General features: G+C 37.6%; 1 protein-coding gene across 1 annotated transcript; it reads right to left on the bottom strand.

Moving 5' to 3' along the window:
• Positions 1–40,442: 40,442 nt before the first annotated feature.
• On the bottom strand, positions 40,443–125,347 carry KLF8 (KLF transcription factor 8). Its single transcript, XM_059158415.1, has 5 exons — positions 125,276–125,347; positions 87,900–88,464; positions 84,849–84,960; positions 77,065–77,204; positions 40,443–40,624 (listed from the first exon to the last, which is right to left on the bottom strand). The coding sequence occupies exons 1-5, from the start codon at positions 125,345–125,347 to the stop codon at positions 40,443–40,445; spliced, it is 1,071 nt and encodes a 356-aa protein (XP_059014398.1).
• Positions 125,348–144,179: the final 18,832 nt, after the last annotated feature.

Raw genomic sequence — 144,179 nt, 5'->3', positions numbered from 1 at the left:
AGTAACCTCTTAAATATCGGTCACAGAAACTTCTTTCCAGACACGTCTCCAAAGGAAAGGGAAACCAAAGCAAAAATGAACTTTTGTGACTTCACCAAGAGAAAAAGCTTCTGCACAGTAAAGGAAATAGTCAACAAAACAGACAGCCACCCATGCAATCGGAGAATATATTTGCAAATGACACTTAAGACAAAGGGCTGATAGCCAAGATCTATAACGAATTCCTCAAACTCAACCTTCCAAAAACAAGATAATCAAGTAAAAAAAATAGGCTGCTTTGGTGAGTGCTGTGAAGTGTGTAAACCTGGTGATTCACAGACCTGTACCCCTGGGGATAAAAATATATGTTTATAAAAAATAAAAAATTTAAAAAAAATTTTAAAAAAATAGGCTGAAGACATGAACGACACTTCTCCAAAGAAGACATACAAATGGCTAACAGAAACATGAAAAAATGTTCATCATCATTAGCCATCAGGGAGATTCAAATCAAAATCACATTGAGATACCACCTTACACCAGTTATAATAGCAAAATTTGACAAGGAAATAAATAAAAGATGTTGGAGCTGTGGTAGAGGAATGGGAACCCTCTTACACTGTTGGTGGGAATCATGTTAGTCCAGCACTTTGGAAAACCGTGTGGAGTTTCCTCAAAAAGTTAAAAATAGAGCTACCCTATGGTCCAGTGATTGCACTACTAGATATTTACCCTAAAGGTACAGACATAGTAAAAGGAAGGGGCACATGCACCCTCATGTTCATAGCAGCATTTTCCACAATACCCAAACTGTGGAAGGAGCCTAGATGCTCTTCAATAGACAAATGGAGTAAGAAGATGTGGTCCATACATAACAATGGAATATTACTCAGACATCAGAAAGGAAGAGTACCCGACTTGTGCAAGAACATGAATGAGACTGGAGGAATTATGCTAAGTGAAATAAGACAAGCAGAGAAAGTCAATTATCAAATGGCTTCACTGATTTGTAGAATATAAGGAATAGTATGGAGGACCTTAGGAGAAGGAAGGGAAAAATGAAGAGGGGGAATAAGAGGGATGGGGACAAACCAAGAGAGACAATGGACTCTGGGAAACAAACTGAGGCTTTTAGAGGGGAGGGAGGTCGGGGATTGGTTACCCTGGTGATGGGTATTAAGGAGGGCATGTATTGCACAGAGCACAATGAATCATGGGACACTACATCAAAAACTAATGATGTCCTCCATGTTATTCCTTATGTTCCACAAGTAAGTGAAACCATATGATAACTGACTCTCTCTCTCTCTGCTTGGCTTATTTCACTGAGAAGGAAGGGAGAAACTGGAGGGGGAGATGGACCATGAGAGACTATGGACTCTGAGAAATAAACTGAGCGCTTTGGAAGGGAGGGAGAGGGGGGTTAGGTGAGCCTGGTGGTGGGTATTTAGGAGGGCAAGTTTTGTATGGAGCACTGGGTGTGGTGCATAAACAATGGATCTTGGAACACTGAAAATGTTTAAAAGAAATTTAAAAAAATAAAATAAATTGTTTTTAAAAATCAAAAACAAAACCCCTTGATGATGTACTGTCAGGTTATTAACATAACATAATAAAAAATAAGGAGAGAGAAGAGGTCACATTGAAGTATCTCAAGTGTGGAGATGTGGCTAAGGAGAGAAATGGCTTGTGTGTGCTGCTGAGGGGAGGGAGCTGTGGTCACATAGCAGGGTGGGGAAGAGAAGCAAATAATGGATTGCAGAAGGAGAACATTTCCCCAAAGCCACTGGCTTGGGAAAGAAGAAGGACTGAATTTCATGAGTTCTTGCAAATAGGAGGGCTTAAAGCCTGAAACTTTAAAGGTCAGTAGGTTTGTTTAGTGGGGATAGAGCACAGAGGACACTGTCCTGTTCCAGTAGAGAAGGCCGGCAAAGACAGGGACAGACACCAAAGAAACAACGATCTGAAGAGTGACTGTATGACATAGCAGGGAGATTATTTACTCTTCTTGGAGTGCACCCCTGATAAGCAACATGCACAAAGACACCTTTCTAGGAATAAAGGATCTGGCTGGCACTGTTTTACTCCCCTGCTCTCAGCATAAACACAGAGCCACTTGTGGGAAGCAAGAAAGCACTGAAGCAGATGCTGGCTACCAAACTTGCTTACACCAAGCCCCACACCCCTGTGCTCAGGTGGAAGTGCCTTCTCAGTCTTACTTTCCTCAGTCCCAGGGCAACAGATCCTTATCACAGATGACCAACACAAAACCCTACCCACACCACATATGCAGACCAGAGAGTTCTGCAGGGCCTCAGTTCTGGTAGAGGTGGTAACAGATCTCATTTCAAAAACAGATCAGAGCAAATCTAGTTAAAGCTCAGTACATTCAAGTCAGAGACCAAACTGTCCACAGCAGGAGACGAGACCTTTTGTAGACCAATAGCATGAAGCATATAGCAGACAAAACAAAACAACAGCATACATGCAGCACACACCAGAGACACTACCTGAAGTGCCAAGCCCTAGACAGTACATGACCTCTTCTACAAAAGGCCATTTCCTTCAGAAGCATAAGACATAACTGGCTTTTCTAACAGAGAAAAAGGCAGAGACTTAGATAAAATGCAATATTGGAGGAGATTATTCCAAATGAAATAACCAGATAAGGCTACAGACAGAGATGTAAGTGAAACAGTTATAAGTAACATCCCTGATGGAGAATTTACAGGAACAGTCCAAAGAAACACTGGGCTTGAGAAAGGAAGAGAAAACGCCAGTGAGACACTTACACAGAAATAGAGTTTTAAAAAAAGAACCAATCAGAGATGAAGAATAAAATAAATGAGATTAGAAACAAACTTGATGCAATGAACAGCAGGCTGGAAGAAGGAGAGGAAGGAAATAATGACCTAGAAGACCAAGTAATGGAAAGCAATGAAGTTGAACAAAAGAGAGAAAGAAGAGTTATGAAATAAGAGAATATTATTTCATTCATTCACTTAGGGATCTCAGTGACTCCATTAAATGTAACATTAAAATTATAAGAATCCTAAAGAAAAGGAGGCAAAAATTTATTTGAAGAAAGAAGAACTGAAAATTTCCCTAATCTGGGCAAGAAAACATACATCCAGAACTAGCAAACAGTGAGAACTCCTTACAAAATCAACAAAAACAGGACAACACTAAGACATATTGTAATTAAATGTGCAAAATATAGTGGTAAAGAAGAAATCTTAGAAACAAAAAGGCAAAAGAAGTCTTTAAATTACAAGAGAAAACACGTAAGTGTACCTGGAGATTTCTCAACAGAAACGTAGCAAAACAGGAGGGAGTACCATGATATTTCCAAAGTGCTGAATGGGAAAAATCTGCAGCAAAGAATACTCTATTCAGCATGGCTATTATCCAGAATAGAAGAAGAAATAGATTCTCTGATAAACAAAAATAAAGGAATAAAGGAGGTCATGACCACTAAACCAGTCCTGCAAGAGTATTATAGGGGACTCTTTGAGGGTCGAGACCACAAAAGACAAAAGAAGAAAGGATCAGAGAAAATCTCCAGCAACAATGACAAAACTACTAATAAAATGACAGTAAATACATACCTACCAATTACTTTGAATGTAAATAGATTAAATGGCCTAATCAAAAGCCATAGGGTGTCAGAATGCATTAAAAAAAAAATACCCATCTATAAACTCTCTACAAGAGATTGATTTTAGACCTTAAGACTTGTGCAGATTGAAAGTGAGGGGATGGGGAGAAATTTTCATACAAATGGATGTTAAGAAATAAAGTATAGCAGTACATATATCAGACAAGCTAGACTTAGAAATGGGCTGTAACAAGAGACAAAGAAGGGCACCATATAATCATAAAGGGGACAAAACAATAAGAAGATGTTAACAATCATAAATATTTATTTACACAACATGGCAACCTGCCAATATATAAAATAATTAATAACAAGCACAGGGGAACTAACTGATAATAATACAATAATCGTAGGAGACTTTAACACCCCACTTTTGTCAGTGGACAGATGATCTAAGGAAAATTAACAAGGAAACATTCCTTTGAAGGACACTGGACTAAATGGACTTAACAGATATATTCAGAACAGTCCATCCTAAACCAGCAGAACACACATTATTTTCAAGTGCACATGGAACATTCTCCAAAATAGATCACATATTAGATCACAATATAGGTCTCAACAAATACAACATGATAGCAGTCATGCCATGCATCTTTTCTGACCACAGCTCTGTGAAGGCAGACATCAACCACAGGAAAAAATCTGGAAAGCCCACCAGTATGGGCAAGTTTTATATCATTCCACTAAACAATGAATGGCTTAACCAAGAAGTCAAAGAAGAAATAAAAAGTACATGAAAACAAATGAAAATGAAAACACATCAGTTCAAAATTTGGGGGATGTAGCAAAATGGTCCTAAGAGGAAAGTATATAGCAATGTTGGCCTAACTCGATAAGAAAGAAAAATCTCAAATAAACAACCTAACCTTATACCCAAAGGACATAGAAAAACCTATAACCAGCAGAAAGAAGGAAATACTACAAATTAGAGCAGAAATAAATGATACAAAAACTAAAAAGAAAAAATCAAAAACAAAAACAAAATGGAACAGATCAATTAAACCGGGACCTTTTTTTAAAAAAAGTTTTAATTAACTAACTAACTAACTAACTAATTTAATGCGGGAGGAAGGGGGAGAGTGAGAGTGCACACTGGGGGAAAAGAAGAAGGAAAGCAAAAGGGACAGGTTGATAATCTCTAGCAGACTCTGCAATGATTGGAAAGCATGATGTAGGGCTTGATCCCAGGACCCTGTAATCACAACCTGAAGTGAAATCAAGAGACAGATGTTCAACTGACTAAGCTACCCCCAGGACCTGGGTTTTTTTTTTTAATTTTATTTTTATATAATTTATAAACCTCAAGACAGACTTATTGAAAAGAAAAGAGAAAGGATCCAAATAAATAAAATCACAAATAAAATAGAAGTAACAATATCACAGAAATACAAACAATTCTAAGAGAATATTGAGAAACTGTGTGCCAACAAATTCAACAACCTGGAACAAATGGGTAAATTCCTAAAATCATATAAGCTGCCACAACTGAAAACAGAAGGAATAGAAAACTTGAACAACCTGATAACTAGCGAAGAGCAACCAAGAAACTCCCAACAAAAGGAAAGGACCAGATGTCTTTACAGGCAAATTCTATGAAACATTTAAAGAAGAGTTAATACTTATTCTTCCCAGCTATTAAAAAAAGCAAAATTAGGGGGAGGAGTCAAGATGGCGGGGAAGTAGCAGGCTGAGACTACTTCAGCTAGCCGGAGATCAGCTAGATAGCTTATCTAAAGATTGCAATCACCTGAAAATCCATCGGCAGATCAAAGAGAAGAAGAACAGCAATTCTGGAAACAGAAAAACAACCACTTTCTGAAAGGTAGGACTGACGGAGAAGTGAATCCAAAGCAACCGGAAGATAGACCCCGGGGGGAGGGGCCGTCTCCCGGCAAGCGGCGGAGCAACGGCACACAAAATCAGGACTTTTAAAAGTCTGTTCCGCTGAGGGACATCGCTCCAGAGGCTAAAACGGGGCGAAGCCCACGCGGGGTCAGCGTGGCCTCAGGTCCCGCAGGGTCACAGAAGGATCGGGGGTGTCTGAGTGTCGCAGAGCTTGCAGGTATTGGAACCGGAAAGCCGGCTACAGAGACTGAGCCGACAGTAAGCTCACAGCTAGGTGTTACCTTGAACTGGTCGCAGGATGGGTGAGTTCAGAGCGCCGCCGGAGGTCAAGCAGAGGGGAGTGCCTGGGCGCTGTTCTCTGAGGGGGCACTGAGGGGTGGGGCCCTGGGCTCTCGGCTCCTCTAGGCTGGAGACCAGGAGGCCTCCATTTGTATTCCCGTCCTCCGGAACCCTACAGAAAGCGCTCAGGGAACAAAGCTCCTGAAAGCAAACCCGAGCGGATTACACACCCCGGCCCCTGGTAAGGGCGGTGCAATTCCGCCTGGGGCAAAGACACTTGAGAATCACTACACCAGGCCCCTTCCCCAGAAGATCACCAAGAAATCCAGCCGAGACCAAGTTCACCTACCAAGGAGTGCGGTTTCAATACCAAGGAGAGCAGCAGAATTCCAGAGGAGGAGAAAGCTTAGTCTTGCAGTTAATTTAATTTTTTTCTTTTTCATTTTTTGGTTTTTTTCTCGCCTTCTGGTAAAATTTTTTTAACTTTTACCTTTTTCTTTTTAAACGTTTTTTAAACTAGTTTATCTAATATATATATATTTTCTTTTTTATATTTTTATTATTTGTTTCTTTTTTTAATTCTTTTTTTTCTCTTTTTTTTTCTTTCTTCCTTTTTGAACCTCTTTTTATCCCCTTTCTCCCCCCTCACGATTTGGGATAGCTTCTAATTTGGTTATAGCATATTTTCCAGGGGTTGTTGCCACACTTTTAGTATTTTACTTGCTCCTTCATATACTCTTACCTGGACAAAATGACAAGATGGAAAATTCAACACAAAAAAAAGAATAAGAGGCAGTACCGAAGGCTAGGGACCTAATTAATACAGACATTGGTAATATGTCAGATCTAGAGTTCAGAATGACAATTCTCAAGGTTCTAGCCGGGCTCAAAAAAGTCATGGAAGATATTAGAGAAACCCAATCGAGAGATATAAAAGCCCTTTCTGGAGAAATAAAAGAACTAAAATCTAACCAAGTTGAAATCAAAAAAGCTATTAATGAGGTGCAATCAAAAATGGAGGCTCTCACTGCTAGGATAAATGAGGCAGAAGAAAGCATTAGTGATATAGAAGACCAAATTTCAGAGAATAAAGAAGCTGAGCAAAAGAGGGACAAACAGCTACTGGACCACGAGGGGAGAATTCGAGAGATAAGTGACACCATAAGACAAAACAACATTAGAATAATTGGGATTCCAGAAGAAGAAGAAAGAGAGAGGGGAGCAGAAGGTATACTGGAGAGAATTTTGGGGGAGAATTTCCCCAATATGGCAAAGGGAACGAGCATCAAAATTCAGGAAGTTCAGAGAACGCCCCTCAAAATCAATAAGAATTGGCCCACACCCCATCACCTAATAGTAAAATTTACAAGTCTCAGTGACAAAGAGAAAATCCTGAAAGCAGCCCGGGAAAAGAAGTCTGTAACATACAATGGTAAAAATATTAGATTGGCAGCTGACTTATCCACAGAGATCTGGCAGGCCAGAAAGAACTGGCATGATATTTTCAGAGCACTAAACGAGAAAAACATGCAGCCAAGAATACTATATCCAGCTAGGCTATCATTGAAAATAGAAGGAGAGATTAAAAGCTTCCAGGACAAACAAAAACTGAAGGAATTTGCAAACAACAAACCAGCTCTACAGGAAATTTTGAAAGGGGTCCTCTAAGCAAAGAGAGAGCCTACAAGTGGTAGATCAGAAAGGAACAGAGACCATATACAGTAACAGTCACCCTAAAGGCAATACAATGGCACTAAATTTATATCTCTGAATAGTTACCCTGAATGTGAATGGGCTAAATGCCCCTGTCAAAAGACACAGGGTATCAGAATGGATAAAAAAACAAAACCCATCTATATGTTGCCTCCAAGAAACACATTTTAAGCCCGAAGACACCTCCAGATTTAAAGTGAGGGGGTGGAAAAGAATTTACCATGCTAATGGACATCAGAAGAAAGCAGGACTGGCAATCCTTATATCAGATCAATTCGATTTTAAGCCAAAGACTATAATAAGAGATGAGGAAAGACACTAAATCATACTCAAAGGGTCTGTCCAAGAAGAAGATTTAACAAATTTTTTTATAAGATTTAACAATTTTAAATATCTCTGCCGCCAACATGAGAGCAGCCAACTATATAAACCAATTAATAACAAAATCAAAGAAACACATAAACAATAATGCAATAATAGTAGGGGACTTTAACACTCCCCTCACTGAAATGGACAGGTCATCCTAGCAAAAGATCAACAAGGAAATAAAGGCCTTAAACGACACACTGGACCAGATGGACATCACAGATATATTCAGAACATTTCATCCCAAAGCAACAGAATACACATTCTTCTCTAGTGCACATGGAACATTCTCCAGAAGAGATCACATCATCGGTCCTAAATCAGGACTCAACCGGTATCATAAGATTGGGGTCATTCCCTGCATATTTTCAGACCACAATGCTCTAAAGCTAGAACTCCACCACAAAAGGAAGTTTGAAAAGAACCCAAATACAGGGAGACTAAACATCATCCTTCTAAAGAATGAATGGGTCAACCGGGAAATTAAAGAAGAATTGAAAAAAAATCATGGAAACAAATGATAATGAAAATCCAACGGTTCAAAATCTGTGGGACACAACAATGCAGTCCTGAGAGAATAATATATAGTGGTACAAGCCTTTCTCTAGAAACAAGAAAGGTGTCAGGTACACAACCTAACCCTACACCTAAAGGAGCTGGAGAAAGAACAAGAAAGAAACCCTAAGCCCAGCAGGAGAAGAGAAATCATAAAGATCAGAGCAGAAATCAATGAAATAGAAACCAAAAAGACAATAGAACAAATCGACGAAACTAAGAGCTGGTTCTTTGAAAGAATAAATAAAATTGATAAACCCCTGGCCCGACTTATCAAAAATAAAAGAGAAAGGACCCAAATAAATAAAATCATGAATGAAAGAGGAGAGATCACAACTAACACCAAAGAAATACAAACTATTATAAGAACATACTATGAGGAACTCTACGCCAATAAATTTGACAATCTGGAAGAAATGGATGCATTCCTAGAAACATATAAACTACCATAACTGAACCAGGAAGAAATAGAAAGCCTGAACAGACCTGTAACCAGTAAGGAGATTGAAACAGTCATTAAAAATCTCCAAACAAACAAAAGCCCAGGGCCAGACGGCTTCCCAGGGGAATTCTACCAAACATTTAAAGAAGAACTAATTCCTATTCTCCTGAAACTGTTCCAAAAAATAGAAATGGAAGGAAAACTTCCAAACTCTTTTTATGAGGCCAGCATCACCTTGATCCCCAAACCAGACAAGGATCCCATCAAAAAAGAGATCTATTGACCAATATCCTTGATGAACACAGATGCGAAAATACTCAACAAAATACTATCCAATAGGATTCAACAGTACATTAAAAGGATTATTCACTACGACCAAGTGGGATTTATTCCAGGGCTGCAAGGTTGGTTCAACATCCGCAAATCAGTCAATGTGATACAACACATCAATAAAAGAAAGAACAAGAACCATATGATACTCTCAATAGATGCTGAAAAAGCATTTGACAAAGTACAGCTTCCCTTCCTGATCAAAACTCTTCAAAGTGTAGGGATCGAGGGCAATACCTCAATATCATCAAAGCCATCTATGAAAAACCCACCGCAAATATCATTCTCAATGGAGAAAAACTGAAAGCCTTTCCGCTAAGTTCAGGAACATGGCAGGGATGTCCATTATCACCACTGCTATTCAACATAGTACTAGAGGTCCTAGCCTCAGCAATCAGACAACAAAAGGAAAGTAAAGGCATCCAAATCGGCAAAGAAAAAGTCAAATTATCACTCTTCGCAGATGATCTGATACTATATGTGGAAAACCCAAGACTCCACTCCAAAACTGCTAGAACTTATACAGGAATTCAGTAAAGTGTCAGGATATAAAATCAATGCACAGAAATCAGTTGCATTTCTCTACACCAACAGTAAGACAGAAGAAAGAGAAATTAAGGAGTCCATCCCATTTACAATTGCACGCCAAACCATATGATACCTAGGAATAAACCTAACCAAAGAGGCACAGAATCTATACTCAGAAAACTATAAAATACTCATGAAAGAAATTGAGGAAGACACAAAGAAATGGGAAAATGTTCCATGCTCCTGGATGGGAAGAATAAATATTGTGAAAATGTCTATGCTACCTAAAGCAATCTACACATTTAATGCAATTCCTATCAATGTACCATCCATCTTTTTCAAAGAAATGTAACAAATAATTCTAAAATTTATATGGAACTAGAAAAGACCTCGAATAGCCAAAGGGATATTGAAAAAGAAAGCCAACGTTGGTGGCATCACAATTCCGGACTTCAAGCTCTATTACAAAGCTGTCATCATCAAGACAGCATGGTACTGGCACAAAAACAGACACATAGATCAATGGAACAGAATAGAGAGCCCAGAAATAGACCCTCAACTCTACAGTCAACTAATCTTCGACAAAGCAGGAAAGAATGTCCAATGGAAAAAAGACAGCCTCTTCAATAAATGGTGCTGGGAAAATTGGACAGCCACATGCAGAAAAATGAAATTGGACCATTTCCTTACACCACACACAAAAATAGGCTCAAAATGGATGAAGGACCTCAATGTGCGAAAGGAATCCATCAAAATCCTTGAGGAGAAAGGATTTTGAGGAGAACACAGGCAGCAACTTCTTCGACCTCAGCCGTAGCAACATCTTCCTAGGAACAATGCCAAAGGCAAGGGAAGCAAGGGCAAAAATGAACTATTGGGATTTCATCAAGATCAAAAGCTTTTGCACAGCAAAGGAAACAGTTAACAAAATCAAAAGACAACTGACAGAATGGGAGAAGATATTTGCAAACGACATATCAGATAAAGGACTAGTGTCCAGAATCTATAAAGAACTTAGCAAACTCAACACCCAAAGAACAAATAATCCAATCAAGAAATGGGCAGAGGACATGAACAGACATTTCTGCAAAGAAGACATCCAGATGGCGAACAGACACATGAAAAAGTGCTCCATATCACTCGGCATCAGGGAAATACAAATCAAAACCACATTGAGATATCACCTAACACCATTTAGAATGGCTAAAATCAACAAGTCAGGAAATGACAGATGCTGGCGAGGATGCGGAGAAAGGGGAACCCTCCTACACTGTTGGTGGGAATGCAAGCTGGTGCAGCCACTCTGGAAAACAGCATGGAGGTTCCTCAAAATGTTGAAAATAGAACTGCCCTATGACCCAGCAATTGCACTATTGGGTATTTACCCTAAAGATACAAACGTAGTGATCCAAAGGGGCACGTGCACCCGAATGTTTATAGCAGCAATGTCCACAATAGCCAAACTATGGAAAGAACCTAGATGTCCATCAACAGATGAATGGATCAAGAAGATGTGGTATATATACACAATGGAATACTATGCAGCCATCAAAAGAAATGAAATGTTGCCATTTGCGACAACATGGATGGAACTAGAGCATATCATGCTTAGCGAAATAAGTCAAGCGGAGAAAGACAACTATCATATGATCTCCCTGATATGAGGAAGTGGTGATGCAACATGGGGGCTTAAGTGGGTAGGAGAAGAATCAATGAAACAAGATGGGATTGGGAGGGAGACAAACCATAAGTGACTCTTAATCTCACAAAACAAACTGAGGGTTGCTGGGGGGAGGGGGTTTGGGAGAAGGGGGTGGGATTATGGACATTGGGGAGGGTATGTGCTTTGGTGAGTGCTGTGATGTGTGTAAACCTGGTGATTCACAGACCTGTACCCCTGGGGATAAAAAGATATGTTTATAAAAAATAAAAAAATTAAAAAAAAAAAGAATGAATTCACTTTGGGTTTTACAGATGGATTTTATGAAATTGAAGAATTTCCTGTATTTCTATACTCTGAAGAGTTTTAATCAGGGAAGGGTGGTGTATTTTTCAAATTACTTTTTTTTGTATCTTTTGAGATGATTGTTTTGTGATTTTCTCTTCCCTTATGTGTTCTATCACATTGATTGATTTAGGAATTTTGAACCACCTTCTCGTCTTAGGGAAAAATCCCTGCTGGTGGTGGTGGATAATTCTTTCAATGCACTGTTGGATCCTATTAACTGGGTTTTTGTTGAGAAACTTGGTATCCGTATTTATCAGAGGTATTGGAATTCTTTTTGATGGGGTCTTTGCCTGATTTGGGGTTCAGAGAAATGCTATCCTCATAGAATGAGTATTAATGTTTCCTTTCTGCTTGCATTTTTTGAAACAGGAAAATAAGTATTATTTCTTCCTCGAATGTTTAGTAGAACTCCCCAGGGAATCCATCAGGTCCTTGATTCTTGTGTCTTGGGAGATTTTTAATCACTGCTTCAATCTTATTACTGGTTTTTGGACTATTTAGGTTGTCAATTTCTTCCTGATTCTGTCTTGGTAGATTTTAAGTTTCCAGGAATCCATGTATTTCTTCTAGGTTGCTTAACATATTGGCCTGTATCTGTTGATAATAATTTCTGATAATTGTTTCTATTTCCTTGGTATTAGTAGTGTTCTCTACTCTTTTATTCATGATTTTATTATTTTTGGGTCCTTTTTGATTTCTTTTGAATAAGTCTGGCCAGTGGTTTATTGATTGTATTAATTATTTCAAGGAACCAGCCTATAGTTTCATTTATGTGTCCTACTGTATTTCTGGTTTCAAATTCATAGATCTTTACTCTAGTCTTAATTATTTCCATTCCTGTATGTTGGTTAAGTTTAATTTGTTGTTGATTCTCCAGTTCTGTAAGGAATAATGTTAGTTTGTGTATTAGGGATTTTTCTATTTTTCTGAGTGAGGCTTAGATGGTTATGTATTTCTCCCATAGGGCCGCCTTTGCCATATCCAATAGGTTTGGTTTGCTATGTCTTCATTCTCATTTGTTTCCATGAATTATTTAAGTTCTTCTTTGATTTCCTGATTGACCCAAACATTCTCAAGCAGGATGGTCTTTAGCTTCCTAGTGTTTGAATTTCTTCTAAACTTTTCCTTGTGATTGGCTTCCAGTTTCAAAGCATTGTGGTCTATTCTCTTACACCATACACAAAGATAAATTAAAAATGGATAAAAGACCTCAATGTGAGACAGGAATCCATCAGAATCCCCAGGGATCGCAACTCGAAACCTGCTCTGCCAGAGGCCAAGGGGAAATTTATATGGGCTCTGTAGCCAGACGGAGGCTTCTCTCTGAGAGAGGTCTGGGGGCAGTTTATTTTCCTTAAACCTCCAAAAACCATCCAAAGCTGCCAAGGCAAGAGAAAACAAATGAACAAACAAACAAAAAAACTTCCAAAGGACAAAAGCCTGAAAAACCGGTTTCCTCAGAGCCCACCCACTTGATGGGGGCAGGAGGACTTAACTCAGGGAACACTGCCTGAAAAACCACAAGGCAGGCCCCTCCCCCAGAAAGCCAACCAAAAAACAAAACAAAACAAAACAAAACAAAAAAACAAGACAAGAGAACAACCACCACTACTTCATAGATGTAACTTTTATTTTTAATTCGTTCCCACTATTCTGGTTCATATATATATATATATATATATATATATATATATATATATATATATGAAGAATATATATATGTATATATAAATATAAATTTATAAATTTATATATATATATTATATATATATATAATTTTTTAACCTATTTACCATCACAGTGAGATGTCCAGTACATCAAATTCCATAATAACCTTTTAACCTGAACTTTTTGATATATATACCTGTGTTTTTCTTTTGCTTTTCTACTTTTTAATTTAATTTAATTTAGTTTTGTTTAGTTTTTTTAAATTTTTATTTTTTAATATTCATATAGAATTAAACTTCAAGGTAATCCCCTTTCCCTAATCAACGCTACCCCTATAGGTAAATCAGTTTTTAATACCCCTTTATCTTAGGAAAGTGGAGTCATTTAAGATAGATAACAAGATACATCCAAGAAGAATCAAAATAAACTTCATCACCCACACTGAGAATTTATAACCATTCTCTCATCTTTTCTTCCGCCAATGTTTCTGTGTATTTCTGTTTGTCCTGGTAGTATATAAATCTTATACTTGGGGTTCTTTTTGATGAGGTTCTTTTTGTTTTGGTTTGTTTTTAGATATTTATTTTTTCTCTCTTGTCATCTACTTTTATCAGTCTTTTTATTTGTCTGTGTTTGTTTGTATACTTCATAAATCTTACCTTGGAGCCCATTTGGGCTGGGCCTTCTCTTTTATTTTATCTTTCTTTTTTTCCCTCTCTCTCTCTCTCTCTCTCTGTCTGTCTCTATTTTTTTTCTTTTGTTTGAGTGGGGACTCTTGATTGCTCAGAAGCACTAGAGGGTGAACCTTGCCTGCACCACTACTGATACATTCAGCTACATCTACTCAGCCATCTCTCACCAAAATGACTAGGAGGAGGAATGCCCAACAGAAGAAAAATTCAGAGGATGGGCCTTCTGCAACAGAGCTAATGACTATGGACATAGAAAATATGTCGGAAAGGGAGTTCAGGCTAACAATTATTCAGGCAAATAGCTAGGATGGAGAACGCCATGGATGAAAAAATGGAATTGATTAGGGAAGAAGTGAAAACCACCAGGGATGATGTTCACAATGTTCTCAAAGAGTTCCAATCGAATCTAAATTCTCTAAAAGCTACAGTAACTGAGACAGAAGATAGAATTAGTGATCTGGATGACAAACAGATAGAGATAAAGGATCAGGAGGAAGCCTGGAACAAACAGCATAGAAGCCACAAAACCAGAATTAGGGAAATAAATGATGCCATGAAACATTCCAATGTGAGAATTATTGGAATCCCTGAGGGGGAGGAGAAAGAAAGAAGACTGGAAGATATAGGTGAACAAATTCTCCATGAAAATTTTCCCAATCTCACTAATGGAACCAGCATCCATGTACTAGAGACAGAACTGACTGCTCCCAAGATTATAGAATCTAGAAAGACCTCAAGACACCAGATAGTGAGAATGATGAATCATAATTGTAGACAGGGCCTCCTGAAAGCAGCTCGAACAAAGAAGTTCCTTACGTAGAGAGGAAAGCCCATCAGAATAACGTCAAAACTGTCCACAGAAACCTGGCAAGCCAGAAAGGGTTGGCAAGATGTATCAGGGAACTAAATGAAAAAAAAAAAAAAAACATGCAGCCAAGAATACTTTATCCAGCAAGACTGACATTCATATTGGATGGAGAGATAAAGAGCTTCGAAGACTGGCAAGGTTTAAAAGAGTATGTGACCACCAAGCTGACACTTCATATTAAGGGGGGTTCTATATAAAAGGAAAAATCCTAAGAATATCATTGAACAGAAATATATGGAAACAATCTACAGAAAGAAAGATTTCAAAGGTAACACGATGTCAATAAAAACATATCTCTCAATAATCACTCTGAATATGAATGGCCTAAATGTGCCTATAAAATTGACACAGGGTTGTAGATTGGATAAAACAATAGGACCCATCCATATGTTGTCTACAAGAGACCCATTATGAACCTAAGGACAAACCCAGACTGAAAGTAAAGGGATGGAGAAGCATCTTTCATGCCAATGGGCCTCAAAAGAAGGCCAGGTTATCGATTCTCATATCAGATAAATTAGATTTTAAACTAAATACTGTAGTCAGAGATATAGAAGGACACTACATCATTCTTAGAGGGACTATCCTCCAAGAAGATCTAACAATTATAAATATTTATGCCCCCAATACGGGAGCAGCCAATTACATAAGAAAACTGTTAATCAAGATAAAGAGTCACATTGAGATGAATACATTAATAGTAGGAGATCTTAATATGCCACTCTCAGTAATAGATCATCCAAGCAGAAAATCAATAAAGAAGCAAGAGCATTGAATGACACATTGGACCAGACAGACCTCATAGATATATACAGAACATTCCACCCTAAAACAACAGAATACTCATTCTTCTCGAGTGCACATGGAACCTTCTCCAGAATAGACCACATACTGGGTCACAAATCAGGACTCAACCGATACCAAAACACTGAGATTATTCCCTACATATTCTCAGATCACAATGCTTTAAACTGGAGTTCAATCACAGGGAAAAGTTTGGAAGGAATTGAAGCACCTGGAAGCTGACGACCACCTTGCTTAAGAATTCTTGGATCAACCAGGAGATCAAAGAAGAACTTAAACAACTCATAGGAACCAATGAGAATGAAGACACTTTGGTCCAAAACCTATGGGATACAGCAAAGGCAGTCATAAGGGGGAAATACATAGTAATCCAAGCCTCCCTCAAAAAAATTTAAAAAATCCAGAATACACCAGCTGTCTCTACACCTTAAAGAACTGGAGAATCAACAGCAAATTAAGCCAACTCCACACACAAGAAGGGAAATAATCAAGATTAGAACAGAGATCAACGAGATAGAAACTGGAGATACAGTAGAACGCATCAATGAAGCCATAAGCTGTTTTTTTTTTTTTGAAAGAATCAATAAGATTGATAAACCATTGGCCACAATAATCCAAAAGAAAAGATAGAAGGCCCAAATTAATAAAATTATGAATGAAAAATGAGAGATCACAACTAACACCAAGGAAATATAATCAATCATCAGAAGTTATTATCAACAGTTATATATACCAATAAGTTAAGCAACTTAGATAAAATGGATGCATTCCTGGGAAACTATAAACTTCCAAAATTGAATCAGGAAGAAACTGACAAGCTGAATAGACTGATATCTAGTAATGAGATTGAAGCAGTGATCAAAAACCTCCCAAAACACAAGAGCCCAGGACCTGATGGATTCTGGGGGAATTATACCAAAGTTTCATAGAAGAAATAACACCCATTCTCCTGAAGCTATTTCAAAAAATTGAAGCAGAAGGAAAACTTCCAGACTCTTTTTAGGAAGCCAGCATTACTCTGATCCCCAAACCAGGCAAAGACCCTACCAAAATGGAGAATTTCAGACCAATATCACTGGTGAATATGGATGCTAAGATTCTCAACAAGATCCTAGCAAATAGGATCCAACAGCACATTAAAAAGATTATACACCATGACCAGGTGGAATTCATCCCTGGGTTGCAAGGATGGTTCAATATTTGCAAATCAATCAATGTGATAGAACAAATCAATAAGAGAAGAGAGAAGAACCACATGGACCTCTCAATTGATTCAGAACAAGCATTTGACAAAATCCAGCATCCGATCCTGATTAAAACGCTTCAAAGTATAGGGATAGAGGGAACATTCTTGAACTTCATAAAATCTCTCTATGACAAACCCACAGCAAATATCATCCTCAATGGGAAAGAGTTCACAGCCTTTCCGTTAAGATCAGGAACATGACAAGGATGCCCACTCTCACCACTCTTGTTCAACATAGTATTAGAAGTCCTATCAACAGCAATCAGACAACAAAGGGAAATAAAAGGTATCCAAATTAGCAATGAAGAACTCAAACTCTCTCTCTTCGCAGATAAAATGATACTTCATATGGAAAACCCAAAAGACTCCAACCCCAAACTTCTGGAACTCATACAGCAATTCAGTAATGTGGCAGGAGACAAAGTCAAGGTACAGAAATCAGTTGCTTTCTTTTACACTAACAATGAAAACACAGAAAGGGAAATTAGAGAATCGAATCCATATACTATAGCACCAAGAACCATAAGATACCTGGGAATAAACCTAACCAAAGAAGAAAGTATCTGTACTAGAGGAACCACAGAACACTCATGAAAAAAATCGAAGAAGACACAAAAAGATGTAAGACCATCCCATGCTCTTGGATCGGAAGAATAAATATTATTAAAATATCTATACTGCCTAGAGCAATCAATCTATATTTTTAATGCCATTTTGATCAGAATTCCACCAGTATTTTTTTAAAGAGTTGCAGCCAATAATCCTAAAATTTGTATGGAATCAAATGAGACCCTGAAATGTTAAGAAATGTTGAAAAAGTAAAACAAAAGTAGGGGGATCAGATTACCTGATTTCAAGCTTTACTACAAAGCTGTGATCACCAAGACAGCATGGTACTGGCATTAAAACAGACACATAGACCAGTGGAACAGAGTAGAGAGCCCAGATATGGACCCTCAACTCTATGGGCAAATAATCTTCGAAAAAGCAGGAAAAAATATATACAGTGGAAAAAAGACAGTCTCTTCAATAAATGGTCCTGGGAAAATTGGGCAGCTATATGTAGAAGAATGACACTTAACCATTCTCTTACACCGTACACAAAGATAAACTCAAAATGGATAAAAGACCTCAATGTGAGACAGGAATCCATCAGAATCCTAGAGGAGAACATAGGCAGTAACCTCTTAGATATCAGCCACAACAACTTCTTTCAAGATGCGTCTCCAAAGGGAAAGGAAACACAAGCGAAAATGAACTTTGGGGACTTCATCAAGATCAAAAGCTTTGCACAGCAAAGGAAACCGTCAGCAAAACAAAGTCGCAACCCATGGAATGGGAGAAGATATTTGCAAATGACATACAGACAAAAGGCTGATATACAGGATCTATAAAGAACTTCTCAAACCCAAAACAGATAATCATTTCAAAAAATGGGCAGAAGATATGAACAGACACTTCTCCAATGAAGACATACAAATGGCTATCAGACACATGAAAAAATGTTCATCATCACTAGCCATCAGGGAGATTCAAATCAAAAACACATTGAGATACCACCTTACACCAGTTAGAATGGCCAAAATTAACAAGACAGGAAACAACGTGTTTTGGAGAGGATGTGGAAAAAGGGGAACCCTCTTACACTGTTGGTGGGAATGCAAGTTGGTGCAGCCACTTTGGAGAACAGTGTGGAGATTCCCCAATAAATTTAAAAATAGAGCTTCCCTATGACCCTGCAATTGCACTCCTGGGTATTTACCCCAAAGATACAGATGTAGTGAAAAGAAGGGCTTTGTGTACCCCAGTGTTCATAGCAGCAGTGGCCACAGTCACCAAACTGTGGAAAGAACCAAGATGCCCTTCAGCGGATGAATGGATAAGGAAGATGTGGTCCATATACACTATGGAGTATAAGGCCTCCATCAGAAAGGAGGAATACCCACCTTTTGTGGGTGGTGGGTGACGGGACTGGAAGAGATTATGCTGAGTGAAATAAGTCAAGCAGAGAGAGTCAATTATCATATGGTTTCACTTATTTGTGGAGCATAAGAAATAACACAGAGGACATGGGGAGATGGAGAGGAAAAGGGAGTTGAGGGAAATTGGAAGGGAGATGTACCATGAGGGACTATGGACTCTGAAAAATAACCTGAGGGTTTTGAAGGAGCGGGGGGTGGGAGGTTGGGGGAGCCTGGTAGTGGGTATTATGGAGGGCACATGTTGAATGGAGCACTGGGTGTGGTGCATAAACAATGAATTCTGTTGCACTGAAAAGAAATTAAAAAAAAAAAAGAATTATATCGTATCCTTCTGTATTTCTGACTATAGTCCTTACCTTCATATCTAATTTTCTGATATTAGAAGTGCCACCCCAGCTTTCTTTTGCAGTCTGTTGACAGGAAAGATGGTTCTCATTCCTTCACTTTTAGCCTGGATGTATCTTTAGGTTCAAAATGAGTCCCTTGTAGACAGCATGTAGATTGGTCCTGTCTTTTTCCAATCTGCCACCTTGTGCCATTTTATGGGAAAAGCCGTTCATGTTGAGAATTATTATTGATTTTATTATTTTATGATTTTATTGTCATCATGTTGCCTGTGAAGTCCTTATTTCTATAGATTGTCTCTGTGTATTTCTGTTCTCTATCATTCTTGAGTTCTTTCCCCTTTTATAGAACCCCCTTAATATTTCTTCCAGACCTGGCTAAATGATCACATATTCTTTCAGTCTCTGCTGGTCCTGGAAACTCTTCATCTCTCCATCCATTCTAAATGAGAGCCTTGCCAGGTATAGTATTCTGGGCTGCATATTCCTCCCATGTCTCATGAAGATGTCTTACCAGTCTTTTCTGGCTTACCAGGTTTCTGTAGACAGATCTGATGTTATTCTGATGTTCCTCCACTGTACATAAGGACTCTCTTCCCCCTAGCTGCCCTTCAGATGTTTTCCCTGGTTTTACGAGTGATGAGTTTCACTATTACACGTCTGAGGCACAGTCTGTTCTCCTTAACCTTGGAGAGTTTCCTCTCTGCCTCTAGGATGCAAATACTTGTTTCATCCCCCAGATTAAGGAAATTCTCCACTAGGAGAAATTGCTCAAATATATCTTCTTGTCCTCTCTCTCTCTCTCCACTCCCTCAGGGAGCCCAATAATTCTGACATTGGAAGCTTTCATGGCATCATTTATTTCTCCAATTATTTTTTCATGGATTCTAAGTTGTTTATTCCAAGCATCCTCCTGATCCTTCCTTTCTATCAGTTTGCCTTCAGGATCATTAATTCATTCTTCTGCCTCATTTACCCTGTTAGTGTATCTATCTACATTAGATTGTATCTCATTGATAGAATTTTTATGTTCTGCCAGGTCTGCTCTCATTTCTGCCCTTACTCTGTGGTGCCTTTATTGGTTTTCTGCAACCTAACTATTTTCTGCATAATTGTTACCCTGAAGTCTATATCTGACATCTTGCTTAGATACATATCCATCAGATCTGCAGGGGAATCCATCATCTCTGGGTATTTTCTTTGTTGGTAGTTCCTCCTCCTATTCATTTTGTTGAGTTGTGGCTGAGGGAATGTATAGCCAAGAATATCAACCAGAATCCGGGTAAAGTACACCCTGGGAATGTTTGAAGTAATTGGAAGTCGCCACCAAAAAACAAAAAACCACAAACACAAACACAAACAGCCAAAATAAGGCCCAAGGGTAAGATTTATAAAGCACAAAAACAAAGAAACAAAAAGATGACCACCACCACCAACAAAAAGGAACCCAAAATAAAAAGGTGGAAGTGACAGGAAGGTAGGTATAAACCCTTGATGTGGGCGAGAAAGGGTGTTTCAACTCTTCCTGGATGTTTTTTGTTCTCTTTGTTATAAAACTCTACTTCCCAGAGATACAGGGAATTTAAAACTGGTATATATATAAAGGTAGTATTAAATTGGGGGTAAAAAGGACTACATTGAAGCTTATATCTATATCTATATCTATATCTATATATATATATATATATATATATAAAAGAAAAAGAAAAAATTGTATGTATAAAAAAGCTCATGTTAAAAAGCTACTATGGAATACATTGCATTAAATATCTAGTTGTAATGAGAAGTAGGTAAAAAGAAAATAAGAAACATGAGAAAGAATTAACAAATTTTAAAAAGAGAGAGAGAAAAGTTGTATCTAACAAATATACAGGCCGTGAGACATCACCAGAAGCTTAATATATTGTTTTCCCCTGGTGTTAGGGTTTTACAGTTTTATGGGGACCCTTTGGTTGTCATCCTCTTGTTCTTCCAGCTTGTCTTCTGTTGGAGGGGCCTGCTGTGTTGTTTTTCAGACAACCCTACTTACACTGAATTGTCTTGCTCCCTATTAAGGAGCTAGGCTCTGTGGAAACTGGTGTTTTGGGCTTTTGTTCTCTGATAGCTCTTGTTCTCTGGCAGCTCTTAATGTCTTTTGTGAGGGTCAGGGCAAAGAAAAATGTCTGCACCCAGACCTCTGCCACAAAGGGGAGAAGTCACAGTCTGTTCTTAACTAAATACTCCAGAACACAAAGTGTCCCCCTCTGTAAGTGATCCTGAGAACTGAAGTCTCCCATAGGCAGGGCACACCCCAGTAATCCTCTCAGCGGTCAACACAGGCCCCCACTTGTCTCTGCCCCCTGTGTCCCCAAAGTGCAAGTGATTCCAGTCTGGGTGGTGTGGGTGGCAGCAGCGGCAGCAGTGGCAACAGCCAGCCCCCCTGGTCTGCAGGCAGTTTTGCACAAGTGACTGCACCGGTCCTGCTGTTTTCCCCTTAAGCTCTTTCTGCCCAATCACAGCTCCATCCTCTGTACCTCTCAACTGAAGATCCTCTGCCCCTGTAGAGATCCAGATGTATAATTTTACATGTCAGACCGGTTTTGTGGGTTCTCAGACTGGCTTGGTAGATATCCAGCTCCATTCAGGGTACAAGTTGAAAGAGTCCTGCATTCCTCTACCATCTTGCCCCTCCTTCTCCCTCTTGATTCTTCTCAAACCATTTATTAAAGTGGCTGTCCATCCATTGAATATTTTTTTCCTCCTTTGTCAGAAATCAATTGACCATATAATCGTGGGGATCTTTTGGGGGGACTTCCTATCCTGTGGCATTGACCTATATGTTTATTTTTGTGCTTGAACCATCTTATCTTGATTACCGTGGACTTGTCATGTATTTTGAAATCTGATATTGTGATACACCTGTTCACCATACCCAGGTGTTCCAGTGGTGTGTTCTATGTTGGCTTCATATACCCTACAGCTGTGGATGAGATTTGTTTGTCTTTTATCCAATCAGCTGCACTGGTAGACTTTGCCTATTGTATGTTGACTGAGCAGATTTTGGTCCTTGTGTTGTTTAGGGACCTGTCTAAGGCTACTATGTGTTTGTCATTGGGTTTTGTCAACAGTCATGCTGCCTGTCTTCTCCCAGTCCATCTGTTGCAGTTGTCTGCATGTCATACTGAAGGACACTTTCCTCCACTATCCCCTGCAAGGCTTTCATTAGTCAACTGGGTTAACAGTAAGACCATATGTGTACCCCAAGTCTGAATGCTGGGCCCACAGCACAATGATCGGCAGATACTTTGTCTCTACTGACTGCGATAAACTTTGGTTTCTGGGACTGTAAACACACTTATATGTGGTTATCTCTTACTCTCTCCAGGGCCAGAGTCACTTTGGTATGGCAGCTAACCATGCCAGGATTACTTATAAGGTGCTTCAGTGCAGGAGTCACTTTGGAGTGATGCCTGTTGAATGGAGCAGATTTAATGGTGTGGATTCACAGGGTAACATGGGATCAGGGCACAATTTGCTAGCAAAACTGGGGGGAGGATGTTTGAACTGGTTCTGGCTATTTATGCTTAGAGTGTTCTCAAGTGTCCAGCAACTTATACTTGGGAACAGAAATAGAAATGGTACCCACCAGCACTTTTGTTCTTGTACAAATCCAAAAGCTTCATCTCTCCAGCACATGTTTTAAGTAAGGGTAGTGAATAGATCTATTTTACATATACCTGAGGCTCTATTAAAACTGCTGCTTCTATGCTGTGTGTCAACCTGGTATTACATTAGCTCTTTACTTTTGGGATTCAGTTTCCTTTTGCCTTCTGGCTCTCCCATATCTATGCCCACTGATTTCTTTTTTAAGTACCCAGGATTAAGACGTGCTGATTATAAAAATCTCTCAAAGTTAAGCCTCACTATTTTTTTTTAAATTTTTTATTTTTTATAAACATATATTTTTATCCACAGGGATACAGGTCTGTGAATCACCAGGTTTACACACTTCACAGCACTCACCAAATCACATACCCTCCCCAATGTCCATAATCCCACCCCCTTCTCCCAAACCCCCTCCCCCCGGCAACCCTCAGTTTGTTTTGTGAGATTAAGAGTCACTTATGGGGGCGCCTGGGTGGCTCAGTGGGTTAAGCCGCTGCCTTCGGCTCAGGTCATGATCTCAGGGTCCTGGGATCGAGCCCCACATCGGGCTCTCTGCTCAGCAGGGAGCCTGCTTCCCTCTCTCTCTCTATGCCTGCCTCTCTGCCTACTTGTGATCTCTGTCAAATAAATAAATAAAATCTAAAAAAAAAAAAAAAAAAGAGTCACTTATGGTTTGTCTCCCTCCCAATCCCATCTTGTTTCATTGATTCTTCTTCTACCCACTTAAGCCTCCATGTTGCATCACCACTTCCTCATATCAGGGAGATCATATGATAGTTGTCTTTCTCTGCTTGACTTATTTCGCTAAGCATGATACGCTCTAGTTCCATCCATGTTGTCGCAAATGGCAAGATTTCATTTCTTTTGATGGCTGCATAGTATTCCATTGTGTATATATACCACATCTTCTTGATCCATTCATCTGTTGATGGACATCTAGGTTCTTTCCATAGTTTGGCTATTGTGGACATTGCTGCTATAAACATTCGGGTGCATGTGCCCATTTGGATCACTACATTTGTATCTTTAGGGTAAATACCCAATAGTGCAATTGCTGGGTCATAGGGCAGTTCTATTTTCAACATTTTGAGGAACCTCCATGCTGTTTTCCAGAGTGGCTGCACCAGCTTGCATTCCCACCAACAGTGTAGGAGGGTTCCCCTTTCTCCGCATCCTCGCCAGCATCTGTCATTTCCTGACTTGTTGATTTTAGCCATTCTTACTGGTGTGAGGTGATATCTCATTGTGGTTTTGATTTGTATTTCCCTGATGCCGAGTGATATGGAGCACTTTTTCATGTGTCTGTTCACCATCTGGATGTCTTCTTTGCAGAAATGTCTGTTCATGTCCTCTGCCCATTTCTTGATTGGATTATTTGTTCTTTGGGTGTTGAGTTTGCTAAGTTCTTTATAGATTCTGGACACTAGTCCTTTATCTGATATGTCATTTGCAAATATCTTCTCCCATTCTGTCAGTTGTCTTTTGATTTTGTTAACTGTTTCCTTTGCTGTGCAAAAGCTTTTGATCTTGATGAAATTCCTATTCTCCTGAAACTGTTCCAAAAAATAGAAATGGAAGGAAAACTTCCAAACTCATTTTATGAGGCCAGCATCACCTTGATCCGAAAACCAGACAAGGATCCCACCAAAAAAGAGAGCTATAGACCGATATCCTTGATGAACACAGATGCGAAAATACTCAACAAAATACTAGCCAATAGGATTCAACAGTACATTAAAAAGATTATTCACCACGACCAAGTGGGATTTATTCCAGGGCTGCAAGGTTGGTTCAACATCCGCAAATCAGTCAATGTGATACAACACATCAATAAAAGAAAGAACAAGAACCATATGATACTGTCAATAGATGCTGAAAAAGCATTTGACAAAGTACAACATCCCTTCCTGATCAAAAGTCTTCAAAGTGTAGGGATAGAGGGCACATACCTCAATATCATCAAAGCCATCTATGAAAAACCCACCGCAAATATCATTCTCAATGGAGAAAAACTGAAAGCTTTTCCGCTAAGGTCAGGAACACGGCAGGGATGTCCATTATCACCACTGCTATTCAACATCGTACTAGAGGTCCTAGCCTCAGCAATCAGACAACAAAAGGAAATTAAAGGCATCCAAATTGGCAAAGAAGAAATCAAATTATCACTCTTTGCAGATGATATGATACTATATGTGGAAAACCCAAAAGACTCCACTCCAAAACTGCTAGAACTTATACAGGAATTCAGTAAAGTGTCAGGATATAAAATCAATGCACAGAAATCAGTTGCATTTCTCTACACCAACAGCAAGACAGAAGAAAGAGATATTAAGGAGTCAATCCCATTTACAATTGCATCCAAAACCATAAGATACCTAGGAATAAACCTAACCAAAGAGACACAGAATCTATACTCAGAAAACTATAAAGTACTCATGAAAGAAATTGAGGAAGACACAAAGAAATGGAAAAATGTTCCATGCTCCTGGATTGGAAGAATAAATATTGTGAAAATGTCTATGCTACCTAAAGCAATCTACACATTTAATGCAATTCCTATCAAAGTACCATCCATCTTTTTCAAAGAAATGGAACAAATAATGCTAAAATTTATATGGAACCAGAAAAGACCTCGAATAGCCAAAGGGATATTGAAAAAGAAAGCCAACGTTGGTGGCATCACAATTCCGGACTTCAGGCTGTATTACAAAGCTGTCATCATCAAGACAGCATGGTACTGGCACAAAAACAGACACATAGATCAATGGAACAGAATAGAGAGCCCAGAAATAGACCCTCAAATCTATGGTCAACTAATCTTCGACAAAGCAGGAAAGAATGTCCAATGGAAAAAAGACAGCCTTTTCAATAAATGGTGCTGGGAAAATTGGACAGCCACATGCAGAAAAATGAAATTGGACCATTTCCTTACACCACACACAAAAATAGACTCAAAATGGATGAAGGACCTCAATGTACGAAAGGAATCCATCAAAATCCTTGAGGAGAACACGGGCAGCAACCTCTTCAACCTCTGCCGCAGCAACATCTTCCTAGGAACAACGCAAATGGCAAGGGAAGCAAGGGAAACAATGAACTACTGGGCCTCACTATTTTTCAAAGCAAATTATATCGAGACTCATCTTTCCAGTTTGAGTTTCCCCTGCCTGAAGACCAGAGTTTGAGGTCTGATCTTCTGTTCTCTGTGTCTGTGGTGTTTCTCCCATTTATGGTTAGTCTTGTCAAGGGTATGATTCCTTACTTCATCTCATCCCCTCTTATCCTACTTGATGTGGTCTTGTCTCTATGAATAACTGTGGAAAGTCTTTTCTTCCAGTGTTCAGGTCGTTTTCAGTGTTAGTAGCACTGATGGAGCTGTTATCTCAGTGTGTATGGGATAGTGTGAGTACAAGATCTTCCTACTCTGCCATCATCCTAACCTATTTTCTTAATTAGATAATATAAATAAACACCATGAGAACAGAACTTGGCTAATAATGTTAAGTACTATTATTAATGGTTATTATTGTTTATCTATATAATTTTAGCAAATATTTTATGCATATAATCTTTTGTACATAGTAGGAAATAATGATGGTACACAAAGTAAGTCATTGGTTTTGTAAATGGTTGCAGAATACTCCATTATATGGGAGCGCCAAGATTTATTTCACCAGTCCCTTTTCAATAGATATTTGTGTTGCTTCCAGTTTTTGTTAACTTTAATATCAATAATTTATCTGATGAATATGCTGTTGCATATATGTTCAGTCCCTATGTTATTGGATAGTGATTTATTTTTTTCATTTTTAAAAGTGTTTGTTTTAATTCCTGTTAGAGCATACAGTGTTATATTAATTTCATTTGAACAATATAGTAATTCAAAACCTCCATATATTACCCTGTGCTGTTCATGAAAAGTGCAATCCTCAAATCCCCATTACTTATTTAACCCATTCCCTCACAAACCTCACCTCTGATCAATATCATTTTTTTCTGTATAATTCACAGTCTTCTCTCTCTCTCTCCTTCTGTCATTTTCTTTTTTCCTTATTCCTTTGTTTTGTTTCTTGAATTCCACATACAAGTGAAATCATATATTTGTGTTTCTCTGACTGACTTATTTCATACAGCATGATACTCTCTAGCTCCATCCTTGTTATTGCAAATGGCAAGATTTCACTTGTTTTATGGGTCTATAATATGCTATTGCATATTTATATATCACATCTTCTTTATACATCCATCAGTTGATAGAAACTTCAGCTGTTACCATAATTTGGCTATTGTAGATAATGCTGCTATAAACATCAGTGTTCCCATATCCCATTTAATTAGTAATTTTGTATTCTTTGTGTAAATACCTAAGAGTGTGAATGCTGGATTGTAGGATTTATTCTATTTTCCTTCAAGTTTTTATTTAAATTCTAGTTAGTTAACATATCTGGTGAAATTGGTTTCAGGTGTAGAAATTAGTAATTCATCATTTACATAAAACACCAAGTGCTCATCACAAACACCCTCCTTAACACCCATCAACCATTTAACCCATCCTCCATCCACATCTCTCTAGCAACCATTAGTTTGTTCTCCATAGTCTGAGGCTCTTACAGTTTGCATCCATCTCTCTTTTTTTGTTCCTCCCTCTATGTTCATCTGTTTTGTTTCTTAACTTCCGTATATGAGTGAAATAGTATGGAATTTTTCTTTCACTTATTGATGTATGTCCGTTAGAATAATAAACTCTAGCTCCATCGGCATCATTGCAAATGGAAAGATTTCATTATTTTTGGTGACTGAGCATTATTTTTTGTGACCGTATACACACACACACACACACACACACACACACACACACACACACACACCACTTCTTTGTCTATTAATCATTCAATGGACAACTGGGCTCTCTCTATCATTTAGCTATAATTAATAATGGTGCTATAAATATCAGGGTGAATGTGCCCCCTTAATCTGTGCTTTTTTATCCTTTGGTTAAATACCTAGTAGTGCAATTCCTGGATCATAAGGTATTTGTATTTTTAACATTGTAAGGAACCTCCATACTGTTTTCCAGAGTGGCTGCCCCAGTTTGCATTCCCATTAACAGTGCAAAACTGTTCCCATTTCTCCACGTCTTGGCCATGATCTGTGGTTTCATGTATTGTTTATCATAGTCATTCTGACAGGTGTGAAGTGATATCCCATAATTGTTTTGAATTGTATTTTCCTGATAATGAGTGATATTGAGCATTTTTTCATGTGTCTGTTAGCCCTCTGGATGTCTTCGGAAAAATGTCTGTTCATGTCCTCTGCCCATTTCTTAGTTGGGTTAATTGTTTTTGAGGTGTTGAGTTTGATAAGTTCTTTATATATTTCTGGATACTAGTCCTTTATCAGATATGTCATTTGCAAATATCTTCTCCCAGTCTATAGGCTGCCTTTTAGTTTGTTGACTGTTTCCTTCACTGTGCAGAAACTATCTTGATGAAGCCCCAATAGTTCATTTCTCCTTCTGTTTTTCTTGCCTCTTGAGACATGTCTAGTAAGAATTGCTATGGCTGATGTCAAAGAGGTTGCTGCCTGTGTTCCCTCTAGGATTTTGATGGCTTCCCTCTCACATTGGGGTCCATCAATTTTGAATTTATTTTTCCATATGGTGTATGAAAGTGATCAAGTTTAATTTGTCTGTATGTGGCCATCCAGTTCTCCAAACACTATTTGCTGAAGAGACTGTCTTACTTCCAATGGATATTCTTTCTGGCTTTGTGGAAAATTAGTTGACCATAGAGTTGTGGGTCCATCCCTAGGTTTTCTATTCTGTTCCATTGATCCATGTGTCTGTTTTTGCACCAGTACCATACTCTCTTGATGACTACATATTTGCAATACAGCTTGATGTCCAGAGTTGTGATGCCTTCAGCTTTGCTTTTCTTTTTCAGAATTTCCTTGGCTCTTCAGGGTCTTAATGGTTCCATCCATATTTTAGGACTATTTGTGCTAGCTCTGTGAAAAAAATGCTATTGATATTTTGATAAGGATTGGGTTAAATTTGAGATTGCTTTGAGTAGTATAGATATTTTAAAATGTTTGTTCTTCCAAACCATGAGCAGGGAATGTTTTTCCATTTATTTGTGTCATCTTCAATTTCATCCATAAGTGTTCTATAGTTTTCTGAGTGCAGGTTTTTGACATTTTTACTTAGGTTTATATCTAGATATCTTATGGTTTTGGTGCAATTGTGAATGGAATAGATTCTTTGATCTATCTTTCTGATAGTTCATTATTGTTGTATAGAAAAGAAACAGATTTCTGTACATTGATTTTATAGAATTCATGTAACACTTTTAGCAGTTATTTGGTGGAATATGTTAAGTTTTATAGATAAAGTATCATTTTATTGGCAAATAGCGAAAGTTGGACTTCCTCCTTCCTGATTTGGATGCCTTTTATTTCTTTTTGTTGTCTGATAGCTAAGGCTAAGGCATCTGGTACTACATTAAATAACAATGGTGAGAGTGGACATCCCTATATTTTTCCTAATCATAGAAGAAAAGCTCTCTGTTTTTGTCCATTGGAGGTGACATTAGATGAGGGTTTTTCATATATGGCTATTATTATGATGAGGTATGTCACCTCTAAACCTACTTTGTTGAGGGTTTTTGTCATGAATAGATGTTGTATTTTGTCAGATTTTTTTTTTCTGTATCTATTGACATGATCATATGGTTCTTATCCTTTCTTTTATTAATGTGGTGTTTCACATTATTTGATTTCCAAATATTGAACCAACCTTGCAGCACAGGAATAAGTCCCACTTGATCACAGAGAATTTTTTAAAAATATACTGTTGAATTTTGTTTACTATTATTTTATTGAGAATTTTTGCATCCATTTTCATCAGGGATATTGGCCTATACTTTTGTTTTTTGGTGGAGTATTTATCTGGTTTTGGTATCAGGGTAATGCTGACCTCACAGAATGAAGTTGGAAGTTTTTTTTCCTTTTCTAATTATTAGAATATTTTAAGAAGAATAGGAATTAACTCTTCTTTAAATGTTTGATGGAATTCATCTGTGAAGCCATCTCACCCTGGACTTTTGTTTGTTTAGTTTTGTTTGTTTATTAACATTTTGATTACTGATTTAATTTCCTTGGGTCTTATCAGTCTGCAGTATGTCATTTTTCTGGATAATTTCTCATACGCACTTGAAAACAATGTTTATCCTGCTGTTTTAGGAAGAATTGTTTGGAATATATCTATTAAATCCATCTGGTCCAGTGTGTCATTCAAAGCCATTGTTTCCTTGTTCATTTTATTTTCATAATCTATCTATTGTTGTACATGGGATGTTAAAGTCCCTACTATTGTTGTATTATTCTCATGTAGATCCTTTATGTTTGTCATTAATTGTTTAATATATTTGGTTGCTCTCATGTTGGGTGCAGAAATATGTGGAATTGTTACATCAATTTGTTGGAGTGTCCCTTTATTATGATATGGTGCCCTCGTTCATCTGTCATTAAAGTTTTTGTTTTAAAGTCTAATTCTTCTTTCTTTTGACAGCCATTTGCATGATAAATATTTCTCTATTTCCTCACTTTCAATCTGTAGGTGACTTTTGGTAAAAATATGAGTGTCTTGTAGGTAAGCTATAGATGAGTCTTGTGCTTTTTTTTTTTTTATCCATTCCGACTCTATGTCTTTTGGTTGGAAAGTTTAGCCTATTTACAATCAAAGCAATATTGACAGATATATATTCATTGCCATTTTATTACTTGTTTTGACATTACTTCTGGAGATTTTCTCTGATCTTTTCTTGTTTTTGTCACTTTTGGTCTCTCCTTTGTACTCAAGGAGTCCCCTTTAATATCTCCTTCAGTGCTGGTTAGGGGTCGCAAACTCTTTCAATTGTTTTTGTTTGTCTTGGAATCTTTATCTCTCCCTTTATTTTGAATGACAGCCTTGCTGGATAGAGTGCTACTGGTTGCAGATTTTTCTCATTCAGCAGTTTGAATGTATCATGACATTCCATTTCAGTTTGTCAAGTGTCTGTTGAGAGATGTGTAGCTAGCCTTGTGAATCTTCCCTTGTAAGTTAATGACTTCTTTTCTAAGATTTTGTCTTTGTCACTATATTTTATAAATCTAATTAAAATATGTATTAGTGTTGCCTTGCTTTTGTTGATTTTGATGGGTATTCTCTTTGACTCCTGGATCAGGATGTCTGTCACCTTGCCCAGAGTAGGGAAGTTTTTATTTATTATTTTCTTAAATTTTCTGCCTCCCCCACCCTTTTTCACTTTTCTTCTAGTACTCCCATAATACAAAAGTTATTACATTTGATGGAGTCACTGATTTCCCTAAGTGTATTCTTGTGTTCCATAATATTTCTTTCTCTCTTTGGTTCAGTTTAATTATTTTCTTGTTTTTTCTTCTGTATCACTAATTCATTCTTCTGTTTCTTCCAGCCTTTTGTTCATTGCATCAAGCCCATTTCTAATCTCAGTTATTGCATTCTTATTTCTGATTGAATCTTTTTAAACTCTTCTATAAACGTGGTAAGGATCTCCCTGAAGTCCTCCATTCTTTTCTCAAGCCCAGTTACCATCCTTATGATTATTGTCTTAGATTCTCTAATTAGGCATATTACTTATATCTGTTTTGCTTAGATCTCTAGCCATGTTCTTATTTTGTTTTGTTTTGTTTTTTTTCATTTGGAATGAATGCTTCCATCTTGGCATTTGTCTATGTCTCTGCCTTCTTCTATGTGTTAGAAAATCTCATTATGTTTCCTGCTACTGAGAGTAAAGGCTTTATGAAAAAGAGGTCATATATTGTCCAGAGCCCTGTGCTTCAGGGAGAGTCGTTGGTGTGTGTTATGTGCACTTTGCTGTTGAGTTTTGGGTGCTCTATCCTTCAGGTCAATTGTCTTCAGAGGGTCTCCTTGCCTGCAGTGGGAAATATTTGGTGTCCAGCCTGAATTTGTTGAGTGTTATCTAGGTGTGTCCTGGCCTGCTTGTTAATTGAGCCCTGACACAGCCTCCATCAGAACTGTGGCACTGCAGATCTCTCTGGTCAGGAGATGTGGTGTGGGCATGTGTTTCTGCTGATATTATGGATAAGGAGCCTGGTGTGCTTGGATTGAAGAAAGCTTGACCATGAAGGTCATTTCTGTCAGAGCACATGGGATTTGGACTTGTAATAAGCAGGCTAGGTAATCAGTGTGGGTACTGTGTTTCTTCCCACAGGTTGTTCTGTGTTTATGCTGAGGGGCAGAGGAAGAACATGTTGCCAGCAATCTCCCTTGTCCCTGGAGAGTCATGTCCAGGAATGCTGCCTCTAAGGTATTTGCTCCAAGAAGAGCAAATAATCTCCCCCTTTGTGTGCCACATATGTTTTTAGATCACTATTTCCATGCCATCTTCCCGTGGGTTGTTTGTTTGGTTTCTTTCCAGGAGTAGGTCAGAGGCCTCAGTTCTCTATTGAAGTCCAGCCACTGACCTTTAAAGCTCTAATCTTTGATCTCTGCTGGTTGCAAGAACTCATGAACATCATTCCCTCTTGTTTTCCCAACCAGTATCTTTGGGGAAATTCTCCTTGTGGATTTCTGTGTCCCACCCCCCACCTTTCTCTGTGCCCATGGCTCCCTTCCCTCCACAGTACCCAGGATCTCTTTCTCTCCTAAACCATGTTTCCAACTTTTTTCTTTTTTTTCTTTTTTTTTTTTTTTTAAAGATTTTATTTATTTATTTGACAGAGAGAAATCACAAGTAGATAGAGAAGCAGGCAGAGAGAGAGAGGGGGAAGCAGGCTCCCTGCTGAGCAGAGAGCCCGATGCGGGACTCGATCCCAGGACCCTGAGATCATGACCTGAGCTGAAGGCAGCGGCTTAACCCACTGAGCCACCCAGGCGCCCAACTTTTTTCTTTTTAATGTGGCTTTTTCTCTCCCTTCAGTTATAGAGTTTTTTCTGTCAGTCTTCAGGTTAATTTTTTGGTATTTAGAATATTTTGATGATTATATAATTGTGTTCATGGGACAAGATAGGCCTGTGTTGCTATAAAATTGTCTCTTAAAGTCTCTCTCATTTGACCCTAGTGTTTTTGGACAGTTGTATTTTTATTTGTTTCCATGTACTTTTTAATTTCTTTCATTTCCTGGCTGACCCATTCATTGTTGAGTAGAATCTTGTTTAACCTAAATTTATTTTTGCTCTTTCCAATTTTTTTTTTCTTATAGTTGACTTCTAGTTTTATACTTTTGTGGTCAGAGAAGATGTATGGTATGACTTCTGTCCTCTATTTTGTTGAAGCATGTTTTGTGGCTTAATATGTGATCTATTCTGGAGACTGTTTTGTGTTTACTTGAAAAGAATGTGTGTTATGCTGTTTTAGGCTGGGTGGAAGCAGAATCTTTAGATATAGCAGCTTCCTACATCCCCACCCAGGGCTGAAATTTGTACTGAGACAGCTTTACAGTTTAAAGATGTCCCAATACCTTGTTCTTCTATGTTACTTCTTATGATAAAACAAGTAAAATGTTGAGAAGAGGAATGGGCAGGAAAACCTAGCCAACTAAGTCTGTATCTCACAAACTCTTATGGAATTCCTTATAAGAAATATATAAAAGGAGGTCACAGTCTTCATGGAGCCCCATTCAGGGAAATGTCTGAATATGTTCCCCAACATGGGGGAGGTCCTTACATGCTGAAACAGAGAAATTATTGTGTTTATACATCCCGGCTTCCTCTCTTGCCCCATGTTATTAAAATGTAGTTTCATTACAACTTTACCCAGCTAATGGAAAGATTATGATCTACTCATGCCATGCCATATTGAAGAAACATAAAATGGAGATAAAATCAAGATATTAGCTATGGTTCCTAGTGTTTAAAATATTTTTTATTAATAAAAAAATACAATAATCAAACACAAGATTGCTTAGTACCCAAGCACACGCCCTGCTTGGCTGTCACAGAAAGAAAGTCCCACTGGCCTAGAACAGAGAATCCTCTAAGTGGCCATGCTATCTCAAGCAATTCTTGATATCTATCTCTAACAGGGTTGTATGTGAGACATTTCTCATGAGCATAGCCTCAAAGCCATGTCTCTGGAGCAAGAACTAAAATAAAATAGAGGAAAACCCAGGTGTTACTCTACAACACTAAAAGAAGGAGGCACAAACACAAGAGTAATAGAGACTAAAGCTTAATATGCTGTTCTGTGATTTCTTTAAACAATGGCATAAAACTTAATCCATTCACAGCAGTATCCTTTTCCCAGCGCACAAAAAAGGAATCAGTTTCTGAAACTGCTTTTCCGCTATGACCTCCTGTCAAAAAACAGGAATGGACCCCACTAGGGACTTTCTTCTTATTATTCATCAATACAATGAAAACAGCACTGCATACACATAGTTATAAGGTAATGTATGACACAACTACTTGTACTGACCCTGGGAAATATCTACTGGAACAGAAGGAGAGTTTCTTTCTTTCTTTCTTTCTTTCTTTCTTTCTTGAAGGAGAGTTTCTTAACAGTTAACAAAATAGCTTCTTTCTCCCTGCCCCTGACCCACCACCAGAAAAAGGAAAGGAAGGTAGGTTTTCCTTCCCATTCCTCTTCTTTGTCTGAGAATCAAAGAAATATCCTGTCACTGGTATAAATTCTATCATCTTCCATCCCACTCCCACCCCAACCACCCTACCCCGCTTCCCTCTTTATCTACACTATTTAGAGTATAATGAGTAGGGAAAAAGAAAAAAATGTAACTGGTAAAGTTGGATTAGCCGTAGTCTGAAGGGCTCTAGGAAGTTGCTATTGTGCTTTTAACAGTGTTACGTGTAATGTGGTCCAAACAAAGTTAGCATAAGGAAAGAATTCACCTTTTGAAGCAATGAATTTTGCCTACTTATTCATTTGGGCCCTTATGTACTTCAAGTCTGGAAACAGATAAGAATCCTACAGTTAATTAAGTGAATGTAGGGAGAATAAAGAGAAGAAGTAATATTACTTCTTGTGACCACTCTTCAATTATGTTTGTTATTGATTCAAATTTAGCTCTTTATGATCCAGGAAAACAAATTATCTCTTTTATCTAGGGTAAATTTAAGGTACTATAGTTATTATCATAGTGATGATTATAATACTTTGTTGTTCATTTAAGAATCTTCTGTTATTTTTGCCAACATCTGTAAATGAGAATCCTCACAACATTTCTGTGAGGTAGATTTTTGGATCCCCATTTTGTAGATGGGTTAACTGAGGCACAGAGAAGTGATGACTTGCCTATCATTAACCAAGTGAGAAACAGGAAATATGGAGAGAGGCAATTTAGGGTAGCACCCTTATTGTCAGATATCCATACTAACCAGTGGGAAAAAGTAGTGCTAGGTGTTTCTTTTGATTGGGCACACCTACTTTCTTCTGTGTCCATTAACACACCATGAAGGATCAATAGTTTCTCTTCACTTATTCAACAGAGGGTCAATTCCCAATGTCTTGGTTCTTGAGAAAACATTTTTGGGGAACAGGATAGACTCCAAGTTCTTGGAACTCAGATCACAGAAATCCTGAATTGCTGAATTTTGCAGATCACTTGGTTTCAAAGAACTGTTTGAGTTCTAAAAATGTTACTATTATGTACTTAAGCACTATGCTTTAGTTGTTTCTCACAGTCATATAGGTTAACAATTGAGATACCGCTATACATGTGTATTGGAATAAAAAAATTAAGTAAATAGGTAGAGTGCAGGAGCAAGGTTTGTCACTGTTGGAATGGGAAGCGATACATAAAGAAGATAAAAATTTAGAATGAACCCTGTGGTAATGAATTAGAGCTAAAGACATCAGTATAAGCTCATATTCAGCTTAATAAAGATATGGATGATTACAGATAGAAAATTTCTAGATATGTGTATATGTGGGTTAGTGTACACACATATATTTCCTTGTTTTATCAGTTGAGATAACCTAGAAGCAACAATACCTGGTAGCAAAAGCATACTTGATGTTCAGGTCTCGGTTTCTAACGTAATTCTCTAGTAAAAGGAACAAGTATAGAAGTGGACCAAAAAATATATGATTTCACAGGATCATTCAGTAGTGCCAGAAAATAAGGATGTCTTTAAAAAATTGGTGAGGATATGTCAAAAGGACTTGGGACTCAAACCAAAAAAGTGCCCAATAGCCAAACCAGGAACAATTTGAGAAACAAAATAAATTTGTATTGGATTATAACTCAAAATATAAAATAAATATTCATGAGTCTCTACTGATACAAGTCAATGATTGCATAAATAAGTAAATGAAGGAGAAAAGGCAAATCACCCATGCAAAGAATTCCAAATAATTTATCTAGATACTCACCCTCAAGTATGTGGTGCATAATTCACCAATGCTTAAGTGTGGGCTTCACATAGTGACTTCTTTCCAAAAGGTACAGCAAGGAGGGGAAATGTACAGAGGACAAACCTAGCAAACATCATCTCAGCCATATGATCATGGTTGGCATCAAGAGTATAAGTTACTTTAATTTAATGTGATGCAAATGGAAGTTCACCTTAGCAATCATCCTCCCCCCAAAACCCATAACCTCAGTTTCATCATGAGGAAAACATCAGACAAATCTCAACTGGGGGGCATACTCCTCAAAACTGTCAAGATCATAGGAAATAAGGAAAGTCTGAGAAATTGTCACAACCAAGAGTAGCCTAAGGGTGTATGACTACTAAATGTGATGTGGTATCCCGAATAAGATGTTAGAACAGAAAAAAAGATACTAGGTAAAAACTGAGGCAATCTGAATGAAGTTTGGACTTTAGTTAATAATAATATTACTTGGGCGCCTGGGTGGCTCAGTGGGTTAAGCCGCTGCCTTCGGCTCAGGTCATGATCTCGGGGTCCTGGGATCGAATCCCGCATCGGGCTCTCTCTCTCTCTCTCTCTCTCTCTCTCTGCCTGCCTCTCTGTCTACTTGTGATCTCTCTGTCAAATAAATAAATAAATAAATCTTTAAAAAAATAATAATATTACTTCATTACTTGCAACAAATGTACTATACTGATGAAAGATGTTAATGATAGGGAAAACTAGATTTCGGTTATAGGGAAACTCTCTGTACTATCTCCACACTTTTCTGTAAATCTAAAACAGTTTTAAAGTTTAAAAAAAGAGTTTTTTTAAAAAGATCTTGTATCATATGATTTCACTCATGTAGAATTTAAGAAACAAAACAGATGAACATATGGGGAGCAAAAAAAGAGAGGGAAACAAACTATAAAAGACTCTTAAAGACAGAGAACAAACTGAGGGTTGATGGAGGGAGGTGGGGGATGGGCTAGATGGGTGATGGGCATCTAAGGAGGGCACTTTTTTTAACATCTTAGTTTTATTTTTTTTTTTCAGTGTTCCAAGATAAGGAGGGCTCTTGTTATGAGGAGCACTGGGTGTTGTATGTAAGTGATGAATCGCAGACTTCTACTACTGAAACCAATATTGCATTGTATTTTAACTAACTAGAATTTAAATACTTTTTTTTAAAGGAAAAATCAATGCAAATAGGTTTTACAAGTCTAAAAACAAATATTAATCTCAAAAACCTTTTTGTCTTACCATAATTCATTCCACCTCATCTACCTAACCAGTTCACATTTTTCAGTTTTTCCTGAATTTTCCAATCATAAATATCAGTAGTTATGTTCAACTGCCAGTTATTTAGACGAAGGATTTCCACTGCAACAAATCCCAGAATATTATTCAATCTTATAAAACAAGGCCATTTTTCATGCCTTAGGCACTTGTCCACAAAATGGTGCTTTGCTAGCATGAGCACTATAAATTCAATTAATTCCAGTTGTTATCTAAGATAGTTTCTTTCCATCTCACTGTTTATTTAGAAAAGTTCTATATGGTTTTGGTGCAGTACTGGATTGTAGTGTATTTGGATCCCTGTACTCTATGAAGTACTGTAAATGCATCTAGATATATTTCCTAAAGAATATGTAAATAATTAGAAGGATTTTATCATTATTTGGAGGGGATAGGACAGTAATAATAGAGTTTGAAATGTTTTCTAACAATAAACGATGAACAAAGTCCCACATTACTTTGAAGGGGAAAACATTGAATAAAGCCTTAAGGATGTCAGGGATAACAATATTTAGAATCTTAATCTGATCATCTTAATTAATACAACAGTATGAATGATATGATTGGTTAGTAGGTTATATGATCAATGCAAAAGGTCCTGAGGTCTAAGGGGCACGAGTCAGTTATGAGCTCTGGAAATGGGGACACAGGATAAAAGTCCTGGAGAAAATGGGTAAGCTCTTTGACTCTACTGTGAAATACCACATCAACTACTCAATTATAAGCTTGAATTAATGAGTGACTGTAGTTCACAATCTGTCTTACAGCTATAGAGAAGTTTAACAGACTGGCCCTAGATGTTTCCTAGTGCTTTATCAATTAGTTTATAGTCTGGAACTTGCACACCAAAAGTCAGGGGAAAACCTATATCAAAATAACAATAATATTAAAAATCCAAATGTCATTTTGAAAAATACACAGCCCTTGAATTTTTTAGGGTTTTTGGTCTGGAAAGACACTGTAAGTTGAAACGAGGTAAATCACAACTGAGATATTATAGAAAGTGTTTGAGTAGAAAAATTGCTTGCCTAATGTTATATATCAATAACCATAAGCACATTTTATTTACTATTTAATCAACTGTAAATGATATACTGTGAGTGTTCTAGAGTTTTCTGAAGCATAACATGTAAAATTGGGAAATACTGTAATCAATCATGTAAGATTTCTTCAATTTAGTTTTATAATGTGATCCAGGAGAATGAGTGTGCAGATCTATAAGGCCTCAATGAAATATCTGGAAAAAGACTCTGACCCATGTTTGTTTCATCTGTAAAATGTGAATGATGGGTAGGACTAAGATCCCTTCTTAATGCTAGAATTTTTCCATTTAGTCAGAATGGATGATCCTGGGAGGTTGTAACCTAAAGTATTCATGCAGGAATTGGTTGAATATCTGCCAAGGGAAAGGGGTTCAATATGAAGACAATCTTTAAAAGAGAGGCTGAATTTAAAATTAAGTAATGCAAAGCCCTTCCTGCCCCCAGGTAGAGGAAATAATGCCATATGGAGGTAGATCTGAGGTCCAGGGCCTGGAACAGAGGGTTTTAAGTCCTAGGGACTGTTATGAAATAACCCAATTGGGTAACCAAATGTGTATATTATGTAACCTGACATAATGGCTAATGAAATGGTTAAGTATTCATAGCACTTGCAGAACATCAAATGGCTTTTTATGTCAGTTTCCCATAAAATCCTTTTATATTCCACTTGAAATATAGGAGTTCATGCTAATGCTGCCATGAAATGAACACATTTTATTTTCTTCCAACCCTTCACCTTAGTATAACATAGCCCCAGTGTGTAATTTCTCATCATGCAATATGCTCATAACAGTTGCCTTATGTAAACAAAAGAATAAACAGTACAGTGCAACCCCTCAAGAACTGTCTCAACAGGCTGCCATCATTTTGATACTCTATTCAAATGAAAGCCTCCGTTTGTTTTCAGAATATTCCTGATTTTGCTTGTTCCCATCACTGTCCAACATATTGGAGCAATTTCCTCCCTACTGACATGTCACTGCGTGCTTTGAATATTTGTTCAAATTTAACCTAATAGAGAAGGTAACTGTGCAGCTAAATCTTTATCCTGAAGGAGGAGGAAGAAGAGGAAATAGAAGTAAATAGAAGTAAGAAGAAGAAGTAGAAGTAAAAGATCATTTCATTCCTTTTGACCGACTTGAAAAGAAGCACCAGCACTGTCTGAAAACTAAAATGTAAGAACAAATAAGATTGGATTTACAAAACCTTTGAGTTTGGTAAGGGACTCAGCTTATTCACTGAGAATGTGCCCTATATTCAGGACTCACATCCCTATAAATCTTACCAATCAACTAAATTATTATGCCTTTTTCTTTTTAGGAACTTAAAAAAATAGTTATTTTAAGACACTACCAACCACTTTTAAGTATTGATTAAAAAAAAGGATAAACATTTTAGAAAATAAGAAAAAAATGAAATGAGGAGCAGTGTATTTTCATTCACAGCTTTGAGTTTGATTCCTGTTTTGCTTCTTTAGAAAATGTCTTATCTCAGAACAATGGTGGGGTGGGGGAATAGGGGCAACTATGGGTGCTGCACTGGAATTCAACCCATGGGAAGCTGTAAAAACTGGATACTGGATAGCGGAGAGATGAAAGTGGACTATGAGGATCCCCCATGGGAGACCATCTATCTTTCCCTATAGTCTCATCAACCTGGCTTAGTGAGCTGTTCCCACCCCATTCGAGAGGCGAGCTGAAGTCAAAGAGGAAAAGGTGGTTATGATCTCATTGCACATACACACACATGCACAAAAAAGACCAGTGCAGCTCTTCTAGTACACTCTATGCTGCTCACATGGTGTCGTGGCACCTGCGGTGCAGAGATAGGTGGTCAGAGCGAGAAAAGCTATGGTTGCAATCTATGCACTGGAAGGGTTTGATGCCTGTGTGCTTGCGAAAATGGCGGGTGAGCTCATCTGAACGAGCAAATTTCCAGGAGCAGCCATCCCACGTGCATTTATAAGGCTTCTCTCCTAAAAAGGGGAATATGACAAAAATGAAGGGAGTCAGAGAAGAGATGTTTGGATACTAGAAAGAGAACAACGTGTATAATCATTTATCAAGGTTTTTGTCAAAACTTGTGGCAATCACTTTGAAGAAATGTTCTCTACCCTTACAGAAATACTAAAGAGAAGCCAAGATGGCAGAGTGGAAACTATGTAGGGGCTGGCTGAAACTTTGCTTGACTTCTGACTCTACTACATTCTAGCTGTGTGACCTTGAATAAGTCACTTCTCTTTAGTCCAGTCTGTTTTCTTATCTCTAAAGGGGGATAAAAATACTTCAAAGGATGTTTGAAACTTTTTTTTTAATCACAGTAAGCAATAAAACTTGTATCAAAACCTAGCTCTCTGACACTTTCCACTATACCACATTATAATAACCATTACCTCTCTTCTAATAGCTCCTAATAAATATTCAAAAATAAAATCATACACACAGGGAGAATGTGATTCACTAGAATGGGCCCTCCCCTAAAGCTACAGGCCTTCTTCTGTGTAAAGTCAAACACTCAAGGGTATGGGATGGAGTTAGAAGAAGCTCATCAAACTTTTTGAAATAGGTCCAAGCTTGTTATCTTTAGACTGCATTGGGTTTATATATGAAATATGCTCCAGAAAGAAAGCTAAATGAAAAGAAAAGTAATATAAAAAAGCATTAATACAGTATGACTCCATTATGACACCACATATGTATATACTCAGAATAAAGGCAATATCAATATACTTAAATGTAAATTATGAGAAATGATTAACAGTGAATGAATATATGGAAAGTGAGGATGAGAGTAGTAGGAGAATAACTTCCTTTCCCCCCACTTTTCTGTATTGTTTGAAAGTTTTAAAAATCATGATGTTGTATCTCATAATAAAAATTTTAAAATAGGCACAGGGAGATCAGTGGTTGGAAATTTGTGATGAAGTAGGAGGACCCTAGGCTCACCTTGTCCTATGAGTGCAACTAGATAACTATCAAATCATCCAAAATACCCTAGAAATTGACCTAAAGACTGGTAGAACAGAGTCCATAACTAAAGGTAGAGAAGAGGCTGCATTGAAGAATGTAGGAAATGAAAAGAGTGTTTGGGAGAGAAACTGATTGTGGCTGCTGGGGTGGAGAAGGATCCATAGCTATGGAGAAAGGCAAGAGTCAGGCTAACACACAGGGGAGCACACAAAGAAAACAAAGAATTACAGCAATTGCCTTGGAAAGCAAGAGGGATTGAATTTCATGAGCCTTGCAACCAGCAGGACTTAAAACCTGGAGTTTTAAATGTCAATGGGCTTTGATGGGATAGAACCTGGAGGGTACTGGGGCTGCCCCTAGAGAGAAGGTGGGCAACCAACCAATGGACATAGAACATGGAAACAGTGACTGGAAGAGTGACTAGGACACAGAGTGGGGAGGTTATTCACTCATCTCAGAGCCTATGCCAGAATGGTAGTGTTTATGGAGCAATCCTTCTGGTGGCTGGTGCCATTTTCCCTCCCTTGCCCCTCAGCATAAGCAGAAGACCCCTGTGGGAACCAGAACAGTGCCTACACTCCCTACTTATCCAGCTTGCTCCAAGCCTCACCACTCCATGCTCTGGTAGAACTACCCGTCTCAGTCTAGCTTGCCTCAGTCCTAGCACAGTGGACCCTTCCTCCAGAAGACTGCCTCAATAACTTGCTCACTTTGTGTCTCCCATCTCATGAGTTTTGCAAAAACTTGGTTCTAGCAGCAGTGATAACAGGTCTCATTTCACAAAGAGTCTAGAGCATAACTAGTTAAAAAGCACCACATTCAGTCCATGGACAAAACACTCCCCACAAATGGTCAAAGAGTCTCTACAAACAACTAGTCTGAAGAATAAGGCAGCCAGGAAAAACAACACAGCACACAGGGCACACACTGGAGTCACTATGGAAAGTGTGAGGACCTAGGTAACAGGAGACACTAGGGAAGAGGGCACTAGAGGACCTGTTCTTCATAAGACCATTACACTCAAGAACAGGAGATGTAGCTGACTGTCCTAATACAGAAAAATAGACACAGATACAAAAATGAAAAGATAGAGAAAATTATCCCAAGTGAAATAACAGGATTAGGCCACAGCTAGAGATCTAAGCAAAATGTATATAAACAACATACCTGATAAAGAATTTAAAGTAATGATCATAAGGATACTCAGTGGGCTTGAGAAAAGAGTGGAAGACATGACTAAGACACAGAGAACAGGGATAAGGAATAGCACAGCAGAGATAAAGGGCTCAATACATGAAATGAGAAACTCACTCGATGGAATGAAGAGCAGGCTGGAAGAAGCAGAGGTACAAAATAGTGACCTAATATTGACAAGGGAAAACTCATAAGGCTAGCAGAAGACTTTTCAACAGAAAGCTTGCAAGTCGGAAGGCATGGTATATTCAAACTGTTGATGGGAAAAATCTGCAGACAAGGACACCCTATCCAGGGAGGCTATCATCTAGAATAGAAAGAAAGATAAAGAGTTTCCCAGACAAAAGCTAAAGAAGTTCCTGAACACTAAACTAAGCCTGCAATAAATAATAAAGGAGATACTTTGAGAGGAAAGGGGAGATCCAAAATGACAGCCTGAAGGTAAGAAACACAAAATCACTAACAATGAATATTTTTGTAAAAAAAATGAGCCAAGAACTGACAAAATAAAAGGATGTAAAATATGGTAACATTTACCCAAAATGTGAGGAGGAAAGGAGTGAAAAATGGGTTCAAATTTAAATGACAATCAACTTAATATAGACTGCTATATGCAAAAGATGTTTTACACAAACCTAATGGTAACCATATATCAAAACCCAATAAGAAGTTGGGGAAAGATAGCAATGGAGTAGGAGAACACTAGGCTCACCTCAGCCCATGAACACAACCAGATAGCTATTGAATCATCCTAAATACCCAGAAATAGACCTGAAGACTGACTTTCATTGTGATGAAAAACTCCACAAATAAAGGGAGAGAAGTGTGGAGATGTGGTTTAGGGGAGAAATGGATCCCAGGGCTGTGGAGGCGAGGAACCATGGTTGCAGAGAGGACAAGAGAGAGAGAGAGAGAGGGGAGCACACAGGGGAATATGCAAGACATGTTTCCCAAAGACACTGTCTTGAAAAAGGAGAGGGGCTGCAATTCATGAGTTCTTGAAATCAGTGGAGCTTAAAGCATGGCGTTTTAAAGGACTGGAGGCTTCAATGGTATAGAGCCCAGAAGGCACTGCACTGCTCCAGAAGAGTAGGTGGGTGAATAACCTAGAGAGAGCATGGAAACAGTGATCCGAAGAGTCCCTGGGGCACATGTGGAGGAGACAATTCTACTCTTCTTGGAGTATGTCCCCAAGAGGCAGCATTCTCAGAGACATCTATCTGGAGAAAAGGTGTTGGCTGATGCCATTTCCCTCCTCTGTCCCTCAGCATAAACAGAGCCACCTGTGGCAAGCACTGCAGTGCCAACACTGGCTGCGTAACTTGCATACACCAGGCTTAACACCCCACACTCTGATGAGACAGCCCTTCAGAGTCATGCTTGCCTGAAAGCCAGTCAATTGAACTTCCCACCCCCACCCAGAACACCTGCACAAACCCCTGCCCACACCGCATTTCCTAACCAGAGATCTCTGCATGGCCTCAGTTCTGGTGGAGGTGGTGATGGGTCTCATTTCATAAGCAGACCAGAGCACACCAAGTTAAAATACACCAGATTCAATCCAGGGACCAAACATTGTCCCTGTACAGACAATTGAGCTGAGGGTAGAGCTGCCAAAACACAACAGCAGAATACATGCAACACACACCAGACACTCCTGAAGTGCCAGGACCTGGGCATTACATGACCTTTACATGTTTTGAGGAACAGGAGACATAACTGGCTATTCTAACACAGAGAAGGCAGACACATAGAGAAAATGCAAAGACAGAAGAATATATTCCAAATGAAGGAACAAGTTGAGGCCATGGGCAGAGATCTAGGTGAAACAGATATAAATAATATACCTGCTGGAGAATTTATGGAAACCATCATACAAGTACACGCTAAGCTTGAGAAAAGTATATAAGACACCAGTCAGACCCTTACCACGGAGATAAAAGGCTTTAAAAAATCAACCAGAGATGAAATGTGCAATGAGATTAGATATAAACATGATATAAGGAAGAAAAGACTGGAAGAAGCAGAGGAACAACTTATAAACTTAAAATACAAAGTAATGGAAAATAATTAAGATGACCAAAAGAGTGAAGGAAGAATTATGCAACATAGGAATAGACAAGTCAGTGGCTCCATCAGACATAATGACATCTGTATTATAAGGAGTCCCAGTTGAAGCACAGAAAAAAAGAGAGCACAAATTTTACTTGAAGAAATAATCGCTGAAAATTCCCTAATCTAGGAAAGGAAACAGATATTCAGATCAGGAGGCACAGAGAACTCATCAAAATCAACAAAAGCTGGCAATCAACAAGACGTTTTGTACTTAAATTTGCATAATGTAGTGACAAAGAAAAAAAATCTTAAAAGAAGTATGAAAAAAAAAAATAGAAGTCCTTAACATACAATTGAAAACATACAAGGCTAGCTGGAGATTTCTCACAGAAATGTGCCAAGGTAGAAGGGAATGGCATGATATATTGAAAGTGCTGAATGGGAAAAGTCTGTAGCCAAAAATGCTCTAATCAGCAAGGCTATCATTCAGAATATAAGGAGATAAAAATAGTTTCTCCAGACAAATAAAAACTAAAGAAATTTGTGACCATGAAACCAGCCATGCAGAAAATAATAAAGGATGCTCTTTGGGTGAAAAAGAGATACCAAAAGTGATAAAGACGAAAAGATAAGAGAAAATATTCAGAAACAATGTCAAAGAAAGTAACAAATAGCACTAAATACATATCTATCAATAATTACTTTGAATGTTAATGAAATAAATGCTCCAATCAAAAGACATAGGATGTCAGAATGAATAAAAAGAAGAATACCTATCTATATGCTGCTTAACAAGAGACTCACTTTAGGCCTGAGTACACCTGCAGATTCAAAGTGAAGTGTCAGAGAAACACTTTTCATACAAATGAGGGTCAAAAGAAAGCCAGAAAAACAACACTCATATCAGACAAATTAGATTTAAAACAAAGTTTGTAATAAGAGATAAATAATACAATCAAAAAGAGTAAATCAAACAAGAAGACATAAAAGTGGAAATATGTATGTATCTAATACAATGGGCATATCAAATAAACAGAAAATAAGTCAAGCAGAGAGAGTCAAATATCATATGGTTTCACTTATTTGTGGAGCATAACAAATATCATGGAGGACAAGGGGTGTTGGAGAGGAGAAGGGAGTTGGGGTAAATTGGAGGGGGAGGTGAATCATGAGAGACTATGGACTCTGAAACACAATCTGAGGGGTTTGAAGTGGCAGGTGGGTGGGAGGTTGGAGTGCCAGGTGGTACTAGGTGGTGGGTATAGAGGGCATGGATTGCATGTAGCACTGGGTGTGGTGAAAAAATAATAAATACTGTTTTTCTGAAAATAAATAAATTAATTTATAAAAAAATAAAAAATAAAAAATCCTGGGGGGAAAAAAAAGAAAATCAATGAGAACTCAATGGCTTTGAATGACACACTGGACCAAATGGACTTAACAGATATGTTCAGAATGTTTCTTCCTAAAACAGCAGAATAACATTCTTTTCAAGCACACAGGGAACATTCTGCAGAATAGATTACACATTAAGTCACACAACAGGCCTCAACAAATACAAAAAGACTGAAATCACATCATGGACATTTTCCTACCACAACTGTATGAAACTAGAAGTAAATCATTAAAAAAAAATCTGGAAAGACCATGGGGTGTCTGAGTAGCTCAGTAAGTTATGTGTTTGCCTTTGGCTCAAGTCATAAACCCAGGGTCCTTGGATAAAGCCCCATGTTGGGCTCCCTGCGCAGTGAGGCATCTACTCTCCCTCTTCCTCTGGCCCTCTCCTCCTCTATTCTCTCAAATAAATAAATAAAATCTTAAAAAAATCTAGAAAGACCAAAATTATAAGGAGGTTATCCAACATTCTACTAAAGAATGAGTGGGTCAACCAGAAAATAAAAGAAACTTAAAAATACAGGGAAACAAATAAAAATGAAAACACAACCCTCCAAAAACTTGCAATGTTGCAAAAATGGTCCAAAAGGAAACTATATAGCAGTACACCCCTACCTCAAGAAGAAAGAAAAATCTCCAACAACCTAACCCCAAACTTAAAAAAGCCAGAAAAAGAACAACAAAGCTTAAAGGCAGTAGAAGGAACATAATAATAAAGATTAGAGCATAAATAATTAATGATACAGAAACTAAAAAAAAAAAAAAACAGAAGAGCCAAAACAAAGAGGCGGCTTTGTGAAAAAAAATAATGAAACTGATGAACCTTTAGCCACAGTTATCAAAAAAAAAAAAAAAGGAAGACAATGCACATAAATAAAATCACAAAATAGAGAAGTAACAACCAATACTGCAGAAATACATTATAATTAATATAATTATTATATATTATATATATTATATATTATATAATTATATAATTATACAATTATATATATAATATATACAATATATATACAATATATACAATATATACAATACAATACAATATATATACAATATATACAATTATAAATTATATAATTGTATAATTATATAATTATATAAATTATAATGTGTAATGTATTATAATGTACTATCATTATAAGAGAATATTATGAAAAAGTACATGCCAACAATTTGTACAACCTGAAAGAAATGGATGAATTTCTAGAAAAACTTAAACTACCAAAACTGAAATAGGAAGAAATAGAAAACTTGAGTAAACTAATAATCAGCAAAGAAAATGAATCAGTAGTAAAATATATATAATGCAGCCATAAAAATAAATGAAGCCTTCCCATTTGCAATGACCTGGAAGGAGCTAGACAGTATTATGCTAAGCAAAATATGTCTGTCTTAGAAAGACAAATACCAAATGATTTCATTCGTATATGGAATTTAAGAAACAAATGAGTAAAGGGGGAAAAAAGAGAGAGAAAGAGGTGATCTAAAAAACAGACTCTTAACTGTAAAGAACAAACTGATGGTACTAGAGGAGGGTTGGGGCTGGGTGAGCAAAAGGTGTAATGGTAATTAAGGAGTGCACTTGTTATGATGAGATTTGTGTGATATATGTTATGTTGAATCATTATACTGTATGCCTGAAACTAATATAACACTGAATACTAATAATACTGTAATTTAAAATAAAATAAAATATATATTAAGAATAATTGTGGGGCACCTGGGTGACTCAGTAGGTTAAAGACTCTGCCTGTGGCTCAGGTCATGATCTCAGGGTCCTGGGATCAAGCCCGGCATTGGGCTCTCTGCTTGGGGGAGGGGGTAGCCTGCTTCTGCCTCTCTGCCTACTTGTGATCTCTCTATCTCTTTCAAATAAACAAATAAAATCGTTAAAAAAAGAATAATTCAGGAGGTTCAGAGAATGCCCCTCAAAATCAATAAGAATAGGCCCACACCCCGTCACCTAATAGTAAAATTTACAAGTCTCAGTGACAAAGAGAAAATCCTGAAAGCAGCCCGGGAAAAGAAGTCTGTAACATACAATGGTAAAAATATTAGATTGGCAGCTGACTTATCCACAGAGACCTGGCAGGCCAGAAAGAGCTGGCATGATATTTTCAGAGCACTAAACGAGAAAAACATGCAGCCAAGAATACTATATCCAGCTAGGCTATCATTGAAAATAGAAGGAGAGATTAAAAGCTTCCAGGACAAACAACAACTGAAAGAATTTGCAAATACCAAACCAGCTCTACAGGAAATATTGAAAGGGGTCCTCTAAGCAAAGAGAGAGCCTACAAGTGGTAGATCAGAAAGGAACAGAGACCATATACAGTAACAGTCACCTTACAGGCAATACAATGGCACTAAATTCATATCTCTCAATAGTTACCCTGAATGTGAATGGGCTAAATGCCCCTGTCAAAAGACACAGGGTATCAGAATGGATAAAAAAACAAAACCCATCTATATGTTGCCTCCAAGAAACACATTTTAAGCCCAAAGACACCTCCAGATTTAAAGTGAGGGGGTGGAAAAGAATTTACCATGCTAATGGACATCAGAAGAAAGCAGGAGTGGCAATCCTTATATCAGATCAATTAGATTTTAAGCCAAAGACTATAATAAGAGATGAGGAAGGACACTATATCATACTCAAAGGGTCTGTCCAACAAGAAGATTTAACAATTTTAAATATCTATGCCCCCAATGTGGGAGCAGCCAACTATATAAACCAATTAATAACAAAATCAAAGAAACACATCAACAATAATACAATAATAGTAGGGGACTTTAACACTCCCCTGACTGAAATGGACAGGTCATCCAAGCAAAAGATCAGCAAGGAAATAAAGGCCTTAAATGACACACTGGACCAGATGGACATCACAGATATATTCAGAATATTTCATCCCAAAGCAACAGAATACACATTCTTCTCTAGTGCACATGGAACATTCTCCAGAATAGATCACATCCTCGGTCCTAAATCAGGACTCAACCGGTATCAAAAGATTGGGATCATTCCCTGCATATTTTCAGACCACAATGCTCTAAAGCTAGAACTCAACCACAAAAGGAAGTTTGGAAAGAACCCAAATACATGGAGACTAAACAGTATCCTTCTAAAGAATGAATGGGTCAACCGGGAAATTAAAGAAGAATTGAAAAAAATCATGGAAACAAATGATAATGAAAATACAACGGTTCAAAATCTGTGGGACACAACAAAGGCAGTCCTGAGAGGAAAATATATAGCGGTACAAGCCTTTCTCAAGAAACAAGAAAGGTCTCAGGTACACAACCTAACCCTACACCTAAAGGAGCTGGAGAAAGAACAAGAAAGAAACCCTAAGCCCAGCAGGAGAAGAGAAATCATAAAGATCAGAGCAGAAATCAATGAAATAGAAACCAAAAAAACAATAGAACAAATCAACGAAACTAGGAGCTGGTTCTTTGAAAGAATTAATAAAATTGATAAACCCCTGGCCCGACTTATCAAAAAGAATAATTGTGATTACTAGAGGCTGGTGGGGTGTTGATAAGGAGAACAAAATATCAGTTTTGCAGGATACATAAGTCCTGGAGACTAATATAAAACAATTTCAGGAGGGAGACAAACCATAAGTGACTCTTAATCTCACAAAACAAACTGAGGGTTGCTGGGGGGAGGGGTTTGGGAGAAGGGGGGTGGGATTATGGACATTGGGGAGGGTATGTGCTTTGATGAGTGCTGTGAAGTGTGTAAACCTGGTGATTCACAGACCTGTACCCCTGGGGATAAAAATATATGTTTATAAAAAACAAAACATTAAAAAAAATGTACTGTACACTTGAAGTTTGCTAAGAGGGTAGAACTTAGGTGTTCCCCTTACTAAAAAAGTAACTATGAAGTAAGGAATGTATTAATTAGGCTGCTTGTGGTGAATATTTCACAATGTGTACATATATCAAATTAAAAGATTGCGTATATTAAATATACAATTTCATTTATTTATTAAAGTTTTTATTTAAATTCTACTTAGTTAACATACAGTGTAACGTTAGTTCCAGATGTACAATATAGTGATTCAGCACTCCCATACAACACCTGGTGCTTATCACAAGTGCACTCCTTAATCCCCATCACCTATTTAACCCATCCCCTCACCTCCCATCTGGTAACAATCAGTTTGTTCTCTCAAGTGTGTTTCCCTAGGGTGCCTGAGAGGCTCAGTCAGTTAAGGGTCTGCCTTCAGCTCAGGTCAGGATGGCTCTCTGCTCAGCAGGGAGCCTGCTTCTCCCTCTCCCTCTGCTTGTGGCTCCTCCTGCTTGTGCACTCTCTTTCTCTCTCTGTCAAATAAATAAAATCTTTTAAAAAGAGAGTGTGTTTCTTCATTTGCCTCCCTCTTTTCCTTATGTTCATCTGTCTTGTTTCTTAAATTCCATATGAGTGAAATCATGGTATTTTTCTTTCTCTTTGTTCAATAACCTTTGTTTGTTTAATAACCTTCATTTAATAACCTGTTGTTTCCTGTCCATCCACATAACTGCAAATGGCAAAATTTCATTCTATTTTAAAGCTTGGTAATATTCCATTGTGTGTGTGTGCATATATATGTGTATATATATATACACACAATATTCTTTATCCATTCATCAGCCAGTGGACACTTGGGCTGTCTCCATAATGTGGCTATTGTAGATAATGCTGCTATAAACATCGTGGTGCACATATTCATTTGAACTAGTATTTCTGTATTTTTTGTGTAAATACCTAGTAGTGTTATTGCTTAACCATAGGGTAGTTTTATTTTTAATTTTTGAGGAACCTCCATACTGTTTTTCCGGAGTGGTGCACCAGTTTGCATTCCCATCAACAGTGCACGAATGTTCCTTTTTCTCCACCTCCTTGCCAATACCTGTTCTTTTCTGTGTTGTTGACTTTAGCTATTGTGAAAGGGGTAAATTGATATCTTATTGTAGTATTGATTTTCAGTTCCCTGATGATGGTAATGTTGAGCATGTTTTCATGTGTCTGGTGCTCATCTGTATATCTTCTTTGGAAAGCTGTCTATTCATGTCTGCTGCCCATTTTTTAATTGGATTTTCACTGTTTGGATGATTAGTTTTATAAGTTACTTAGATATTGGATAGTAACCCTTTATCGGATATGTCATTTGCAACCATCTTCCATTTCACAGGTTACCTTCTGTTTTGTTTATTGTTTTCTTCATTCTGCAGAAGCTTTTGATTTTTATGTAGGCATGACAGTTTATTTTTCTTTTGTTTCCTTGTGTGAGGAGATATACCTAGAAAAAAGTTCCACTGACCAATGTCATAGAAGTTACTCTCTGTGATCTCCTCTTTTTATGTTTTTTTAAAAAATTTTTTAATGATTTTTACGGTTTCAGGCTTCACATTTAGGCCTTTATACCATTTTTAATTTATTTTTTGTGCTGTGAGAAAGTGATCCACTATTATTCTTTTCCATACTGTTGTCCACTTTTCCCAACACCATTTGTTGAAAAGACACTCTTTTCCCAGTTGGTATTCTTTCCTGCTTTGTTGAAGATTAATTAACCATACAGGTGCTCAGATTTCTGGTTTTCCTTCTTTTCTTCCTTCCCTCCTTCCATTTTCTTTCTTTCTTTTAATTCTTTTGTTCTTCCATTTTTTTTCGTTCTTTTTCATTTCTGGTTTTTCTATTCTGTTTCATTGATCTACATGTCTATTTTTGTGTCACTATCTAATGTTTTGATTACTAATGCTTTGTAATATCACTTGAAGTTCACAGTTGTGATGCCTCCACCATTGCTTTTATTTTTTGAGATCACTTTTGTCACTCAGGGTCTTGTGTGATTCCATACAAATTTTAGGAATGTTTATTCTCACTCTGTGAAAAATGCTGTTGGTATTTTGATACTGAATTACATTAAATGTGTAGATTTCTATGGGTAGTACAGACATTTTAACAATTTGTTCTTCTAATCCATGACCATGGTATGATTTTTTCATTTCTTTTCCTCATTTGTAATTTCTTTCATGAGTATTTAGTTTTCACAGTAGAGGTTTTTCACCTCTTTGGTTATATTTATTCTTAGGTATCTTATTGGTTTTGTTCAATTGTAAATGGATTGCTTTGTTAATTTCTCTTTCTGTTGCTTCATATTTATTTATTTATTTGATTCTGTTATATTAGCCACCATAAAATACATCATTAGTTTTTGGTGCAGTGTTCCAAGATTCATTGTTTATGTACAACACTCAGTGCTCCATGCAATACATCATTCCCCCCTTAATATCTACCAACAGGCTCACTCATCCTACCACCCCCTACCCTCTAAAACCCTAAGATTATTTCTCAGCATACACAGTTTCTCGTGGTCCATACCCCATTCAGATTTGCCCCAATTTCCTTTTCCTTTTCTTCTTCTAACATCCTCCATGTTATTCCTTATGTTCCACAAGTAAGTGAAACCATATGATAACTGACTTTTTCTGTTTGACTTATTTCACTCAGCATTATCTCCTCTGTTCCATCCATGCTGATGCAATAGTTGGGTATTCATACTTTCTAATGGATGAGTAATATTTCATTGTATATATAGACCACATCTTCATAACCCATTCATCTGTTGAAGGGCATCTTGGCTCTTTCCACAGTTTGGCAAATGTGGCCTTTGCTGCTGTGAAAATCAGGGTACATATGGCCCTTCTTTTCACTACATCTATATCTTTGGGGTAAATGCCCAGGAGTGCAATTACAAGGTCATAGGGAAGCTCTATTTTTAATTTTTCAAGGAACTGCCACACTGTTTTTGAAAGTGGCTACACCAACTTGCATTCCCACCGACAGTGTAAGACGGTTCCCCTTTCTCCACATTCTCTCCAAAATTTGTTGTTTCCTGTCTTGTTAATCTTTTCCATTGTAACTGGTGTAAGGTGGTATCTCAATGTAGTTTTGATTTGAGTCTCCATGATGGCAAAGGATGATGATTTTTTTTTCATGTGTCTGCTAGTCATTTGTATGTTTTCTTTGGAGAAGTGTCTGTTCATGTCCTCTGCCAATTTTTTGAAATGATTATCTGTTTTGGGGGTGTAGAGTTTGAGAAGTTCTTTATAGATATTGACTATTAGCCCTCTATCTGTAGTGCTGTTTGTGAATATCTTCTGTCATTCTGTGGGTTGCCTCTTTGTTTTGTTGACTGTTCCTGTTGTTGTCCAGAAGCTTTTGATCTTGATGAAGTCTCAAAAATTCATTTTCGCTTTTTCACCTTTGCCTTTGGAGACCTGTCTTGAAAGAAGTTGCTGTGGCCAATGTCAAAAATGTTATTGCCTATGTTCTCCTCTAGGGTTATGATAGATTACTGCCTCACGTTGAGGTCTTTTTTCCATTTCAAGTTTATCTTTGTGTATGGTATAAAAGAATGGTTGAGTCTCATTCTTCTATACATGTTTTCCAAGTCCAGTTTTCCAAGAACCACTTATTGCAGAGACTCTTTTCCACTGTACATTTTTTTCCATCTTTGTCGAAGAATATTTGACCATAGAGCTGAGGGTCCATATCTGGGCTCTCTACTCTGTTCCACTGGTGTATGTGTCTGTTGATATGCCAGTACCATGCTGCCTTGGTGATCACAGTGTTTTTTTAAAGAATCAGTACGATTGATAAGGCACTGGCCAAACTAATTCAAAAGAAAAGAGAGAGAACCCAAATTAACAAAATTCAGAACAAAAAGGGAGAGATCACGATTAACACCAAGGAAATAGAAACAATTATCAGAAATTATTATCAACAGTCACATGCTAATAAGTTAAGCAACCTAGATGAAACGGATGCATTCCTGGAAACCTATAAACTTCCACAACTGAATCAGGAAGAAACTGACAATCTAAATAGACCAATATCTAGTAAGGAGATTGAAGTAGTGATTAAAAACCTCCCCAAAAAACAAGAACCCAGTACCTGAGAGATTACATGGAGAATTCTACCAAACATTCAAAGAAGAAATAACAGCTATTCTCCTGAAGCTGTTTCAAAAAGTAGAAATAGAAGGAAAACTTTCAAACACTTTTTATGATGCCAGCATTACCCTGATCCCACACCAGGCAAAGACCCTGCCAAAAAGAAGAATTTCAGATCAATATTCCTGATGAATATGGATGCTAAGATTTTCAACAAGATCCTAGCTAATAGGATTCAACAGTACATTAAAAGATTATTCACAATGACCAGGTGTTATTTTTTCATGGGACACAAGGGTGGTTCAACATTCACAAATCAATCAATGTGATAGAACAAATCAATAAAAGAAAAGAGAAGAACCACATGGCCCTCTCAACTGATGGAGAGAAAGCATTTGAAAAGACACAGCATCTGTTCCTGATTAAAACACTTTAAAGTATAGGGATATAAGAATGTCTACTCTGGCCACTGTTGTTCAACATAGTACTATACATCCTTGCAACATCAATCAGACAACAAAAAGAAATAAAAGATATTCAAATTGGAAAAGAAGACGTCAAACTCTCTATCTCTTCACAGATGACATGATACTTTATATGGAAAATCCAAAAGACTCCACCCCCAAACTACTAGAACTCATATAGCAATTCAGTAATGTGGCAGGATACAAAATCAATGTACATAAATCAGTTGCTTTCTTATACAATAAGAATGAAAATATAGAAAGGGAAATCAGAGAATAGATTCCATTTACTATAGCAACAAGAACCTTAAGATACCTGGGAATAAACCTAACCAAAGAGGTAAAGGATCTCTACTCAAGGAACTACAGAACACTCATGAAAGAAATTAAAGAACACACAAAAAGATGGAAAAGCTCTAGTTCCATCCATGTTGGACATCTAGGTTCTTTCCATAGTTTGGCTATTGTGGACATTGCTGCTATAAACATTCGGGTGCATGTGTCCCTTTGGATCACTACATTTGTATCTTTAGGGTAAATACCCAATAGTGCAATTGCGGGAGAAGGGGGTGGGATTATGGACATTGGGGAGGGTATGTGATTTGGTGAGTGCTGTGAAGTGTGTAAACCTGGTGATTCACAGACCTGGGGATAAAAATATATGTATATAAAAAATATATGTTTATAAAAAATAAAAAAAAAAAAAAGATGGAAAAGCATCCCATGCTCATGGATTGGAAGAATAAACATTGTTAAAGTGTCTATACCACCTAGAGCATTCTATATACTTTCAATGCCATTTCGATCAAAATTCCACCAGCATTTTTCAAAGAGCTGGAACAATCAGTCCTAAAATTTGTGTGGAACCAGAGGAGACCCCAAATTTGTAAGGAGATGTTGAAAAAGAAAAACAAAACTGGGGGCATCACATTGCCTGATTTCAAGCTTTGGAGATGTGTCTTTCTATGAAGCCAGCATTACCTTGATCCCCTAGAGTATCATTCAAAATCATTGTTTCTTTGTTGATTTTCTGTTTAGTTCCTCTGTTCATTGATGTAAGTAGGGTGTTGAGGTCTCTTATGGGGTGGCCTGGGTGGCTCAGTTGGTTAAACATCTGCCTTCTGTTCAGGTCATGTTCCCACCATCCTGGGCTGGAGCCCTGTGTCTGGTTTCTTGCCCAGTGGGGAGCTTGGTTCTCCCTCCCCCTCTGTTGCTCCCCCAGCTTGTACTTGGTCTCTCTCTTTGTGTCAAACAAATAAAATCTTAAAAAATAGAAAGTCTCCTACTATTGTTGTGTTAGTATCAATTAGTCCTTTTATATTTGTTATCAATTATACTTGTTATCATGGGTTTCTCCCATGTTAGGTGCATAAATGTCTATACAAATGTTATATGTTCTTGTTGGATTGTCATATTTATGATTATATATTGCCATTATTTCTGTCTTGTTAAAGTCTTTGTTTTAAATCTAGCTTGTCTAATATAAGTATTGACACTCTGGTTTTCTTTTGACAGCCATTTGAGTAATAAAATTTCTCTGTCTCTTCATTTTCAGTCTGCTGGTTCTCTTTAGGTCTAAAATGAGTTTCATGTAGGCAGCAAATAGATTGGTCTATTTTTAAAAAATCTATTCTGACACCTTATGTCTTTTGATTGGAGCATTTAATCTATTTATATTCAAAATAATTACTGATATGTGTGTATTTAGTACCATTTTATTACTTGTTTTGTCCTCGTTTCTGGAGATTTTCTCCGATCCTCTCTTTGTCACTTTTGCCCTCTCCTTTGCACCCAATGGGTCCCCTTCAATATTTCCTGCACATCTGGTTTGGTAGTCCTGAACTGCTTTTGTTCTTATCTTTCCGGGAAACTTTTTTCATTAAGTTTTTATTAATTCCAGTTACTTACCACCTATGTACCATGTGTTTCAGGGTAAAAAATAGTGATTTGGTACTTGATACAATTCCAGATGCTCACTAGAACAAGTGCATACCTTAATCCTTATCACTTACTTAACCCATGCCCCTACTCACTTCTACTTTGGTAACAATTAGTTTGTTCTCTATAGTTAGCAGTCTGCTTCTCAGGTTGTCTCTCTTTTTTTCCCCTTAGCTGAGTTGTTTCTTAGATTCTAAATCACGTGTTATTTGTCTTTCTGTGCATGGCTCAGTTTGGTTAGCATACGCCTCTCTAGCTCCATCCATGTCATTGGTGATGGCAAGAGCTCATTCTTTTTTTTTTTTTTTAATAGCTGGCCAATATTCCATTGTGTGTGTGAATCTATCTATCAGTATATATGTATGTATATATACATACATATATACATATATCACTTCTTTTTCTTCTCCTTCTCCTTCTTTTTTCTCCTTTTTCTCCCTCCTCTTCCTCCTCCTCCCCCTTCTTCTTCTTCTTTTTCTTGTTCATCTTCATCATCATCATCTTCTTCTTCCTTTCTTCTTCTGCTCAAATGTAAAGTTAGGCTTTATGGCCTGGGTAAGTGTATATGCCTGGTATCCTGAAGTTTAGAGAATTCTCCAGAGGTTTAGATTTAGTATTAAGGATTAAGGCTTAGGGTTAGTGTTAGGGTTAAGGTGTTAGTCATTTATATTAATAAAAGAAGATGATAGTTGAATGATAGTTTAAACACAGTGTAGTTTCAACATGTTTAAGCACAAGGTTCTTCCATTATGCTCCTATACATCCATTTACAAGCACATATATATTAATAAAGAACATTATTTGAACAAGGGATTATACACAGTGTAGTTTCTATGAAGTAAGGACAGGGCTTTTCCCATATGCTTCTAACATGTTTATAAATACTTATATCTTAATGAAAGAAGGTGCTACCTGAAACATGCATTATACACCATTTAGTTTCATTCAGGTAAGAATAGGGGCGGGGAGGGGAGGTTGGGGGAACCAGGTGGTGGGTATTGGAGAGGGCATGGATTGCATGGAGCACTGGGTGTGGTGCAAAAACAATGAATACTGTTACGCTGACAAGAGATAAAAAATTTTAAAAAAAAAAAAGACTGAAGGAATAAACTATACAGAATTCAGCCAGAAAAAAAAAAAAAAAGGAATAGGCATATTCTCCCTATGCTTCTACACATACATTTATAAACACACATATATATGGATAAGGTAGTTGTTAATTGAACAATGATTTATACACAGTGTATTGTCAATGAGTTAAGTATATGACTATTCCCATATCCCTCTACAGGTATGGATAGAAACTTTTAATGAAAGAAGATGATACTTGAAAGATGGATTATGCATAGTGTGGTTTCAGTGTTAAACATGTGGATATTCCTGTACACTTCTACACATTTTCAAACACCTGCATCTTATTCAAAGAAGACATTAGTTGAGGGTATATTATACACATGGTAGTTCCAATGAGTTAAGCATACAGCTATTCTCATATATATTTTTTTAAATTTTTTCAATGTATTTATTTTCAGAAAAACAGTATTCATTATTTTTTCACCACACCCAGTGCTCCATGCAATCCATGCCCTCTATAATACCCACCACCTGGTACCCCAACCTCCCGCCCCCCCCCGCCACTTCAAACCCCTCAGATTGTTTTTCAGAGTCCATAGTCTCTCATGGTTCACCTCCCCTTCCAACTTCCTTCTCCTCTCTAACACCCCTATTCTCATATATTTCTACATAACTTTATATACACTTATATCTTAATGAAAGTAGATGCTACTTGACAAAAGGTTTAGTCACAGTATGTTTCCCATGTGTTAAGCATGCAGCTATTCCCAAAGGCTTTTCTTTTTAATTTAAATTCAGGTTAGTTAATATACAGCATAACATTAGTTTCAGGTGTACAATTCAGTGATTTTGTTCTTACATATAACACCCAGTGTTCATCACAAGTTCACTCCTTAATCCCCATCACAAATTTAATCTATCCCATCACCCGCCTGCCCACTGAAAATAATTGGTTTGTTCTCTATAGCTAAGAGTCTTTTTCTTGGTTTGCCTCTCCTTCTCCCCTATGATCATTTCGTTGATTTTTAAATTCCTCATATGAGTGAAATCACATGGTATTTGTTTTTCTCTGGCTGAGTTACTTATCATTTCACAATGTGCTCTAGTTCCATCCACATCATTGCAAATGGCAAGATTTCATTCTTTATTATGATTACTATTCTAATAATCTAATATCTATGATTAATATTAATGTATTATTTTGAGATATATATCAAAGATATAAAGAATAAGTGATATCTATATCTATATCTATATCTATATATATAGATATAAAGATATAAAGAAGTGATATATATCTAGATATATAGATATCTTCTATATCAAAGATAAAAAGAAGATATATATCTTTTTATCTTTGATATATATATATCTTTATATCTTTGATATGTATATCAAAATTATATATATATATATATATATATATATAACTTCTTCTTTATCTTCATCAGTAAATGGACATTTGGGCTCTTTCCATAATTTAGCTATTGCTGATAATACTGCTATAAACATTAGGGTGCATATACCCCCACTAAATCTGTATTTTTGTATCCTGTGGGTAAATACCTAGTACCGCAATTGTTCGATCATAGAGTAGCTCTAATTTTGACTTTTTGAGGAATCTCTATATTATTTTGCAGAGTGGCTGCACCAGTTTACATTCCCACCAACAGTATAAGAGGGTTCCCCTTTGTCTGCATCCTGGCCTACACCTGTTGTTCCCTGCATTACTAATTTTAGCCATTCTGACAGGTGTTAGGTGATATCTCATTGTAGTTTTTGTTTATATTTCCCCAATGATTAGTGATGTTGAGCATATTTTCATATGTCTGTTGGCCACCTGTATGTCTTCTTTGCCAAAATGTCTAGTCACATGTTCTAGGCCATGTTTTAACTGGTTTACTTGTGTTTGGGGGTGTTGAGTTTCATAAGATCTTTATATATGTTGGATTTCAACCCTTTATCAGATATGTTATTTGCAAATACCTTCTCCTATTGTATAGGTTGCCTTTTAGTTCTGTTGATTATTTCCTTCACTGGTCGGAAGGTTCTCATTTTGTTGAAGTCCCAATAGTTTATTTATGACTTTCTTTCCCTTGCCACAAGAGACATATCTAGTCAGAAGTTGTTATGGTTGATTCAAAAAGGTTAGTGCCTGTATTCTTCTATAGGATTTTAATGTTTTCCTGTCTCACATTTGGGTCTTTCACACATTTTGAGTTTATTTTTAACTTTTTGTATGTGAAATTAAGTGGTCCAGTTTCATTCTTTTGCATGGTGTTCTCCAGTTTTTCTCTGGGAAACTCTTTCTGCCCCCTATTCTGAATGATAGCCTTCCTGGATAGAGTATTCTTGGCTGCAGATTTTTTTCCATTCAGCACCTTGAAGATATCATTACACTCCCTTCTGGCTCACCACATTTCTGTTGGGATATCCCAGCTATTCTTATGGGTTTTTGCATGTATGTTAAGGATTTCTTTTGTTTTGCTGCTTTTAAGATTTTTTTCTTTATCACTATATTTTTGAAATATAATTACAATATATTTTTGTTCACCTGCTTTTGTTGATATTGATGGGAGTTCTCTGTGCCTCCTGGATATGGATGTCTGTTTCCTTTCCAAGATCAGGGAAGTTTTTAGCTATTAATTTTTCAAATAAATTTTCTGTCTCCTTCTCTGTGTTTCTACTGGGAATCCTATAATAGAAATTTTAGTATGTTTAATAGTTACTGAGTTCCCTACATCTATTCTCATGTTGTATAATTCTTCCTCTCTTTTGTTCAGCTTCATTACTTTCCATTACTTTGTTTTCTAGGTCACTAATTCATTCTTCTGCATCTTCCATCCTACTGCTCATTGTTCTAATCTCATTTATTGAACTATTAATTTCTGATTGATTTTTTTAAACTCTTTTGTCTCTGCAGTAAGTGTCTCGCTGATTATTTGTATACTTTTCTCAAGCCCAGAGTACCCTTATGATTATCCCTCTAAATCCCCCATCACACATTTTACTTATATCTGTTTCACTTGGATCTCTAGGTTTGGCCTTATCTTTTTCTTTCTTCTGGGATAAATTCCTCCACGTTTGAATTCTGTCAATGTCTCTATCTTCTCTGTGTTAGAAAAGCCAGTTATGTCTCCTGATCCTGAAAGTAACCACCCTATGAAGAGGTCGTGTAGTGTGAGGGATTGGCACTTTAAAGAGTGCCTCTGGTGTGTGCTGCATGCACACTGCTGTTGTATTTTGTCTTCTCTATCCTTCAGGCCAGTCATCTGCAGAGGATCTCCTTGCCTACTGTAGGTAGTGTTTGGTTCCTTCCTTGAATGTGGTTGAGTTTTAATTGGTTCCTGCTTTGAATATGGTTGAGTTTTAACTAGGTATGCTTTGCTTGTGAAATGATATCTGTCACCACCTTTATTGGAGCCGAGGCCCTGCAGCAGTCTCCGGTCAGGAGATGTCATGTGGACAGGTATCTGTGCTGTTTTTCTGGGGCAGGGGTCTTCTGTTCAGGGATTGAAGCAAGTGTGACTGAAAAGGGCATTCCCACCAGTTTGTGGGGGTGTGGGTCTTTGTATATGCAAGTGAGGCAGTCAGTGTGCACTGTGCCACTTTCTGCAGGTGGCTCTGTGTTTATGCTAAGGGGTGGGTGAAGAGAACAGCACCTGCCACCTCCTTTGCTTCTGGAGAGGTATCTCTGTGAATGCTGCCTCCTAGGGAAATCCTCTGAAAAGAGAAAATATTATTCCCATTGTGTGTGCCCCAGGTACTCTTGAGATCACCACTTCCATACTGTCTGCTGACATGTATTTTGTCTGCCTTTTCTCTAGGAGAAGAGCAGTGCCCTTTGTGCTATATCTCAGCCAAGGAGAGACTGTGGACTCTAAGAAACAAACTGAGGGTTTTGGAGGGGAGAGGGATGTGGGGGTTGGGAGAGCTTGGTGGTGGGTATTAAGGAGGGCATGTATTGCATGGAGCACTGGGTATGGCACATAAGCAATGAATCTTGGAACACTGAAAAAATAAAAAACAAAATAAAACAAAACAACTTCAGGCTCAAATCCCTGCTGGTTGCAAGAACTCAGGAAATTCAGGCCCTCTCATTTTCCAAGCCAATGGCTTTGGGTAAACATATTCCTTTTGTGTTCCCCTGTGTGATCTTCTCTGGATCACGGCTTCTTTCCCTTTGCAGCCCTACCAATCTATTTCTCCTCTAAACCACATCTCCACACTTCCTACCTTCTTTGATGTGACCTTGCCTTTCCCTTTAGTTGTGTAGTTTGTGTATGTCTTCAGGTCTATGTCTGGGATATTTAGGATTATTTGATAGTTATCTGTTTGTATTCATGGGACAAGGTGAGCTGAGGGTCCTTCTACTCCACCACCATTGTTCCCTAGCTCAAACATATACAGTTTTAATTCTCAACTACATTCATCAAAGTTGTTGGGAAAAAGAATTAAACAAGACAAAACACTTAAGCAGGGGGTGGCAGTGATATAGAACTGATAGCACCTTAATAACAGCTAATATTTGTTGAGTGTTTCCCAGATATTATACTAAGTGTTTCACACTATTAATATCCTTAGATAAGGAAAGTGAGGCAGAAAAAAGTGAAGTAAATTTCTGCTAATACATTTTCAGCCAAAGTGACTGGGTGATGCCATTATTAAAAAATAAAACTTGGAAGTTATGCTTAGTAGAAGTTTTTATATCTGCATCTCCTGTTTGCATAATTGCAAGTTCGATGGAGATGAATGGCTGTACTGTATGCCAGAGGTGGTACCCAAATAAGTACAAACCTCATGGTTCTCTGCTGAAAGAGTATCTACCAGAAACAGATATATTCTCTGGTACCCATTGCAATGAACCCTAATCTTTGGAAGTCAATGAAGCAGTCATTTCTGCAGTAACCTCAGTTCCAGAGAACCTGTAAAATACCAGGAGTAGAGAAATATATACCTTTATTGCGCAACAATGTTTAATTCTCACTGCATTGATCACTGGAAAACATTCTATCTCTGTAAATGACACCTCTGTCCATTCAGTCTGCCAAAACAAAATCTGTTATCAGTGTCCTCTCAATCATCAGTACACTTCCTTTTCTGCATATCCACTCCCAACATACTAGTCAGATTTTCATCTTTTTTTCTCTGAATCACTATAGTAGCCTCTTAAGTGGTCTTTCTCCTCCCACTCTTGCACCTGAATGCTTCTCTTACCAATCACTGTACTCAATATGCTCTAGTTATGCTGAAATTCTGTCAATTATTAAAAGAAGGCAATATTATCCCCATATCACAACTTTTGTATCCTGCCTAGCCAAGAATATTTTCCTAAATCTTTGGCATACCTGGCTCCTTCTCCTATTGATTAAATCATTCTATGTATACTTTTGTTTAAATCTTGATTTGAACAAACATTTAAAAAATTTACTAGACAGTTGGGGGAAATCTGATATTAAATATGGTGCTGAGGGGGCAAAGTTAAGATGGCAGAGAAGTAGGGAGACCTGGGGCTTTCTTGTACCTGAACACAACTGTATTGAGGTCAGGTAATTTGGAACGCCAAGAAATATATCTGAAGATTTGAAGAAGTATTTGCATGGTTGGAAAAGAAAACATGGCAGGTGTGAGATGCCTGGGAAGGAACTGGGAGAGAAAAAAGCTGCTTTGCTGTGGAGGACAGAGAACCCCTTGCATAGGAAGAGAAAGGGGATAGAGATGATGAGAGGTTGTGGGACAGGGTTTGCACAAGAAGAAAACCTCTCAGACTATAGACTGAGGAGCTAGGAGAACTGATTTGGCAGTTGTTTTTGTTTTTGTTTTTTTGGAAATAGTGAATGTAGCTCAAACTCTGAACTTTGGAAGTGTTGAAATTTCACTGAAGGGGAACTGTAGCATGTGCTCCTGGAAAGAAGGAGGGCTCTGGCCCAGAAGCATACCCAAAGTGGTTTAGGGATCTCAGGGGTCACACTGTGAGAGCTATATCCCATTTCTGGAATACTTTTGGAAGGGGATATATTGACTCTCCAAAGACAAAAGACCCCATAGGTGCCAGCAAACACCCTTTCATTGGCAAGTGTCCAATGCACGTGCAGAAGGTGGCTAAACTAGCCTCTCCATTTTGTGTTGCCACACTATAGAATCCAGACACTGCACAGGTGGGGTACTGTTTTTCTGGGGCAATGGGCACTAGTAAGAGCACAGCGACTCTCTAATCTGGAGTAGGGAGCAGATCAAGGCAGTGCTGGTTCCTTTAAGATCTGGAGTTTTGAATCCCAGCAGCATTCCAAAGATAAAACACAGATTTGGAGTTTTAAATCCAAGATTCACCAGAGACAAATGCAGAAGAAGTGGGCTTCAGGCATCCTGATGGCTCTCACTTTTCTGTGAGGGCTTCCTGAAAAGCTCAGGCTGTGAGATCCCCTGTATAGAGACCAGAGAGTAGGGTGCCATTTTAGTCTTGATTCCAAACCAGCAGGACATCAGTGAGCAGCATAGTGGCCCCAGTGGAGGTGGAAGTTGCCTCTTATGCTTGGAAAGTGCTTTTCTTTTACTGGGACAGGACTGACTGTGAGCCAGCATGGTAAACCTCTCACCTAGAAGAACAATAAAGGCACTACTCTTCATGCACCAAGTCTATTGAACATATAGTACTCCCATATCATCTCCTTTAGTTACAGTGGAAATATGACCAGGCTGTATTACTTCTTCTCTTCTTCCTTTCTTCTCTCCTACATTTCTTTCTTTCTTTCTACTTTCTTCCCGTCCCCCCTTTGGAATCAGGCTTATAGTTTTTGTTTCTTAGTCTGTTTTTTTTCTCCATTTCCTTTTCTCTCTTTATGGATCAGTCTTCTTTTTCTATTTTCCATTTCTTAATTTTTTGCTCTTTATTTTTCCTTGGAATCAGCTTATGGTTTTTTTCAACTGTCTGTTTTTCCCTTTTTTTCACTTTTTCTTTTCTCTTATTTTTGAAACAGGGTTTTCTTGTCTCTTTTCATTTTCTCTCTTTCTTCCTTCCTTTATTTTTTTATAGGAATTTTAAACAAACAAATTGAAGTACACCTAGAAAAAGGTACAAACAGTCCACATTGCAAGGAAGGAGGAACTGTGCAGAGGACAGACCAGTGGGAAAGAGAGCCAAAAATACAACAGCAGAGTACACACAACATACACCCAGAAACACATCCTGAAGTGCCAAGTCCTGGACAGTGGATTACCACTTCATAATATAGCATTATTCTGAGGTGCAGAAATATAGCAAGCTTTCCTAACATGCAAAAGATAGAAACTTAGCCAAATTGACAAGATAAATAAACTCTCCCAAAAAGATAGGTCAGGAAGATATCACAGCAAAGTACATGCTCAAAGCAAATATGAAGAATATATGTGAACAAGAATTTAGAAAACAGTCATGAGACTAGTTGCTGGACTTGAAAAAAAACATAAAAGATACTAGAGAAATACTTGTTGCAGAGATAAAGACTGAAACACTAGTCAGCTGATATAAAAAATACTATAAACTGAGATGCAAAACAGATTCAATATAATCATGGCAAGGAATGAAGAAGCAGAAGAGAGTATAGATGATATAGAAGACAAAATGATGGAAAATAATGAAACTGAAGAGAAGAGGGGAAAAACCCTATTAGATAATGAAGGTAGACATAGGGAATTCAGTGATCCCATAAAGCAAAAAATGTATCTGTATCACAAAAGTCCCAGAAGAACACCAGGAAAAGGGGGTTGAAGGTTATTTGAGCAAATTATAGTTGAGAACTTCCTTAATCTGGGGAAAGAAACAGGCATTCATGTTCAAGAGGTACAGAAAGTTTCTCTCAAAATCAACAAAACAAGTCAACATCATGACATATTACAGTTGAACTAGCTAAATACAAAGATAAAGAAAAGAGAGAATTCTGAAATAAAAGTAGCTCAAGAGAAAAAGTGCTTAACATACAAGGGTAGACACATAAGGTTGACAGCAGACCTGTACATAGAGACCTGACAGGCCAGAAAAGACTGGCATGATATAATCAGTATGTTAAATGGTAAAAAATATGCAGCCAAGAATACTTAATCCAGCAAGGCTGTCACTCAGAATAGAAGGAAAGATAAAGAGTATCCAAGACAAACAAAGTAAAGAAGTTCATGAACACAAAACAAGTCCTACAAGAAATATTAAAGGGGAACTTTTGACTGGAAAGTGGGACCAAAAGTAACAAAAACTAGGCAGGAACAGAGATAACCGACAGGAACAGTGACTTTACAGGTAATCCAATGGTACTAAATTCTTATCTTTCAATAATTACTCTGAATGTAAATGGACTCAATGCTCCAATCAAAAGACATAGGATATCAGATGGATTAAAAAAAAAACCAAGATCCATTAAATATGCTGCTTACAAGAGACTCTCTTTAGAGCTAGACACCTCCAGATTGAAAGTGATGGGGTGAACAATATACGATACTAATGGACATCAAAAGAAAGCTGGAGTAGCCATCCTCATATCAGACAAACTAGATTTTAAAACAAAGATTTTAATAAGAGATGAAGGGCACTATACCATAGTAAAGGAGGTCTATACAAAAATAAGATATAGCAATTGTAAATATTTATGTCTCTTACTTGGGAGCAGACAAATATATAATCAATAAAAAAACTTAAAAGAAACACATAATAATACTACAATAATAGATGGGGATGTCAACAGCCCCCTCACAGCAATGGACAGATCATCTAAGCATAAGATCAACAAGGAAACAAAGGCTATGAATGACACACTGGACCAAATGGACTTCACAGATATATTCAGAGCATTTCATCCTAAAGCAGAAGAATATATAGTCTTTTCAACTGCACATGGAACATTCACCAGAATAAGTCACATACTGGTCATAAATCAGGAGTTCAACTGGTTCAAAATGATTGAGATAATACTATGTATATTTTCAGATCACAATGCTTAAAAACTTGAACTTAATCACAAGAAAAGTTTGGAAGAAACACAAATACATGAATGTTAGAAACATGCTACTGAAAAATGAGAGAGCCAACCAGGAAATTAAAGAAGAATTAAAAATATGTGAAATAAAAAAGAAAAAAAAAGAAAACATGACAGTTCAAAATCTTTGGGATGCAACAAAGGCTGTCCTACAAGGGAAGGATATACAGGCTTTTCTCAAGAGACAAGAAGGATCTTAAATACAAAACCTAAGCTTACACCTAAATGAGCTGGAAAAAAACAGCATATTAAAGCTAAGCTCAGCAAGAGAAGGGAAATAATAAAGATTAGAACAGAAATCAATGATATAACAGTTAAAAAAATAAAGTAGAACAGATCAACAACTGGTCCTTTGAAAGAATTAACAAAATTAATAAAGCCCTAGCCAGACTTATCAAAAATAAAAGAGAAATGACCCACCTAAATAAAATAATGAATGAAAGAGGAGAGATCACAACCAATACTGAAGAAATACAAACAATTGTAAGAGAATATTCTGAGCAATTATAGTCTAACAATTTAGGCACTCTGGAAGAAATGAACACATTCCCAGAAATATATAAATAACCAAAACTGAAACAGGAAGAAATAGAAAACCTGAACAGACCCATAAAAAGCAACAAAATTGAATCAGCACTCAAAAATCTCCCAAGAAACAAGAGTCCAGCCTGGATAGTTTCCAAGGGAATGTGATCAAACATTTAAGGAAGAATTAATACTTACTGTTTGTTTTAAAAGATTTTATTTATTTTTGGCAGAGAGAGAAAGAGAGCACAAGTCGGGGGGGGGGTGGCAGGCACAGGGAGAGGGAGAAGCAGGCTTCCTGGGGAGCCCGAAGTGGGGCTCAATCCCAGGACACTGGGAACATGACCTGAGCTGAAGGCAGATGCTTAACTGACTGAGCCACCCAGGAGCCCAAATATTTATTATTCTGAAACTGTTCCAATAAATATAAACAGAAGGGAAACATTGAAACTCTTTCTATGAGGCCACCATTACCTTGAACCAAAAACCAGACAAAGACCCCACTAAAAGGAGAATTAGAGATGAATACTCCCAATGAACATGGATGCAAAAATTCTCAACAAGATACTAGCTAATTGGATTCAAGAGTACAATAAAAGGATTATTCACCAAGACCAAGTGGGTTTTATTCTTGGGTTGCAGAGGTGGTTCAAAATCTGAGAATCAATCATCCTGATACATGACATTAATAAGATAAAAGATAAGAACCTCTTGATCCTCTCAATAGATGTAGAAAAACATATGACAAAATACAGCATCCTATCTTGATAAAAACTCTGAAAAAAGTAGGGATAGAGAGAATATACCTTAACATCATAAAGGTCATATATGAAAGAGCCACAGTTAACATCATCATCAGTGTGGAAAACCTGAAAACTTTTTCCCCTAAGGTCAGGAACATGACAGGGATGTCCACTCTCACCACTGTTGTTCAACATTGTACTGGAAGGTCTAGTGTCATCAGTCAGACAACAAAAAGAAATAAAAAGCATCCAAGTCAGCAAAGAAGTAGTCAAAATTTCACTCTTAATATGATACTCTGTAGAAAATCCAAAGATTCCACCAAAAAAATGATAGGACCATTACAGAAAGTCTGTTGCATTTCTATACACTAACAATGAACTACAAGGAAGAGAAATTGAGGAATGGATCCCATTTACAATTGTACCAAAAACCAGAAGATAGCTAGAAATAAACTTAACCAACGAGGTAAAAAAAAAAAAAATCTGTATTCTGAAAACTATAGTACTCTTATAAAGGAAATTGAGGAAGACGTAAAGAAATGGAAAAACATTTGATGCACATGGATTGGAAGAACAAATAAAGTTAAAATATCTAGAGTATTGAACATGTTCTACACATTAAATGTAATTCCTATCAAATAAGGCCATTATTTTTCACAGAGCTTGAACAAAGAATTCTGCAATCTGTATGGTACCAGAAAATACCCTAAATAGCCAAAGAAATGTTGAAAAAGAAAACCAAAGCTGGGGACACCGATATGGTTCAGTAGTAAAGTGTGTGCCATCAGATCAAATCATGATCCCAGGGTCCAGGATCGAGCTCCACATTAGGCTCCTTGCTCAGAGGGGAGCCTGATTCTCCCTCTGTCTGCTGTTCCCCCTGCTTGTACTCCCCACCCCTGACAAATAAATAAATAAAATCTTAAAAAAGTAAAAAGAAAACCAAAGCTGGAGGCATCACAATTATGGACTTCAAGATGTATTACAAAGCTGTAATCATCAAGACTATGGTACTGACACCAAAACAGATAGATAGATCTATGGAACAGAACAGAGAATCTAGGACCTAGGAATGAACTCTCAATTCTATGGACAATCAATCTTCGACAAAGCAGTAAAGAATATCCAATGGAAAAAAACAACAACAGTCTCTGCAGCAAGTGGTGTTGGGAAAATTAGACAGCCACATGCAGAACAATGAAACTAGATCATTTTCTTACACTATAAACAAAAATAAATTCAAAATGAATGAAAGACCAAAGTGTGAGATAGGAATCCATCAAAGTCCTATAGTAGAACACAGAGACCTCAGAGACAGCAACTTATTTCTGGACATGCCTCCACAAGCAAAGGAAATAAAATAAAATAAAAAATGAACTATTAGGACTTCATCAGAATAAAAAGCTTTTGCACACCAAGGGATACAATCAACACAACTATAAGGCAACCTAGGGAATGAGAGAAGATATTTGCAAATGACTTATGAGATAAAGGGCTGGTATCCAAATCTATAAGGAACTTAGGGGAATATACCTGGATATCTATCAAACCATTTTGAACATCCATGAAATCAGTCTGAGATGTAAAAGTATATATCTGGATCTCTACAAGCAGAAAAACAACTTCTCCTTGAAAGGTAGGATATGTAAAGTCATTAATGTAAAGGAAGATATAGGGAGACTAACAGAAGTGGGGTAGCCTCCATAAGCTGACTTCTGGAAAGTGATATAACATGGGAGTGTTATAACATGGGACCACAAAATCAGAACCTTTAGTAAGGGACTCAGTAAGACTGAGATTATTCCCTGCATCTTCTCAGACCACAATGCTTTGAAAGTGGAATTCAACAAGAAGAAGAAGTTTGGAAGTAATTCAAACACTTGAAGCTAAAGACCATCCTGCTCAAGAATGGGTGAACCAGGAAATTAAAGAAGAACTTAAACAATTCATGGAAACCAATGAGAATGAAAGCACATTGATCCAAAACTTATAGGCTACCACAAAGGCAGTCCTAGGAGGGAAATGCATAGCCATCCAAAACTCTACCAAAAAATTAGAAAAAAAAATAGCAAATGCACAAGCTTAACTTAAACCTGAAGGACCTGGAGAAAGTACAGCAAGTAAGGCATAAACCAAGCAAGAGGAGAGAAATAATAATGATTACAGCACAGTTCAATGAAATAGAAAACAGTGAAACAGTAGAACAGATCAAAGAAACTAGAAGATGGATCAAAGAAACTAGAAATTATAAGATTGATAAATCTCTGGCCAGAATTACCCAATAGAAAAGGGAAGGAGGCAAATTAGTAAATTCATGAGTGAAAGGGGAGAGATCATGACTAACACCAAGGAAATAGAAACAATTATTAGAAATAATTACCAGCAACTATATGCCAACAAATTAATCAATCTAGATAAATCAATGCACTCCTGGAAACATATAAACTACCAAAACTGAAACAGGAAGAAATTGAGAATCCAAACAGAACATTAACCAGCAAAGAAATTGAAGCAGTAATCAAAACTTCCCAAAAACCAAGAGCAAGACCAGTTGGCTTCCCAAGGGAATTTTACCAAATATTTAAAGAAGAAATCATACCTATTTTACTGAAGCCATTCCAAAAAATAGAAATAGAAGGAAAACTTGCAAACTCATTCTATGAGGACAGCATTACCCTGATCCAAAAACCAATTCTCAAAATGGAGAATTACAGATCAATATTCCAGATGAATATGCCTGTCCAAATATTCAATAAGATCATAGTCAATAGGACCGAACAGTATATTAAAATGATAATCCACCATGAGCAGGTGGGATTTATTCCTGGGATGCAAGGGTGATTCAATGTTCACAAGACAAACAACATGATAGAGCACATTAATAAAAGAAAAGACAAGAACCATGTAATCCTCTCAATTGATATTGAAAAAGCATTTGACAAAACACAACATCTTTCCTGATTAAAAGTATAAAGTACTTTTTTTCCTGATAAAAATATTCCCTGATTCAAAGTATAGGGATAGAGGGAATATACCACCATATCATAAAAGCCTACAGCAAATATCATTCATTATCTATGAAAAGCCTACGGCAAATATAATTCTCAATGGAGAAAAGCTGGGAGCTTTTTCCTTAAGGTCAGAAACACAACCGTCATGCCCATTATCACCATTATTGTTCAGCTAATTACTGGAGGTCCTTACCTCAGCAATCAGACAACAAAAAGAAATAAAATGTACTCAAATAGACAAGAAAGATGTCAATCTCTCTTCACAGGTGATGTGATATCTTACATGGAAAACACAAAAAACTCCACCCCCAAGTTGTTAGAATTCATACAGCAATTCAGCAACATGGCAGAATACAAAATCAATGCACAGAAATCAGTTGTATTTCTATATATTAAAATGTAACTGAAGAAAGAGTAATTAGGGAATTGATTCTATTTACAATAGCACCCAAAACCATAATATATCTAGGAATAAACCTAACCAAAGAGGTAAAGAATGTATACACTGGAAACTACAGAACCCTTATGAAAGAAATGGAGGAAGACAAAGAGAGATGGAAAAACATTCCATGCTTGTGAATTGGAAGAATAAACATTGTTAAAAATGTCTATGCTTCCCAGAGAAATCTACACTTTCAGGGCAATCCTTATCAAAATATCATTTTTCACCATACACAAAGACAAACTCAAAATGGATGAAAGACCTCAATGTGAGACAGGAATCCATCAAAATCCTGGAATAGAACATAGGCAGTAACCTTTTTGACATTGGCTACAGCAACTTCTTTCAAGACACACCTCTAAAGGCAAGGGAAACAAAAGCAGAAATGAGGTTTTGGGCTTTGTCAAGACTAAAAACTTCTGCACAGCAAAGGAAACGGTCAACCAAAGAGGCAATTGATGGAATGGGAGAAGATATTTGCAAACGACATTACATATGAAGGAGTGGTATCCAAAATGTACAAAGGACTTATCAAACTCACCACTCCCCCCCCCCAAATTATCTAGTCAAGAAATGGCCAGAAGACATGTACAGACACTTCTCCAAAGATGTAGAAATAGATAGCAACAAATGAATAAATGTTTAACATCACTAGCCATCAGGGGAATAGAAATGAAAACCTCAATGAGATACCACCCAGCATAATCTCTTCCAGTTCCGTCCATGTTGCTACAAAAATTGGGTATTCATCTTTTCTGATGGAGGCATAATACTCCATAGTGTATATGGACCACATCTTCCTTATCCATTCGTCCATTGAAGGGCATCTTGGTTCTTTCCACAGTTTGGCGACCGTGGCCATTGCTGCTATAAACATTGGGTACAGATGGCCCTTCTTTTCACTACATCTGTATCTTTGGGGTAAATACCCAGTAGTGCAATTGCAGGGTCATAGGGCAGCTCTGTTTTTAATTTCTTGAGGAATCTCCACACTGTTTTCCAAAGAGGCTGCACCAACTTACATTCCCAAAAACAGTGGAAGAGGGTTCCCCTTTCTCCACATCCCCTCCAATACATGTTGTTTCCTGTCTTGCTAATTTTGGCCATTCTAACTGGTGTAAGGTGATATCTCAATGTGGTTTTAATTTGAATCTCCCTGATGGCTATTGATGATGAACATTTTTTCGTGTGTCTGATAGCCATTTGTATGTCTTGATTGGAGAAGTGTCTGTTCATATCTTCTGCCCATTTTTTGATATGGTTGTCTGTTTTGTGTGTGTTGAGTTTGAGGAGTTCTTTATAGATCCTAGATATCAACCTTTTGTCTGTACTGTCATTTTCAAATATCTTCTCCCATTCCGTGGGTTGCGTCTTTGTTTTCTTGACTGTTTCCTTTGCTGTGCAGAAACTTTTGATTTTGATGAAGTCCCAAGTTTATTTTCGCTTTTGTTTCCTTTGCCTTTGGAGACATATCTTGAAAGAAGTTGCTGTGGCTGATATCGAAGAGATTACTGCCTATGTTCTCCTCTAGGATCCTGATGGACTCCTGTCTCATGTTGAGGTCTTGTATCCATTTTGAGTTTATCTTTGTGTACGGTGTAAGAGAAGGGTCGAGTGTCATTCTTCTACATAGAGCTATCTAGTTTTCCCAGCACCATTTATTGAAGAGACTGTCTTTTTTCCACTGTATATTTTTTCCTGTTTTGTTGAAGATTATTTGCCCATAGAGTTGACGGTCCATATCTGGGCTCTCTACTCTGCTGCACTGGTCTATGTGTCTGAGATACCACCTTACACCAGTTAGAATGGTAAAAAATTTACAAGCCAGAAAACCACAAATGTTGGCACAGATGTGGAGTAAGGAGAACCCCCTTACACTCTTGGTGGGAATGAAACCTGCTACAGCCACTCTGGAAAACAGTATGGAGGTTCCTCAAGACATTAAAAATAGAGTTACCCTGTGACCCAGAAATTGAACCACTAGGTATTTACCCCAAAGATACAGGTATAGTGAAAGAAGAGGTACATGCACCCCAATGTTCATAGCAGCAATGTCCACAATAGCTAAACTATGGAAGGAGCTGAGATGTCCTCAACAGATAAGTGAATAAAGATGTTGTGGTTTGTATATGCAATATAATGTTACTCAGCCATCAGAAAGGATGAATACCCACCATTTTTGTTGGAATGGATGTTATTGAAGGAGATTATACTAAGTGAAATTAGTCAAGCGGAGAAAGACAGTTATCATATGGCTTCACTCATAATGTGGAATATAAGGAATAGTGCAGAGGGCCACGGGAGAATGGAGGGAAAATAGAATTAGAAGAAATCAGAGAAGGAAGAAAAACCATGAGAGATTCTGGACTCCATAAAACAATCTGAGTTTTACAGAAGGGAGGAGAGTGGGGGGATGGGTATCTGGTGATGGGTATTGAGGAAGGCACATGTTGTCATGAACATTGGGTGTTATGTGTGACTAATGAATCATTGGACACTACATAAGAAAATAATGATGTAGTACATGTCGGCTAGCTGAACATAAAAAAAAGATAACTTATGAAACTCAACAGCCAAAAATCAAATAACTCAGGCAATGAATGGGCAGAAGATATGGACTGACATTCCTTCAAAGAAGACATACTTGGTTAATAGACACATAAAAAAAAAATATTCAACATCATTCGTCATGAGGAAAATGCAAATCAAACCATAATGAGATATCACCTCACACTGGTCAGAATTGCTAAAATTAACAACTCAAGAAACAATAAACATCAGCATGGATGTGTGGAAAGGGGGATACTCTTCCACTCTTTGTGGAATGCAAACTGGTGCAAAACTGTCTGCAAAACAGTATAGAGGTTCCTCAAAATCTTAAAAATAAATCTACTTTATGAACCAGCTATTGCACTACTAGGTATTTATCTAAAGAATGCAAAATAGTGATCCAAAATGACATATGCATCCCAGTGTTTATAGCAGCATTGTCCATAGTAGCCAAACAATGGGAAAAGCCGAGATGTCCATCAAGATATGAGTGAATAAATAAGAGTTTACACACACAGACACAGACACAGACACACACACACAGAGGAATACTACTCAGTCATCAAAAAGAATGAAATCTTACCATTTGGGACAACTTGGATAGAACTAGAGTGTAATATACCAAGCAAACTGAGTCAGTCAGTCAAAGATAAATACCATATGATTTCACTTATGTTTGGAAATTAGGAAACAAAACAGAGGAACATAGTGGAAGGGTAGGAAAAATAAAATAAGATAAATACAGAGAGAGAGAAAACTATAATAGACTCTTCATTATAGGGCTGAAACTGAATGTTGCTGGAGGGGAGGTGGATGGGGGGGTGGGATAATTGGGAGAATTAGGGCACTTGTTATGAGCGCTAGGTGATATACAACTAATGAATCATTAACCTGAAACTAATGAATCTACCCTGAACCTAATAATAATACAAAATGACAAATTTGAATTAAAAAAAGAAAAAATTTAAAAGAAATATGATATTGATATTATGGAAAACTGATATCAGGAATTTTTTTTAAAGATTTTATTTATTTATCTGACAGACAGAGATCACAAGTAGGCAGAGAGGCAGGCAGAGAGAGAGAGGAGGAAGCAGGCTCTCCACAGAGCAGAGAGCCAGATGCGGGGCTTGATCCCAGGACCCCGGGATCATGGCTGAGCTGAAGGCAGAGGCTTTAACCCACTGAGCCACCCAGGCGCCCCGATATCAGGAATTTTAATGTGATAGTAATCTTGTGCATATTTTAAAAATTCTTTATCTTTTAAAAATATATTTTGAAGTATTTGACTATGATGATGGTGTCTGAATCTGTTCCAAAATATTACTGGGGAGAATGGAGGAGTCAGTAGGGATGTGAAAATACAAGATTGGCCATATACTGATAGAATTGTTAAAGTCGGGTGAAGAGTACCTGACAGTACAGTAAACTATCCCACTTTTACATTTTGAAATTTTTAGGTTAAATACTTAATATATATTTATACATGTATGTACGTATATACACACATGCATGCACATGCATACACATGCACACACATGTGTGTAATCAACCTTCACTGTACATGAAAGAGAAGCAAAGAAAACATCAATAAGAAGAGTGTCACAGGAATATTGTGACAATGCAGCCTGGAAAATGATCACCTTCTCAGAACCTCAGGGCACAGCATCTAGAATTCTGGTTTCTTCTATACAAATCCTAATACAGCAAATGTAATGCAGTGCATGTTTGCGAGAAAGGAAGGCCTCTTTCTTATCCGTGGTGTCCACAACTCAATTCTGAGCTGGAGATTATTGGGGAGAAGGAGTTTCCAAAGCAGGATGTACAAACTAATAACTGAGAATCTACACCTAGCCCATAGGCAGGTTTCTTTGAGTCCATGGTGCTGTAATATTTTTAAATTTTATGCCAGCATTCAAAACCTCAGACATTTCACATAAAATATTGCTTTTCTTGTTTTCCTTAAAAAATGGGAAAATTTGGTAATGCTTAGTTGGATTTGAGTGAAAATTCTCTTTTAGATGGGGCAGTGCCCTCCAGTTTGGCACAATCTCCATCAGGTCTGCTTTACTTTTTCTTTCTTTCTTTCTTTCTTTCTTTCTTTCTTTCTTTCTTTCTTTCTTTCTTTCTTTCTTTCTTTCTTTCCTTCCTTCCTTCCTTCCTTCCTTCCTTCCTTCCTTCCTTCCTTCCTTCCTTTCTTTCTTTCTTTCTTTCTTTCTTTCTTTCTTTCTTTCTTTTTTTCTTTCTTTTTAAAATTGCTTTCAGCTCAGGTCATGATCTCAGGGTCCTGGGATCGAGTCCCACATTGGGCTCTCTGCTCAGCGGGAAGCCTGCTCCCCCCCCCTCTCTGCCTGCCTCTCCATCTACTTGTGATCTCTCTCTGTCAAATAAATAAATAAAATCTTTTAAAAAATTTCTTTTCAGTGTACAAGAATTCATTGTTTATGCACCATACCCAGTGCTCCATGCAACATGTGCCCTTCATACTATCAAACACCAGGCTCACCCTCCTTCCCACCCCCCGCCCCTTCAAAACCCTCAGATTGTTTTTCAGAGTCCATAGTCTCTCATGGTTCATCTCCCCCTCCAATTTCCCTCAACTCCCTTCTCCTCTCCATCTCCCCATGTCCTCTTTTTTTTTTTTTTTTAATATGCACCTTTTTCTTTCTAGTGAACAAAGGTATGCTATAGGTTAGTGGATTGTGCCTAGCTCCAAAAGCCTACTTTAATTTGACTTACTTTAAATTGCCTTTGTGCTTTCTAATACTCAGTAAAACCTGTGGGAATCTGGTATGAAGGGAGGGAGTGATATCTTAGTTCCTTAATCTTAGCACAAGTGTTATTACTTCCCTATTAGAAAGACCCATGAGTGTTCAATGGGGATAATGCCTATTCAGAAGACACCAGAATTAGTATTTTCCTACATTGGTTTTATAAAAGCTACATTTGAGTAGGAACAAGACATAAGGGTAAAATCCATTAATGAAACCTGTGTCCATGAGTATAAGTGGGTCAGTCTTTATTTCAAGACTTTCTTCTCTTCCTATCTCTCACAGACTCTGTGTATGTGTGTGTGCTGAGAATGAGGTGGAGGTGTGCAGACCTGTATGGATTCTGCGGTGGGCTTTCAGGTAGGAGCTCTTGGTGTAAACTTTGTTGCATCCTGCAAAATCACATTGGTGAATCTGTCTTCTCTTTAACTCAAGAGACTCCTCTCCCTGCATTAAAGTCATTGCTGATGGTCTGAGCAAAGAAAGAAAAATAGCACCAAAGAACGGTTTTACTATGGAAGCTAAATAAATGGCCTTACACACAGTGGGATCACCTCATACATAGATTTAATGTATGCAAATTTAATAGTTGATCTTCAAGAGAAGAAATAATTCAATTAGTTCAAGCAATTCCCTCAACTAGGCCATTCTTCTCAGTAGGGGCAGATCCCAGGAGGTGGTAATGTTACCTTGGGTGGTTTCTGTTCCCAGTGTGAGCATTCCACTCTAACAGGAATCAATTTTGTGTTTACATAAATGTATTTTTTCATACTACATAGTTGTTAAAAGGCAATAGAACTACTTGATTAGTTCTAAGATTGGAAGCAAAGAATGCTGTAAACTTACAGAGAGAAACAGTATGCAACTGTACTTAATGTGAAATTAATAGATTTTCAAGGGCAAAATTGGTGGTCTAGACAATTAGAATGTAACTCTGTCATAACATGCATGTTCGTGCACATGTGTGCATACAAACTCACACCTTCACTTGCAATGCAATTTACCTATCCATGTTTTTTGCTTTTTAATTTTTTTATGTTATGTTAGTCACCATAGAGTACATAATTAATTTTTGATGCAATGTTCCAAGAATCATTGTTTCTGTATAACACCCAGTGCTCCATGCAACATATGCCCTCCTGAATACTCATCATTGGGCTAACACGTCACCCACCACCATCCCCTCTAAAATCCTCAGTTTGTTTCCCAGAGTCCATGGTCTCTCATGGTTCCTCTCTCCCTCTGATTCTCCCTCTTTATTTTTCCCTTCCTTCTCCTAATGGCTTATATTCCAGAAATAAGTGAAACCATATGAAAATTGTCCTTCTCTGCTTGACTTATTTCACTTAGCATAATCTCCTCCAGTTCCATTCATATTGATACAAATGATGGATATTCATCCTTTCTGATGGCTGAGGAATATTCCATTGTATATATGAACCACATCTTCTTTATCCATTCATCTGTTGAAGGGCACCTCAGCTCCTTCCACAGTTTGGCTATTGTGGACACTGCTGCTATGAACATTGGGGTGCATGTGCCCCTTCTATTTACTACATCTGTATCTTTGGGGTAGATACCCAGTGGTGCAATTTCTGGGTCATAGGGTTTTTACTACATCTGTATCTTTGGGGTAGATACTGTCATAGGTTTTTACTACATCTGTATCTTTGGGGTAGATACCCAGTGGTGCAATTTCTGGGTCATAGGGTAGCTCTATTGGTAAACTTTTGAGGAACTTCCACACTGTTTTCCAAAGTGAATGTACCAACTTGCATTCCCACCAACAGTGTAAGAGGGTTTCCTTTCTTCACAACCTCTCCAACATTTCTCATTTCTTGCCTTGTTAATTTTTTCCCTTTCTAATGGTGTAGGGTGGTATTTCTCCTTGATTTGAATTTCCCTGAAAGTTAATGGTGTTCAAAATTTTTAATGTTTGTTAGCCACTTCTATGTATTCTTTGGAGAAGTGTCTGTTCATGACTTCTGACCATTTTTTGACTAGATTATTATTTTCTTTTGGTTTTTTTGGGGTGTTCAGTTTAAAATGTTCTTTATAGATCATGAATACCTTGCCTTTTATCTTGTAGTGTGATTTGAAAATATCTTCTTTCATTCTGTGGGTTGCCTCTTTGTTTTGTTGACTGTCTCCTTTGCTGTGCAGTTCTTTATCTTGATGAAGCCCAAAAGTTCATTTTTTGTTTCCCTTGACTTTAGAGACCTGCTTTTAAAAAAATATATTTATTTTTTAAATTTCTTTTCAGTGTTCCAGAATTCATTGTTTATGCACCACACTCAGTGCTCCATACAATACGTGTCCTCCACAATACCCACCACAAGGCTCACCCAACATCTTTTGCCTCCCAAACCCTCAGTTAGTTCCTCCCCTTCCCCTCCCAAACCCTCAGTTCCTCAGAGTCCAGAGTCTCTCATGGTTTGTCTCTCCCTCCAATTTCTGCCAACTCCCTTCTACTCTCCATCTCCCCATGTCCTCTGTGTTATTCCTTATGCTCCACTAATAAGTGAAACCATATGATAATTGACTCTCTCTGCTTGACTTATTTCACTCAGTGTAATCTCTTCCAGTCCCGTCCACGTTGATACAAAAGTTGGGTATTCATCCTTTCTGATGGAAGCATAGTACTCCATAGTATATATGGACCACATCTTCTTTATCTATTTGTCTGTTGAAGGGTATCTATTTTTGTCCCCACAGTTTGGCGATTGTGGCCATTGCTGCTATGAACATTGGGGTACAGATGGCCCTTCTTTTCACTACATCTGTATCTTTGGGGTAAATACCTACTAGTGCAAATGCAGGATCATAAGGAAGCTCTATTTTTAATTTCTTAAGGAATCTCCACACTTAAGACCTGTCTTGAAGGAAGTTTCTGTGGTCAGTGTTGAAGAGGTTACTACCTATGTTCTCTTCTAGGGTTTTGATGGATTCCTGTCTCACATTGAGGTCTTTCATCCATTTTGAGTTTATCTTTGTATATCGTGTAAGAGAATGGTCCACTTTTTTTAAATTTTTTTTTAATTTTTAATTTTTTATTTTTTATAAACATATATTTTTATCCCCAGGGGTACAGGTCTGTGAAGTGAGAATGGTCCACTTTAATTCTTCTCTATATTGCCATCAGATTTTCCCAGCAGCATTTATTGAAGAGACTCTTTTTTCCATTGGATATTTTCTCCTGCTTTGTCAAAGATTATTTGACATAGAGTTGAGAGTCCATATCTGGGCTCTCTCTTCTGTTCCATTGGTTTATGTGTCTGTTTTCGTACCAAGCTGTCTTGGTGATCACAGCTTTGCAATAGAGCTTGAAATCGTGCAATGTGATGCCCCCAGCTTTATTTTACTTTTTCAACACTCCCTTGGAGACTGGGGTCTTTTCTGGTTCTATACAAATATTAAGATTTTTTTTTATAGTATGTTGAAAAGTACCATTGGTATTTTGATCAGGATGGTGTTGAAAGTATAGATTGCTTTGGGCAGCATATACATTTTGACAATGTTGATTTTTCAGATCCATAAGCATGGAATGTTTTTCCATTTTCTTGTGTCTCCTTCAGTTTCCTTCATGAGTTTTCTGTAGTTCCTAGAGTATAGAAGGTTTCCCTCTTTGGTTTAGGTTCATTCCAAGGTATCTTAAGGTTTTTGGTGCTATTTTAAATGGAGTTGATTCCCTAATTTCTCTTTCCAAAGTTACATTGTTAGTATATAGGAAAGCAATTGATTTCTGTGCATTGCTTTTGTATTCTGCCACATTACTGAATTGCTGTTTGATTTCCAGTAATTTGAGGGTGGAGTCTTTTGTGTTTTCCACATAAAGTATCATGTCATCTACAAAAAGGGAATTTGACTTCTTCTTTTTTTTTTTTTTATCAACTTGAGTACATTTATTTCTTTTTATGGTCTGATTGCTGTTGGTTGAAATTCTGGTACTATGTTGAAAAATAGTGGCAAGAGTGGGCATCCTTGTCATGTTCTTGATCTTAAGGGAAATTCTCTTAGCTTTTCCCCCATTGAGAATGATAATCACTGTAGGCTTTTCATTGATGGTTTTTATGAAATTGAGGGAAGTTCCCTCTATCCCTACACTCAAGAATTTTAATCAGGAAGGGATGCTGTATTATGTCAAATGCTTTTTTTGGCATCAATTAAGAGGACCATGTGGTTCTTTTATTTCCTCTTACTAACCTGTCCTATCACATTGATTGATTTGTGCATGTTGAACCATTATTGCATCCTGGGGATAAATATCAGCTTGTTATGGTGCATAATCATTTTACTGTACTGTTGGATCCTATTTAGCTAGGATCTTGTTGAGAATTTTGGCATCCATACTCATCAGGGATATATTGGTCGGAAATTCTCCTTTTTGATGGGATATTTACCTGGTTTTTGGATCAAGGTAATGTTGGCCTCAAGGAAGTTTTCCTTCTGTTTCTGTTTTTTGAAACAGCTTCAGGAGAGTAGATATTATTTCTTCTTTGAATGTTTGGTAGAATTCCCTAGGGAACCCATCAGGCCTGGAATCTTGCTTTTTGGGAAGTTTTTGATCATTACTTCCATCTTGTTACTGGCTATTGGTCTATTCAGCTTGTCAATTTCTTCCTGATTCAGTCTTGATAGTTTATAGGTTTCCAGGAAGGCATCAATTTCTTCCAGGTTGATTAATTTATGAGCATATAATTGTTGATAATAATTTATGATTACTATTTCCATTTCTTTGGTGTTAGGTGTGATCTCTCCCCTTTTATTCATAATTTTATTAATTTGGGTCCTTTTTCTTGCCTTGTGGATAAGTCTTGCCAGTGGTTTATCAATCTTATTAATTCTTTCAAAGAAGTAGCTTCTAGTTTCATTGGTCTGCTCTACTGTAGTTCTGGTTTTTATTCATTGATCTCTGCTCTAATCTTAATTATTTCTCTTCTCATGTGTGGCTCAGGCTTTATTTGCTCTTCTTTCTCCAGTTCTTTAAAGTGAAGAGTTAATTTGTGTATTTGAGATTTTTCTATTTTTTTGAGTGAGGTTTGGCTGGCTTTGTATTTCCCCTTCAGGACAGTCTTTGCTGTATCCCATAGGTTTGGGGCCCATGTGCTTTCATTTCTTATTGGTTTCCATCAATTTTTTAAGTTCTTCTTTGGTTTCCTGGTTGACCCAAACATTCCTGAGCAGGATGGTTTTTAGCTTCTCAGAGTTTGAATTTCTTTCAAACTTCTTCTTATGATTGAGTTCCAGTTTCAAAGCATTGTAGTCTGAGAATATGTAGGCAATTATTGCAGTATTTTGTTATCAGTTGAGACCTGATTTGTGACCCAGAATGTAGTCTATTATGGACAGAGTTCCATGTGTGTTTGAGAAGAATAAATATTCTGTTGTTTTAGGGTGGAATATTCTATATTTACCTATGAGGTCCATCTCATCCAGTGTGTCATTCAAAGTTCTTGTTTCTTTGTTAATTTTCTGCTCAAATGGTCTGTCCATTACTAAGAATGGAGTTTTGAGGTCTCCTACTATTAACATACTATTATCAGTATGTCTCTTCATTTTGGTTAACAGTTGGCTTATGTAGTTGGCTGCTGCCATGCTGGGAGCATAGATATTTACAATTTTTAGATCCTTTTTTTGTTTATACCCTTTAAGAATGATATAGTATCCTTCTATATTTCTAACCACAGTCTTTAGCCTAAAATCTAATTTGTCTGACATGAGAATTGGTACCCCGGCTTTCTTTTGCCATCTGTTGGCATGAAATATGGTTCTCCATCCTTTCACTTTCAGTATGGATGTGTCTTTAGGTTCAAAATTAATCTCTTGTAGACAGCATATGGTTGGGTCATGTCTTTTAATGCAATCTACCACCTTGTGTTTTTTCGTGGGAGCATTTCAGCCATTCATTGAGAGTGATTAATGAAAAATATTATTTTATTGTTGTCATGTTACCTGTGATAAGTCTTTGTTTCTATAGAGAGTAAATTTCTGTTCTATGTCACTCTTGAGGTCTTTCTCCTTTTGTAGAACTCCCCTTAATATTTCTTGCAGGGCCAGCTTGGCAGTCACATATTCTCTCAGTGTCTCCCAGTCTTGGAAGCTCCTTGTCTCTCCCTCCACTCTGAATGGCAGTCTTTCTGGATAAAGTGTCCTTAGCTGTTGTTCTTCTCATTTAGTAAACTGAATATGTCTTGCCAGCCCTTTCTGGCTTGCCATGTCTCTGTGGATAGGTCCGACTTTATTCTGATGTTCTTCTCTCTGTATGTAAGAAATCTCCTCCCCCTTGCCACTTTCAGATTGTTTCCTTGGATCTATAATTTACAAATTGTACTATGATATGATGTGGCATTGCTCTGTTCTCACTGATCTTGAATGGGGTCCTCTCTTGCCTCTTGGACACAAATGCTTGTTTCCTTCCCCAGATTAGGGAAGTTCTCGGCTAGACTTGCTCAAATAAATCTTCTAGACCTCCCTCTCTCTCCAACCCCTCAGGGATCCCAATAATCCTGATACTGGAATGTTTCATTAAGTCACTAATCATTTTCATTTTGATTCCTTGGTTTTTAATTTGTTTTTCTTATGCCTACTTGGTTTCCTTCTTTTCTATCATCTTACTCTCTATCTCACTAACTCATTCTTATGCCTTGTTTACCCTAGCAGTCTGCGTATCCACTATAGACCCAATTTCATTAACAGCATTTTTAAGTTCAACCTGATCAGATCTCACATCTGCCCTTAGAGATTCTATATTGTCATTAATATTTTTCTCAAGCCTAGATATTGACTTCATAATTGTTACTCTGAAGTCTATTTCTGACATCTTGGTTATATCCATATCCATTTGTTCCGTGGCAGAGGTCACAGTCTCTTGTTCTTCCTTTTTTGGGGGTTCCTCCTTTTAGTCCTTCTGTTGAAGGGTGGTTGGGAGAATGTACAGAGTCCAAATCATTGACCACAATCCAAGCAAGATGCACATGTTTTATAGGGCTCATAGGGTTGTTGGCTTCTTGTTCTTCCACCCTATCTTCTGGAGGAAGGGCCTGCTACACTGTTACTCAGACATTCCTATTTGAGCAGAATTGCCCTGCCCCCTGTGGAGCAGTATAAACTGGTTTTGGGGGGCTTTTGTTCTCTGGTGGTTTTCCTTGGTGGCTTTCTGCATCACTTCCAAGAGTCAGAGCAGAAGTGACCATATACAGGGGCACCTGGGTGGTTCAGTGGGTTAGGGACTCTGCCTTTGACTCAGGTTATGATCTCGGGGTCCTGGGATTGAGTACGGCATCAGGCTCTGCTCCATGAGGAGCCTGCTTCCTCCTCTCTCTTTCTCTGCCTTCCTCTCTGCCTACTTGTGATCTCTGTCTGTCGAATGAATAAATAAAATCTTAAAAAAAAAAAAAGTGACCATATACAAACCTGTGTCTCAGAACAGAGAGATTGCAGTCTGATCTTCACTGAGCTCTACAGGTTACACTCTTTCCATTTCTGTCTGTGCTGCTATATCCACAGGATTCTGGGTTGTGCACCCAAGAGCTGAACTCCACCCCTCACACTCAGGGCTGGGCATATCTCTGTCCTTTGTGCTTTTAAAACTGCAAGCTGTTTCCAGTTCACACGTGTGCTCCTATAGCTCCAGGTTTCAGTCTTTGGGGCTGTCCTAAAGTTCTTTCCCCTCTGCTAATGGTTTTTAAATCTGTGCCCAGTCTCCACTGTGGGACACATTTTTGTTCCTGTGTTATTTCACCTTCCTGGCACCAGTGCTTATGGCAGCTCCCTCCCCCTTCCATTTATCTTCTGATATCTGCCAGTGGAATCATGGCTCCCACTTCATACCTCAAGACTGACCACTGGAGATATTCTGTTTGTAAAGATCCAGATCTATCTTGTTATATCTCAGGCTGATTTTGTGGTTATTCAGAATGGTCTGGTAGATATACATCTCAATTCAGCAGACCGGTTGATATAGGGTCCCCTACTCCTCCACCATCTTTTCACTGATCTACCTATATTTTGTTATCCTTAAATGCTTACTATTGTGTCTGAGAATTTGTTTCACTTCTGCCACAGACACACACATGATTATAAAGACAGACCTGAAATAAAGACAAAAGCTACTCACTCTTGCTGTAGTCCCTGAATACCTTGTAAAGCCGAAAATCCACTCTCAATTGCACTCTCCTCACTGTCACTTGGGATATCCAGTGAAGACAAGGAGGTGGTGTCAATTTTAACTAAATGTAAAGAAAAAGAGCAGTGTGGGCTACAAATATATATGCCTCTGTGATCATTTTCAGGATTCCCAGTTTGCCCCACAATGAGAAGTAGCAACAAGATAGAGAAATAAAGAAAAGTCAAGGATGAAAGAAGTGTGTTTTTATGAAATGAAGAGAAGAACATTTAAAATTTTCAGCATAGCTAAAATTCCTTTGAGGGAAGGTAATAGGAGCATTCTGGTACCACTGGAATGAGCTTCTCTAGGATAGCTGAGTTAAGTAGGATAGGGCCTGAGTATGATTTAATTTTCTATCTCTAGCCTCCACAACAAGGGTGTCCTGACATGTCTGGCTCAATTTGTGTTTGTTGAGTTGAACTTTCTAAATAGTTTACTGACTGTCCAAAGATCAATGCCTAGGTTCACTTCAGAAATGAGGATATCTCTTTTGGTTTTTGTGCCCCCAAATGGAAATGGGTTAATTAGATGAAACACATACCTACTACCTAGTAGGTGCTTGACTCATATTGGCATCTTTCCCTTTCAGCTATTTTGGGAGAAGCCCACAAATATTTATTGTCAATCACTGTTGTTTCAGATTCCCACCAAAACTCAATCAAATGGTCACCTGTCTCCTATATCTAGTTAAAGCTTCAAAATTTCTATATAGGAGAAGCTTAAGCATGGCAATAAGGTTGTGGTGGGGGGAGTGGAACATTTTGCTATTGCAGTTATCTCCATACTCTGATTGTATGTACACTAAAATGTCTTAAGCATACATTTCTGTGTATGTGTGTCTCTGCATACATGTGTGCACATATGTTACAAATGTCCTAGTATACTAAAATTTTGTATACATTGTGAAAAATAAAAGTAACATGTAAAGGGTGAGAAAATAGAAGTAGAAACGTTGATACTTTCTTTTTGTGCTCCGACTGTTTTGTGTGCATTCCTCATTCACCCACATCCCAACCAAGGTGTAAGCATCCATTTTGGAGACTATTGGGCTAATGGTTTTAGTTTAAAATTACACTGAAATATTTGAAACTTATTTTGTTTATTCAGAGTGGCTCTGGATGACTGAGGGATATTATGGGGGCAATTCAAAGCCCTGTAAAATTATTGCTTAGTGTTATCACTACCTTGATATCAGCAAATTCTCAGGGAATTGTATTTTCTCATTTCCTTTTTGTTCGTCTTTCTCTTTCTATATGGGAACTGATACTGAAATTTTAATTAACCCCTCAGGGAAATCTCAAAGACAAGACTTTGTCATAAACACTTAGCATTATCACAATTAACCACTAGTAGATTATTTTTTAAAATATTTTATTTATTTATTTGACAGAGAGAAAGAGATCACAAGTAGGCAGAGAAGGAGGCACAGGTGGAGGGGGGAAGCAGGTTCCCTGCTGAGCAGAAAGCCTGATGTGGGGCTCAATCCCAGGACCCTGGGATCATAACCTGAGCCAAAGGCAGAGGCTTAACCCACTGAGCCACCCAGGTGCCCTAGATTATCATTTTTATTCAGAGAAAATACTACAGAGTCTCAACAGTTCGATGCTTAGTATGTTGTTTTTCAGTCTCCTACATTTGGTGATGATGGAATGATTACAAGGCATTAAATTTCAATGAGAAAAGTGTTAGAAAGTGTTTTTTATACTGAGCTAAGATCTCATTTTTAGTCATTTCCATCCACATATCTCCCTTTGTCTTTTAAATTCATGCTAAATATTTATCAGCTCCTTTTTAGACATGCATTTGAAATCTCTCACCATCCTAACTCTCTCTTTTGATTATATTCCAATTTCCCAATGTCCTTCCTAAGGCACAACATACAAAACTGATTTTAATTCTACAGCTGTGGTGAAGCTAAAGATTTTGAACCACATCATACAATTGTCTTTGATCATTTCCAATGACAAACTAAAGTAGACACATCTCCATGATGGGAACTGGGTGGCTGGGAGATAGTGGTGAAAGAGGGACTTAATTTATTCCTTTCTGAATTCTGAACTTATTTTTAAGATTAAATAAAAAGGAAGATTATAGCATATGAACTCTCTCCTGTACATATTTTAAAGTTTGTTTATCAAATTATTTGTTGCATGACAACTACTATCTACCATTGTGTTAACTTCTCTGAAGATGCACAAAAGGAAATAAGAGATTTTGTCCTTGAGAAATTTATAATTCATTTGGGAAGAATGTCCATATACATGTAACACAGGCAAATAAAAAAAGTAAAATGGAGTGTGATAGATGCCAAATGGAGGGGAGCACAGGGAAGATGGCAATATTTCAAAGAAAACTATTTTACCTGTAGGGAAGAGAAAAGATATGGTATTGGGAGAGGCAGGTGGTAAGCATGGCTACTTATGTAGGGACAGAAATGTTCTCAACTTTTCCACAAAAGCATTCCTAGTGGCATAGACAGATAAGCACATTTTCTTAGAATGTCCCAGGGTGTGTGCCTTAACAAGCTTAAAACTATTTTTGGCATTGCAGCTTTATCTTAAAAGGTTACTCAAATTGTACATTTTTCTCTAATAAAAATCATATTTTTAAAATATAAAATGCTTTAAATTACTTATTATCAAATAACACACAGGTTCCAGGAAGATACATAGTATTTCACTCAAATATATATATGTCCCAATTTGAGAGGCCTGGACTAAACAAAAGAGCATCATTGCACATTCTTTTTTTTTTTTTTAAATTTTAATTTAATTTAATTTTTTTCAGTGTTCCAAGATTCATTGTTTATGCACCACACCCACTGCTCATTGCACATACTTAAGCACTGAAGAGACATGATAAAAAATAGTATTTATAAATATTCTTGAAGCTGTGTGCACAAATAATTAAAAGGGGTGAAAAGAGATAGGAAATAGGACATTTCCAAAAGAGAATAGATGGAGGAAGTCAAGGTCCAGAAAGAGGCACACTGAAGCTTACCTGATCCAGAATTTTTACCATCTCCTCCAATGAGTGGGACTGTAATGGCTGCAGGGTCCCCATCTGCAAGCAAAGTAGTATATACCATGGGCAGTGACTGTACCACAAGTGGGATAGTCTTCAGACCACTCAATTTATTTGGTAGCCTGACTGAAGGCATGGTGTGAATCACATGTAAGATCTGCTGGCCACCAGTGCTCTGAGAGGAGGACAGGATAGAGCCTGAAGTCAGAACTGTAGGGGTATTTGCTGACGTGACTGTGTTAGATGTTGAAGTGGACACTAAAAGTGTCTGGAGAGCAGGCTGTGACTTGGTAGAGTGTACTGGAGCTTGCAGCAGGTTGGCAGGCTGGAGAGAAGCCTTGGGCTTGTGAAAAGAGAGGTCAACTGGTTCCATCTGGGGCAGGTTGAAATCATTATCCAGAAGTTCTTCTGGGGGCTCAATCTTGATGTCACTAATTAGTGATGAGTTCTCCATAGGATTGGCATCCAGGAATGGTGCAGACGTCATCTTCTCTCTGTTTGCTGACTGAGGAGGATCTCTGATATAAATAGAGCCAGTGACCTTAAATAAATGAATGAATGAAAGGTGCAAAATAGTCAGTACCCTGAAGAAGAGACATGTGAACCATGAAAACAAGAAATCTGTATTTTCTTCTCATGGACAGAATACATAGGGATTTGAGAGAAGTGAGGCTGGAGTATGAAGAAAAAAGAAGGGAAACTTTACTGAACACTGGTACTAACCAGGCACTGCATCAGGCAAATTATTTCATTTAATCTTTATAATAACCATATAACATTACTTAAAGTCAACATTTTTTTGCATATCAACTGTAAGTACTGTGCTAAGCCCAGTGAGGGCAAATGCAAGAGTTTACCCATGAAGTGCATACTAACATACTAACTATAATGATAGAATAATATGAATAGCTTAATAGTCACACCATAATAAGTGATGCAGCAGAGATATAAAGCGGGGCATTTTAGAAGAAGAAAAAAGAAAAATAAATTCTGTCTAGACAAGAAGAGAGAAGGCTTCAAGGAGATAGAGCTATTATATATGGATCTTAGAGAATTGATAAGAATTCTTTAGGCAGAGAAGGGGTAAGATATATATTGCTGTCTATAGAGATATAGCAACAGACAATATGCTTAGGGAATAATGATACAGTATTGTCAGTTGTATTATATGCAAAACAAAAACATCCAACTTTAAATTTAAAAGTATGAATTAAATGACCATTTTATAGGTAACATACTTTTTAAAAACCCATAGTACCTCAACCTAGTTAAAAATTCCTAAAAATTCCACTAATGTAAAGGTTAATGATACTGTGAATTGTGTATGCTATTGTCAAACAACACCCTGGACCTTGAAGATAGTCTTGGAAATAATGGTACTATTTTATCCTGTTAACAAAACAAGGCTTCATTCTCTATCATAATTAGATTTGGGTTATAGGAGTTTTATTTTTTTAATTGTTTTTATTAACATATAATGTATTATTTGCCCCAGGGGTACAGGTCTGTGAATCATCAGGCTTACGCATTTCACAGCACTCACCATAGCACATACACTTCCCAATGTCCAAAACCCAACCACCCTCTCTCTACCCTTCTCCCCCTCATTAACCCTCAGTTTGTTTTGTGAGATTTAGAGTCTCTTATGGTTTGTATCCCTCCTGATCCCATCTTGTTTCAATTTTTCCTCCCCTATCCCCTCACAAACCACCCCCCTCCCTGCCTCTTAAATTCCTCATATCATAGAGACCACATGATAATTGTCTTTCTCTGATTGCCTTATTTTGTTCAGCATAATACCCACTAGTTCCATACATGTCATTGCAAATGTCAAGATTTCATTTTTAATGGCTGCATAGTATTCCTGTGTGTGTGTGTGTGTGTGTGTGTGTGTGTACCACATCTTCTTTATCCATTCATCTTGATGGACATATAGGTTCTTTCCATAGTTTGGCTATTGTGGACATTGCTGCTATAAACATTTGGGTGCACGTGCCCCTTCTGATCACTATATTTGTGTCTTTAGTGTAAATACCCAGTAGTGCAATTGCTGGGTCATAGGGTAGCTCTATTTTCAACTTTTTGAGGAGCCTCCATGCTGTTTTCCAGAGGGATTATAGGAGTTTTAAATTATGAAAGATGCCCAATAATGCATCCCTTAAACAAAATAAAACTATCCTTTATTTTTGCATATTAGGAATATGATGGAAAGTTGAGTTTGAGGAAAGGCTGTGCTATAAAATATAATTATTTCAAAGACCAGAGTGACATGTGCAGAGTTATTTTTGTGGGAATTAACTAGCTCCTCAATGAAGGAAAAATTGAAGAAAAAATAAGTGCATACAGAGACCAAAAAGAAAGTAAGAGGGAAAATATTGGTGACACATTTATGAGACAATTGGAAAAAATTGAATATTGACAGGATATTGGATGATATTTAAGAATTATTATTAATATTTATAGATTTAATATAGATTGTTGGAAGATGGCAGGAGTAGGAGGACCCTAGACTCTCCTTGCTCCATGGATACAACTAGATAACTACCAAATCATCCAAAGTAATCAAGAAATTGATCTGAAGACTAGCAGAACAAACTCCATGACTAAAAGTAGAGAAAAGGCCACATCAAAGAAGGTAGAAGACTGGACATGTGGTTTGAGAGAGAAATGGATTGCGGTGGCTGCAGTGAGGAGGGAGCCACAGTCATGGAGGAGGGTGAGAGACAGACTAACACACATGGAGTGCACAAATAACAATTGGCATGGAAAGTGAGAGGGGCTGAATTTTAAGACTCCTGACAACAGGTGGAACTTAAATCGCAGAGTTTTAAAGGTCAGCGATCTTGGGACGCCTTGGTGGCTCAGGTCATGATCCCACGTCCTGGGATCGAGTCCCACATCGGGCTCCTTGCTCCACAGGGAGCCTGCTTCTCCCTCTGACTCTGCCTTCCACTCTGTCTGCCTGTGCTCGCTCTCACTCGCTCTCTCTCTGACAAATAAATAAATAAAATCTTTAAAAAAAAAAAAAAAAAAAAGGTCAGCGATCTGGATAGCATTGTATTGCTCTTGGAGAGAAGGCAAGGAAACAACTTGTGGAAATAGAGCATGGAGACAGGGACCTGAGGAGCACCTGAGGCACAGAGTAGGGAAGTTACTTGCTCATTTCAGAGTGCATTCCACAGAGGCAACATTCATGGAGAGACCCTCTGGGAGCAAAGGAACTGGCTAGAGCCATTTCCCACACCTTCTCAGCAAAAGTACAGGGCCACCTGAAAGAACAAGTCCAGGACCAATGCTCACTGCCTAACTTGTTACACCAAAGCCACATGCTCCAGAAATCATCCTCTCCCAGTCTTTCCCTGTCAAGGCCCACTTCTCTAGAAGACAGGCACAAATCCTTGCTTATACTGTGTCCCCCAACCCAGAAGATTTGCAAAGCTTTGGTTCTAGTCGTGGTGATGACAGCTCTCATTTCACAAGTAGACCAGAGTACACCTACTTAAAATATGTCACATTCATCCCAGGACCAAATACTTCTCACAACAGGGAAAGACAGCCTCTGGAACTATTGGCCTGAAGGATAAAGCAGCTCAGACAAAACAGCAGTGCACATGCAGAACACATGTGTTCTGCATGTGCACTCCCAGATGTGCCAAGCCCTGGGAAACAAAGGACACACAGCAGGGCACTACAAGTGACAGGCTGGAGGTAGCCAACATAAAAGCAGTAAAAATGAGTATTTCTGTAAAAAAAAAAAAAACGTCAAGGAACTCAGAAAAGAAAGGATGAAAAAAATCTAACAAAATTTACCTTAAACATGGAGAGGAGAAGAGTAAAGAGTGGGTTCAAATGTAAACAACCATCAACTTCACATAGATTGCTATATGCAGAAATGGTTATATACAAATTTAATGATACCCATACAACAAAAAGACTAAGTATGCAAAGAAGAGAGAGAAAGAAATCCAAATACACCACTACATAAATACAGAAAAGGATGAGTGAGAGAGAGAGAGAGACAGATAGAAGGATCAGAGAGAAAATCTTCAGAAATAACAACATAACAAATAATAAAATGACAATAAACCACATATCTATCACTGACTGGAGTAAATGCTCCAGTAGGAAAAAATAAATATGGTCATAGAATGGATATTAAAAAAAAAAAAAGACCTATCTACATGCTGTCTACAAGGAGACTAATTTTAGAACTAAAGACATTGTCAGATTAAAAGTGTGAGAACTGAGGAATAACTGTCACACAGATGGATGTCAAAAGAAACTTGTAGTAGCAATATTTATATTGGAAAAGCTAGATGTTAAAACAGACACTGTAACAAGAGACAAAAAATGACACTGCACAATAATAAGGAGGACAATGAAACAAGAACATAAAACAATTGTAAATATTTATGCACCCAGTATAGGAGCACCCATATATATATAAAAATTAATAACAAACATAAAGGACCTAATTGATAATAATACAATACTGGCAGGGGCGTTTAACACCCCATTTACAACAATGGACACATCATCTAAAAAGAAAATCAACAACAAAATAATGGCTTTGAAATAACAAATTGGAACAGAAGGACTTAACAGATATATTCATAACATATATTGAAAAAATAGAATACACATCTTTTTGAAATGCACATGGAACATTATCCAGAATAGAAAATATAATAGACCGCAAAATAAACCTCAATAAATCCAAGAAGTTCAATGACATATTATGTGACTTTTCTGACCACAACGTTATGAATCTGTAAGACAAATACAAGAAAAAATATGGAAAGAGCATAGATATATGGAGGTCAAGTAACATGTCACTAAACAATTAATGGGTCAACCAGGAAATCAAAGAAGAAATTAAAAAGTATAAGAAAATGAAAAACGGAGAGAGAAGAGGGGCAAGATGGCAGAGAAGTAGAAGACCCTGTTCCAACTGGTCCCCTAGAGTAAGCTAAATATCTACCAGATCACTCTGAACACCCATGAAATCAGCCTGGGGTGTAAGATTATACATTCTGGATCTCCATGGTGGCAGAAGACATCCGTGGAGAGGTAAAGCAGAGTGGGAATGCTCTGACTGTTACTGGAGAATAACAGAAGGGGGAGGGAACCACCAGAAGTGACCCATTAGAAAATAATACAACAATATGAAAGTGCCCTGTGATTGGGGACCAGCATTAACTTGGAGTGAGGTTAAAGCACTCAAAAAGAGCAAAAGATCTTAAGCCCACAGACCCTGGACGGCCACTACCGGCGACCACCCCTTCCAGAGAAAGTCTGGTGGAGTTTCCAGTCCATGGTCCCTGAGCTTGTGGCTTTCTGCTGCTTGAACCACTGCTCCACTAGGAGCACTCCCCTTCTGCCCACACCTGAGAGAGCCTGGTGTGGGAGCTAGCTGGCAGTGTCTAGGAACATGGCCTTCTGCGACTGGCTGAGGGCCTGAATGCTACCACTCTGTGACTGAGAGAACCAGTCAGCAGTCCCAGCAAAAGCAGCCACCAGAGGCAGGCTCCCTGGAACAATATTGCTCTTGGTTTTAGCTGCATAGAGGTGCAGAGACAAGTGGGGGAACCGGGCAAATACTGATACAAGGCTGGGTGTGCACACTGCCTGTGGGAGGTTGCGCTGTTCAGCGGAGTTTGCAGAGGGGGCGTCTATGTGTTCTGGACATTGAGGAGAACAATCTGAGGGTTCTATCTGAGGAGGAGGTCTGGGTGCAGACAGATTCTTTCTTTACTCTGACCCCCTGAAAAGCCACAAAAAGCTGCCAAAGAACAAAAACCTCCAGAGAACAAAACCCCGAAAAACTGGTTTTCACAGACTGCAGCCCCTTGATAACCTGCAGGACAACTCAATCCAAGCAAGACTGACAGTAAAACAGTGCAGCAGGCCTCTCTCCCAGAAGGCAAGCCAAAAGAACAAGAGGAAAACAACCACAGGGTTCCTATGAAACTGTAAAACCCCAGAATCAGGGGAAAATAATATATTAAGCTATTAAGCTTCCTGCATTGCCCTAAAACCTGTATATTTCATAAATACAACTTTTTAAATTCGTTCTCACATTTCTTGTTCTTTTAATTTTTTTAACCTACTTACCATTACAAGAGGTTTCAATACAACATATTCCATAATAACTTTTTAACTTGAACTTTTTCATACATATACCTGGGTTTCTTTTTCTTTTCTTTTCTTTTTTTTTTTCTTTTTGGTTAATATACATGTAGATATATGCTGCAGGTAACCCTCTTTCCCTATTCAATACTACTTTTATATATAAATCAGTTTTAATTTCCCCATATCTCTGAAAAGTTGAGTCCTTTAACAAAGACATCAAGATATGCCCAGGAAGAACCAAAATAACCTTCCACCCTCCCATCTTCTTCTATCAGTGTTTCTGTGTATTCGCTTTTGTTCTTATATATAAATCTTATTCTTGGGGTTCATTTTGGCTGGGTTCTTCATTTTTTTTCTTGTCATTTTCTTTGGTTGGTCATTTTGTTTGTTTATTTTTCTTTACATACCTCATAAATCTTACTTTGGGGGTTCATGTCGGCTGGGTTCTCTCTTTTTTTTTTTTTCTCTTTTTCTCTCTTTTTAAATTTTTTCTTTCTATTTGGTGGTGACTTCCATCATTCCAAAACTTTCCGGGGTGCACCTTCCCTGGATCGTGGTTGATATATTTGGCTATACATCCCCTCAACAACCTATCACTAAAATGACTAGAATAAGGAACACCCAACAGGAAAAATTTAGAGACTCTGCCTTCTGCCAGAGAACTACTGGACATGGACATAAACAGTATGTCAGAAAGGGACTTCAGGGTAACAATTATCCAGTCAATGGCTAGGTTAGAGAAACCCATTAGTGACAACAAAGAATCTCTGAGGGTGGAAGTAGGAGCCAACATGGCAGAAGTTAAAAGTGCTATCAATGATATCCAATCTGATCTAAGAGATAAGGTAACTGAGGCAGAAGATAGAACTAGTGATCTAGAGGACAAACTGATAGAGAAAAAGGATCAGGAGAAGGCCTACATCAAACAGTTTAGAAGCCATGAAAACAGAATGAGGGAAATAAATGACACTATGAAACTTTCCAATGTCAGAATTATTGGGATCCCTGAGTGGGTGAGAAATGACTAGAAGATATAGTTGAACAAATGCTGGATTAAAATCTCCCCAATTTGGAAAATGGTACAAGCGTTCATGTCCTAGAGGCAGAAAGCACAACCCCCAAGATTAAGGAATCTAGAAAGATGTTGAGGCACTTAACTGTGAAACTGATGCATCATAATTTTAGACAAGAGCTTCTGAGGGCAGCTAGGGGTAACAGATTCCTTAGGTACAGAGAAAGGTCCATCAGAATAATGTCAGACCTGTTCACAGAAACCTGACAAGCCAGAAAGGGCTAGCAAGACATATTCAGGGCAATAAATGAGAAGAACATGCAGCCAAGAATACTTGATCCAGCAAGGTTGACATTGAAAATGGCTAGGGAGATAAAGAGCTTCCAAGACTGGCAAGGTTTAAAAGAGTATTTGACCACCAAGACAGCCCTACAAAAAATAATAAGGGAGATTCTATAAAAGAAGAAAGAACCCAGGAATGACAAAGAACAGAAATTTACAGTGACAATCTATGGAAACAGCAACTTCAGGCAACATGATGTCAATAAAAACTTATCTTTCAATAATCATTCTCAACATTAATGGCCTAAATATTCCCATAAAATGGCACAGGGTTGCACATTGGATAAAATGACAGGACCCATCCATATGCTGTCTACAAGACACACATTTGGAACCTAAAGATACATCCGAATGAAAGTGAAGAGATTTAAAAGGATATTTCATACCAGTGGGCCTCAAATGAAAGCTGAGGTAGCAATTCTCAGGTCAGATAAATTAAATTTTAAACTAAAGACTGTAGTCAGAGATACATAAGGACACTACATTATTGTTAATGGGACTATTCACCAAGAAGATCTAACAATTATAAATATGTATGCCCCCAATATGGGAGCAGCCAACTACATAAGCCAACTGTTAATCAAAATAAAGAGTAATATTGATATGAATACATTAATTGTAGGGGATCTTAACATGCCACTCTCAGTAACAGACAGATCATCCAAAGAGAAAATCAATAAAGAAACAAGAGCTTTGAATGACAGATTGGACCAGATGGACCTCATAGATATATACAGAACATTCCACCCTAAACCAACAGAATACTCATTCTTCTCAAGTGCACAAGGAACATTTTCCAGAATAGACAATGTACTGGGTCACAAATCAGGGCTTAACCAATACCAAAAGATTGAGATTATTCCCCGCGTATTCTCTTACTACAATGCTTTGAAACTAGAACTCAACCACAAGAGAAGTTTGGAAGGAATTCAAACACTTGGAACCTAAAGACCACCATGCTTAATGATTGAATCAACCAGGAAAACAAGGAACTTAAACAATTCATGGAAACCAATGAAAATGAAGACACATTGGTCCAAAACCTATGGGATACAGCAAAGCCAGTCCTAAGAGGCAAATACATAGCCATCCAAGATTCCCTCAAAAAAATTGAAAAATCCAGAACACCCTACCTCTCTTTACACATTAAAAAACTAGAAAATGAACAACAAATTAAGCCAACCCCATGCACAAGGTGGGAAATAATCAAGATTAGAGCAGAAATCAATGAGTTAGAAACTAGAGATACAGTAGAACACATTAATGAAACTAGAAGCTGGTTCTTTGAAAGAATCTATAAGATTGATAAACTACTGGCCAAACTAATCAAAAAAAAAAAAAAGGAGAGAGAGAGAGAGATAAAGAGAGGACCTAAATTAATAAAATTATGAATGAAAGGGGAGAGATTGAGACTAATGCCAAGGAAGTAGAAAAAATCATCAGAAATTATTATCAACAGTTATATGCCAATAAGTTAAGCAACCTAGAAAAAGTGGTTGCATTCCTGGAAACTTATAAACTTCTAAGTCAGAAATGGAGAAACTGACAATTTGAATAGAGTAATATCTAGTAACAAGATTGAAGCTGTGACCAAAAACCACCCCAAAAACAAGAGCCCAGGACCTGTTGGATACCCTGGGGAATCCTACCATTATATTCAAAGAAGAAATAATACTTTCTGAAGCTGTTTCAAAATATAGAAACAGAAAGGAAACTTCCAGACTCTTGTAATGAAGCCAGAATTATGATGATCCCCATATCTGGCAAAGATTCCATCAAAAAGGAGAACTTCAGACCAATTCATCCCTGATGAATATGGATGTCAAGATTCTCAACAAGATCCTAGCAAATAGGATCCATCAGTACATTATGACCAGGTAGGATTTATCCCTGGGATTCAAGGGTGTTTCAACATTTGCAAATCAAACAATGTGATAGAACAAATCAATAGGAGAAGATAGAAGAACAACATGGTCCTCTCAGTAGATGCAGAAAAAGCATTTGACAAAATAGAGCATGGATCCGTTCTTAATAAAACTCTTCAGAGTATAGGGATAGAGGAAACATTCCTCAGCTTCCTAAAATCTATCTATGAAAAACCCACAGCGAATATCATTCTCAATGGGGAAAAGCTGACAGCGTTCCCTTTGAGATCAGGAACATGACAAGGATGCCCACTCTCACCACTGTTGTTCAACATAGTAATAGACATCCTATCAATAGCAATCAGACAACAAAAAGAAAGTAAAGATATTCAAATTGGCAAAGAAGAAGTCACACTTTCTCTCTTCACAGATGACATGATACTTTATATGGAAAACTGAAAACACTCCACCCTCAAACTACTAGAACTCATACAGAATTTCAGTAATGTGGTAGGATACAAAATCAATGTACAGAAATCAGTTGTTTTCTTATACAATAAGAATGAAAATATATAAAGGGAAATCAGAGAATAGATTCCATTTACTATAGCAACAAGAACAATAAGATACCTGGGAATAAACCTAACCAAAAAGGTAAAGGATCTGTACTCAAGGAACTGTAGAACACTCATGAAAGAAATTGAAGAAGAAACAAAAATATGGAAAAGCATTCCATGCTCATGGATTGGAAGAATAAGCCTTGTTCAAATGTCTATACTGCCTAGAGAAATCCATACTTTCTATGCCACCCTGATCAAAATACCAGTGATATTTTTCAAAATCCTGGAACAAACAATCCTAAAATTTTTATGGAACCAGAAGAGAGCCTGAATTGCTAAGGAAATATTGAAAAAGAATAACAAAACTGGGGGCATAATGTTGCCCGATTTCAAGCTTGACTACAAAGCTGTGATCACACCAAGACAGCATGGGACTGGCACAAAGCCCAGATATGGACTCACAACTCTATGGTCAAATAATCTTTGACAAAGCAGGAAAAAATATCTAGTGGAGAGAAGACTGTCTCTTCAATAAACGGTGCTGGGAAAATTAGAGAGCTATGTATAGCAGAATGAAACTTGGCCATTCTCTTACACCAGATACAAAGATAAACTCAAAATGGATAAAAGACTTCAATGTGAGGCAGGAATCCATCAGAATCCTAGAGGAGAACATAGGCAGTAACCTCTTCGACATCAGCCACAGCAACTTCTTTCAAGACATGTCTCCAAAGGAAAAGGAAACAGAAGTGAAAATGCATTTTTGGGACTTCATCAAGATCAAAAGCTTCTACACAGCAAAGGAAACAGTCAACAAAACAAAGAGGAAACCCACAGAAGATATTTTCAAATGACAGTACAGACAAAGGGCTGATACCCAAGATCTATAAAAAACTCCTCAAACTCAAAACTCAAAAGACAGATAATCATGTCAAAAAATGGGCAGAAGACACGAACAGACACTTCTCCAAAGAAGACATACAAGTGGGTAACAGACACATGAAAAAATGTTCAACATTAGCCAAATCAAAATCAAATCAAAATCACATTAAGATACCACCTTACACCAGTTAGAATGGCAAAGATTAACAAGTCAGTAAACAACGTGTGTTGGAGAGGATGTAGAATAAGGGGAACCCTCTTACAGTGTTGGTGGGAATGCAAGTTGGTACAGCCACTTTGGAAAGTAGTGTGGAGATTCCTCAAAAATTAAAAATAGAGCTATGCTATGACCCTTTAATTGCGCTACTGGGTATTTACCCCAAAAATACAGATATCATGAAAAGAAGGTCCACATGTACCCCAATGTTCATAGCAGCAATGTCCACAATCATCAAACTGTGGAAAGAGCCATGATTCCCTTCAACATACGAGTGGATAAAGAAGATATGACCCATACATAGAATGGAATATTATGCCTCCACCAGAAAGGATGAATACCCACATTTTGTATCAACATGGACAAGACTGGAGGTGATTATGCTGAGTGAAATAAGTCAAGCAGAGAAAGTCAATTATCATATGGCTTTTCTTACTTGTGGAGCAATAGGAATAACACCCAGGAAAGTAGGAGAAGGAAAAGAAAAGTGAATTGGGGGATATCAGAGTGTGTGAGGCACCATGAGAGTCTGTGGACACTGAGAAACAAACTGAGCATTTTGGAGGTGAGGGGGTGGGAGTTAGGTGGGCCTGGTGGTGGGTAATAAGGAGGGCATGTATTGCATGGAGCCCTGGGTGCCGTGCATAAACAATTAATCCTGGAACTCTGAAAAAATAAAATATAATTTAAAAGAAATGTCAATCAAAAACAATGGTCCAAAGCTCTTGAGATGTAGCAAATCTGTTCTAAAAGGAAGTTTACAGCAGTACAGGCCTACCTCAAAAAGCATGAAAAATCTCAAACCAACAGCTGACCTTATACCTTAAGAAGCTAGAAGACAGAAAGCAAACAAAACCTGAAACCAGGAGAAAGAAGGAAATAATAAAGATTAGAGCAGAAAAACGGAACAGAACAATGAAACTTGGAGGTCGTTATTTGAAAAAAAAAAAAAAGATAAACTTGAATCTCTAGCCAGACTTATCAAGAAAAAAGCGAAAAGTCAAATGAACAGAATCACAAATGATAGAGGAGAAATAACAAATAACACCATAGACATACAAACCATCATGAGAGAATATTATGAAAAACTATGTGGTAACAAATTGGACAACCTGGAAGAGATGGGCAGATTCCTAGAAACATAAAAACTACCAAGACTGAAAGAGGAAGAAATAGAAAATTTGAACTGATCAATAACCAGCAAAGAAATTGAATAAGTACTCAAAAAACTCACAACAAACAAAAACCCAGAAACAGGGAGTTCAGAGGTTAATTCTGCCAAACATTTAAAGAGTTAATACGAAAGATACCAAGGGGGAGGTAAAGATGACAACATAGTATTAGGACCCTAAGCTTTCCTGGTCCCTTAAATACAGCTAGGTAAATATCAAATCATTTTGAACTCCCAGGAAACCGATTTCAGGACTGAGAGAACAAACTACACAACTAGAGGGAGAAAAGAGGCTATGTCACAAAGGTGGGAGATGCAGAGACATGATTTGTTTGAGAAAAGAATCATCAGTGCTGTGGAGGGGGTGGAACCCTGATCACAGAGAGGGGAGACACAAAGAGAGAGAGAGAGAGAGAGAGAGAAACAGAGCACCATATCTTATGGTTCTAGGTACAATTATAAATGGGATCAAATCCTTAATTTCTCCTTTTTCTGTCTTGGTGGTGGTGTATAGAATGCATTAATTTTATATACTGACACTTTCCTGAATTCCTGTATGAGTTCTAGCAGTTTTGGGTTGGAGTCTTTTGGGTTTTCCACATAAAGTACCATATCATCTACAAAGAGTGATAGCTTGACTTCTTTGTTGATTCAGATAATTTTATTTCTTTTTGTTGTCTGATTGCTGAGGCTAGGAGTTGTCCTACTCTCTTGAATAGCAGTGGTGATAGTTGACATCACTGCCATGTTCTTGACCTTAGGGGGAAAGCTCTCAGCTTTCCTCCATTGAGAAAGATATACACTGGGTTTTTTAAATAGATGGGTTTTATGATATTGAGGTATGCACTCTCTATCCCTACACTGTGAAGAGTTGTGATCAAGAAAGCATACGGTACTTTGTCAAATGCTTTTTCAGCATCTATTGAGAGTATCATATGGTTCTTGTTCTTTCTTTTATTAATGTATCATATGACATTGATTGATTTGTGGATGTTGAACCAATCTTGCAGCCCAGCAATAAATCCCACTTCACCGTGGTAAATGATCCTTTTAATGTACTGTTGGATCCTATTGACTAGTATTTTGGTGAAAATTTTTGCATCCATGTTCATCAGTGATGCTGGTCTGTAATTCTCCATTTTAGTGGGGTCTTTGTCTAGTTTTGGGATCAAGGTAATCCTGGCCTTATAAAATGTGTTTAGAAGTTTTCCTTGCATTTCTATTTTTTTTTTTTTTGGAACAATTCAGGAGAATAGGTATTAATTCTTCTTTAAATGTTTGGTAGAATTCTCCTGAGAAGCATTGGCCCTGGGCTCTTTTTTGTTGGGAGATATTTGATTACTTCCCTTATGGGTTATAAGTCTGTTCATGTTTTCTATTTCTTCCTGGTTCAGTTTTAGGTTATATGTTTCTAGGAATGAATCCATTTATTTTTCTAAAAGGATTGTCTAATTTGCTGGCATATGGTTGTTCATAATACATTCTTATAATTGTATTTTTTTGGTGTTGTTTGTGATCTCTTGCATTCATGATTTTCTTTATTGGAGTTCTCTCTATCTCTCTTTTCTCTTTTTGATAAGTTTGTCCAGAGGTTTATGAACCTTATTAACTCTTTCAAAGAGCTAGTGTCTAGTTTGATTGATCTGTTCTATTATTTGTTTGTTTAGCTTCTATTTCATTGATTTCTGCTCTGATATTTATTATTTCTCTTGCCTGCTCAGTTTAGGTTTTGTTTGCTATTCCTTCTCCAGCTCCTTTAGATGTAGGGTTAGGTTTTGTACTTGAGACTCTTCTTGTTTCTTGAGAAAAGCCTGTAATGCTATATACTTTCCTTTTAGGACCGACTTTGCTGCATCCCAAAGATTTTGAACAGTTGTGTTTTCATTTTCATTTGTGTCCATGATTTTTTTTTTTAAATTCTTCTTTAATTTCCTGGTTGACCCATTCATTCTTTAGTAAGATGCTCTTTAGCCTCCATGTATTTGAGTTTTTTCCACCTTTCTTCTTGTGCTTGAGTTCTAGTTTTAAAGCATTGTGGCCTGAAAACATGCAGGGAATGACCCCAATCTTTTGGTTCCAGTTGAGACCTGATTTGTGATCCAGGATGTGATCTTTTCTGAACAATGTTGCAATGTGTATTCTGTTGCCTTACAATGGAATGTTCTGAATATATCTCTGATGTCCGTCTGGTCCAGTGTGTCATTTAAAGCCTTTATTTCCTGTTGATCTTTTGGTTAGATGATCTATTTCAGTGAGGGAGGTGTTAAAGTCCCCTACTATTATTGTGTTATTGTCAATGAGTTTCTTTGATTTTATTATTAATTGGCTTATATAATTGGCTGCTCCCATGTTAGGGGCATAGATATTTAAAACTGTTAGATCTTCTTGATGGATAGATTCATTAAATATGATATAATATACTTCCTCATCTCTTATTATTGCCTTTGTCTTAAAATCTAATTTGTGTAATACAAAGATTGGCACCCCCAGCATTCTTCTGATGTGCATTAGCGTGATAAATTGTTTTCCACCCTCTCACATTAAATCTGGAGGTGTCTTTGGGTCTAAAATGAGTTTCTTACAGACAGCATATTGATGGATCTTGATTTTTAATCTATTCTGATACCCTGTGTCTTCTGACTGGGGCATTTAGCCCATTGACATTCAAGGTAACTATGGAAAGATATGAAGTTGGTGACATTGTATTGCCTGTGAGGTGTCTGTTACTGTATATTGTCTCTGTTTCTTTCTGGCCTATGTTACTTTTGGGCTCTCTCTTTGCTTAGAGGACCCCTTTCAATATTTCCTGTAGAGCTGGTTTGGTGTTTGCAAATTCTTTTTGTTTTTAATTGTCCTGGAAGCTTTTTATCTCTCCTTGTATTTTCAATGACAGCCTAGCTAGATATAGTACTCTTGGCTGCATATTTTTCTCATTTAGTGCCCTGAATATATTATGCCAGTCCTTTCTGACCTTCCAGGTCTCTGTAGATTGATCTCTGCCAGTCTAATGTTTCTACCATTGTAGGTTACATATCCCTTGTCATGAGCTGCTTTTAGGATTCTCTCTTTGTCTCTGAGACTTGTCTCTCTTTGTCTCTGAGAACAGAACACCTTCTGTTCTGTTTTACTATGATAGGGTGTTGACCCCCCTTTTTTTTGAGAGGTGTACTCTGTGCCTCTTGGATTTTGATACCTGTTTCCTTTCCCAAGTTAGGGAAGTTCTCTGCTATAATTTGCTCCAATATACCTTCTGTTCATCTCTCTTTTACTTCTTCTTCTGGGATCCCGGTTATTCTATTGTTTCATCTTATGGTATCACTTATCTCTCAAATTCTCCCCTAATGATCCAGTAGTTATTTATTTCTCTTTTTCTTCGCATTTTTAGTCTCCATCACTTGGTCTTCTGTGTCACAAATTCACTCCTCTGCCTCATTTGTCCTAGCAGTAAGAGCATCCATTTTTTATTGCACCTCATTAATAGCCTTTTTTATTTCAACTTGGTTAGATTTTAGTTCTTTTCTTTCTTCAGAAATATATTCTCTAGTATCTTCTATGCTTTTTTCAAGCAAAGCTAGTATGTTTATAATCATCATTCTGCACTCTAGTTCTGACACCTTACTAATGTCCATATTGATTAGGTCCCTTGCAGTTGGTACTGTCTCTTGTTTTTGTTTGTTTTGGTTTTTTTGAGTGTGTTTTCGTTTTTGTTGTTTTTGTTTTTGTTTTTTCTTGAGATGAGTTTTTCTGTTTTGTCATTTGTCCAGAGAAGAAGAGATGCATGAGAGAACAAAATGCTAAAAGGGTAACAACAATCCCAGAAAAAGAAACACTAAATGAATCAAAAGAGACCCACAACTGGGGGAAAAAGAAAGAAAAAAAAAACAAAAACAAAAGAAAATGATCAGACTGGTGAATAGAAGAGAGCCACACATTTGATTTTTGATGTATTTTGGTCTGTTAGAAGAAATCAGCTCCCAAAATTTTAAAGAAAGAAAACCATATGTACACAAAAATAAGGGTAAATACGATGAAGGGACAGAATAGAACTGTAAAGAAGAAAATGAAAAAAATTATAAAAGAAGAATTGATAAGGTAAGAAGTTGGCTGAAAAAAGAAAGGAAAAATTAAAAAAAAAATTAAAAGGAGAGAATGTGATTAGGCGGGAGACTAAAACAAAGCCATACACTAGATTTAGGGTATATTTGGTCTGTGAGAAGATAATGTATTTCTAAATTTTAATGAAAGGAAGAAAGAATGAATGAAAAACAAATATATATACCCCCCATGGTTAAATACAATGAAGGGACAGAGCATGACAGTAAAAATGAAAATTAAAAAAGATTTTAAAACAGGTATTGGTAAGATGTTGATTAAAATAGGAAGAGGAAAAATTCAAAAATAATTAGGAAAAGAAAAAATAAAGAAAATTTTTAAAATTTAACTTTGAAAGACTAAAGAATCATGGGAGGAAAAAGCCATGAATTCTATGTGCTGTATTCTCCTAGTGGAGTTTTGCAGTTCTAATTTGTAAATTTGGTAAATTTGTTCTTGGCTGGATGCTCTTACTGATCTTCTGGGGGAGGGGCTTGTTGCTTTGATCCTCAAATGTCTTTGCTTGAGGTGTAATTGCACCACCCTTGCCAGGGACAGGTTAAGTAATCTGCTTGGGTTTGCTCTGAGTAGTAGCTTTAGTTACCTGAAAGATTTCCTTACAGCTTTGGAGGATGAGAATGAAATGGCAGCCTCCCATCTCCAGCCCCAGAGGAGCTGAGAACTCAGGGTCCCACTTCTCAGTTAGACCTCAGAGAAAAGTCATCAATGACGCCTTTTTCTCTGGTCTCTGGCTGCACTCCATGCTCACCCATCCTGTAACTGAGTGTTTCTATTTTTGGCACATGGCCCCATTTGGTGTTTCCAAACCCAGCAGATTCCTGCAATGCCCTCCCACGCTGCTTCTCCCAGGGGAGGAGGTGGGGAGGGGTATCCCTGGATCTGCCACTTGTGGAGTCCCTGGTTGAAGAACAGTGGCCTGATTGTGCTGGATATCATGGTTTATGGAAACTCTGAGCTGAGAGCTCACTCCTCAACTCTGTCTGTATAGCCGGCTACCCCTCTCTGATACTTGGGAGCTCTGCAACACTCAGGAACCCTCAGTCTTTCTTTGACTCTGCGGTTCCTGAGACTACACTGTCCCATCAAGGGTTTCACTGCTCCCCACCCCCACCTTAGCCACTGAAGCCACATCCTGGGGAGCAGACTTCTAAAAGTTCTGACTTTGTGCTCTGCTGTTCTGTCACTTGTGGGGAGCTGGCTGACAAGTCTCCCACCCCCATGGTCTTTCTTCCCATATATCCCCCTGGAAAGTGGTCTCTTTTCTGTTCATAGAATTGCTGCTATTCTTTTTTTGATCTCCTATTGAGTTTGTAGGTGTTCAAAATGGTTTTATAACTATATAGTTGAATTCCTAGGACCAGATGAAATTTAGGTCTCCCACTCCTCTGCCATCTTTCTCCTCCCCCCAGGATCTAGGTTCTTTTAACATGCAGACTAGAGAACACCTAGTTAAAACTCACCATACATTGGACAAGGTCCAAACACTCCCCACAGCAGATATGGAGAAACTCTGCAGAGGACGGACCCATGGGAAACAGCAGCTAATAGTAAACAGCAGAGTAAATCAGCATATGCCAGAAACATTTCCTAAAGCGCCAGGCCCTAGACAGTATAGGACCTTTTCTTAATATAGCCATTACTTTCAATAGCAGGAAACATAACAAGCTTTCATAACACACAGATGACAGAGACCTAGACAAGATGCCTAGACAGAGGATCTCACCCCAAAAGAAAACAAGAATAGGTATGGCAAGGGATCTAATAAAAACAGATATAAGTAATATATCTGAACCAGAATTTAAAACAACAATCACAAAGATACTAGCTGGGCTTGAGAAGAACATAGAAACACCAGGGTGTTCTTTATCACAGACATAAAAGATCTAAAAATCTAGTCAGACCAAAACAAAAAGTGCTATAACCAATATGCAAAACCAGCTCTATGCAACGATCACAAGAATTGAGGAAGTAGAGAAAGGAATAAGTGATATAGAAGATAAAATTATGGGGCGCCTGGGTGGCTCAGTGGGTTAAGCCGCTGCCTTCGGCTCAGGTCATGATCTCAGGGTCCTGGGATCGAGTCCCGCATCGGGCTCTCTGCTCGGCAGGAAGCCTGCTTCCCTCTCTCTGTCTCTCTCTCTGCCTGCCTCTCCGTCTACTTGTGATCTCTCTCTGTCAAATAAATAAATAAAATCTTAAAAAAATATATTTAAAAAAAAAAAGAAGAAGATAAAATTATGGAAACTAATGAAGCCAAAAAGAAAAGGGAGAGAAAAATATAGGATCACAAAAGTAGATGTATCAAATTCAGCACCTCCATTAAGCATAACATTCTTATTGAAGGAATATCAGAAGAAGGAAAGGGAAAACAGGGCTGAAGATACATTTGAACAAAGTGTTGCTGAAAACTACCCTAATCTGGGAAGAAAACAGACATCCAAATCTGGTAGGCACAGAGAACTCCCATCAGAATAAAAGAAAACAGGAGAATAGCAAGACATATGGTAATATAATTTGAAAAATCCACATATAAGGAAAAAATCCTGAAAACAGCAAGTGAAAAGAAATCCCTAAAATACAAAGGAAGAAAAATCAGGTTCTCAGCAGGTCTATCAACAGAAACTTAGCCAGCCAGAAGAAAATAGCATGATATATGCAACCTGCTGAATGGGAAAAGTATGCAGTCAAGAATATTTTTTTCAGCAAGGATGTCATTTAGAGTAGAAGGAGAGGTAGAGAGTTTCCCAGACAAACAAAAACTAAAGGAATTCATGAACATTAAACCAGCCCTGCAATAAATATTAAAGGAGACTTTTTGGGTGGCATATAAAGGCCAAGAGCAACAAAGACTAGAGAGGACCAGAGAAAATTTCCAGAAACAATGACTTTATGTGTAATACAATGGCAATAAATACATATCTATCAATAATCACTCTGAATATAAATGGACTAAATGCTTCAATCCAAAGACATAGGGTATTAGAAGGGATAAACAAACAAGGAAAAGTGAATTGAGGGAAATTGGAGGAGGAGATGAACCATGAGAGACTGTGGACTCTGGGGAATTAATTGAGGGTTTTGGAGGGGAGAGGGGTAGGGGTTAGGTGATTCTGGTGGTGGGTATTAAAGAGTGCATATATTGCATGGAGCAATGGGTGTAGTACATAAACAATGAATATTGGAACACTGAAAAAATAAAATAAAATTACAAACAAACAAATCAGGACCTGTCTATATGCTGCCTAAAAGATTCATTTTAGACCTAAAGACACATGAAGATTGGAAGTGAGAGCATGGATGTCTGTGAGATATTAATGGATGTCAAAAGAAGCCTGGAGTAGGGATGCCTGGGTGACTCAGTCAGTTAAGTCGTTCTTTCGGCTCAGGTCATGATCTTATGGTTTGTGAAGTCAAGCCCCAAGTCAGGATCTGGGCTGGGTAGGGAGTATGCTTTAGGAATTCTCCACCCACCCACGCCACTTGTGCATGCATGAATACTCTCTCGCTCTCTAAAATAAATGAAGAAATAAATAAGTATATTTTTAAAATAAAAAAAATCCTCTAGTAGCCATAATTATATCAAATTAGATTTTATATTATATTTTAAAGATTTTATTTATTTATTTGTGTGTGAGAGAGAGCACATAAGCAGGAGGAGCAGCAGGCAGAGGGAGAAGCAGGCTCCCCACTGAGCAAGGAGCCTGATGTGGGACTTGATCTCAGGACTCTGGGGTTATAACCTGAGCCAAAGGCAGATGCTTAACTGACTGAGTCACTCATGGGTCCTGAGACAAAATAGATTTTAAACCAAAGACTATAAATATAGAGGAGGGCACTATATCATAATAAAGGGGTATATCCAATAGGTGATCTAACAGTTGCAAATATTCATGCACTCAGCTTGGAGCACTTAAATATATAAATGAATAATAACAAACATAAAGAAACTCATTGATAACACAATAAGAATAAGGGACTTTAACACCTCACTTAAAGCAATGGAAAGATAATCTAAACAGGAAATCAATAAGAAACAATGGTTTTGAAAGATACACTAGACCAGATGAACATTAGGGATATATTCTCAACATTTCATCCTGAATCACATTCTTTATTTTTTAAGTAGGTTCCATGCCCAGAATAGAGCCCCACATGGTGCTTGAACTCATGACCCTGAGATTAAGACCTAAGCTGAAATAATGAGTCAGACACTTAACTGATTGGGCCACCAGGTGCCCCACACATTCTTTTTGAGTACACATGGAACATTCTCCAGAATAGATCACATACTGGGTCGTAAATCAGGTCTCAACAGCTAAAAAGTGATTCTGATCATTCATACCGTCAAACCACAACACTATGAAACTTGAAGGAAATCACAAGGACAAAGTTTGCAAAAATCACAAATACATGGAGGTGAAAGAACATCTGACCAGGGAATGAATGGGTTAACCAGGAAAGTAAAGAAGAAAATTTAAAAATATATGGAAAGAAAGGAGTTCAGATGGAAGAGGAGTAGGGAACCCTAAGTTTTTCTGGTCACTGGAATTCAGCTAGAGCTCACAAATCATTCCAAACACCTGCTAAATCAGAGAGCTGAGAAAAGAAATGCTACGATTCCACAAATAGAAAAGCAACTATATTTTGGAAGTTAGGAGGTGTGGAAAATTAATAAGATTGATAACCCCCTATCCAAACTTATCAAAAAGAAAAAAATAAAATCAATGAAAGATGAGAGATCACAACCAACACCACAGAAATAAAAGCAACCATAAGACGGTATTACGAGCAATTATATGACAACAAATTAAGGAATCTGGAAGAAATGGATGCATTCCTAGAAACACATAAACTATCAAAACTGAAATGGGAAGTAATAGAAAACCTGAACAGACACATAACCAGCAAATAAATTGAATCAGTATTCAAAAATCTCCCAACAAATAAGAGACCAGGGCTGGATGGCCTCCTAGCCATCCAGAAGTCTACCAAACATCTAAAGAATAAATAGTTCAATCAAGAAATGGGCAGAAGACATGAACAAACATTTCTGCAAAGAAGACATCCAGATGGCCAACAGACACATGAAAAAATGTTCAACATCACTTGGCATCAGGGCAATACAAATAAAAACCACACTGAGATACCACCTCACTCCAATCAGAATGGCTAAAATTAACAAGTCAGGAAATGACAGATGTTGGTGAGGATGTGGAGAAAGGGGAACCCTCCTACACTGTTGGTGGGAATGTAAGCTGGTGCAACAACTCTGGGAAAAAATGGAGGTTCCTCAAAGAGTTGAAAATAGAGCTACCCTATGACCCAGCAATCACACTATGGGGTATTTACACTAAAGATACAAACGTAGTAATCCAAAGGGGCATCTGCACCCGAATGTTTCTAGCAGCAATGTCCACAATAGCCAAACTAAGGAAAGAACCTAGATGTCCATCAACAGATGAATAGACAAAGAGGAAGTGATACACACACACACACACACACACACACACACACACACACACGGAATACTATACAGCCGTCAACAGAAAAAAATCTTGTCATTTGCAATGATGTGGATGGAACTAGAGGGTGTTATGGTTAGCAAAATGAGTCAATCAGAGAAAGGCAATTATATGATCTCTCTGATATGAAGAAATTGAGAGGCAGGGTGGGAGGTTGTTGGGGGTAGGGAAGGAAAAAATGAAACAAGATGCGACCAGGAGGGAGACAAACCATAACAGACTCTTAATCTCATAAAACAAACTGATGGTTGCAGTGGGTTGGGGGGTAGGGAGAGGATGGCTGGGTTATGGTCATTGGAGAAGGTATGTTCTATGGTGAGTGCTATAAAATGTGTAAGCCTGATGATTCACAGACCTGTACCCCGGAGCAAATAATACATTATATGTTAATTTAAAAAAAGAAGTCTACCAAACATCTAAAGAATAATTAATGCCTATTCTTCTGAAACTGTGTCAAAAAGTAGAAATAGAATGAAAACTTCCAAACTCATTTTATGAGGCCAGCATTGCCTTGATTCCAAAGCCACTCTTGATTTTAGCCAAAAGGCCAAGAAGTGACTGATACCGAACCAGACACAGATCTCACTGAAAGGAGAATTATAGAACAATATCCTTGACGAACATGGAAGCAAAAATTTTCAGCAAGATGTTAGCTAATCAGATCCAACAGTACATTAAAGGAATTACTCACCATGACCAAGTGGGATTTATTCCTGGTCTGCAGGGGTGGTTCAAAATCCACAAATCAATCATTGTGATAAACCACATTAATAAAGAAATATAAGAACCACATGGTCCTTCAATAGAAGAAAAAAAAAAAGGATCAGACAAAATACAGCATAGTTTCTTGATTAAAAAATAAAACAAAACTCCATGATGTAGGAAAAGAAGGAACATACCTCACAATCATAAAAGCCATATACGAGAGACCCACAGCTAATATCCTCAATGGGGAAAACCTGACAGCTTTTCTTGTAAGGTTAGGAACATGAGAGGGATGTCCACTCTCACCACTATTGTTCAACATAGCCCTGGAAGTCATAGCCTCAGCAATCAGACAGCAAAAAGGAAAAAAAGAGGAGAGAGAGAGAGAGAGAGGACACCAAAATTGGCAAAGAAGAAATTAACCTTTCAATCTTTCCAGACAAGGGGATTCTCTTTGTAGAAAACCCCAAACACTCCACCAAAAGGAATTTCTATAACTGATGCAGTAATTCAGCAATGTTGCAGGATAAAATCAATGCACAGAAGTCTTTTGCATTTGTATGCACCAAAATGAAGCTGAAGGAAGAGAAATCAAGGAATTGATCCTGCTGTACCCAGATTTGTAAAATAGATAGGAAGAAATCTAACCAAAGTGCCAAATGATCTATAATCTGAAAGCCTTGGAACACTTACAAGGGAAATTGAGGAAAAGACAAATAAATGGAAAAACATTTTTTTAAGATTTATTTATTTATTTATTTATTTGGCAGACAGAGATCACAAGCAGGCAGAGAAGCAGGCAGAGAGAGAGGGGGAAGCAGGTTCCCTTCTAAGCAGAGAGCCTGATATGGGACTTGATCCCAGGACCCTGAGATCATGATCTGAGCCGAAGGCAGAGACTTTCACCCACTAAGCCACCCAGGCGCCCCGTGGAAGAACATTCTTAAAATTCCTATACTACCCAAGGCGATCTATACATTCCATGAAATCCCTATCAAAATAACACTAGCATTTTTCACAGAGCTGGAGCAAACAATTCTAAAATGTAGGTGGAACCAGAATAGACCCCAAACCCAAAGAATGTTAAAATGGAAAACTAAGGCTGAGGGGTGCCTGAGACACTCAGTTGGTTAAGTGTCTGCCTTTGGCTCAGGTCTTGATCTCAGGGTCCTGAGATCCAGCCCCATGTTGGGCTCCCTGCTCAGTGGGGAGTCTGCTTCACCCTCTCCCTCTATTTCTCCCCCCTGCTTGTGCTTTTGCCCTCTCTCTAAAATATAAAAATAAAATAAAATAAAATAAAATAAAATGAAAATCAAAGCTGGAGGCATCAAAATTCTGGATTTCAAGATGTATTACAAAACTGTAATCATAAAGACAATATAGTACTGGCAGAAAAACAGATGCATAGCTCAATGGAACAGAAGAGAGAACCCAGAAATGGACTCTGAACTCTAAGGTCAACTAATCCTTGACAAAGCAGAAAAGAATATCCAATGGAGAAAAGACAGTCTCTTCAATAAATGGTGCTGGGAAAATTGTATGGACTCATTTAGAAGAATGAAACTGCACTACTTTCATATATCATACATGAAAATAAACTCAAAGTTTTCTGCAAAGAAGACATACAAATGGCCAACAGACACTTGAAAAAGTGCTCAGCATCATTTGAAATCAGGGAAATACAAATCAAAACCACAATGAGGTACCACCTCTACACAAGTCAGAATGGCTAAAATAAACAAAACAGGAAGCAACATATGTTGTTGAGGATGCAGAGAAACCCTCCTACACTGCTGGTGGGATTGTAAGCTGTTACAGCCCTATGGAAAACAGTATGGAAACTTGTCAAAAAGTTGAAAATAGAGCTACCCTATGACACAGCAATTGCACTACTGGGTATTTACCACGAAGGTAGAGATGTAGTGATCCAAAGGGGCACCTGCATCCCAATGTTTATAGCAGCAATGTCCACAATAGCCAAACTATGGAAAAAGCCCAGATGTCCATTGGCAGATGAATGGATAAAGAAGACGTGGTGTGTGTGTGTGTGTGCGCGCGCGCATGTGTGTGTGTGTATAATTGTTATCACTCAGCCATCAAAAAGCATGAAATCTTGCCATTTGTGATTATATGGCTGGAAGTAGAGTGCATTATGCTAAGTGAAGTAAGTCAATTGGAGAAAGACAATCATCATATGATCTCACTGATATGTTGGAATTTAAGAAACAAGGCAGAGGATCTCAGAGGAAAAGAGGAAAAAGGAAACAAGATGAAATTAGGGAGATAAACCATAAGAGACTCATAATCTTAGGAAACAAACTGAGAGTTGTTGGAGGGGATGGGGTAAGTGGATGGGGTAACTGGGTGATGGATACTGGGGTGGGTATGTGTTGTAATGGGCATTGCATATTATATAAGACTGATGAATCAAAGAACTGTACCCCTGAAACAAATAATACATTATATGTTAATTAATTGAATTTGAAGTAAAACAAAACAAACAAAACAAAACTTATGGGACCTAAGCCTATGTTCTCATCTAGGATTTTGATAGATTCCTGCCTCACGTTGAGATCTTTCATCCATTTTGAGTTTATCTTTGTGTAAGGTGTAAGAGAATGGTGGATTTTCATTCTTCTATTCATAGCTGTCAAATTTTCCTGGAACCATTTATTGAAGAAATTGTCTTTTTTCCACTAGATATTTTTTCCTGCTTTGTCAAAGATTATTTGACCTCTCTATTCTGTTTCATTGATCTATGTATCTGTTTTTGTGCCAATATCATGCCATTTTGTGATCACAGCTTTGTAATATAGCTTGAAATCAGTCAATGTGATGCCCCCAGCTTTGTTTTTCTTTTTCAACATTTCCTTGGTGATTCAGGGTCTTTTCTCATTCCATACAAATTTTAGGTTTGTTTGTTCCAGCACTTTGAAAAATGTCATTGGTATTTTAATTGGGATGGTGTTGAAAGTATAGATTGCTCTTGGCAGCATAGAAATTTTAACAATATTTATTCTTCCAATCCATGAGCATGGAATGTTTTTCCATCTTTTTGTGTCTTTTTCAATTTCTTTCATTACTGTTCTGTAGTTCCTCAAGTACAGTTCCTTTACCTCTTTGGTTAGATTTATTCCAAGGTATCTTATGGGTTTTGGTGCTATTGTAAATGGAATTTATTCTCTCTCTCTCTTTCTACAGTTATATTGTTAGTGTGTAGGAAACCAACTGATTTCTGTGCATTATTTAGTATCCTGTCATATTACTGAATTGATGTTTGAGTTCTACTAATTTGAGGCTGCAATCTTTTGGGTTTTACACATAAAGTCTCATGTCATCTGTGAAAAGAGAGATTTTTGACTTCTTCACTGCCAATTTGAATACCTTTTATTTCTTTTTGTTTTCTGATTGCTGTTTCTAGGACTTCTAAAACTATGATGAACAATAGTGGCAAGTTTGGTCATCCTTTTCCTGTTCCTGACCTTAAGGGAAAAGGTCTCAACTTTTTCCCATTGAGAATGATATTTACTCTGGGTTTTTCATAGATGGATTTTATGAAATTAAGGAATGTTCCCTTTATCCCTATACTTTGAAGATTTTTAATCAGGAAAGGATTCCGTAGTTTGTCACATGCTTTTTCGGCATCAACTGAGAGGTCTATGTGGTTCTTCTATCTCCTCTTATTAATGTGTTCTATCACATTGATTGATTTGTGAATATTGAACCACCCTTGCATCTCAGGGATAAATCCCAGCTGGTTATGGTGGATAATCCTTTTAATGTACAGTTGGATCCTATTAGCTAGGATCTTGTTGAGAATTTTAGCATCCATATTCATCAGGGATATTGGTCTGAAATTCTCCTTTTTGATAGGGTCTTTGCCTGGTTTTGGGATCACGGTAAATCTGGCCTCACAGAACGAGTTTGGAAGTTTTCCTTCTGTTTCTCCTTTTTGAAACTGCTTCAGGAAAATAGAAATAAGTTCTTTCCTGAATGTTTGGTAGAATTCTCTAGGGATTCCATGAAGTCCTGGACTCTTGTTTTTCCGGAGGTTTTTGATCACTGCTTCAATGTTGTTACTGGTTATTGGTCTATTCAACTTGTCAATTTCTTCCTGATTCAGTCTTGGTACTTTATAGGTTTCCAGGAAGGCATCAATTTCTTCCAGGTTGATTAATTTATGGGCATATAGTTGTTGATAATAATTTCTGATGACTGTTTTCATTTCCTTGGTGTTAGGCATGATCTCTACCATTTTATTCATAATTTTATTAATCTGGGTCCTTTCTTTTGTCTTGTGAATAAGTCATGCCAGTGGTTTATCAATCTTATTAATTCTTTTTTTATTTTTAAAATATTTTATTTATTTATTTGTCAGACAGAGATTACAAGTAGGCAGAGAGAAGGAGGGGTAAGCAGGCTCCCCGCTGAGCAGAATGCTGTATACGGGGCTCCATCCCAGGACCCTGGGATCATGACCGGAGCCAAAGGTAGAGGCTTCAACCCACTGAGCCACCCAGGTGCACCTATCTTTTTAATTCTTTCAAAGAACCAGCTTCTATTTTTTTGGTCTGCTCTACTGTAGTTCTGCTTTCGAATTCATTGATCTCTGCTCTAATCTTAATTATTTCTCTTCTCATGTGTGGCTCAGACTTTATTTGTTGCTCTTTTTCCAGTTATTTATGGTGTAAATTTAATTTATGTAATGGAAATTTTTCTATTTTTTTGAGTGAGACTTGGATGACTTTGTATTTCCCCCTTAGGACAGCTTTTGCCATATCCCATGGGTTTTGGACTGATGTGTTTTCATTCTCATTTGTTTCCATGAATTGTTTAAGTTCTTTAATTTCCTGGTTGATCCAAACATTGTTAAGCAGGATGGTCTTTAACATCCAAGTGTTTGCATTTCTTTCAAACTTCTTGTGATTGAGTTCCAGTTTCAAAGCAATGTGGTCTCAGTATATGCAGCGGGATAATCTGTCTTTTGATATTAGTTAAGACATGATTTGTTACCCAGTATGTGGTCTACTCTGGAGAAAGTTCCAAGTGCACTCAAGAAGAATGAGTATTCTGTTGTTTTAGGGTGGAATGTTCAGTATATATCTATGAGGTCCATCTGGTCCAGTGTGTCATTTATTTTTTTAATTTAATTTAATTTAATTTTTTCAGTGTTCCAAGATTCATTTTTCATGCACCCCACCTAGTACTCCATGAAATACATGCCATACTTAGTATCTAAATCTCTTGTTTCTTTTTTTCTTTTTTTAAATACTTTATTTATTTATTTGACAGAGGGAGAGATCACAAGATCACAAGTAGGCAGAGAGGCAGGCAGAGAGAGAGGGGGAAGCAGGCTCCCCACTGAGCAGAGTCCGATGTGGGGCTTGATCCCAGGACCCTGAGATCATGACCTGAGCCGAAGGCAGAGGCGTAACCCACTGAGCCACCCGGTGCCCCTAAAGCTCTTGTTTCTTTGTTGATTTTCTGCTTAGATGATCTGTCTATTGCTGAGAGTGGAGAGTTGAGGTCTCCTACTATTGGTTTATTCTTATTAATATGTCTCTATTTTGGTTAACAGTTGACTTATGTAGTTGGCTGCTCCCATGTTGCAGACATAGATATTTACAATTGTTAGATCTTTTTGGTGGATAGACAGTTGAATAATAATAACAGTGTCCTCTGTATCTCTGACTAGTCTTTAGCTTAAAATTGAGTTAGCCTGATATGAGAATTGCTACCCCAGCTTTCTTTTGTAGTCCGTTGGGATGAATGATGGTGCTCCATTGCTTTGCTTTCATTCTGGATATAACTTTTAGTTCAAAATGGGTCTCTTACAGGCAGCATATGGATGAGTATTGTCTTTTTATCCTGTCTGCTACCCTGTGCTATGTTATGGGAGCAGTTAGGCCATTCGTGTTGAGAGTGATTATTGAAAAATAAGATTTTAGTGTCGTTATGTTGACTGTGAGGTCTTTGTTTCTATAGATTGTGTCTATTACTTTCTGTTCTATATCACTCGTGGGGATCTTTCTCCTTTTATAGAACCTCCCTTAATATTTCTTGTAGTGCTGACTTAGTAGTCACATATTCTTTCAGTCTCTGCCTGTCCTGGAAGCTCTTTATCTCTCTATCTGTTCTGGATGACAGCCTTGGTGGATATAGTGTTCTTGGCTCCATGTTCTTCTCACTTAGTGCCCTGAATATGTCTTGCCAGCCCTTTCCAGCTTGCCAAGTCTCTGTGGACAGATCTGATGTTATTCAGATGTTCCTCTCTCTGTATGTAAGGAATCTCTTTCCTGTAACTGCTCTTAAGTTGTTCTTCTTGGTTCTATGATTCACATGTTTTACTATTTCATGCCAGGGCATTTGTCTGTTCTCCTTGATCTTGGGAGGGGTCTGCTGTGTCTCTAAGATAGGAATGTTTGTTTCATTCCCTGATTAGGGAGGTCATCAGTTAAAATTTGCTCAAATATACCATCTAGTCCTCTCTCTCTCTTCACCCCTTCAGGGTTCCCAATAATTCTAACATTGGAACATTTCATGGTGTCATTTATTTCTCTAAGTCTGTCTTAATGGAGCCTAAGCTGTTTGTCCCAGGCCTCCTCCTTTTCCTCATTTTCTATCATTTTGTTTCTTGATCATTAATTTGTTCTTCTGCCTCCTTTACCCAGCTGTTAGAGTATCTAGATTATATTGTATCTCATTGATAGTGTTTTTAAGTTCTGCCAGTTCAGCCTTCATTTCTGCCCTTAGAAAATCTATGTTGCCATTAATAGTTCTCTCCAACCTAGCTATTGTCTGCATAACTGTTACCCTGAAGGTATATTTCCAATGTCTTGCTTATATTCATATCCATTAGTTCTGTGGCAGCAGTCACAGTCTCTGAATTTTTCCTGTGTTGGGGGTTCCTCCTCTTAATCATTCTGTTGAGGGGTGGTTGAAAGAATGTACAGAGTCTCAATTAGTGATCAAAACCCAAGCAAGATGCACCTTTTTTAGAGGGACCTTAGGGTTGCTGCCCTCTTGTTTTTCCAGCTTTTCTTCTGGGGGAAGGATCTGCAGCACTGTTACTCGGGCAACCCTTTTTGAGCAGAGTTTCCTTGTCCTCTGTGGGGGAAGGATGGGCTTAATGAAAACCATTTTGGGGGGACTTTTGTTCTGGAGGCTTTCTTCATCTCTTTCAAGAGTTAGAGCAGAAGTGATTGTTTCAAAACTTCTGCCTCAGAACAGAGAGATCACAGAGCTCTAGTGAGCTCCCCAGGCCACATTGTCTCCATTTTTTTCTGTGCTGCTATAATCTGCAGAGCCCTGAGTTGTGCACCCCACAGAAGCACTCCCAGCCCTCACTTTCAGGTCAAGGCTTGTCTCTTCACTTTGTGCTTTTAAAACCGCCAGCCACTACCTCCCCCACCCCATTCACACGCATGCCTCCATAGCTCCAGGTTTTGGTCTAGGGAGCTGCCCTCAAGACCTTTCCCCACCACTACTGGTCTATGAATCTTTTCCCAGTCCACTGCATGGGTGTATTTTGCACGCTAGCAATAAAGGATCTCAGAGGCTCCCTCCCCCTTCCATTTATCTTCTGATATCTTTAGAATCATGGCTCCCCATTTCATACCTTAAAACCAACCACCAGAGATATTCTGTTTGTGGGAATCCAGATATATCCTCTTACATCTCAGGCTAATTTTGTAGGTTTTGAGTGGTCTTTTAGATGTCCAACTCAGTTTAGGGAACCTGTTGAAATAGGGCCCCCTATTCCTCTGCCATCTTTCATTCTGACTTAGGTTACTTTCATTTATGCCATTCTTATTGCCTTGATGAGGTAAGACATTGCAAGACCTTGTTTCAGCACCTGTCATGAGTTGTGCTTGTGTAGAGTTGTGTAGACTGCCTTGTGGTCTTTTCCATAATAGGGCTTCAATAATTCTCCTCTTCTGTCATCATTATAAGAATTTGAAAGTAATGTTGGAAGGTGAGTTGTTTGGGTTTTCTGGTTTTATTATTATTATTTTTAATATTTTGTTTGTTTGAGAGAGAGTGTGTGAGTAGAGGAGGAGCAGAGGGAGAGGGACAAGCAGATTCCACACTGAACACAAAGCCCAACACGAGGCTTAATTCCTTGAGATCATGACCTTGAGCCAACATCAAGAGTCATACATTTAATCAACTGAACAACCCAGGAACCCCTGTTTTGTTTTGTTTTTTTTTTTTTTTTTCCTGTTTTAACAGTAAGTTCTTGACAATATATCATCACGTATTTCTTTTCTTTCACTTTCAAGTGTACCTGTTATACCTATGTGAATCCAGTCTGTGGAAGGATTTTCTGATTTGTGAATGCAGCTCTGAAGGTTGAATTTACTGTTTCTCGCTTTGTAGCATGAAGACATGATAGGACAAGTACTTCATATCTACACATTACGATTGTGAATAATTTTTGTGTGCACTGAGAATTTTCTTTCTGTATGGTCAAATAATTTTAGTAGTAATTCTAATATACATTCTAATTTCTTTCATATTTTGAATATAATTACACCTATTATTAAACAAAAAAATCCAAACATCACCTGCTTTGCCTTCTCCTTGCTCATGACATACTATACTTAAGAATTCTGAAGAGACATAATGTAAGGAGTAAATGAGTTTTTAGCCCTAGGGTTTTGGTGATTTTTTTTTTTTCTTTTAAAGATTTTTTTTTTTTTTATAAACATATATTTTTATCCCCAGGGGTACAGGTCTGTGAATCACCAGGTTTACACACTTCACAGCACTCACCAAATCACATACCCTCCCCAATGTCCATAATCCCACCCCCTTCTCCCAAACCCCCTCCCCCCGGCAACCCTCAGTTTGTTTCGTGAGATTAAGAGTCACTTATGGTTTTGGTGATTTTTAAAAATTCTTACTGAGATGACTAAAAATGGCTTCCTTTTCCTCATATTGAATATAATTATCACAGTTTTAATAGTTCATGTAAGGATTAATTTAAAGCTGTGCCATCAGATTTTTCTCTTTAAATAACCTATGTTCTTCTTCAACATTGTGTGATGGCTTCAGTTTTTAAGTGTTTTGTAGTTAGTCACTATTACTTTTCAAAGAAGGAGAATAGCTAATTTACCCATTTGCTATTTTAGAACTTCAGGCTGCAGCTTCCTCAAATTTCTGAGTCTATGAAGAAGGTTGGGTATGGAAAAAAACACAGACATGTCTGGGGGTTCAAAGAGGAATTTTTTTTTTATTATTTCCACAGTCCTTCTAAAATGTCCAGAATCCTAACCAGATTTTAAGTCAATTTGAGTTGACAAAAAAGTTATTTATTGATATATCATCAAAAATGGTTGATAAACCTGGGATCCTCAATTTTAGAAAGAAATCCAGGGGGAAAAAAGTAGCCAACTCAAAATATATAAGCTCTTGAGCATTTGTTGAAGATAGGTAGAATGCCTTGGGAGGTCAAGGGTCATGGGAATCAACTGTCTAAAATAATTCTTTTTTTTCATTTTAATTTTTTCCAAGTTCTTATTTAAATCCAGTTAGCATACAGTATGATATTGGTTTCAGTTGTAGGAGTTAGTGATTCAACACTTTCATACAACACCCAGTGCACTCACAACAAGTGCATTCCTTAATCCCCATCACCTATTTAACCCATCCCCCACACACCTACCCTCTGGTTACCATCAGTTTGTTCTCTGTAATTAACAGTCTGTTTCTTGGTTTGTCTCTCTTTCTCTTTCTCTCTCTCTCTCTTTAAGATTTTATTTACTTATCTGACAGAGAGATCACAATTAGGCAGAGAGACAGAGAGAGAGGGGGAAGCAGGCTCATTGCTGAGCAGAGAGCCTAATGTGGGGCTCTAACACAGGACCCTGAGACCATGACCTGAGACAAAAGCAGAGGCTTAACTTACTGAGCCACCCAAGCACCCCATGCCTCTCTCTTTTTTTCCCCCTCTGATCTTTTTTTTGTTTCTTAAATTCCACATATGAGTGAAATCATATGGTGTTTGTCTTTCTCTGACTGACTTACTTTGTTTAGCATACTTTTCTAGCTCCATCCATGTCATTGTAAATGGTAAGCTTCCATTTTTTCTATGGTTGAATAATATTTAATTGTATTTATGTGTACTGCTTCTTCTTTATTCATCCACTGGTCGATGGACACTTGGGGAAAAATAATACTGGGTGTAAAAATGCAGAGTAGACGTATGCTACTTTCTTTTCTATTTTGAAAGAGTTTTCTGAAAATGTAATTTGTTGTCACAAATTCACACATTTAAATATAAAAAAATAAAATAAAACAGCTCTGATTTAGAGCTTGAAAGTGGGAAGGCAAGACTAGAAATAAAATGAAAGAACAAAATACTCCAGACAGCAAAACAGGTGTAAAAGAGAGAAAAGAGTATTTTTATGGTAGTTAAGATAAAACCTAGTCTCCTAAATAGAAAAAGGAAAGCTGCTTCTGTACATAGGTCCCCTCTAGCTTTGCTCTAGGTTTAAACTAATCATTTTCATGCCTGGGTGGATGAGTATGTATATCAAGACACATATGTGCACATTCATTGTTTAAGTCAAAAAGTCAGTTTTACTTTCTGAATCTCCAATCCATCTCCAATGAGGACATCAGGTATTTATGTATTCAGAGAAAGGAGAGGTGATTGGAGTTGAGTATTATTAAAAGTAGAGCTAAACTAAACCTAGAGGGATTTCAAATTTTACATCACCACCATCTTAATAGCATCTGGAAATGTAACACTATGAGATAAATGAATTCATCTGTTTGTACAAACAATGAATTAGGCAATCCTACAGGCTTGGGAGATAGCATCAAGCTAGTGGCAGCTGCATCCAGGCAAAATAATATTAGAAATGTATACATGTGCATTTTATGCATAAATGTATGTATGTATGTGCATATATTGACTTATTAGGCATTTGATTATTACCTAGTATGAAAATATGGAAAAATTACCTAGCATGAAACTATGAAAAATTTAAACTATAATATAGCAAAGCACTTTTTCTTCCTCAAAGCATCTAAGATTGTTTTGGGGTGCTGTGTTATTTACTGTATGTTAGAAATATATGTAGAACACATAGTACTGGACTGGATGATGTTCCCCCAAAATATATGTCCACATCCTTATCCCCCAAACCTATGAATATTATTTTATTTGGAAACAGTCTTTGAAGATATAATTAAATTAATGATCTTGAGGAGATAATCCTGGGTTATTTGGGTGGGCCCTAAATTTAATGACAAGTGTCCTTAAACAGGTACACAGAGCAGAGACACACACAGAGACACAGAGGAGAAAATGATGTGAAGATGTAGGTAAATACTGGAGTGCTGAGTCTACAAACCAAGGAGCACCCACATCCACCAGAAGGTGGAAGAGACAAGAAACAGATTCTCCCCTAGAACCTTGGAAAGGATCATGGCAATGATATAATTTTGGACTTCTGGACTCTAGAACCATGAAATAATACATTTGTCTTGTTTTCAGCCACCCAATTAATGGTACTTTCTTGCAGCAACCCTAGGAAACCAATACCCCACATCAAACCCAGAATATATGTATTTATTTATTTTTAACTGCACTAATCTAAAAGTAAGTATATAATATTCATAATAAGAATATGTCAAAAATTGTATGCATAGCACATAATAACAAGTTTCAGAGACAGAAAAATATCATTGTAAAAGATATTTACATAAAGTAGTTGATGACTAGAGAATAAGTAATAAGGAGAGCCATATAAGTAACTGGTACAGATAATCAAGCATTCCAGGGATTCAAGTGCACTAAAGATTAGTAAGAAGAGTTATCAGTGGAAATTTTATGAAACAGATGGAATTAAAATTTGGGCCCTAAGAAAAGCTGGGATTTGGTAAATTAGACAGGCTTATTGAAGGATATTACAGGCAGAAAGAATGTTGTGGGAAAAGGTGTCACTGAGAATGTTTTAGAAATACATTACCCAATTAAATAATATTATAAAATACTGTTAATTACTTGGGTATAATATGGTTGATGTAATTACCCATGGGAGTATCATTTGTGGGTGATGCATGTTTAATTACTTATGGGTGAAGTTTCTCAATGCAAATTACTTTCAAAGGTAAAAAAAAAATGAGAGAGAAAGAGACACAGGGAGTTGGAAGGGGTAGAGAAAGAGCGTGTAAATACCTGCAATTATGTGACAGTATGTGTAAAATGTTAACAATATTAAACTGGAGGGGGGAGAAATGTATGATACAGTATGAGTCCTAAAATTGATCATACATGTTGTTCAATAAATCCTATTTCTATGAAATAATCATAAACTAAGAACAAAAAGCACTGACAACCAAGTGTATTCATTATATTGTATATGGTGATAAAGGAATTCAAAGACTGTTGAGCAGCATTTGTGTACTGAACTAGACAGCCACACTAATCCCATCTCATGACATAAACAAATCATATAATGAGCCAAACCAGTAGGTTTCTGCCCATGAGGATGTTGCCAACATTGTATTTTTATAGAACACAAGTTCTGAGCCTTTGTTCCCTGGGACATGGCCAGTGTTCTGTGGCCATGAAAGCACAAAATTACTTTACTAAACCTAGCTTTACTAAAAACAAGATAGCTTGGAGAAGTCAAGAAACAAAAAAGTTCTTAGATTATCTATTATCCAGAATTTTCTACACATTGAACCAATTTCAAAGTGTCTTCAAACTTTGGAAACTTAGTATACTTAAACAATGCATGGACATTGGGAGTTGGAGAGGAGAAGTGAGTTGGGGGAAATTGGAGGGGGAGATGAACCATGGAAGACTGTGGACTCTGAGAAACAAACTGAGGGTTTTGGAGGGGAGGGGGGAAGGGGTTGGGTGAGCTTGGTGGTGGGGTATTAAGGAGGGCACATATTGCATGGAGCACTCGGTGTGGCGCATAAACAATAAATCTTGGAACACTGAAAAAATAAAATTAAATTAAAAATAATAATAATTTTGGATTTGTACTTAGGTGTACCGAGATTTCAAAATAAGGTAGCTATGCGTGCTTCACAATATTTCAATGAATATTTTTTTATTACATGTCCAATAGGCTTTTGTCTAACCCTTATACTCAGCTGCTTTTTATTATTAATGATGACTTATACCAGAAACCAACAGATGTTTTACAACAATTAGCAAGTGTTAATGTATGAATAGTCCTTAAATGGCAACAGCTACAAGTAAGGTAAATAAAATACTAAGTTGGGTTTGGCATTAACACAATACAAAGGAAAATCCCCCTTATGTGCATGTTTTCATGAAACTTAAATTCAATTGTACACCAAAGGCAAAACATTTAATGATTAAAAACTATTTTTGGTAAAATATGACTCTTAAATGTAAGCCAGATGCTTAATCTGGTGACTTAAATAAAGAAACAACGGGCGCCTGGGTGGCTCAGTTGGTTAAGTGTCTGGTTGGGCTCAGGTCATGATTCCAGTGTCCTGGGATCAGGCTGAGTGGGGAGTCTGCTTTTCCCTCTCCCTCTGCCCCTCCTGCTCTTTGTGCACTTTCTCTCTCTCTCAAATAAATAAAATCTTTTTAAAAAAGAGAAACAGATAGTTACTGGATACACAAAATTTCATACTCAACTTTATAGACAGTTTAAAGGATTTTCAAGGGTAATTTTGACAGTATTTGCATTTTACTCATGGAATGACTTTAAAACTTAAACCTGAGCAAAATCAGACTTCTACATCTAACACAAACTGCTTGCCTGTTTAAGAAAAGAAATCCTTGTTCTGGCGTGTGCCCAAAGTTATAATATTCTTATCTGTAGGATGGGAATATTAATAATACCTATCTGTGATGATTAATTTTGTATCAATTTGGGAGACTCACAGTGCTCAGCTATTTGGTCAAACATTATTCTGAATGTTTATGTGAAGATGTTTTTGGGTGAAATTAACATTTAAGTCACTGGACTTTGAGTAAAGCAGTTTACCCTGCATAATGTGGGTTGGCCTCATTCCATCACTTGGAGGCCTTAATAGACAAAGGCTGAGCTCCTTCAAGCAGGAAAGAACTCTTCTACCCAACTGCCCTTGAAACTGCAACTCTTCCCTGGCTCTCCAATCTGCCAGCCTACCCCCTATTAAATTTTATATTCATTAGAATTCTACAGTCATGTGAGCCAATTCCTTAGAATCTCTCTCTCTCTCAATAGCTAGGTAGATAGATATATATTTTATATATAAAATAAAATATATACATAAATATATATGTGATACATATATTGTTATTTATACCTATATATATATAGTATATACTATATATACTATATATAGTAAATAGTATATATATGTATGTATGTATGTATATGTAGATAGATGATAGATGATGATCGACAGCTAGATAGATAGGAGGGGGAGAGAGAGAGAGGGAGAGACTGAAACATATACATTCTGCTGGTTCTGTTTCTTTGGAGAACCTTAATACAGTATCCAACAGAGATATAATGAAGATTAAAGAAGACAATGTATTTAATCTTCAGAGTACCTTAAATGTGGAACAGTGTTAGGTAAATGATTGCTATTGTCTACCAAGTGTCTAACTTGCCTCTATACACTTGACCCCAGGGGATATACTTCTTTTGGGCCGGATCTATTCTGGCCTGGGTTTCACAGTTGAAACCCAGGTACTTCCTAGAAACCTTCCTTCCTTCACTCCCTTTCAGTTCCTAACATGTTGTTAGAAATAAAAAATGACCTTTAGCTCTACAATGATTTACCAGGCACTCAGCACTGTTAAAGCTCAATATTAGTATCTAATTTTCCTGATAACTGACCTGTTTGAAGACATTCATTGAGCCACCTTCTGAATTAAGTTGGACTTCCAAGTTGTTTATGAGTTGATCCATATCTGGAAAAAAGACAAGGGACACACAATGTTAGAATAAGATTAATCCACCATATGCATACAGTATGCCATTTACCCTTGGTTATACCTGTTTGCATTCAATGAACATCACTTTTTCAACACTTACTAGATATTGAGAAGTCAGTGTTTGGACAACATTCTAATTTGTATATTCTACTCATCAAGATGGCCCTGGCTTGTCCCCAACAATATTAGCTGCCCCCCACTACAATTCCTATATACATGAGAATCTGCTTCTTCCAACCACTCCAACCAGCCCTACCTACAAGATCCTCTGTGGATATTTACCCTAATGAGCTTCTAAACACATTAGCACTAAATCTCTCTAAGGAAGTATTTCCTGTCTATCTCTCTTAAATACACAAGCTAGATGGGGTTAATATGAACAGTCCTCTATTTCCCTGTTCATTTGTCTTTCTATAAAAAGGGAGACTTGGTGGCCTCATTATGCTGCCCTACATAAACCATCATAACCATTCCTACCAGAAGCACCAACCAGCACTTATTTAACCAGATTTCCTTTGATCTATCTACAGTTTAATCTCACTAAAGAGGAAAATATAGGGCAAGGAAGATTAATCCACAGATTGCTTATAATTTAGTTGGTCAAATTTTGGATTATTCTAAGTGTCTCCAAATCAACTACAGTTAGTTTCTTCATTTAAGACCTGATTGTGTTTCAAAAGGTAGTCTATAAATCAGTTAATTGTTTTTGATGTCAAATATATTCACCCATAAAATATTCATTTTATAGGTCACTTCATAATAACCATTTAATATCTAATGAAGTTAAAATACAACAAACACACAATGAGCAAAAATACAAAATTATAATATAGTTGCACAAAAAAGCAAAAAATAAACCTCAAAATAATTCCTTTATTTTTTGAATGTCAGGAATTGAGGAAACCAGTCCTAATTTGATGGCAATAACATACAAAGAATATCCTATTAAGATGATGAGTTACGGGGTGCCTGGGTGGCTCAGTGGGTTAAAGCCTCTGCCTTCGGCTCAGGTCATGATCCCAGGGTCCTAGGATTGAGCCCCACATCGGGCTCTCTGCTCTGCAGGGAGCCTGCTTCCTCCTCTCTCTCTCTCTGCCTGCCTCTCTGCCTACTTGTGATCTCTCTCTGTCAAATAAATAAATAAATAATCTTAAAAAAAAAAAAGATGATGAGTTAAACTTTTGTGCCACTACTGAAGAAGTTGGAGAATGTTGACACATTAAAATAGTTCCAATTTAGCTAGAATGTGTTATGCTAAGAGAAATAAATTAGTCATTGAAAGACAAATACCATGACTTCACTCATATGTGGAATTTAAGAAATAAAACAGCTGAACCTATGGGAGGGGAAAAAAGAGAGAGGGAAACAAACCATAAGAGGATCTTTGTAATAGAGAACAATAAAACAAATCACATTTACATCCATAATTTACCAAATATTTATTGCATAATGACTGCATGTCAGAGGTTATGTAAGGTACATTGTTATCAGTTTGGGATCTGAATCAACCAGACATAGAGTCAGCAAGTATAGCAGAGAGGACTGATCTGAGAGTTAGATGCCCAGGGGTTATATCCTATAATCTTTGCCAAGGTCTTTTTATGTAAGCCTCAACATCTCCATCTAGAATTAAAAAAAGATTTCACTGTTTTCTGCAGAGTCCTAAGCCTTCTATGAAGCCTTTTGGAGGGTTAGGTCAGCGTTGATGAAGGAAAAAGCATATATTTTTTTAATTATTTATTTTTATTTATTTATTTGGCAGAGAGAGTGCACAAGCAGGGTGAGCAGGAGAGAGAGAAGCAGGCTTCCTGATGAGCAGGGAGCCCAATCCGGGGCTCCATTCCAGGACCCTGTGATCATGACCTGAGTGGAAGGCATATGCTTAACGAACTGAGCCACCTAGGTGCCCCAAGTAAGAAGAGTATTAAGGAATAAGCACAGAAATCAGACACAGAAAAATCCAGTTTCCATTAGACTCAAAGCTCTTTGCAGGCTGAAATTTTCATCTTTGATATTTTTTCTACTGATGTATTTAAGGGGTTAGAACAGTACCTGGCACATGATAGGTGTTCAAAAACATATCTGAAAGTTTTTGATGAATGACAGAAAAGGAAAATGAGGAAGTGTGTTTTCCCAAGTACAGGAACAGGACAAGAATGAGAAAGAATGAAAGAAAATTGGAGACATTGTGTATAAGAGATGTTTGAAGTATAATTAACTACGAAGTATGAGGAGCCAGAGAGGGCAGCTTTTTCTGATTTCAAGGCTGGAAAAAGAGGGTGTGATGGGGGGCACCATGGAGCCAGAAGAGTTTGTTTGGTTGCTGCCAGAAACATTTGTAGGAGAGAGTGGAGTGATTTTGGTTCTTTCCAGTCACATATCCTTTCACTAGATCTCATCAATTTTAGCCAGACCAACTTACAAAAACCATCTCCTATCTGGTCTTTTTTAATTTCTATGGCTTATAAAACAACAGGGCTGAGGAAGCAGAATGACTTTGACAAGATATTTATTCCCTATAAACCACAGACTTTTCACCTGCCAGGGTCAGGGTGGTGGTGATAGTACTGATTTAATTGGGTTAATAGGATGATTCTTTGAATTAACACCTGGAGATACACTCAAACCAGTTTTTGTCATATAAAAAGTTCTCAGTATACTTAGCTATTTTATCATCACTACCGTTATTATTGTTGATGGCCAGAATCTTTAGCCTTAGCCTGTAAGTTCATCTTGTCGGCATCAAGCAAGTTTTTCCTACACAGTGTGCTCACAAACCTCTCCACATCTGAACATTTAGGTTTCTTTTTTTTTTATCCTTCTTCATTTAAAAGATTTTATTTTATTTATTTAAGAGAGATAATGAAAGAGAGAGAGAGTATGAGAGGAGAGGGTCAGAGGGAGAAGCAGACTCCCCACTAAGCAGGGAGTCCAATGATGGACTCAATACTGAGACTCCAGGATCATGGCCTGAGCTGAAGGCAGTTGCTTAACCAACTAAGCCACCCAGGCACCCGTATCTCATATATGGAATCTCAGTTTTTACCACCACCATCAACCTAGTCTCAGTCTAAAAACTTGAGAATCATTTACCTTTGACTTTATTCTCATCATCTTCAACCAACTGGTTATCCATTGCAATTAATTCAACAACATAAATATCTTTTAAAAGTAGCCCTTCATCATCTAGTCACTTCTCCTTCTAGCCATATTCCACATTGCTACCTAAGTATGGTAAAAAGGCATGGACTCTAGAGTGAGTGCCTAGAGTCACATCCTGGCTCTGTAACTTTTTTTTTTAAGATTTTATTTATTCATTTTAGAGAAAGGCAGGGAGAGGGCAGAGGGAGATGGAGAGAGAGAATCTTGAGCAGATTCCCTGCTGAGCATACTGTCCCAAGTAGGGTTCAATCCCATAGCCCTGAAATCAAGAGTGAAGAGTCCCATGCTTAATGGACTGAGCCACCCAGGTGACTCCTGCCTCTGTAATTTCCTAACAATAAGACTTTGGACAAGTTTTTTCCACCTTCCTGTGTCTGTTTCCCCATCTACAAAATGGGAATACCTTATAGAATTGTCATAAGGACTTATCAAGTTGATATGTATTCAAGTATTTACAACACTTCTAGGCACAAAGAGGCATTTTCTGTTTCCCTGACCATCAGGTGAGTTCCTCAGTAGTTAATTAGTGACTATTACCTACCTTCCCTTGTATATTTTAGCAGAGTATCTCCTCTGCTAATTAATGTGCTATTTGTGTCCAATGTGCTAATTAATGTCCAATGAATTAATGATAGTGGGAGTAAGGAGGGTTATTTAGCAGATATTATAATAGTAAATAATACCAATATTGTTTAATAGCAATAATCAAGGAGTCTGGGTAATACATATTGTTCCACCCGTACTGTCAATATTTTAGTCAAATGACATAAGGGAGATAGCCGAAAATTAGAAATGTAAGCAATTTCTGCTTAGTATCCTCTCACTTGAAGAACAGCCAAATTGGAATAGCCAATAGGTAACTCATAGATAACTCTGGACAACATTTTAAATGTTGGGGAATATACAGGGAAAGCTGTCTAACCTCTTCCTTAAAAAAATAATATTTGGTCAGCCAAACTTAAAATTGTAGGAGATTTGGACCTACAGAATGGTCTTAAAGAAAGCTCAGTATGTATGTATGTGTATATATATATATATATATATATATATATATATATATGAGGACTTTTTAAGTCTTTTGCTTTTGTCTACAGTTGGAGCTTCTGCTCTGTGTCTGGGACCAGACAGTTGCACAGAAGCTGTGAAGAAAGTGGTGGGGAAATGTCCTTTAAGGTATGTCCTGAGCCACTGAGATGTGAATTATACAGTCAGGAGGGCTTCAGAAATACAAATAATCTACTTGAGATAGTAACCATCTTTCTGCCTAGATTGGCTCTCTAAGCATCTGTGCCTGGAAGCTGGACTTTTTGGTCCTTCTCTGAAGGGAATACTAGAAGGGGAAACAGAGGAGGAGATAGGGAGGACTGAGCCTCATCCACAGCAGGTCAATGTCTCATATATGCAGAACATCACAAACCACATTCCAGGGACAATAATCACAGAAATTTGATATGATTACTTTATCTTTGTCACATTCCCAGGTTTATTTTGTTACCAAAGTGGCATTTTCCCCAATCATCTATTTGTTTTATGAAAATGAACAGATTGTTTAAGGTAGAGGAATAGATGGCTTGCTAATAGACCATATCTCACTCTCCAGTTAGCCCTAAGAGGGAAAAAAAAATGTTTAGGGATAAAAGTGAGCAGTTAAACCTTCAAGGTGGAAATCAAGGAAGTATCATTGGGGTGTACAACTTCAAAATCAAGCAAAACACGGGGGACTCTAAGAGACTTAAGAGATACGTAGTATCTAGGGAGACAAAATGGCAGAGAAGTAGCGAGGAGGCACCGTTTCAACCTGTCCCCTAAAGTGAACTGATTACCTACCAAAGAACTCTGATAACCCATGAAATAAGCCTGAGATTAGAATTATATACTTCTGGATCTCTACGGGGGCAGAAGATGCCAGTGGGCAGGTAAAGCGAATATCAGACTGATATTGGAAGACAAACAAAAGGGAGCCACCAGAAGTGACCCATTAAAAAGTAATACCCCAATATGAGAGTGCCTTGTGATTGGAGACCAGCATTAACTGGGAGTCTTGTTGAAAGCACTCAAAAAGAGCAAAGGATCATAGGGGGAAATTGGGGGAATCTGGCGGTTAGGGACAGGGGCTTAAGGCTGCCAACTCAGGACAGCCACCGCTGGCTCTGAGCAACAGAAAGTGCAGTGAAGAAGCCAGGTCTTAGTCCTTGAGCCGCAGGCTCTCCTGAAAGCATCTGAGGGAGCCTCACCAGCCAGCAGAACCACAGCCTTTTGCACTCTGAACGCGTGCATGCTGCTTGACCAGCGTCTGAGTAGCTATTGAGCCCTACACTCTTCCCTGAGAGAGGTGCATGCAGGTACCAGCCAGCGGGTTCTCTCTAGGAGAGTCTGAGCACTCCAAGCCCCGGCCAGCAGGAAGATCTCAGAGCACTATCTCTGCTTGGGATCTCTCTGGTGGTCTGGACCTGCCCAGACAGCTGCAGCTAGTATTTCTTGTGGTTTTGGGTACAAGCTGGAGTTCCTCTGACCCCAGAGACCATGATTGGGAACGTGCTCTGCCAGTGGCAGAGGGGAAATTTATGTGCTCTGGAGCACCCAGAAGGGAAGAAACTGAGGCTTCTCTCTGAGAGGGAGGTCTGGGTGCAGTTTGCTTTCCTCTAAACCTCCAAAACCCATCAAAAGCTGCCAAGGCAAGAGAAAACAAACAAACAAACAAACAAACAAACAAAAAAAACCCTCCAGAGAACAAAAGCCTGAAAAACAGGTTTCCTCAGAGCCCAGCCCCTTGATGGGGGCAGCAGGACTTAACTCTACCAACACTGTGTGAAAATCCACACAGCAGGCCCCTCCCCCATAAAACCAGCCAAAAAAAAAAAAAAAAAGACAAGAGGACAATCACCACTACTTCATAGATACAACTTTTATCTTTAATTCGTTCCCACTTTTCTGGTTCTTTTCTACATATATATATATATAACTTTTTAACCTATTTACCATCACAATGAGATGTTCAGAACATCAAATTCCATAATAACCTTTTAACCTGAAATTTTTTGATACATAACCTGTGTTTTTCTTTTGTTTTTCTATTTTTTTATGGTTTTTAAATTTTTTTTTATATTCATATAGAGATAAGCTTCAAGGTAATCCACTTTCCCCAATCAATGCTACTCCTATAGGCAAACCAGTTTTAAACACCCTTTATCTCAGAGAAGTTGAGCCCTTTAACAAAGACAGAAGATACATCTAGGAAGAATCAAAATAACCTTCCTCCCCCACACTGAGAATTTATAACCACTTTCCCAGCTTTCTCTTATGTCACTGTTTCTGTGTCTTTGTTTTTGTCCTGGTAGCATATAAATCTTATATGTGGGGTTCATTTTGACGAGGTTCTTTTCTTTCTTTCTTTCTTTCTTGATTTATTTTTCTCTTGTCATCTACATTTTTTATTATTAATTAATTTATTTTCAGAAAAACAGTATTCATTATTTATTCACCACACCCAGTGCTCCATGCAATCCGAGCCCTCTATAATACCCACCACCTGGTAAACCAACCTCCCCCTGCCCCCACCACTTCAAACCCTTCAGATTGTTTTTCAGAGTCCATAGTCTCTCATGATTCATCTCGCCTTCCAATTTACCTCAACTCCCTTCTCCTCTATAACACCCCTTGTCCTCCATGCTATTTGTTATGCTCCACAAATAAGTGAAACCATATGAAAATTGACTCTCTCTGCTTTACTTATTTCACTCAGCATAATCTCTTCCAGTCCCATCCATGTTGATACAAAAATTGGGTATTCATTCTTTCTGATGGAGGCATAATACTCCATAGTGTATATGGACCACATCTTCCTTATCCATTTGTCCATTGAAGGGCATCTTGGTTCTTTCCACAGTCTGGCGACAGTGGCCATTGCTGCTATAAACATTGGGGTACAGATGGCCTTTCTTTTCACTACATCTGTATCTTTGGGGTAAATACCCAGGAGTGCAATTGCAGGGTCATAGGAAGTACTATTTTTAATTTCTTGAGGAATCTCCACACTGTTCTCCAAAGAGGCTGCACCAACTTGCATTCCCACCAACAGTGTAAGAGGGTTCCCCTTTCTCCACATCCTCTCCAACACATGTTGTTTCCTGTTTTGTTAATTTTGGCCATTCTAACTGGTGTAAGGTGGTATCTCAATGTGGTTCTAATTTGAATCTCCCTGAGGGCTAGTGAGATTATTCCCTGCATATTCTCAGATCACAATGCTTTGAAATTGGAGCTCAATCACAAGGAAAAGTTCAGAAGGAGCTCAAACACCTGGAAGCTAAAGGCCACCTTGCTTAAGAATGCTTGGATCAACCAGGAGATCAAAGAAGAACTGAAACAATTCATGGAAACCAATGAGAATGAAGACACTTCAGTCCAAAACCTATGGGATACAGCAAAGGCGGTCCTAAGGGGGAAATACAAAGCCATCCAAGCCTCCCTCAAAAACACTGAAAAATCCAGAATACACCAGATGTCTCTACACCTTAAAGAACTGGAGAATCAACAACAAATCAAACCAACTCCACACATAAGAAGGGAAATCATCAAGATTACAGCAGAGATCAATGAGGTAGAAACCGGAGATACAGTAGAATGTATCAATGAAACTAGAAGCTGTTTTTTTTAAAGAATCAATAAGATTGATAAACCATTGACCACAATAATCCAAAGAAAAGAGAGAAAGCCCAAATTCATAAAATTATGAATGAAAAGGGAGAGATCACAACTAACACCAAGGAAGTAGAAACAATCATCAGAAGTTATTATCAACAGTTATATGCCAATAAGCTTAGCAACCTAGATGAAATGGACGCATTCCTGGAAAACTATAAACTCCCTAAATTGAAACAGGAAGAAACTGACAACATGAATAGACCAATATGTAATAACGAGATTGAAGCAGTGATCAAAAACCTCCCAAAACACAAGAGCCCAGGACCTGATGGATTCTGGGGGAATTATGCCAAAGTTTCATAGAAGAAATAAAACCTATTCTCCTGAAGCTATTTCAAAAAATTGAAGCAGAAGGAAAACTTCCAGACTCTTTTTTATGAAGCCAGCATTACCCTGTTCCCCAAACCCGGCAAAGACCCTACCAAAACGGGGAATTTCAGACCAATATCACTGGTGAATATGGATGCTAAGATTCTCAACAAGATCCTAGCAAATAGGATCCAACAGCACATTTAAAAGATTATCCACCATGACCAGGTAGGTTGCAAGGATGGGTCAACATTCGCAAACCAATCAATGTGATAGAGCAAATCAATAAGAGAAGAGAGAAGAACCACATGGTCCTCTCAATTGATGCAGAAAAAGCATTTGACAAAAACCAGCATCCATTCCTGATTAAACACTTCAAAGTATAGGGATAGAGGGAACATTCCTGAACTTCATAAAATCTATGAAAAACCTACAGCGAATATCATCCTCAATCGAAAGAGCTCACAGCCTTCCCGTTAAGATCAGGAACACAACAAGGATGCCCACTCTCACCACTCTTGTTCAACATAGTATTAGAAGTCCTATCAAAAGTAATCAGACAACAATGAGAAATAAAAGATATCCAAATTGGCAATGAAGAAGTCAAACTCTCTCTTTTCACAGATGACATGATACTTTATATGGAAAACTGAAAAGACTCCACCCCCAAACTACTACAACTCATACAGCAATTTAGTATTGTGGCAGGATACAAAGTCAATGTAGAGAAATCAGTTGCTTTCTTATACAATAACAATGAAAATACAGAAAGGGAAATCAGAGAATCGATTCCATTTACTATAGCACCACGAACCATTAGATACCTGGGAATAAACCAAACCAAAGAGGTAAAGGATAAGTACTTGAGGAACTACAGAACACTCATGAAAGAAATGGAAGAAGACACAAAAAGATGGAAGACCATTCCATGCTCATGGATCATAAAAATAAACATTGTTAAAATATCTATAATGCCTAGAGCCATCTATACTTTCAATGCCATTCCGATCTAAATTCCACCAGTATTTTTCAAAGAGCTAGAGCAAACAACCCTAAAATTTGTATGGAATCAGAAGAGACCCCGAATTGCCAAGGAAATATTGAAAAAATGAAACAAATCTGGAGGCATCACGTTGACTGATTTCAAGCTTTATTACAAAGCTCTGATCACCAAGACAGCATGGTACTGGCATATAAACAGACATATAGACCAGTGTAACAAAGTAGAAAGCCGAGATATGGACCCTCAACTCTATGGTCAAATAATCTTTGACAAAGCAGGAAAAAATATACAGTGGAAAAAAGACAGTCTCTTCAATAAATGGTGCTGGGAAAATTGGACAGCTATATGTAGAAAATGAAACTTGTCCATTCTCTTACAACGTACACAAAAATAAAACTTGAAGTGGATAAAAGTCCTCAACGTGAGGCAGGAATCCATCAGAATCCTAGAGTAGAACATAGGCAGTAATCTCTTCGATATCAGCCACAGCAACTTCTTTCAAGATATATCTCCAAAAGCAAAGTAAAAAAAAGCGAAAATGGTTTTTTTGGACTTCATCAAGATCAAAAGCTTCTGCACAGCAAAGGAAACAGTCAACAAAACAAAGAGGCAACCTACGGAATGGGAGAAGATATTCATAAATGATAGTATAGACAAAAGGCTGATATCCAGTATCTATAAAGAACTTCTCAAACTCAACACACACAATACAGATAATCATGTCCAAAAATGAGCAGAAGATATGAACAGACACTTCTTCAATGAAGACATACGAATGGCTATCAGACACATGAAAAAATGTTCATCATCACTAGCCATCAGGGAGATTCACATCAAAACCACATTGAGATACCACCTTACACCAGTTAGAATGGCCAAAATTAACAAGACAGGAAACAACGTGTTTTGGAGAGGATGTGGAAAAAGGGGAACCCTCTTCCACTGTTGGTGGGAATGCAAGTTGGTGCAGCCACTTCGGAGAACAGTGTGGAGATTCCTCAAAAAATTAAAAATAGACCTTTCCTATGACCCCACAATTTCAGTACTGGGTATTTACCTCAAAGATACAGAGGTAGTGAAAAGAAGGGCCATCTGTACCCCAATGTTTTATTAGTTGATGACACTTGGGCTGTTTCCACACTTTGGCTCTTTCAGATAATGCTGCTCTAAACAGACAGGAAACAACATGTGTTGGAGGGGATGTGGAGAAAGGAGAACCCTCTTCCTCTGTTGGTGGGAATGCAAGTTGGTGCAGCCTCTTTGGAAAACAGTGTGGAGATTCCTCAAGAAATTAAAAATAGAACTTCCCTATGACCCTGCCATTGCACTCCTGGGTATTTACCCCAAAGATACAGAGGTAGTGAAAAGAAGGGCCATCTGTACCCAATGTTTATAGCAGCAATGGCCACGGTCGCCAAACTGTGGAAAGAACCAAGATGCCCTTCAACAGACAAATGGATAAGGAAGATGTGGTCCATACACACTATGGAGTATAAGGCCTCCATCAGAAAGGGTGAATACCCAACTTTTGTATCAACATGGACGGGACTGGAAGAGATTATGCTGAGTGAAATAAGTCAAGCAGAGAGAGTTAATTATCATATGATTTCACTTATTAGTGGAGCATAAGAAATAACTCGGACGATATGGGGAGATGGAGAGGAGGAGGGAGTTGAGGGAAATTGGAGGGGGAGATGAGCTATCAGAGACTATGGATGCTGAAAAACAATCTGAGGGTTTTGAAGGGGTGGGAAGTTAGATGAACCTGGTGATGGGTGTTATGGAGGGCACGTATTGCATGGAGCACTGGGTGTGGTGCATAAACAATGAATTCTGGTACACCAAAAAGAAATTTAAAAAATTAAAAAAAATTTTTTTAAGAATGTATCTAGTATCTAAACAAGACACAACATTTGGAGAATACATATAATAATTCTTCTTATTTATCTACATAGCTTTCTAGTAAGGACAGAGTTATTGTATGTCATTCCCATTTCATAGATAATGAATTTGGAGGCCCAAGGTTACATAGTTTAGAAGTCATAGAATCAGAACTACAATTCTTATCATCTGACTCAAATTACAGTGCTCCCTCATTACTTTCCAATATCATAGGTCTGGCAAGCGTTCCTTTCTTTTTTAAAATACAACTGTCTGCTAAAAGAAGAGGTTTAAAGGCAACAAACCAATCATTTTGGAAGATCTTGAGCAGATATCCTTCCCTTTCAACCTCTGAACTAAAGGAAATGCTGGAACTATTGAAAAATTGAGAATCAGTATTTTAGAGTTTTGAAATTATAAGTAGTTTTTTGAAAGTATTACTTGTGTCTTTAATATTAGAAAAAGATAACTAAAGAGCAACTACAATACACATATATTTTCACACAGTTTATTTGTATATCTTCCAGGGGAATAGGAAGTACTTTTGGGGTGGACCTCTGTAAAAACCTTCAGGCTACTTTGCAGCATGACATTAACGATAGAATGGTGATAAAAGAACAAAAATTGCCAACATTCACTAAGTACCTACTATGTACCAGGTATTATCCTAAGAACAAATACTTGTAATAGCTCATTTAATCTTCATAATTCTGAATGGGAACATGATTTTTTCATTTTTAAACTGGGGAAACTGAAGCACAGAGAGATAAAGTAGATTAACCCCAAATCACCCAGCTAGTAAAATGGCAGAGCTGAGATTTGAACTGCAGCAGTCTAGAACTATAATGAAGGTATAATTCTCTTTGGCCTGAGAGCCAGTGAGATCCCCCAGCTCCTGACTGAAGCAGATCATATAATGGAGAGTATGTGGTTGCTGGAAAAAATCTACCTAATAAAAGAAGACTCCAAGATCCTCATTTCCCCCAAATAGGGTCACACCTATCACCACAGGAACCCTTGGAAAGCCCAGACTCAAAGAACCTCCGCATGTGGCATCTCAGCAGGCAGTTCTCTGGGCCTTTAAAAGTGTGCTATGGTGAGTGCTGTGAATTGTTAAGACTGATGAATCACAGACTTATATCCCTGAAGCAAATAATATATTATATATTAATAAAAAAGTATATTGTATAAATATAGCCTCAGAGTTTTAGAACTAGGCTCCTTGTCCTGTACCCCCATCAAAAGATAAATTTATTTTTAAACAATAATTACTCTTATATGCAATAAACTGACAGAGTATATATTAAAAATACTATAATTAAAGAAGGCAATGTGAAAAAAAAAGGGAAAATCCTTTAAGTAGGAGCTGGGAAACCTGGGAGGTAGTCCGGGCTCCATTGTTGTCTAACACTGCCATTTTGAGTAAACCACTTAGCGCTTTTCAGCTGTCTTCCAGTTATGATATATGGTTCTATGATAAAAACATACAATGAAGATCTAGAATATCTTTCCATGTTTCTGCTTAATCTGTGAAATTGAATTCAAGAAAAAAATTAAGTTCTCCACAAACCATTAAGTAAACTTGAGTGAAACTCCCACAGCATTAAAAAAATATTTTTATTACATATAATTTCAAATGTATACAAAAGTAAAGATGATCCCTCATATACCTATTACAAGCTTCAGTAATTTTCAGCTCATGAAAAATCTTGTTTCATCTGTACCCCCACCTATTCTTCCCCAACTCAATGGGTATTTCCAGGCAAATCCTAGATATCATAGTATTTCATTCCTATGGCATTTCCAATAGGACATATTTAATCTTCACAATCCCTGTGGGGTAAGTACTATTGTTGATTCCATTATACACATGAGGAAATAGAGGCTCAGAGAGAGTAAGTAAACCCAAGGTCACACAGCTGGTAAATTACTGGAATTTGAATCTAGGGATGATGTCTGATACCAAAGTTTTTTTTTTACCCTTGAAGTACTTGCTACTATCCTGCACTTTGGAATAGTTTGATGATGTTGAAGATCATAATAATGGAGATGATTTTATACCTTAGCAGTGAGCTCTGCCATTAAACATTTGTGAAAAGTATTGAAGTATTCCCACTAATCATGATGTTAACCATCAGACAAAACCTTTAGGAATATAAAGCTCCAATATGGCATTAAGGCATCAGTTTAGAAAAATAACAAAGAGCCACAGTAGTATAAGCTCACTGCTTTACAGTATCATCTAAAATCTCATGCAATTCACTTAAGTACACCATGATTTCAAGCAACAGTCTCCTCCAACAAATTAAACATGGTGCCACTGAAGCAACCAAAGACAATGTACAAAAATACACTGTTCCTTGTCCGTGGTTAGCACAACAAATGCTTAAGGGTAGAGACTTTATGTCTTGAATAGCCTTTCCACTCACTGTCTGGGCTCAGAACTACCAAGTTAAGAAGTTCTAGAAGAGTTCTGGACCATCTCATTCATAGTACAAGACATCAGGTTAATAAAGGAACAAATAATGATCAAGGTGACATATTATTATTTTTCAAGGCTACATATTGATTACTATTATTTTTCAAGGCTACAATAGAATCTAGAATTAGTTACAAAAACTAGAGAAATGGTAAAGTGTATATTTATCAGAACTACTTAAAAAAAACAAGAAAATAGATTCATGTCATACATTTCAGTCTAATTTAAGATGAAACAACAAGATAATTGAAAGCTAGGATAATCAGACCCCAATAATTAAAAGTTAACTCTATGCTCAACAATTTGAAGATTTTCCTAAAGATACTGTATCTCGTTTGTGAGTTTGTATTTCAAAGGAAATAAAATGGATGAGAACTGCAGAAAAATGAAAGATACTACAGAGGAATAAAGGATCAAATTTAAAAAAAAAAGATTTTATTTATTTGACAGAGAGAGATCACAAGTAGGCAAAGAGGCAGGCAGAGAGAGAGAGGGAAGCAGGCTCCCCACTGAGCAGAGAACCTGATGCAGGACTCAATCCCAGGATCCCGAGATCATGACCTGAGCTGAAGGCAGCAGCTTAACCCACTGAGCCACCCAGGCACCCCCAATTTTTTTAATTAAAAAAAAATGGAGCTAGGTCAAGGAATTTGCACGGTTACATTTGGGGAAAAAGGAAGTAGAGAAAAGGCTGTCCTGACAGTTATCTTTAAAGGCACACATTAGGAATTTGGAGACAGCAGAACTGTTATATTATTATTGGAGTTTATAGTTGACTTATAGAGTAACTTACTGATAATATTAAATCTTTACAGAGAACCTACTAAATACCCAACACTATAAAAGACACTATGTGTATAAGAGGGAAAAGCAGATAATGGTAGATTTCTAACTGGTCCCTACTTGGTCTCTACCCTCAGGGAATTTGCACTCTAGGTCAGACAGAGAAAATTGGAAGCCCATAGTAGGTGCTGACTTAATCTCACAGTGATGATAAAATTAAAATCAAATTAGCTAATAACCTTTCAAAGCAGATTTCTTTTTTGTAAATCCGTTTATTGCTTTTCTGAAAAAGTTGGGAGACCTTACAACATGGAGTCTATACTAGAATGAGAGAAAATAAGCTCGAGCTGATTAAAGGGTACTCTTTTTATACAGTACATGCTTTTCTTATTTTAGAAAATAAGAGAGATTTAAGATTCCAGATCTATGTGATAAGATAAAACTAAGAATAAAACAATAGCAACCAAATGTCACAAGATAATAGATGGTGCAGTGCTGGATTATGATTTTAGGCCACAAGTAGCAATTAGAAGAGGAGACAGCTAAAAGTGGACTAGTAAGAAAAAATTCCAAAGAAATGACCTGTGGCGAGATGCCTTAAGGATCTAGAATTGGTCAAGAAAAGACAGAAAGGAAATCCAATGAGAGAAGAGTAAGTAGACTATGCATTCTGTGAAGGCAAGGGTCCCATCTAAATTATTCACAACTCTAACTATAGCTTCTAGCATGATGCCTAGAATTCTGTAGGCATCCAGTAAATGGCTGCAAAGTGAAGGATAATGGCATAATTTTTTAAATGTGTTTTAAGGAAGATAGCCTGTCAGCAGTCTACAGAATATAGAAGGCAATAACAATCAAGGTAGAATTAGAAGCTATTAGAATATTCTATTTGTATCATGGTAAGAGCTTACAAAAGTGTCACAAACTCAATATGTATAGGAGTCAGGCAGGTTAATTAAGGTTACCTAAGCCAGATGGAGAATATGATGAACTGAGAATACATGTCCTATCCAAAAGGGGAGGGAGGGAGTAGTTCCTCAACTCCATATAACTGTTGACAAGAGGGAATGTTGGTGTAGTATCTTCTGATTATTCAAGAGAAGCTGAAATTCTGGGTTTAATTAAAATATGGTTTTGAAATTCTGGTAATCAATCTTTTCTTTTCAAAATATGGGTCTGAGCAAACTGACATACTGGTGCTATAGACTGAATTGTGTCCCTCACCCCCAAATTCATATGTTGAAGCCCTAACCCCAAATGTGACTATATTTGAAGACAGGGCCTTCATGGAAGTAATTAAGGTTAAAAGAGGCCATAAGGGTAGGGCCCTCATCGAATGGGATTATGGTCCTTATATGAAAAGACACCAGAGAGCTCACTCTTTTTCTCCAGAAGCACAGAGAAAAGGTTACATGAGCATACAAGGCAAACACAGCCTTCCACATGCCAGAAAAAGTGTTCTTACCAGAACCTGTTCATGCTGGCACCTTGATCTCAGACTTCCAGCCTCCAGAACTGTAAGAAAATAAGTTTCTGTTGTTTAAGCCTCTTAGTTTATGGTATTTTGTTATAGCAGCCCTAGAAAACTAATAAACATACTCTCTTTCCCTCTAATAAGTAAATAAATAAATCTTTTAAAAATCCAAAACCTGAAAACATTATTATATGAGCATCAGAAAGTAGATAAACAAGTTCTCATACTTTCAAGTTTACTTTTTTGTAAACTGGTTGAACTTGGTATGACAGTTACTCATTCCCACTGTACTTAGTAATAAGATGGTGATTGTACTAGATGATCATCTAGATCAGTAATCCCAATCAAAATTTCCTTCATTGACAAAAACATGACTTTTTGTAGCTAAATCTTAGGAGATTATCTAAAAATATGTACCAAGTGCTTACACTGGAAAGATAATTGGGTGTTTTGAAGATACAATCATAGTACTGGTCCTTTTTCTGTCTGAAAAGGGGGTAGAGGCTCAGACATGTACACAAGTGACCATAATACAGGGAAGAGAGTAGTGCACATTTCAGATAATGCAGGTAAAGTGATATGGAAACTCAAACGAGTTTATTTCTATATGCAAGGATCAGGTAAAGTTTCATATGAATGGCATTTGATTTTGGATTAGTAACTGAAGGAATAATATAAATATTGTTTTAGGGAAAAGGTGATGAATATAAGTACATTATAAGTTCATTTATGGTAAATATCAACTGAACAGAACAGTGATGTACAATGTCTAATGAACAGCTGAGGAGATAAGGAAGGCTTAATGTGGGGGCCAAGGACTAAAATAGGACCTGAAGGAAAACTGTGGTTTAAATGGGAGGGAGCAGGTTAAAAAGACACTATAGACATTTAAGACTTAAGACATTAAGATATTTAACAAGGAATAGACAATGAATTTTTAACAAACTTTATAGTGCCTGACACATAGTATGCCAACACATATTTGCCAAATGAATTACATAGCCAAAAGCAATCTTCTCATTGGTCATTAAAACGAAGTAATAGACTACAACTGACTCAAGACAAGGGTGAATATATAAATGTGTCAAATAATAATGATGCCCCTGCCAGAAAGATAAAGAATAAATGGTTGATCTTTCCCACCATCAAACATACAATCTGGAGAGAGAATTGATGACTGGACCAGGCTTGGTTTGCTTGGTTACTGAAATTCAATTAGCTGAACCAACAAGGGCCCCATCTCAGAAATGCATATACTAAAAAGATGTGGGGAAGAAAGTGGTAGTGGTGATCTAGTTCACATTTTTTAACCAATTTTCTTTCCAATGTATCCTGAATGCCTAAATAAGAGGGAGCTAAAGCTCTCCAGCTCTGAAAGTAGAGCCATTAGTTAACCAGTTTGGTCTTGAGATGTACACGTCACTTTTACTTCAGTTTATATTTCTCTCCTTCCTGTTATCTGCTGTTTGTCCTCCAAGCTAACCTGAAGACACTATTCCCAGCCCATTCTCTGTGTCCCCAACAGTCACCAAAGATTAACAACCCTCATATACAAGAGTTCCCTCTAAATTCTGAAGAATGGAAAGAGGTCATTTGTAAGTTACTGGATTCTGCTGTCCAAGGGTCCTGTTACTTATATCATCCTGATTAAGTTGCCAGAAGAATGAGGGTGAAAGGCAGGCTAGTGGCCCTTTCTCTCAAAGTTACTGAAGCCCAGTGGGGGGCACCTGGGTGGCTCAATTGGTTAAGCCTCATGATCCCAGGGTCCTGGGATTGAATCCCACATTGGCTCCCTGCTCAGTGGGGAGTCTGTGTCTCTCTCTGCCCCTCCCCTTGCTTGTGTTCAAGCTCTCTCTCTCTCTCTCAAAAATAAATAAAAATAAAGTCCAGTGGAAACAATGTTAAATCAGAAGCAAATAAAATCTGTGCTCTAGTTGCAGCCTTAGGGCAAACTAAGTCAATCTTCTGAGGTCTCCTTTCATCCCATCTGCAAGTTTTTAAAACAAGGAAACAGAGGATTGCTGGGTGGGGGGAGGCATAGGATGGCTGGGTTATGGACATTGGGGAGGGTATGTGCTAGGGTGAGTGCTGTGGATTGTATAAGACTGATGATTCACAGACCTGTACCCCTGAAGCAAATAATACATGATATGTTAGTAAAACAAAACAAAACAAAACAAACAAACAAAAACCCCGGGAAACACTAATTCTATCAGTAGTGCTCCAGAGAAAGCGTCTCAAACTGCATAGGAAAATGAAGTAAGACTAAGAGGTACATGCAGGCTCTGTCACATACACTATGTTATTTAATCTACTCAAATATCTTTTGAGATAAAATGATTATCAATCTGCATTCTCTAGAGGAGAAAAGCAGTGTCTAGGGTCATGCAGCTAGTAAGCAGTGGTAAATGGATTTCAAATCAGATCTGTCTGTTACCCAAAACTATCACAGTCTCTATCAGTATTAAACTCAAATGTAGAGATTATTCCCTTGGTCCAGTTATTATCACTGAGTGACCTTAGATAGGTGCTTAATAAATATTTTCCTTTATAATAAAGGCAATACCAGAGGAAATAGGGGGCCTTTCCCCCTTTTTAAAAAACGATTTTATTTATTTATTTGAGAGAGAGAGAGCATGAGAAGGGGGAGGGTCAGAGGGAGAAGCAGACTCCCCTGCCCAGCAGAAGCCCCATGCCAGCCTCCATTCTAGGACTCCAGGATCATGACCTGAGTGGAAGGCACCCACTTAACCAAATGAACCATCCAGGCACCCCAGGGGGCCGATCCCTTGACTGTTAGGATTTTTTTTTCCCCAAAGAATAAATTTTATTTATTTTGCGATTTATATTTCTTCAAATCCTTAGAATAATAATTAAAAAAAAAACATAAAAAGAACAGCTCTTCCTAGTGACTATTGCAAGTCGATTTGTAACAGCAACCTCAGCAGTACAGCTGAGGTTGTACAATCTCCCACTTAGAGAAAGCAACTCCTTGGTCCAGTCTTAAAGAGTCT

This window comes from Mustela lutreola, chromosome X (genome assembly GCF_030435805.1).
Source record: "Mustela lutreola isolate mMusLut2 chromosome X, mMusLut2.pri, whole genome shotgun sequence".
NCBI lineage: Eukaryota > Metazoa > Chordata > Mammalia > Carnivora > Mustelidae > Mustela > Mustela lutreola.
This window is presented reverse-complemented; position numbering and strand designations above follow the sequence as displayed.

Coding starts and splice junctions, on each gene's coding strand:
- KLF8 (XM_059158415.1), bottom strand. CDS start 125,347: ATGGATCAACTCATAAACAACTTGGAAGTCCAACTTAATTCAGAAGGT. Junction 84,961..87,899: donor TGGTAAAAATTCTGGATCAG/GTAAGCTTCAGT, acceptor CTTTACATTTAG/TTAAAATTGACACCACCTCC. Junction 77,205..84,848: donor ATTCAGGGACTACAGCAAGA/GTGAGTAGCTTT, acceptor TTCTTTGCTCAG/ACCATCAGCAATGACTTTAA.